Genomic DNA, 144,179 nt, shown 5'->3' with positions numbered 1-144,179 from the left:
GACATCCTTTTTGTTGATGTTGACACTTTCCTTTCTGTTTGTCAGCTTTCCTTCTAACAGTCAAGCCCCTCTGCTGCAGGTCTGCTGGAGTTTGTTGGAGGTCCACTCCAGACCCTGTTTTCCTGGGTATCACCCAGCAGAGGCTTCAGAACAGCAAAGATTGCTGCCTGTTCCTGTCCCTGAAGCTTCGTCCCAGAGGGACACCGACCAGATGCCAGCTGGAGCTCTCCTGTATGAGATGTCTGTTGACCCATGCTGGGAGGTGTCTCCCAGTCAGCAGGCACAGGGGTTAGGGACCCACTTGAGGAGGCGGTGTGTCCCTTAGCAGAGCTTGAGCACTGTGATGGGAGATTCACTGGTCTCTTCAGAGATGGCAGGCAGGAACACTGAAGTCGGCTGAAGCTGCGCCCACAGCCACCCCTTCTCCCAGGTGCCCTGCCCCAGGGAGATTGAGTTTTATCTATAAGCCCCTGACTGGGGCTGCTGCCTTTCTTTCAGAGATGTCCTGCCCAGGGAGGAGGAATCTAGAGAGGCAGTCTGGCTATAGTGGTTTTGCTGAGCTGTTGTGGGCTCTGCCCAGTTCGAATTTCCCAGTGGCTTTGTTTACACTGTGAGGGGAAAACTGTCTACTCAAGCCTCAGTAATGGCAGATGCCCCTCCCCCCACCAAGCTTGAGCATTCCAGGTTGACCTCAGACTGCTGTGCTAGCAGCAAGAATTTCAAGCCAGTGGATCTTAGCTTGCTGAGCTCCATGGGGATGGGATCTGCTGAGCACGACCACTTGGCTCCCTGGCTTTAGCCCCCTTTCCAGGGGAGTGAATGGTTGTGTCTTGCTGGGGTTCCAGGTGCCACTGGGGTACGAAAACAAACAAACAAACAAACAAACAAACAAAAAACTCCTGCAGCTAGCTCAGTGTCTGGCCAAACGGTCACCCAGTTTTGTGCTTGAAACCCAGGGGCCTTGTGGTGTAGGCACCCAAGGGAATCTCCTGGTCTGTAAGTTGCAAAGACCATGGGAAAAGTGTAGAATCTGGGCCAGATAGCACTGTCCCTCACTGCTTCCCTTGACTAGGGGAGGGAGTTCCCTGACCCCTTGCACTTCCCAGGTGAGGTGATGCCCCACCCTGCTTCTGCTCATCCTCCATGGGCTGCACCCACTGTCTAACCAGTCTCAATGAGATGAACTGGGTACCTTAGTTGGAAATGCAGAAATCACCTGCCTTCTACATTGGTCTCACTGGGAACTGCAGACCAGACCTGTTCCTATTCAACCACCACTAGACATTTTCAAGCCCAGTAGCTTCAAGTGAAAGCGAGTGATGATTTTTCAGTATACAAAACTGCATTAAATGTCTTTAGGACACCTCTACAATTTGGAACCTCTCCCGTAGTAAATATTATTTGCAGCATCTTATTAAGCATGCTTTGCACATGGCCCTGGAAGCCAGGGTATGCCCCAAAATGTTGTCATCCTGCACCCTAACAGTACACTGACAATCTTTAGCCATTACACCTGAAAACTGAAATCAATTTCCCTTTCCAGGTGTTTGTAAGGTTATTTTGGGCCAGGTGTTTGTAAGGTTATTTTGGAAGTAAGTGTCTCCACAGTTCAATAGAGCTGATGAACTAGGATGTAGAAAACCATCCCACTGACAAGCCTATGCACTTGAGGCTAAAATGAGAGTTTCTGTTAGTGAATGGGTTATATGCTGGCATTCAGATCTACTTATAAGGCCATCCTGTGCATGCTGGAGGCAACATCCACACATTTTCCTCTTAAGTACCTTGCACTCCTCAGGGCATGGGTGAAATACAGTTGCTTTAATTACCTTGATGGCTTCAGAGTATTACTCTTAAATGACTAGCAGTTAACTCCTGGGTACATAAAAGATCCTCTCAAGCATCTCCTGGAGACACTAAGCTGCTCTGGAAATAGGAAACAGTAAGATCAAAGAGGACTCAGATGTCTATCCGAAATGGAGGAAAAAACCAATTAGAGCAAGGGTTCTTTAACATCAGTGTGATAAGACTGCAGATTCTGAGGCTCAATGTTTAGGAGATTCCAATTCCATAAGTTTAAGATGGAACATAGGAATCTGCATTTTAACAATAATTGTAGGTGATCCTGATGCAGTGGTTTCGTGACCACTCTTTGAGAAGAAGTAAATAGAAAAAGAGTTTTAATTCAGAAAATTCACGGAAAAAAAAAAACAGAAACTAAACTATCTGAAAAGGCAGACATTATTTAATCTGCTGAAGAATAATAAGTAGCCTAGGCAATGGTGGTCAAAACTTGGCAAAAAAATAAATAAATAAATAACCAAAGAAGTTGGCAAAAGTTGCACACGTTACACTAAACATACCATTAAATATATAAATATATAAAAATCCCTACTTTTGTAGAGATTAATTCCCCATCCTAATATCACCACCTTCAGTGCATTAGTAAAACCAACAGTCACAAAGTTCAGTGTATAATGTGTGACTGTCTGAACACATAGTGGACAATCAATAATGGGCAGACTCATGGGAAGATAGACAGTAGCATGAGATTTTTACATTGGGGAACCTCAAGAGACAGTTGGAGGCAGGGAGAGGATATGATTCATAGTCTATAACCACAAAACTCTCTACTATCTTTGGATGGGACCACAGACGAAGAATAAGAAGTGCACTGGTGGTACACCTCCCCATTATGCTCGCTCCTAAAAGCTGTTATTTTTGGCAATTACACTAAGTCCTACACATTTTCTGACCCTCCCTCAAATCCTTGGTTTCTGTCCCTTACCTATTTATTACACATGCAGTGCAAGTGGGCTGGGTGGATTTCATCAAACTTAGGTCTTTGCCTCACATACAAAGCTAAATTGGTATCCCAGCTACCCAGAAAAGAAGGAAGTTGCAGTGCATTCCATAGAAAAGAAGATACTCTGAGGATAGATCCTGGGAAATAAGCCCTTTCCACAGACTTCTGGAACTCTGAAACATGAAGAAAATGGAGTCAATAAACCTAGGAACGCAGGGGTCAGTGAAGCAAAACCAAAGAGTACGTGAGATGAAATAAAAAAGAACTGGATCTGAATCCAGGTATTACCATGGGGAAACTGTTAGACCTTAGGAAGGGAATGCAACTCCTCTGAGCCTCAGTTTTCAGATCGGTAAATTGTGAATGACAATTTTGTCTTCTATAGGATTATTCTGAGGATTGATTAAATGAGGTTAATGTAAAGAATGTAACACAATGCCCGGCACACAGTGAGTGCTCTACACAAGAAATCATCTCTATACCTATATGCCACAAGCCATAGCATATGAGGAGATCATGTCTGCAAGAAAAAAGAGAAGCAGACTTACCTCCGTCCCGTCCACGTTGCCTTGGTGATAGAGGAAGGCGGGCTGGGAATTGTGGTACTGACGCTAATTATATATAAATACCTCAGGTAGTGTTTTTATTATTATTGCCAGCTGCTGGAGGTTCTTATTGCTATTTCCTGCTCTTCTTCCCCAGGTGCTGCCTCTTCACTCTTCTATCTCTGATGGTAAGACTGAGCCTCTTGGAAAGTGGCATCATTTTCTCTGTATTCTGTATCCAGATCGACTTTGGCCTAAATGCAAAAGCTAACTAACATCAGGCAAAAATCTGGCTAATGCCAGGTGGTAACTGGAATAACTAGCAAGTGAGAGGGTTATAACAAAGTTGACTTTCACACACACACTTTTTCAAACATGCTGGTTCACAAATTTCACTGGTATTGACTGTCTATATTCCACACTCTCATCAAATCAAAAGATGGTTTGTAGAGCCTGTCAGGAGAATTACTCTGGTATTTTCTGGTTCTCATGAATAACTGTTGGGGACTTTATACACTTTCAGAACTAGTATTGATGCCACCTTATATTTGAATAAGGATAGTGGTTTACAAATAATTTTCATGTAGACATTCCTCATAATTTTGTGCTAGAGGCTGTGTGGGTGTTGTTATCCTTCCCCTCATTTTACAGTTGAGGAAACCAAGGCAAGGAAGGAAAATGAGTGTTTATTGTACATCTAATATCTGCCAGACATTTTACATTAATTATCCCACAGAAATTCCTATCACTGGCAAGCAGGTGTTATTCTTTCTCTATTACAGATGTGAAAACAATACTGAGACGGGAAGTGCCGTGGTCAAAGTCACATTGCTAATAAGGAGCAGTTCAGGGGTTTTAACACAGCACCATTTCATTTCAAAACACATGCTCATCTCAGCACTACACAGTACCTCCCAGGTGGGTATACTTAGGGGCAGAACCAGTGTTCTTTCCCCAAGATCAGTGTTTTCAAACATCAATGTACATGTGAATCACCTGTGGATTTTATAAAAGTGCAGATTCTGATTCACTAGGTGCAGAGTGGAACCTGAGATTGTACATTTCTAATGAGCTCCCTGATGATGCCTATGTGGTTGGTAGCTAGTCTGTGGACCAAACATTGAATAGCAAGGTCCTAAGCCACAGCAGCAGCTCTCAGACAAAAGAGAGGCTAACACAGGCACAACATACTCTTTCCTAGTTTTGGACAAAAAGGCAAATAGAAGGTTATAATCTTATTTAAAATAGGGCCATTTTCTATGTTTGTATGCACATACAGTCAGCTAGGAATCTCTGGATTTAGATTCCTTATCTGTGCAATGGTTGCATTTTCAGCATTCTCCTAATTTGCCTCATCACAAGAACCTGCTTGTTGAAAATGCAGATTAGTGTTCACACTCTAGATAAACTGAATGGGTATCTTTGGTGATGGGTTCTAGAAGGCTGCATTTCAATACTCTCCCCACTGTTGTACCAAAACCCTATCAACTCCAATGGGGATGGCACCAGGTTCAAGAAGCCAAAGAAGAGACCCAGAGCCAGCAAATGAGACATAGGGTTTTAGTGGGGGGTTACATACAGGGAAAAGAGACCAGTTGTGGAGGTCTGGGCAGGATAACCACACAGCCCGGTGATGGCAGGCTGGGCAGAAGAACTGCAGCCTCTTGAGAAGAAAACACGTAGTTTACATAGCATCTTTACTTAGCACCTTCTCCCTAACAACCTCCACCTGGCAAGCTTCATGCAACCCAAAATTCAGGGCTTTGATTCCCTGTACAGCCAGTTTTCCACAGAATAGGCCATAGATTTAGATGTTCTTCATAGACAAGGAATGATTCTCTAGGTTGACTACTCCCAGGTTCCCTAGCTTGGAACACACTCTCAGGTGAGTCTGCCATATAGGGTCATTCTCAGGGTATGCTGAAGTTATTGCTATCAGGTGCATTTACGCTACACCCATGCAATTCTGATGCCCACTAAAGCATTGGTTAAGAAGGGAAGCAGGAAAAATTTCTGTAAAGCGCCAGATAGTAAATATTTTACAAAATTATATTTACAAAAACAGGTCCAGATTTGGCATGCAGGTCTCAGTTTACCAAACCTCTGATTAAGAGATCTTACATTTGGGGAAGGCAAAGGACTGAGTAGGTACCACAGACAAGTGAAACATCACAGTTCCCTCTCTTACCCCATAAAGTATCTGAAGTAACTAAGAAGCTTGGAGGGTGGGAGAGGAGATTTTTACATGGGGTTGTGTATAGAAAAGTGATAGAGACACAAAGAAAAGACCCAGAGAAAGACAATGGTTTTTTAAAAATGAGAGACAGATGACGTTAACACACCAAGGAAAGAGACAGACCCCAATAAAGAGAAAGGCAGATGCTGGAATAGTGGCACATGCCTGTAATCCGAGAACTTTGGGAGGCCAAGGCAGGCAGATGACTTCAGCCCGAGTTCAATACCAGCCTGGGCAATATGGAAAAACCCTATCCCTACAAAAAATACAAAAATTAGCTGACTGTAGTGGCACGCAATTGTGGTCCCAGGTACTCAGGAGGCTGAGGTGGGAGGATCACTTGAGACCAGGAGTTTGAGGATGCAGTGAGCCAAGATTGCACCACTGCCCTCCAGCCTGGGCAACAGAGCAAGACCCTGTCTCAAAAATAAATAAATAAATACAGAGACAAGCAGGCATGCAGGGAGACAAGACACTGAAAGAGGTAATCTGAAGTCACCAAATGCAGGGTAAGAATTAACAACGAGAATAGTAAACAAGGCAGAGTTAAAGCTCAAAAAAGGGAGAGAGCAAAAGGCAAGGGGAAAAAACAAACACCTTATGAATAAATAAACCCTCAGTTTGTTAAAAAAGGCAAGGTGCTGCTATCAGACAAGGCACTCTTCCGTCATTCTCCTATACAGAACACGGGTAAATTCAAAGCACCACTAGTGAGATGGAAAATGCATGAGACATAAAGCTTATATTTTCTATCTGCTTTTAACTCTTGTCTCCTTCTGATAAACATAAAGCATAACTTTTTCCTTTGTTGTGATAAATACTCTCAGGGGGTCTTGCCACCTGACCATTTGAGACTCACTGATATAAGGAAGATAGTGTGTGTAATACTGATTTCTATCAGGCAAGAAAAGCTTATCAATCTTTACTTTTGTCATAATATGGATTATTTTTCCTGAAGTATACATACCCCCTGCCCTATTTTGATATAGTCTTGTCCTAACACCACACCCCTTCCCACCCATCCCCCAAACACACACACAGCAACAAACTTCTCCATCCCTTGAAACTCACTGGCCTAGACAGAAAACACCACACAGGGTGCAGGGTGCAAAATATAAAGCAGGACAAACACTTGAAGTGAAGAGAATGCTGTTTCTTTGCAAATAGTAGAAGTAGACAATGGAACATTTCCTATGAACGCAAACATGTCATCCCTCTCACTTGTCTTCCTGGGATCATCTTCTTCACAACTCATTTCCTTCTGTCATCAGTACTCCGGATCTGAGGTACTATGTACTGCTGTGGCAGAGGCTATCATGAAGGAGATTTGATGCCATTTTTAGGGCCTAAAATATTTTTTTTCCCTCTGAAAGCCCTGGCCTTAATGTTGTAGTGACTAAAAGAATATGCTGCTGCTGCTTCATAAAACCAAGACAGCATGCTGATCTCAGTCCATCTTCAGTGGGTTAAGAGGTACACTGACAGTGAAGTACAGTTTTCCTAATGTCAAAGGAAAGACATTAGAAACAGCAGCCGGGGGCATGCAAAGAGCAGTTTCCAACTGAGCTCAGCTAAGTTCCCCTCATGATAGGTTGGGCAATAGTTCTATTGGGGGTGGAAAAGGCGGTTGGTCTCTAACTTTGATAAGACTTCTGTAAATGTTACCAGGTCACTTGGGTGATGACCCAGAGCAGTGGTCAGAGGATTTATATAAGATAGATACTAATAGTCAAGTGTCTGGGATGCCCTACCCTTGCCTTGTCTCACTGCACCAACAGGGAGTCGCTGACTACTGTGTGTGAGGGAAATAAAACAGATTCATTTCACTGCACACTTCACTGAGGGGTAGAAGTGGCAGGTAATTCACATATATGGCAGCAGGTGGGAGCAGGAAAGACCATACTGAGCAATTTGAATTGCATTGCAAATGGCACTAAGACCAGAAAATTGAAGTTTCTGCTGCCTCGCCAGGAACTGGCTAAAGGGCAGGACAATTAAGATAAAGGTATAGTTCCCCCATGAGTCAATAAGTTTTGCTCTTATCCTCATCACTGCCTGAAACCTTCACCTTGGACAAAGCAGGGATGCTTAACCCTGACCACAGCCTGAGCACCTAATCTTGACCAGCTGTTTTTAAAATCACATCAGGGACCCAAATAAAATAGAAGGCATATGTTTGCTTTATCCCTACAGAAAGAGAACCAATTCAAAGTAACATTTAGGGGCAGTGGGCGGGTTGCATTATCTTTGTATACGAAAAACAGCAAAGAACAAACTGGAGTTGTATAAAGGAAAAAGAAGTCTTGCCTCAGTTACCTTTGGACAGAATTTTCTTCTACAGGGCCCAAGTGTTAAGCTGACGGCTACTTTTGACTTATTGGCAGAAATGTGGAATGCAATGTCCAACATGTATACTCTGAGGCTCCACCTTTATAACACAGCAAAGAGAGAGTGAGTTACTGATCTTTCCCACTTATCAGAGAGCCTCATTGTAAGATAAAGGAATTCTTTACATGTTGGCCTTATGGGCTAACTTTAGCATGACCCTATGGCATAATGATTTGACTTTTTTTTTAGGAACCAGGTTCAGAGAAACCTGGGTTCAAGGTCCTGGCTGTCCTACTTCCTAGCTACAAGACCTTAGGCAAGAGAATGTACACTCTGAGCCTCACGTTTCTCATCCACAACACAAGGATTCTAATGGTACTTATTTCGCAGAAGTACTGTGAGAGTTAAGTGAGATCATGTAAAGTATTTAATACTTAGCACAAAACACTGGTAGTTATGGTAGTTATTATCATTACCACCTATTACTGTTACTCAGTTATCTTCAGGATTACCAATAGAGTATAGGATAGGATAGTGATTATTAAGAGCTCAGGTTTGGCAGCCACACTTGAGTTTCAGTATGTGCCCTACCACTCCTTTGTGACTTTGGGCAATTTGCTTATCTCCTCTGTACCTCAGTTTCCTCTGTGATTTTATGATAATAGCCGTGCCTGCCTCACAGGATTGTGAAGATTAAGTGAGCTAACATATATGAAATACTTAGAAATGGTGCCTGGCACAGAGTAAGTGCCATGTAAATATTAGCTACTTTTAGTAGTATTTTCAGAAACGTCCTGAGGACTTTGCTCACGGGTCCCAATGGTGACTGATTTTAGCTAACAGCATGTTCTCAGTGTGTGTTTCTAACCCTACTATCCCCACTAAAAGCCTAAATCCATCCACTAACGCTTCATCCCACAAATTAGGGCACGAAACCACATCTGGTCATTAAGATTCTATCAGCAAAGGCATGTGCCATCACAATTCTCCAGAATCCAACCCTTTGTCATCTCTCATTTGAGAATCACTAAGATACTATAGTTGTACGTGTCATGGTAAATTATGTTATGTCAATAGGTATATCAGTAGGACAATACACAACAGACACAACTGGTTGTGGCATGTAAGAAAATGATAAATAAGTCCCATGAGTTTCAAAAGACAGTTTTCTGAAGGGAGGGCAGGTGGTAATTTCTGGAAGTGAAATGAAAACCATTCACAAATTGAAAGACAGAGTTTCTTCATTCCGGATTTGACACTTGGCCAAGTTGGAGGTCCACACAATTTATATTTAGAGGGTTCCTTCTACTCTCTCAGTGTACCCAACGTCTGGATTGGCTATTGTGGCACCCCAGCTAGGCCCACCTTCTCTAGAAATGATCCTTTCTCCAAATTGCCACCCCACACCCCCCAGGCCCACCCCAACAGCTCCCTCCTATCTTTCTCCCAAACCAAAATTCTACTTCCTCAATATCTGACCTGGGATATACATGGCTGATCAAAGCTTAAGGCATTGTACTTCCCAGGGATATATTCCATTTTAAAAACTTCTAAGAGTATGGTAACACTTTAACGTAGGAAAATGTTTCTCTGAGAGTAAAAACATTCAGAGAATTTTGATAGACGGAGAGATATGAAGAGATTAGACTAGAAGATAACTTTGGTAATGCCTATTACATTTATTTGGTTGTTTTTCAGCAAATATATATTGACACCATTTGTTAATTCTTTCTTAGACTTTGGAACTTTAGCAATAAAAATAAGATAAGGTTCCTGCTCTTAGGGAGTTTACATCCTATAGGAAAAAAATAACCAAGAAAATATAATTTTAGATTATGTGAGCAATATGAAGGGAATTTATTTAGCAGGGTAATGGGATAAATGGTAACAGGCATGAGAGTGATTGAATATTTATATAGTATGGTAAGGGATGATTTATTTGAGGTCATGACATTCGACTTGAGATTTGAATGATGAGAATGGAATCTGCCAGACAGAAGTCTGAATTGTGATGGAAACCATTCTAGACAAGGAACACAGCAAGGTCAAAGGCCATGTAAGGGGAATTAATTTGATATTTTAAATGAACAGAAAGAAAAGTCATGTGGCTGAATTATAGGAAACTGGGAGTGGAGTGATAGGAGATGAGATTAGAGCAGAGACTGGGGCCAGATAATATAATAGAGCATTTGGACTTAATTCTAATGGGAAGCCTTTGGAGGGTTTTCAACAAAAGGGTGACATAATCTGACTTACATTTTTAGAATAATAAAGCAGAAATAATATGATAGGAGACATAGGCAGGGGGTAGGTCACATAGAGACTTCTAGAGTAAGGTGAATCATATCACATTGGTCCACAATTCTTACTTTCTTCAAAAAGTGGAGGACAGCTTCTGAAATGTGTATATCATAACTTTGATAGCTTAATCTTTTTGTGAGCAAAGAACACCTTTTTTCCTTAAAATCAGTTTTTTTCTCATTTTGTTTCTACTTTATTTACTCTCCCCAATGTCATAAGTGACTTCCTCCCTGCAAACCATTTTTTTTATATGTTATGTCCTTGAAATTTATGTATCAATGAACCAAATAACTTAGCATTTGAACTCGTTTCTTATTATTTCATAGAGAATCATTGTTCGCTTGTTTTTTTTTTTTTTTTTTTTTTTTTTTTTTTCATCTCAACCAGTCTTTTACCCAGTGTGGTCCATAGACTACCTGCTTCAGAATCACTGTATGAGCCTATAAAAGCAACATATTCTTGGACCTCAACCCAGACCTAGTAAGTGAAAATCTCTGAGGGTAGAATCTTGTTACTTGCATCTTGCAAAAGTTATCTAAGTGATTGTGATTCACAGTGAAGTTTGAGAACCACTGTCCTATGTTTTTCATGTTTTTGCTCCTACTTTTGCCTCTTTCTGGGATACTATTTCTCTAAACCTTTTTAGAAATTCTGCATGTGCTTCAAGGCTCACCTCAAATGTAATCTTCTTTACAAAAACCTCCCTCTCCTGTTTCCTCTTATCCAGACAAACATGACCTTTCCTATTGTGATGAGTATGGAGCAGGGTATGGCAAGATGTTAACTCGGGTTCAGGGGACTGTTAAATACACTGATAGAACAGCTTCCATGGAGCTGGAGGAAAATTGCTGACCTGAACTCTGACTTTACTCAGCTTTGTTTTACGACAATATTACCACAGACTTACGAGGCTTGCTTACTGAATTCCCAGAGACTCTGGGCTAGAATAAATCTTAAGGGACATAGTGTATTTTCCTTGACAGTCCATGCTATATGCATGTCTAAGACAGGTTCTCTGCCTGGGCATTCTGTGGACACCTAGGTCAAATACACTTTGTAGCTCTTTTTTTAAAATGTAGATTGTTAGGCCCGATGTCAAACCTACTGAATTGGATTATCACAGGGTGTGGTCCAAGAATTTGACTCACTTCCATTAATGGTTGACTATGTTATTTCACTATGTTGTTCATTGAGAGCAATTAGAAAAAGGGGACAAAACCAAACAAAGCAAAAGCTATGTAAAGACACTGAAGCAATACCAAGGGAGAATATTCAGGACCAAGATTGGAAAGAAGGCAGAAGTCAGAAAAGGTAAGCCTCGCATTTGGGGTTGCTCTTTCCCTCAAGACAATCGTTAATTGTGAAAGAAAATGCAGCAGTTTGTCACTGAGAAGCTAAGACAATTGCACTGGAATCTCACAGGACTGGAAGGAATACAAATTGAAATTGAGGTTCTGCCAAGGGTTTCTGTTAAATGTTGCAGATTTTCAATTGGTATCTTCAAATGGCTACACCCTAACAGTGAGGGTGAACCAGAAAGAGCTGAAACCTCAAATGGTTGAAGGCTAGCTTTGAATCCCTTTAAAGTCACCTGCCCCTAGCCTAACTGCATGCCAGAAACAAAAAACAAATTATCTCTAGAGGAAGATAACATTATTCAGAATTTTGACTATCTTTATAATTATTCATACATGAAGTATAATATTTAATCAAAACATAACCATTAACTCTAAAAGATAAGAACTATCCAAAAGCTAAGAAAAGAAAATTGAAAGAGATTTATAGAGGATCCAGATATTGAAGATATCAGGCTGAGAATCAAAGTAATTATGACTAATAGGTTTATGGGTTTAAACCAAAAGATGGAGAATTATGGTAAATAGCTGAAAATTATAAAATAAAATTAAAATTCTAGAAGTAAAAAATATAATTTAACAAATTAAGGACTAAATCCCTGAGTTTAAAAGTGAACTAGACAACACAGAAGACATTAAGGTAGGTAATATACAGACCTGTCCAAAACATGAAGAGGTAAAAAGTGGAATGCAACTAAAGCCATGCTTAGAAAGACATAAGTACTTTTCAGTGCACATATTAGAAGAGGGGTCCGAAAATCTATTATTTTGGCATACATCACAATACATTAAAAGAAACATGAAAACCAGAAGAAACCTGAAGGACAAAATGGCAAAGATAAAAGTGAAAACAGAAAACATGCTTACCAAGGCCAAAAGTTGTTTTTTTAAGAATAATAAAATTGATAAGCCTCATCACAGAACAGAACCAGAAAAAAAGAGAAACTATCAGGAGTGGGAAAGAGAATGTGATCACAAATATTTCAGAAATTTGCAAAGAAATAAGATATCATGAACAACTTTTTGCCATTTAGTTAGAATATTAAGATGAAATGAAAAATTCTTTAAAAAATTATAAAAACTGACTCAAGAAGAAAAAATAATATCTGAATTCTTCTCTACCCATTAAAAACATAGAGTCTTTAATTTAAAACCTTCCAGGTCCGGATGGCTTTGCTGATTAATTACACAAACATTTAAGAGAGCAATAATTCCAATCTCACACAAATTCTTCCAGAGAATAAGAGAAGACATAATTTCCAATAGTTTTTTTTTTTTTTTTTTTTTTTTTTTTTTTTTTTTTTTTTTTTTTTTTGGTGGCAAGCATGACCTTGATAACAAAAGTTGATAATTACATTACAGGAAAAGAAATTCATAATCCAATTACCCACGAATATAGACATAAAATTCCAAAATTCCTCAACAAAATCTTACCCAACTGAATCTAGTCATATGTCAAATGAACAGTCCATAAAAAATAAGTTAGATTCATTCCATGAATGCAAGGCTGGTTTTGCTTTCAAAACCAAATCATTGTATTTCCATATATAAACAGAATCAAGAAAAAATAATAAAATAATCTCAAATGAGGCCGATAAAGCATTTTATAAAATTTGGCATCCATTTATAATTTTAAAAACACTTTGCCAACTAATAATAAAAAGGAACATTGTTATTTTAACAGAATACATATACATAGAGTTTATAGCAAACATAATACGTTAAGGTGAAATGATGAAAGCTCTCCTCCTGAGATCAGGAATAAGACAAGAATGCCCCTCATCACTGCTCAGATTCAGCATTATACTCAAGAAACTCACTGGAGCAAGAGATCAAGAAAAAAACAACAAAAGTGTAAGGAATAAAACGAAGAAAAAATCTCTCAATATCTTCACATGAAATAATCATATATTTAGTAAATATAAAATAATTAAAAGTAAACTATGATAATGAATTTAGCAAGGTGATTACATATGTCAATACACACAGATTGATTGTATTTCTATATACTATCTACAAATAATAAAAATGCAGATTTTTAAAGCTAATATTTATAAAAGCACAAAGAAAGAGAAAAGAAAAGAAAAAGAAAGACTAAATACCTAGGAATAAACCTAATGAAAGGTGTTCTATTTAAAAAATCTCTAAAGCATTATTTGTAAAAATTAAATAAGACTGAAATGGAGAAATAAAGTCATGGATTAGGAGAGTCAATATTTTTAAAATGTTGATTTTCCCAAATTGATCTGGCTACAGATTTATCATAATTTCAGTTAAAATTGTAATGTTTTGGTGGATATTAGTAACATAAATCTAAAATTTAATTGGAAACATAAAACATCAACAATGGTCAAGGCAATCTTGAAAACAGAGAACAGTATTGGAGCACTTATACGACCAGATAATCACTACTTATTATGAAGCCACAACACTTAAGACAGTGTGTTATTGGGACAGATATAGATAAAGAGATCAATAAAACATAATATGAAGTCCAGATACAGACCAATACATATGTGGAATACTTGATTAATGACAAATATGGTCTGGAATGCAGTGGAAAATGAAGTTCTGGATTACTTGGATATACATAGGGAAATAGCGAAACATGATACTTACACCACGCACAAAAATAATTTCAGGATGGATTATAGATCAATATGTGAAAGATAAAACAGCACAGCTGTATTAATAATATAGAACAATATTTTTGAGATCTTGAATAATTCTAATCTGAAAAAAATAGGAGGAATGGGAGTTTACCAAATTTAAATAACTTCTGTTTAAAAAGAGCTACTACAAAGAAAGTGAAAATACAAGCCACAAAATGGCTTTTGCCATATATAGCTGACAAAGGGTACATATCCAAATTAAGAATATTATCAACATTATGTTGAATGAAATAATCCATATAAAAAAGTGTACAGAGTAGATGACACAAATTTTATAAAATTCACAACACGCAAGTCTAATCTATGTGGTTAGAAATCAGGATAGTGGTTATCTCTGGGGAAGCCGATGGGGATAATGAATACAGGAAGTAAAGCAGGGCTTGGGGGGCCTTGTAATGTTCTTTTTTTTTTTTTTTTTTTGAAACGGAATCTCACTCTATCACCCAGGCTGGAGTGAAGTGGCACGATCTCGGCTCACTGCAACCTCTGCCCCCTGGGTTCAAGGGATTCTCCTGCTTCAACCTCCTGAGTAGATGGGACTACAGGCGCCTGGCTAATTTTTGTATTTTTAGTAGAGACAGGGTTTCACCATGTTGGCCAGGCTGGTCTCGAACTCCTGACCTCAGGTGATCCACCCACCTCAGCCTCCCAAAGTGCTGGCATTACAGGCTTGCGCCACTGTGCCCGGCCTTGTAATGTTCTTTATTGACTTGTGTAATAATTATAACAGGTGTGTCACTTTGTGGTCATTCACTGTCATGTTTAAGTTTGAGTCATGCATGCCACTTCATATTACATTGGAACTTATAATGGCTTCTTGGTTGACTCAGCCCCCTCACCACCATGCCCATATCTCTGTTTTAAGCTCACCTGCACAAAGCTTAACATTCAAAGTGTGACTAATATTTTATTGACATGAAAAAGAAACTAGGTGTGTCTGGGGGGTGGGCAGAGAGAGATAATGAGGAAAAAAGTAGGGATATGAAAAACGGGGTATCCTTCAATACCAGACTATTTAGGAACCACACTGTCAAAAAGCATAAGAAGCCAAAACTTGGAACAGCCATATCCATTGCATGTCTATTCACCTACCACATATAATCAGATACAACAGAAGTAAAAACTGTGTACATAAGATTATTCTCCAGCTTTTTCCTTATATGTTTTTAGACATTTGCCTATACACATAAATACACACTAACATAAGTTTATCACCATCACCATCCCTGCTCTTAATATTCCCTTCTTTAGTATCTCAATGTTAGTATCTCTATTTCCTCACTGATAAAACAATTAAAGCAGTTTAGGTCACAAGCTATAATACATGACCTTAAAGCCCAGGAAAGACAGGCAAGAAGGATTCAAACAGAAAAACATCTAGTCCGGTAGTTCTTGAAAACTTTAGTGTAAATTAGAATTACCTGGAAGACTTTGTTAAAATACAAATTCTTAGGCCTTTCTCATCAAGAGTCTACATTTTAAAAGTATTACAGGTGTTTCTGCCGCAAGTGGCTTATGGGGAGGAATACTGATCAAACTGAACATCCTAGCTCTCCTCAGAATTATTATATTACCAAGCCATATATATTAACTCTGGATCTATTTTTAAAATTTATTTTCAAGGAAAAGAAAAATCTATAACATTTACCAGGCATCATAATAATCACCTATTTTCTAAAACTTTCACTTAGATCTGATTTTTTAAAATAATGCAATACCATTGTAACATACACTAAGGGAACCAGCTATTTAAGGGAACCCTATGGTGAATCCTTCTGTAAAGTGAAAACAATTCCCTTGATTTATTGTTGTATAAATCCAGATTTTCATATCTGAATTCACCTGCTGGGGAGAAATGTTCTCCCCACTGTCTAGGTCCTCTTTGCTAGCCTGCTGTTCAGTGTGTGACCTTCTCACAATTCTGTGATTTACATGGAGCAATTTAGAGAAGTAAACAAGTAGTGTTGCATGTTTAACTAGACTGATTGGATTGAAGGGCTGCCAGTAGCTAGCAAGACAAAAGATAAAAGGGGCTCAGGCCTCTGTATAGAAGGAAAACAAAGTAAAAAGGAGGAGGCTACCACCAAAAGAAGGTCTCTGTAACAATGAGAACCGTAAAGAGACAGAGCTATGAAGCTCAAGAGCCCCAAACTTCAGATGTTGTTTTTCACAAGGTGGAGAAGCAATTACCTGCAGGATAGAGTCACCAGTCCCTTCAATGGCAAGGTAAACTTAGGGAAATCTCTAATCTGATCTGGGATATGATCACAGAGGAAGGAGGAAGTGAAGACTTGTTAGAGATGCACGAAGGGAAAGATGTGAGTCTGAAAGAGGCTATATTTCAAGGCTATTTCACACCTATAGAACCAAGGTTATTTGCATGTTTGTTGTCTCTTTAACACTCTGGGACCTATAATAACAACATACCTATAGCAAATTGGATCTCAAATCCAGTGAAAACAGTCAGAAAATATGGTATGTAAACTCACTACTGAGGACGGAGTTGAAGTTGTATCCCCCTGGCCACAGCCCATAAAGAAACCCTGATAACATCATAGCAGCAAAGACAAAATGAAACTTTTTAAATCAGAGTCTACATGTTAGAATGGACAAGCATCCAACAAGGCATCCACAAGGCATTTGTGTCTTAGGTATTCTTTGCCAAATACCTAAGACACAAATGCCTATCATGAAACCTAAGACATTGGTATATAAGCACAATAAATGAGATGATTTGGACAAGATTCTGAGGACCATGTGTATCACATTGTTAATTTATAAAATTGTCAATTCCCTTCCTATTTATTTCCTACCAGTCTAAACTTATTTTCAACAAGACACCTTTCTTAAAACATGAAACACCATAATGGGTTAAGGTCCAATTTGCCACCAATTAAATTGAATACATTATTTCTGCACATCTACTACCTGCCACTACTGTGGAGGACACAAACATGAATCAAACACGACCTTTGTGTTACCTGGAACAGCCTTTTCCTTTCAATATGGAGTTGCAAAATTACCTTCTTTATTGATCACACCCTTAGTAATATACCATTAGAACTCCTACCTTAAAGGGAAAAACAGTTCATAAATGAAATAAGATGTGCACAAATGACCTCAGTGTGAAGAACAAGTGAAAATGCCACAGATTTCTGGTAAGTCCTATGAAATTCACCAGTTGTTTTAAAATTAATCACAACAGTTAATCAGAAGAAGAAATGCATAATTCATAAAATTTTATTTTTCTTAAATGACAGCAGTATATATCAAACCAATCCATCTGAGAGACAGCTGGAGTCCTTTCTCACATTGTCAGGCACAGTCAAGATCAGGGGAGTATGTGAAGCAAGGGAAAAATTTAGCATGGCATCAAATACTAAAATCATCCTATACTCAAAAGCCAAACTGTTCATCATTCACATCCAGGGGAAATAAATATAGGAAACTAAGAGTTGAGTTTCTGAAGTATAGCTCTATCTTTAATTGCCCACTTGGCAAAGCTTCCTATCCCATACAAACACTATATACCAGTACTCCAAAGTCAGCCACAAACAAAAAGGTCTTCTCTTCCCAGAAAGGCCATCATGCCCTGGAGTCCAAATTAACAAGAATTGAGCCATCATAGGATCTGATTATCTTCCTTTTTGTCAACCTCGGGGAATTGCCATGACCCCTAAACATTCTAATTTTCCTTGAATCATTTTCCAATGAATATTGTAGATATGACATCCTTGATATTCTTTTTCTTCTTTTGAAACATATTTATATATACCCAGTTCATGCTATCTTTTAGGGCTAACAAGTTTCATCCATTAAAGCAGTGGTTTTCACATTTTATTTTAGGAATGGAAACTTTTCTTTTTACCCCAAATGGTCAAGAAATCAAATATGTAAGACAGATCAAAGTGAAGCTCGTCTGAAGCAGGGCTGTGGATGTGTGAAGCCCTGCTGCCTGAGCCTCCCTCTCCTCCCCAGTCCCTTAGTGGCTCCTCAGGGGGCTTTGCAGAACTCCTAGGTAAAAGGTATCCTTTTAACTATTATTATATTAGGGAGAAAATGTTATTTTAATAACTGGACAGAATTCCTCAGAGAAGAAGCAATAATATTTGTTACAAAATAACTTGATAGTCGATTGGGCATAAAAGGTGAGATCAGGAGAACCTGCATTAGAAAGAAAAAGCTTAAAATAGAGCAAGTTTAACTTTCCTGCATAAAAATTTAATAAGAGTTTGTGGTAGGGGAGCGAGGTAAAAGGACCTTTGTGATGCTGTGAAATAAGCCTCCTTCAATTCCCCAAACACAGAAAGCTCATATGGGTGAGTATGTGTTGTGAAAATCAAAGAAATGTGGCTAAGCCCGCAATTCTGGACTGGCATGGAACAAAGGAAAGAAAAGAACAATGGAAGGAGAAAGAGGCCAGTAAGAATGAAAATTCATTAGAAGCAAAACATCAGAACTGGAAGTAATAATAAAATGTGAGTCCCTTTTAATTTCCAGAGAAATAAAATGGGAGGGAAATGAACTTCCAACAGAATATGGGATAGGCTTCAGATATAATGTTACCTAAATTTCAAAAACTGCAACTTAAGGCTTAGGTTCAAATGCTTCTATTTGGCACATGAGGGGACGATGAGATCTTTCTGTCTGAGGTTGAAATGAAAAATAACTGAAAAGATCCCTCTCTTCTTCCTAAGTCTTCTTCCAAGTCCTTAGCCCTTACACGGAGAGACAGAGATAAAGGAAGAGACAGAGAAAAAGAGAGACTTTCTTAACACTCCTAGAAAAAAAGTAGAGGAAAGGAAGAGGAAGATGAAGGAGGAAACAAAAGTAGAAGAGGAGAAAAGATAGGAATGAAAACAACCAAAAAATAAGGGTTTTGACATAAAATGAGGTAAGTAGGAGACTCAGAAAAGAGGGGAAAGAGTAAGGCATGGGTAAATTTCTATTCAAGTAAGGAAAGCCCCTTTTACAAATGAACTTTTCTCCTGACCCAAAGCATAACTTAGAAAGTCCAAAGTCCAAAGCCCTGAGAAAGCATGGCTTATCCTAATTCCCTTTATCTCCCAATTTGCAATTTGGAGAAGAAGGGAGCTTAGGGTTCTCCATTATTTTTCCCTCTGAGGATTTCCCTTTGGGAGTGGGAATTGGAGAAAATCTTGGAAGAAAAAGTAACTTACTCTTCAAAATATCTAAGCCTTGGTATCAACCTATCATTGCCTCTTCAAATTACCATCTCATTCTTCTCTGCATGGAGTTTCACCTTCTCTTTAGTTCTTGAAAGAGTTCTGAATCACTTTCTTCAACTTGAAGAGAAAATATTACCTTTTAGAAGAAAAAAATCATGCTATTCTCCCTTTCATGTTTGCTTATGATTAACTTGGTCATGAAAGCTCTTTCCTCTGAGATATTTCCTGTGACATGTCATATATGCTGCTATAATAAACAGTATTCCAACAATTGTCTCTTCGCCATATCTCATTATCAGGCCAGTACCCAGCCAGAGCCACACAAAGCAGTAACATGGAGAAAACAATTACTCTTCTGCTTCCCTAAAACCTGTGGTTTCCAATGTTTTAGAAATCTAAAGACCTTTAACAACATGTTTGTGAAACTATTATCTGCCCAATATCATTTAATTGAGAAAATCTATGCTAATAAATAGTGATTGAACTGAATAATACTTTCCCATCACCATGTACTTTATTCATCACAGAAGTGATATGCACTTATTTAATCAATGGTACCACATAAAGTAACCATATATGTTACTTATTCAATCCACACACAGTACTTGGTCCTCAAATACATCCTTGGTCCCTTGCAATAATGCAGGGCTTTTCCTCTTCCCAAGATGTCTATGGCTCACACATTGGAAACCACTGGACGTTTTCTAATTAGAACAGCCTTTTCCTTTCAATGTGCAACTGCAAAATTACCTTTTCTACTGATCACACCCTTATTCATACATCTTCAGGACTCAAACTTTCTGTTTGGGCCACACATGCATATACTTATTTACATGCCTTAGTTTTTCTCTCCAGAAGCAGACTATCACCTTGAGAGTAGGGTTCTTCAGCAATTTCTTCTATTTCTCATGCCTCCCACATATCACACTTCAGGGCCCTGCAGAAATTATACTCAATAAATTCTGGTTATATGAAAAAAATCACTCTTTGTTTTCTCAATGTGTCCAGGTACATTCTTTGTCACCTCTTTCACCCTCGAAGTATGGAACTACCTATAAATCCCTTAACACATCAGGTTATCTCAGATCTTTGTGAATTTGCACATTCTAGGTTTCTTCACCAACTGGACTAGGAGATTTAGGAGGCTAGGTAAATGTCTTTCTCAGACAGTATACTATTCACAACACTTCATTCCTTTATTCAACAACTATGTGTTAATTATCAATAGCTGTTCTTCTAAGACAATCCATAAACTCCTTGAGAAAGACAACTGTATTTTTGACATTTCTAGATGACTAGAACACAGTTCCTGGCACGTAATAGACGCTCAGAATATGGTGATGGAATTGATTTATCACAGCTATTGTAAATGCAACCTACCTTTGCCTATAATCTGAATATCTTATGTGTAGAAGACCAGCCAGTAAAAGATTTTGGGACAGAGTTTACACACACACACACTACTCCTCCTGGAGCTATTCATCTGGCCTCAGAGAAAGATTGTTTTTTGCTTCTGCATGTTACTATTAAAAGTTTTGTAATATTTCCCATTAAAAAGGCAGCTAGTGAAGTAGTTAAAAGACATTGGAATCAGACAAATCTAGGTACAAATTCTGACTCCATCACTTATTACTTGTGTGACTTTAGGGAAGTCACCTGATTTTTCTGAGTCTCAATTTTATCACCTACAAAATGTGGAAGAAACTAATCCCTATTCTACATGGTAAATATGTAGCAAATAATTTGGCAGACAGTAAGTGCTCAATTAACATTAGCTAACAATATTAAAAAGTATTATTAAGATTTATTATATATCCCTAAAAGAATGCCACAGGCCCTGAATAAAACACATTTATCGCTTAAATGTAGCCCTTTAAATCCTCACCCACTCCTCTCCCAAAGTCTTTCCCTAGTCAGGAACCAGGACTAAACAACTGCTTGCAAAAGGCACAGGAATATTCCCTTGAACTTTCAGAGGCTTTGGGACACTGATCAGTGTCATCAGGCCTACCTCTGCATTTAGTGCAAAATATCCCACAGGACACAAGGCAAATGAAGCAGTTCATTATCTGGAGGCTGGCTTTCTGTGAAGAAGCACCTTCTCTTCTCCATTAAAAGAAATATGACATTTTGAATATCTGTTTTTTTAAATGTCTTGTGATTAAAAAAAAAAAAAAAAAGGGACGAGAAGCCTTTAAAAAATCAGAAGATAGGCTAAGAGTGATCAGAAATCTTGCTAGAATTATTACTAAGGAGACTGATTGTATGCAGATGGCCTGGCAAATGGTGGGTAGGGGGAGGTGTTAGCAGCCTGGAGTGACTTGGAAGCTGGCAAGCAAGGAAAGGGCTAATTGGAAAAGGGCCATTTCAAGGATTCACTGTTCTGGCAGGAGGTCACAAAACATGTCATCACCCTCACTTTCCTCACTTTTTTGTTTCTTCTGATTCCATGCAGTTAGTGGTTAGAGGTAAGAGAAGGCATAGACTGCCTCTGCTTGGCTAAGTTAGAACAGACTTTAGGCTCCAGGTCAGGGGTTGGCAAACTTTTTCTGTAAACAGTCAAGTAGGAAATAGTTTATGCTTTGCAGACCATATGGTCTCTGTCACAATTACTCAACTTTGCTACTGTGGTGCAAAAACAATGCTGTGTTCCAATAAAACTTTATTTACAAAAACAGCCTGCTATCTGAATTTGGTTCATGGGCCATAGTCTGACCACCTCTGCTCCAGGAGAATACATCTGAGGGAGCCAAAAAAGATACCCAAAAAGAGTCTTTTTGGAAAATGGGAACAGCACGTGCAGACCTAAGATCATGAGCTTATAGCTATTCTCTAGCTATATGACCTTGGGTAAACTATAAATCTGTTTATATCTTAGTTTCCTTATTTGTGAAATGAGGTGGTTAGAGTTGATTATGATAATCAAGATGATTAACGTATCTATCTCTTTACTTAGTTATCTTTCTTTTTGTGGTGAGAACACTTAAGATTTGGTCTCTTAGCAATTTCAACTATGCAATATAGTATTATTAACTATAGACCTCATGTTGTACTTTAGATTTCTAGAAGTTATTCATTCTACTAACTGAAACTTTGTATCCTTTGACCAACATCTTCCCTTTCCTTACCCCCACCCTGCCCCCCTTTGCCCCTAGTAACAACCATTCTATTCTATGCTTTCATAAATTTACATTTTTAAGATTCCACATATAAGTAAGATCACATACCATTCATCTTTCTGCGTCTGGCTTATTTCACTTAGCATAATGTCCCCTGGGTTAATACAAAGGCCCGCCATGTGTTTCTACAATCTGCCATCAATTGGCTGGAATTTGAGCTCTTCTGTTGCACCAAGGATGACTTGAGATATGCTCCCTATATATATGATGATGTTTTGGCTTTTCTCTTCTTGTGTGTGAGAGAGAAAGAAGGGGAGAGAAAGAAGGAGGGAAAGAGATTTCATTTTCTGAGAAAATGGAGGAAGAGAAGAAGGGAGGGGAGTTTTTAAGAGATAGAGCTGAGTCATAACAGCTTCTGCAAAATCACTGGAGTCAAATACAGCAAAATTAGATCTAAACTGGGATTTTAAAAACCTACTATTATCTCATCTGTTATTCTGAAAACCCTCAAAAAGCTGATAACATCATGGCTAGCTAGCATCTATGGGGCAATTTTATCCACGCCAGCTGATTTTTTCTAAAAGCACCTGCAAAATTAGACTAAATTAACTGAAAGACTATCCTGAATTATTCGCACTGCCCCGGGGACTCAAGCAGTGGTGTAGGATGGTTTCAATGACCAAAAACAAAGGGAAAATATGATAAAACCACCTCACTTCACATAATTTTACCATTCATAATGGCCACTAAAAGACAAATTAAAGGATTTATGCCTTATTGAGTATTTCCTTTCTTTCTGAGATCTTACATGCAGAAGCAGATAATACTGCACCATACCAGTTGTGTAGCAAATGTGAAGGCAGAATATATATGTTGAATATGAGGATTAATTTAAAGCAAGAAATAGAATTTATTGAAATAGTGTACTATGGAATGGAAGGAACAGTTAAAAAGCTAAAACCTAAAGGAACAGGAACCCAGTTAGTTCCAAGGATCACAATAACAGAAGGTTTTTGACCTCTCTGACCCCCCACCCCCACAGTGAGGTAGCCACTATCATAAAATACGTCGATCATCATTTCTTTCCTTTAACGTTTTACTAAATTCATATGCAGCCCTAAAAATACATTTCAAGTTTTACAGGTCTTAATTTATGTAAATGTAATCACATATGCATTCTTATGTGACTTTTTTTACTTACATTATATTTGTAAGATTCATTCATGCTGATATATATTGTCATAGTTGATCCATTTTTTTTACAACTGTATAGTATTTTACTGTGTGACTACATCATGTTTTATTTACTATTCTCCTGTCAATGTACATTTGGATTGTTTCCAGATGTTTGCTAATAAAACAATGTTGATGGAGGAAGGAAGGATAAATAGAGCATTGAGGAATCATAAGACAGTGAAACAATTCTGTATAACACTACTATGAAGGATACATGTCATTATACAGTATCGAAACCCGCAGAATGTACAACATCAAGGGCAAATCCTAATGTAAACTATGGACTTTGGGTGATAATGATGTGTCAATGTAGGCTTGTTGACGGTAACAGTGTACCACTCTGGTGAAAGATGTTAGTGGAAGGAGAGGCTATGCATGTGTCAGGGCAGAGTGTATGGGAACTCCGTACTTCCTGTTCAGTTTTTCTGTGAACCTAAAACTGCTCTAAAAATAAAGTCTATTAAAAAAGCAATACTGTTATACAAGGATTCATTCACTAGAGAGTCACTGAGCTCTTAGAATGGACCAGAAACTAGTCTGGGCCCATGGATTTCAGTAGTAAAACAGGAGACAAAAATGTCTGGCTTCATGGAGATTATATTGCAGTGGGGGGAAACAGCATATTAGATGGTGCTAAGTGCTATGGATAAAATTAGAGCAGGAAAAGGGGTTAGGGAGTATTGGCAGGGTATAATTTTAAAAGAGAGTGGTCAGGGTAAGGCTTACTGAGAAAGTGATATTTGAGTAAAATCCTGAAGTAGATGAGGGAGCAAGTCATTCCCCTCTTGGTGAAGAGTGTTTCAGAGATTAGCAACAAATGCAAAAGTCCTAAGATAGAAGCATTTCTGGAGTGTTAAGAAAACAACAGGGAAGGTTCTGAGGTTGGAGCCGAGTAAGCAAAGAAGAGAGTTAAAGGACATGAAGTCAGACAGGTAATGAGAAGGTGGGCAGAATAGTTTCTGTAGAACCTTTTAGGTAATTGTTAGAATTTGGGCTTTTATTGTGGGAGAGATGAAAAACTACTAAACATGTATTTCAAGAAAATATGTGGTAGTATTTCTAGAATATATATGGTAGAATTATTGGATCATAGGGTATACATACCTTCAACATCACTAATGAATACCAAATTATTATCAAATAAAACCATATCAATATATACTTTTATATTTATGAGTATATAAAAGATACTCATAGCTACACAACTTCACCAACACTGACATTATCAGGCTTAAATATGTTTGCCAATCTGTAGATTTAAAATGATGTCTAATTAAGGACATAATTTTTATTTTTCTGGTGACTAATGAGACTGAACTTTTATTCATTTTTTCATGAAATAATTTTCTTTCAACTCTTCACGTCATTGGCATAATCTTTTTTAACAAAACCAGAGCCATTTTTTGAGTCACATTATATTTTCTTCTAAGTTGTTTAAGATCCAGTTTTTTAAAAATCTGTGCATGATGCTTTCACTGAAATTTTTATCCTAAGCCTCAAGTAACTTTTTGATTTTTTTTTATTTCTGCAACATAATCACTTTCAGCATTTATAAGACTTTAAAATTGGGGAATAATTTACATGCAGTAAAATGCACAGACCCTTAAGTGTAGAGTACTTTCATGTTTGACAAATGCTTACAGCTGTGTGACCCAGATCCCTATCCAGATATAAAACAGTCTATTGCCTCCGAAAGTTTCCTTTTATCCCTTTTGAATCCTCTCCCCAGTCCCTGCACCCAGGGCCAGAAGTAACCACTGATCTGACTTCTATTACAATAGATTAGTTTTGCCTATTGTAGAACTTAGTATGAATAAAATCATACAGTGTATATGCTCTCATGTCTGCCATTTTTTTACTCACTATATTTCTGAGATTTGTCCATGTCTTGTATGTATCATTGATACTTTACTTTTTAGTGATGAGTAGTATTCCATTGTATGAAGACAATTTGTCTATTCTCCTATTAATGGATATCTGGACTGTTTCTAGTTTGATGTTTTTATTAATTAGTCTGCGGTTATGGACTGAATATTTGTGTCCCCTCAAAATTCATATGTTGGAATTTTAACCCTCCATGTGGTAACATTAGGAGGTGAGATTTGGAGGAGGTAATTGGGTCACGAGGGTGGAGCCTTCATGACTGGCATTAGGGTCCTCATAAAAACATGCCCAAGGGAGCTGTTTAGCTTTCTTTTGGCTATGTGAAGACACAGTAAGAAGTCAGAAGTGTGCAACAGAGAAGAGTCCTCTTCAGAATCTGATCATGCTGGCACTGTGATCTCTGATTTTCAGTCTCCAGAATTATGAGAAATTAATTTTATGTTTAAGCCAACCAGTCTGTGGTAATTTTTTATGGCAGCCCAAAAGGGCCAAGACAATTGCCAGGACCATTCTTATACAGAGCTTGGTGTGGACAATGTTTTTATTTTTCTTGCGTAAGTACCTAGTAGTGTAATTGCTGAGCGAGGGAGTAAAATCTGCCAAAAAAGTTTCTAAAGTCGTTTTATACTTCATACTCTTACCAGCAATATATGAGTCACAGTAGCTCCAAAATCTTGTCAACATTTTATGGTGTCAGACTTTTTCATTTTAGCCATTTCAGAGGGTTGTATCTCATTGTGAACAGGTATCTTATTGTGGTCTCTTCATACCTTTATTTGACATTTGTGTTTCCTATCCTGTAATGTGTCTCCCTATGTTTAGCCCATTTTTCTATTGAAATGTTTATCCTTTTCTTTTTTAGTTCAGGACAATTATTCATATTTCTGGGTTCTCATATTTTGTCAGTTTAGTGTGTTGCAAATATATTCTCTGATTTATGGCTTATTTTATTTTCACGAAGATGTTTTTTGATGATCAACAGTGATTTTTCCCCACTTTTATTGAGGTATAATTGACAAACAAAAACTGTATATGTTTAAAGTATATAACATACTTTATAAAACATGTTTTAATATGCATATACATTGTGAAATAATTACTACAAACAAGCTAATTAACATATCTATCACCTCACAAAGTAACATTTTTTTGCAAGTGGTGAGAACATTTAAGATCTACTCTCTGCAATCTATCCATCTGACAAAACGCTAATATCAAGAATCTACAAGGAACTTAAATTTACAAGAAAAAAATCAAACATCCCCATCAAGAAGTGGACAAAGAATATGTACTTCTCAAAAGAAGACATTTATGAGGCCAACAAACATTTGAAAAGAAGCTAATCGTCACTGGTCGTTAGAGAAATGCAAATCAAAACCATAATGAGATACAATCTTATGCCAGTTAGAATGGCAATCATTAAAAAGTCAGGAAAGAACAGATGCTGGAGAGGATGTGAAGAAATTGGAACATATTTACACTCTTGGTGGGAGTGTAAATTAGTTCAACCATTGTTGAAGACAGTGTGGCAATTGCTCAAGGATCTAGAATGAGAAATACCATTTGACCCAGCCATCCCATTACTGGGTATATACCCACAGGATTATAAATCATTCTGCTATAAAGACACATGCACATATATGTTTATTGCAGCACTATTCACAATAGCAAAGACTTGGAACCAACCCAAATGTCCATCAATGATAGACTGGATAAAGAAAATGTGGCACATATACACCATGGAATACTATGCAGCCATAAAAAAGAATGAGTTCATGTCCTTTGCAGGGACAAGGATGAAGCTGGAAAGCATCATTCTCAGCAAACTAACACAGGAACAGAAAACCAAACACCACATGTTCTCATTCATAAGTGGGAGTTGAACAATGAGAACACATGGACACAGGGATGGGAACATCACACACTGGGGCCTTTCGGGGTGGGGGGCTAGGGGAGGGATAGCATTAGGAGAAATACCTAATGTAGATGACGGGTTGATGGGTGCAGCAAACCACCATGGCAGGTGTATACCTATGTAACAAACCTGCACGTTCTGCACATGTTTCCCAGAACTTAAAGTATAATAAAAAAATTACTTGTTAGAAGTGTGTTCTATTACTTGGAAAATATGCTGTTATATGAAAAAAGCATGTTGCAAAGAGATGTTATAAGATTACATTTTCCTTTGAAAATATATCTCTATATATTATATGTGCATACCTCACACATACATATGTGTGTATACACACACATGCAAAGTTATTTCAGCTGAGAGTGTAGCTGAAGGGAACATGCTATGGTTTAAGACACTGTATGCTGTGGAGGAAAGTCAATTCCAATAATTTGTTATAAGAGCTCACATATTTCGAATCAAGGCATTCTGTTAAGAACATGATTTATTTAAATTAATGTTTCACTTTTCTAAATGTACAGATCTACATATGACACATGTTTTGCCTATGGTAACTAAAGAATTCATCCCTATTTGTATGCTTTATGTCGACTGAAGTAGACAGCCCTCACTTTAACAATTAAATTGCATTCAACTTCTTCAGGCAAGAAAGTCAGTGGCTCATTCTTTTCATAATTAAAGACATAGTACATGTTTTACTTCCAGCAATGGCAAAGTAATTGAACCAAACCTCCCATAGCTTATATCTGGGAAAAAAAATAAAATAACTGTCTAAAAGCACTTGAGGACACTAGAACTTATTTCTTTTATCTAACTGTATGTTTGTACCCATTAACCATCTCTCTTCATTCTCCCAATCCTCTCCAGCCTCAGCTAACTACCGTTCTACTATCTACTTCCATGAGATCAAATTTTGAAACTCCCAAACATAAGTGAGAACATGTGGTATTCGTCTTTCTGTGCCTGGCTTATTTCATTTAATGTAATGACTTCCAGTTCCGTCCATGTTGCTGAAAATGACAGGATTTCATTATTTTGTATGGCTAGATGGTATTCCATTGTGTATATATACCACATTTTCTTTGTCCATTCATCCGTTGATGGGCACTTGGGTTGATTCCCTATCTTGGCTATTGTGAATAGCACTGCAATAAACATAGCTGTCCAAGTTTCCCTTTGATATAACAATTTCCTTTCCTTTGGATAAATGCCCAGTAGTGTGATTGCTGGATCATATGGTTGTTCTATGTTTCATTTTTTTGAGAAACCTCCATACTGTTTTGATAGAACAGTAGGCTGACTATAGTTAACAATTTATTGTGTATTTCAAAATAGCTAGAAAAGAATATTTGAAATATTCCCAACACAAAGAAATTATAAATGTTTTCAAGGCAATGGATATTTTAAATACTCTAATTAGATCATTACACGTTATATGTATGTACCAAAATATCACATGTATCCCATAAATGTGTATTCATTATGTGTCAATGAAACTTTTTTTAAAAAAGATCTACTCTCTTAACGGATTTCAAATATACAATATAGTATTGTTAACTACAGTTACATCAATATTTATTAAGTCCCCAGTACTTAGTCATCCTGCAAAACTGAAACTTTGTACCCCTTGAGTAATACCTCCCCATTTCTCCTACCCCCTAATCTTTAGTCACCACCATTCTACTCTCTGCTTCTATTAGTTGAACTTTTTAAGATTTCACATATAAGTGAGATCATGCAGTATTTGTCTTTTTGTGTCTAGCTTATTTCACTTAGCATAACATCCTCCAGGTTCATCCATGTTATTTTAAAACACAGAATTTTATTTTTATTTTGTAAGACTGAAAAATACTCCATTGTGTGTGTGTGTGTGTGTGCATATGTGTGTGTGCATGTGTATTATTCTGCAGTATCAATTGTAATGTCTTCTCTTTCTTTTATGATTTTATTTATTTGAGTCTTTTCTTTTTTTTTTTTTTTTAGTTTGTCTAGCTAAAGGTTTGGCCATTTTGCTTGTGTTCTCCAAAAAAACTCAATCTTATTGATCTTTTTCTATTGTTTATTTTTCTCTTTCATTTATTTCTTCTCCGATCTTTATCCCTTTCTTCTGCTTGCTTTGGGCTTAGTTTGCTTTTGTATGGTTCCTTAATGTGTAAAATTAGATTGTTTATTTGAAACCTTTCTCTTCTTTTTCTTAATAGACCTATTTATCACTATGGACTTATCTCTTAGAACTGCTTTTGCTGAATCCCATAAATTATGGTGTGCTGTGTTTCTGTTTTGTTTCTCTCAAGGTATTTTTTAATTTATCTTTTGATTTCTTCTTTGGCCCATAGGTTGTTCAAGAATGTGTTGTTTACTTTTCACTTATTTGTGAATTTTCCAATTTCCTTCTGCTATTGATTTCTAATTTCATACCATTGTGGTCTGAAAAGATACTTGGTATGATTTCAATCTTCATAAATTTGTAAAGACTTGCTTTGTGGCCTGACACGTGATCTATCCTGGATAATGTCCTGTATGTGCTTGAAAAGAATGTGTATTTTGTTGTGTTAGATTGAATGCTCTACATACGTGTGTTAGGTCTATTTGGTCTATAATGCTGTTCAAGTCCACTGTTTCCGTATTGATTTTCTGTCTTGATGTTCTATCCATTTTTGAAAGTGTAGTATTGAAGTTTCTTACCATTATTGTATTGATGTCTATTCCTCCCTTACTTGTGTTAATATTTGCTTTATATATTTAGGGGTTCTAATATTGGGTGCATATATATTTACAAATGTTATCTTGTTGATGAATTGAACCCCTTATCATTATATAATGACCTTCTTTTACTCTTGTGATAGATTTTTTCTTCTTCTTCTTTTTGAGATGGAGTCTCGCTCTGTCACCCAGGCTGGAGTGCAGTGGCGTGATCTCGGCTTACTTCAACCTCTGCCTGCCGGGCTCATGCCATTCTCCTGCCTCAGCCTCCCGAGTAGCTGGGACTACAGGTGCCCACCACCACGTCCGGCTAATTTTTTGTATTTTAGTAGAGACAGGGTTTCACCATGTTGGCCAGGAGGGTTTCAATCTCCTGACCTCGTGATCCGCCCGCCTCAGCCTCCCAAAGTGCTAGGATTACAGGCGTGAGCCACCGTGCCTGGCCTCTTGTGACAGATTTTAACTTAAAGTGTATTTCTTACTTGGTTACCATTTGCATGGAATACCTTTTTCTATCCCATCACTTTCAGCCTATGTCTTTAAAGTGAGTCTCTCTTGGGTTATATATACTTGCATCATATTTATTTAACTATTCAAACACTTTATGTTTTGTGATTGAAGAATTTAATCTGTTTACATTTAATTATTAATAGGAAAGGACTTATTACTGTTATTTTGTTAATTGTTTTCTATTTTGTAGTACATTTGTTTCTTTCTTCCTTTTCCAAGTCCAGCCTGGTGCTGAGGTAGCCCTGGAGCCTGGGTCTGCAGGGGTGGGCCTGGCACTGGGGTTCACTGAAATGGGCCTGGTGCTGGGATCTTTGGAGAAGTTGGGTACTCACTGTGCTCTGTTTCACCCACAAGAAGGATATCTCTCTCTGTGTTACCCAGGTTTGGGAAGGAGATGATGTGGTTAATGTGAAAATGTTCTCCCAATTATTTTTAATACATTTTTTCTTATTTCTGTGCTTTATCCAGGTGCTTGTAATATCTCATCTGTATTCTTTAGTGCTTGTGAAGATCTTCCTATGTGGTTGGTTGTTCTAATTGATGTTACTATGAAGAAATTAGCACTGGAAACTTCTATTCAGCTAAGTAACATTAATCCAGTGATCGAAAGTTCTTTTTTTTAAATTTATTTTTTTATTATACTTTATGTTCTAGGGTACATGTGCACAACGTGCAGGTTTGTTACATATGTATGTATGTGCCATGTTGGTGTGCTGCACCCATTAACTCGTCATTTACATTAGGTATATCTCCTAATGCTATCCCTCCCCACCTCCCCCCACGCCACAACAGGCCCTGGAGTGTGAGTTCCGCTTCCTGTGTCCAGGTGATCTCATTGTTCAATTCCCACCTATGAGTGAGAACATGTGGTGTTTGGTTTTCTGTTCTTGCGATAGTTTGCTGAGAATGATGGTTTCCAGCTGCATCCATGTCCCTACAAAGGACATGAACTCATTCTTTTTATGGCTGCATAGTATTCCATGGTGTCTATGTGCCACATTTTCTTAATCCAGTCTGTCATTGATGGACATTTGGGTTGGTTCCAAGTCTTTGCTATTGTGAATACTGCCGCAATAAGAAAGTTCTTATTTTAATGTCACCAAATGTATCAGTCTTCTTTATGATTTGTGTTTTTTGTGTCATGTTTAAAAAAATCCTTCCCTATGCCAAAGTAAACAAAATCTATATATTCTTCCATGAATTTTAAAGTTTTCTTTACCCATTTAAGTCTTTAATCTAAGTAGGTTTTCTTGTGTGTGAATTATGTAAAGTATATAATTTATTTTTTCCACGTAAAGATTCTAATGTCCTCGCACCATTATGTGAGTGCCCTCCCACTTTTACTCACCAATGTGAGTATAACGCAGCTTTGCCATAGATCAAGATCATATGAGTCCGGGTGTATTTTTGGATCCTCAGTTCTGTTCTATTGGTCTACATGATTACCCTGTACTGCGACCAAAAGGTCTAATTAATACACTTTTTATAATACCAGTCTTGATGCCTGGGTAGGAGTATAATCTCCACTTTCTTTTCCTTCTTGTTCAAATGTGTCTTGAATATTCATAGAACTTTTTCCATATAATTTCCCATAATATATTATTCCATATAAATTTATACTCAGCATTTTAGGTTCCATAAAAACATCTTGTGATTTTTTTTCCTGGGTGTTTACTGGGATTGATCAGTTTGGAAAGAAGTGAAATGTGTACAAAACTGAGATTTCCTTTCCATCAACAAGAAGATAAATTGCTCAATTTAATGACTAAAACAAATCCTAAATTTGTTGTAAATATATTACACATTTTTAATTAGATTCAATCCAAAATTTTAAATACAAGTCACCATTTTAAATCGTAGATTTATTTTAATTAATCACATTTCCAAATTGTTTGTTGTTGGTGTCTGGAAGTGCAGGTGTCTCGATTTTTGTACTTTGATCTTGTGTTCAACAACCTGGCTAAACTCTTGTTAATTCTGATAAATATACTCTTCTTTTTCAAAGAATTAAATGGATAATCATTTCACCTGCCAATAATGACATTCTTCTTTTAATCTTTCTAATCCATATAACTTTATTTATATGCTTTATTGCACTGGGTAGGATCACCTGTATAATTGATTAAAAGTGGTGATCATGGGCATCATTTACCTTTTATTCTGATTTTAAAAGAATGCTTCTAGGCCGGGGGCGGTGACTCACGCCTGTAATCCCAGGATTTTGGGAGGCCTGGGCGGGCGGATCACGAGGTCAAGAGATTGAGACCATCCTGGCTAACACGGTGAAAACCCGTCTCTACTAAAAATACAAAAAAATAGCCGGGCATGGTGGCGGGTACCTGTAGTCCCAGCTACTCAGGAGGCTGAGGCAGGAGAATGGCATGAACCCAGGAGGTGGAGCTTGCAGCGAGCCGAGATAACATCAGTGCACTCCAGCCTGGGCAACAGGGAGAGACTCTGTCTCAAAAAAAAAAAGAAAGAAAGAAAAAGGAAAAAAAAAAGAATGCTTCTAATGGTTCATGATTAATTACAAGTTTTGCTAAAGGTGTTTTGCAGATACTCATTATCAGGTGAAGAAAGTATTTTTATATTCCTAGTTTGATAAGAGTTATTTATACTAAGCTTTTATTATAAATGGAAAATAAATTTAGTCTAATTCTTTGATCATGTGACTTTAATTCTTAAAACTGATAGTGATAAATTGCATTAAAAAACTATCATTTAATTACCAGGAAAAAACTTAAGGTACTTATGATGTGTTATTCTTTTTATACGTTGCTTAATTTAGTTTACTGATTTTTTTTTATTTTCATATCTATGTTAATGAGTGATACAATCTGTAGTACCTCTTCCTTATATCATCCTTATCTCTTTTCCTGATGAGGTTATGAATAGACTCATAAATGAGTTTGGGGTATTCCCTATTTTTCTATTTTCTGTGAGAGATTGCAATCATATGGTGCTTAAATATTTCATAGTTTACAATTTTGAGTCACGTGGGTATGTGTTTTCTTTTGAGAAAGACTTTAATAATTCAGACTTTCTATTACTACCTGAGCCTTTTTGATAAGTTTTATTTTTATAGAAAATTCTGCCCTTCATCCACATTTCAAATTCATTGTCATGAAGTCATTCACAATATTATTTAATTTCATCTCAATATGTACTGAATCTGTGGTTTTGTCTAGTTTTTCTGTATTTTTACTGCATTCTGTACTTTCTGCCTTTGTTTTTAATCAATATTGGCAAAAATCTGACAATACTTTTAGTCCTTTTAAAAGTACCATGTTAGTCCTTTTAAAAATACCATGGTCTCAGTTTATTCTCTTTATTCAGTTGTTCTCAACACTTCCTATACACTAAAATCAACTTAGGAAGCTTTTTTAAAAATAGCCATGTGTTAAGGTATACACATAGAAGTTCTGATGTAACTGACCTGGGATGAGGCCTAAATATTGGTATTTTAAAAAAATGTCCAGGTAATCATAACATTGAATAAGTATTGAAAACTATTGCTTTATGTAACTCCTGAACTTTTAAATTTTCACTCGTACATTTATTTGTTCTCTACATATCCTATATTTGCTTTTGTTATAATGTTTTTTAAAATTCTTAATTTGGATATTTAACTTATTAGTTTTCAGAATTTGTATTATAAGCATTTTTAAGAATTTGTATTATAAGAATTTATATTATAAGCATTTTTACTATATACTTCTTTTTGATTATCACTTTATCTATAATCCCCCACTATACATAGACATGCACTAATTTTTTATTAAGTACTAGATGCATTTTAATTTGTATAATTTCTTCTTTGGCTCATGAGTTAAATAGCAATGTGCTTTACATTTCAAAATATAAGGGAATTTACATTTTTGTTACTTATTTCTTATCTAAATGTATTTTGGTTAGAGAATATAATCTGTATGATACTGACTCTTAGATATTTGTTAAAGTTTGTTTTATGGAGTAAGACATGATCCATTTGCTGTATGCTTGAAAAGAATATTCTCTGTTAGTTCGGAACAGTATTCTAATTATATATGTCCACTAAATTAAGCTTGTTAATTTTGTTATTCAAATCTTCTGTATCCTTACTGAGTTTTTTCTGATTGATTTATCGTTTACTTGGGGAGATATATAAGATTTTCTTGCTGTGATGATGCAGCAGTAAATTTCTCCTAGTATTCCTGAAAGATTTACTTTATTCTTCTCTATTTGCTCTCTTTTTACAGGAAATCCAGAAGGGACACCCAATCCACAGAATCCAGAACAATCACACCTGAGATTCACACTTGAGATACCACCGTGCCTAATTAGTGTTATTTGAAATTTATTGATACAGGTGAAATGTCAAAGTTCATATTAGAGAGCGGGGGTGGTCTAAGTGGGCAATTCAGGGTCTTTCAGCAGTTTCCCACAAACCATAAACAGAACTCTCTGTCTATCTGCGTCACTAGCTGTGAAAATTCAGGACCCAAACTCAAAGTACACTGCACAGTATTTAGTCAGTACTATTTCAAATAAGGATCTTCCTCTTTTTTAAGATGCTACCAACAATCCAAGAGATAAAAATAGAGGAAAACTAAACCAGGAAGACCAAGGTGATACCAATGTAGAAATCTAAAAATACATAAGGACCAAAATAACCAGAGTGATTGGTGATTTCCATAAAATAAAGATAGAATGCCTTCTGCACATGTGTGTCAAGACATCAGCTCAAACATCAGGCACCCCAGTTTTGATGATACATTTAGCTACTGGCAGTCTCAAATTAAGTACAAGCTGCTCATCCCAAAGAGAGATATCCAATTTTAAAGGGCACATTCCAAAATTCATGGAGGAACTGAGGATATGAAGATGAAACTCTGGCTAGTGCTGATGCTGGTACACACACACACACACACACACACGCACACACACACACGCACATGCACACACACAGACAATTGACCCATAAATACTCACCCCTTCTTACTTGACCTGAAGCTTTGACTTTCTTTCCCCCTCAACATTACCCTCCTTGGGCATCAGGTGTCATACGTGTTACAATGCATGAGAATGGCAGGTAACAAACCCATATTCCAGCCATATTCCTCCCTGACATCAGGTTTAAAGGCAAGAAATTTAGCATTAACTGCTTTTCCTGGGGGGGGAAAAATCACTTTCATTTTGCTCCCTCCCAATATAGTTCAGCCACTGTTATTAGAATTCACGTTTTTTACTCCACTTGAACAGTAAAACCATTGATAAGAAACCTCTCCCCATCCTCATCTCCTCTCTACCGTTCCCATTCTCTAATATTCACAATTCTACCTTCTACTTCCATGAGCTCAAAATTGTTTCTTAGCTCCCACAGATGAGCGTGAACATGTGCTATTTATCTTTCTGTGCTTGGGTTATTTCATTTTACATAATGTCCTCCAGGTTAATCTATGTTGCCATGAATGATACATTGTGTGCACATGTGGAAACATTACTCTGTATCCCATAAATATGTACAATTATTACATGTCAAGTAAAAATAAAAGATTTTTAAAAAATAGGGTAAAGACCCAGAAATTCTTTCTTTAAAAAAAGAAAAAAATCTACTGACAAATAATTTAATACCTCACACACACAAAATCAGATTCCAGCAAGTTTCCTTTTACTCTTCTGGGAGAAACTGTTTGGACAAATAACTGTGAAGAACTGAGAGGCTGGATGTCCAATACTCAAAAGACTTGATTTTGTCTCCCTCTGGAAACAAAAGCAGAGTAGAATGAGGCAACCAGGGAGTAAATGGTGCTGCTGCAGAGAAGGGAATAGCCCACACAGCCTGAGAAGCCTCACTAATAGAGCTCTTAAGCTAATGGGTATCATCCTCCTGCTGGAAGTTTAATCAATGGGGACCAGTTCCTCTTAATATCCCAAGTTCTATAGATTGCCAAATGCCCTAATTAAAATCATCTCTCAGTAGACTCTTTGTAGATTACTCTGACACTAAAATACAGAAGGGAAACTGAAATACTGGCTATTCAAGTCATCCTTGCCTCTTCTAAAGGTCTTAATTTTTACTCAACAAACATTTACTGAGTAGCTACTACATTCAGGCATTGTGTTCAGCAAAGCAGTGAATGAATTAAATATGAGCTTTGCCTTCAAGGAGTATACTGAGAAAGAGAGAAAAGTCCATAATAATTCAGAATAGGAAGAGATGATGGAATCTGTGTTTAAAATGAGGAAGAAAAAATGAACCATGAGAGTTTATATAATAACCACTTGCCAGGTGAAACACAGAGTGCCCAGTCAAATTTGAATTTCTGGTTAACAATTGTTTTTTATTTAAAGTGTGCCACATGTATTATTTGGGAGAATTTATACTTTAAAAAATCACTATTTACCTGAAATTCAAATTTAACTGGGCATCCTGTATTTTTATTTGTTAAATCACCCAACTTTACTCCCTGCCATTTCTCTTTGTGATAACCCCAGCAGAGATTTCACTGTATAGAGTCTGAGAGAGGGGGCAGCAAACCAATATGCGGGGCTTCTTTTGAACTTTATCAGCATCAAAATTCTTAGTCAGAGCCATCTTTTAAATCATATAGCAAATCACACCATTCTCATGCTTAAAACCCTTCCTTGAATTCCTGTCTCACTCAGAATAAAATCCAAACTCCTTACCAAACCCTGTCAGGCAGCACATGATCTGACTCCTGCTTACTTTTCTACATTTTATAACAGCCCTATGAAAAGGATACCACTATTAGTCTCATCCTACAGGTGAGAAAGCATACAAAAGGAGGACATGCTCTACCAGATATCAAAAGTAGTTATGTTATATCAAAAGCTATTAGAGTATTAATGGGGAGAGTAGAAAATAGATTGGAAAAATGTAAAATAATAATGTTCAATATTGGTAATGATGCAGAGCAATGGGCACTTTCAAACAACGTACTTCAAATTGGTCATGGTGTTTTTGAAGAAAATTTGGCAGTGTTTATGACCATTAAAAATATGTTCTCTGGGTCAGCAAGACCTGAGTCCTCTCCTCTGGCTCTCCTCCCCAGACAGGGTGAGCTTCACCACTCACTCCACCACCTTCTCCATCAATTACCAGTCCCTGGGCTCAGTCCAGCTGCCTAGCTGTGGCACCCTGCTGGTCAGAAGCACAACCAGTGTCTATGCAGGTGCTGGGGCCTTGGGTTCCCAGATCTCCGTGTTCCACTCCACCAGCTTCTGGGGCGACTTGCAGTCTAGTTGCCTGGCCAGGGGTCTGGTAGGAATGGGGGGCATCCACAATGAGAAGGAGACCATGCAAGGCCTGAACAACTGCCTGGCCTCCTACCTGGACAGAGTGAGGGGCCTGGAGTCAGAGAATCGGAAGCAGGAGAGCAAAATCCGGGATCACCTGGAGAAGGGATCCTAGGTCACTGACTGGGGACATTACGTCAAGACCCTGAAGGACCTGAGGGCCCAGATCTTTGCAAATTCTGTGGACAGTGCCTGCATCATTCTGCAGACTGACAATGCCCATCTTGCTGCTGATGACTTTAGAGTCAAGTATGACATAGAGCTGGCCATGCACCAGTCTGTGGAGAGCGACATCCGTGGGCTCCGCAAGGTCACTGATGATACCAATGTCACTTGGCTGCAGCTGGAGACAGAGATCAAGGCTCTCAAGGTGGAGCTGCTCTTCGTGAAGAAGAACCATGAAGAGGAAGTAAAAGGCCTAAAAACCCAGATTGCCAGTTATGGGTTGACCATGGAGTTAGATGCCCCCAAATCTCAGCACCTCTGTAAGATCAGGCAGACACCCAATACGACAAACTGGCTCAGAAGAACCCAGAGGAGCTGGACATGTACAGGTCCCAGCAGACAGAGGAGAGCACCACAGTGGTTACCACACAGGCTGCTGAGATCAGAGTTGCTGAGATGATACTCACAGAGCTCAGACATATAGTCCAGTCCTTGGAAATTGACCTGGACTAGATGAGAAATCTGAAGGCCAGCTTGGAGAACAGTCTGAGGGAAGCAGAGGCCTACTACAGCAGGCAGATGAAGCAACTCAATGGGGTCCTGCTGCACCTGGAGTCTGAGCTAGCACAGACATGGGCAGAGGGACAGCACCAGGCCCAGGAGTATGAGACCCTGCTGGACATCAAGGTCAAACTGGAGGCTGAGATCACCACCTACCACCACCTGGGGGAAGACAGGAAGGACTTCAATCTTGGTGATGCCCTATACAGCAGCAACTTCATGCAAACCATCCAAAAGACCACCACCTGCAGGATAGTGAACCGCAAAGTGGTGTCTGAGACCAACGACACCAAAGTTCTGAGACACTAAGCCAGCAGAAGCAGGGTGCCCTTTGGGGAGCAGGACAGCATCAGCAAACTAACACAGGATCAGAATACCAAACACCGCATGTCCTCACTCATAAGTGGGAGTTGAACAATGAGAACACATGGACACAGGGAGGGGAACATCACACATTGGGAACTGTCGGGGGGTGAGGCGAAAGGGGTGGGAGAGCATTAGGACAAATACCTGATGCATGAGGGGCTTAAAACCTAGATGATGGGTTGATGGGTGTAGCAAACCACCACGGCACATGTGTACCTATGTGATGAACCTGCACATTCAGCACATGTATCCCAGAACTTAAAGTAAAATTTAAAAAAATGTTCAGAGATCATTGGATACACATACACACACACACACACACACACACACACACACACACACATATATATATATCCTCTGACCTAGAATTCACATTCTAGGTATTTTCCTAGTTACATGTGTGCATATATTCACCTATACAGGCAAAAGTATAAAATAAGATCAGTGAGGATACAAACCATCTTCTTTTCAATGGTCACCTCTATCTCTAGGATAAAGGAGTGGAAGTGAGGCAGGTGGGGTCAAAAGGGACTTTTATTTTTCTATTCTTTATTAAATATTCATGGCTAGAATGTATTTGTGATTTTCATGTGCAATTAAAAATATATATTTTTTAAAAGACACAAGGCTAGATAAACACACTGCACAAGTTTTTAGTGATGCCAGAATTATGAGTAACATTTATTTCCTTTTCTTCTTGAAATAGGATACCCTTACGCTGACTGTAGATTGGCTTTATGATCTTAGAAACCTTGATGGACACAAGAGGGAAAAACTGTCATGTAAATACTGCAAGCCATTTTCTTTCGCTCAAGTGGTAAGAACTTGAATCACCTTTGGGGCAACCTGTTCTTCAGTTTTGGAGAAAGTGCCTTGAATGGCCCTTGTTACATAAATTTAAAAAAAAAAATCTATTATTCTTGGAGGAAACTATATAGTACTCTGAATGTAGATATTTTAGTCCCAAAAATAACTGTTCTCTTTGGTAATGTAAATTGCTGTATATGATTGAGTCAGGGCTCTATCTGCAGACTTTATTGCTTTGGAATGGTGGAGTGATGGCTTTCTATGAATTTAGACTACACTATGCTTGGACTGTCGCTTATTCACTTGGAGTTGTGGGAGTTTTTAGCAATTTCTCACTGGATAGTTTTAGCTGAGACCTAGAGAACTACAAAAAGATACAAAGGTGTGATCTATATCTGCTGTATAACTTTCTTACAAAGGCAAACCACAATAGGTTTACATGGTTTAAATTTGACTAGCATAGTAGTGTTCTTTACAATGTACTTTTAAATTTGAAACCAAATGACTCAAACTTTGAAAAATACACTACTGCTGAATATATCACCTTCCGATGTTACTACCTTTAGGGTTAAAGAGTACAATTCAATAAGGCTACAAGGTAGACGGTGTGGAAGTTGTTGTCTCAGACAGGTTGACATTCTCATTAGCAATAATCCTTAAAAATGACAGGGCTTGGGTATAAAAATAAGAACATGGGAATCGGTCCTCATTTGGAAGTGTTAACTTTAAAAACACACAATTTATAAATTTAGAAAAGAAGATTTTATTTCTTGTGAAGGATTACAGCCTGCAAGGTGGCCATCCTACAGTCTGGGAAGTGTGCCTCTGGCAAAGACCAAAGACAGACATTTCAAAGGAAGAGGGGTTAGAGTAGGAGCTTTATGCTGAAGAGGTTGGCTAAGTATATGTATTCAACAGGTTACAGGAGGAGCTAACAAAAAATCATGAAAGTAGTCCTGACACATGCATATTGAACAAACATGCATGTAACATATGGCCTATGTTCACCTTGGAGCGGAGACTTAACATTTAAATGTATTCTAATCAGGCCGTATATATCAAAAGGTGTTTTCAGGATACAAAGGCATTCAAGTGCACAGCCAGAACCAGTCCATGGTCAGTGGTCTTCTTATCAAGATAAAGTCACTGAAATCAATCTGTTGTCCAATTAATCCAATTCAAGCTGTGGTTATGGCTAGTGGAACAAGAGTTCAGTTAGTCAGTGTCTGTGGACTGGATGAGTTGTAATTGGTTTAATATTGCTTATCTTGAGGCCATTGCTTGTTTAGCTGCTAGAGAAAAAAGAAAAGCCTTATGGCAGTTAGGACATAGTTTATTCTTTAATTTTAGGGGTGTGTAACTTAACCTTTGCCTGGCATGACTCTAAGTCCTGTTTATAATTTATTATATTATTGCCACGAAGAGTCTGTTCTTTCAGTCTTATAGTCTTTATGTTAACATTAATGCTGGTCAGTTGTATCTAAACCACAAAAGGAAGGGGTTATGTCCAACCTCCCATCCCATTGTGGTTGGGAATTCGATTTTTAGGTTTTTATGTAATCCCCTTGGCCAAGAGGGGTTTCTTTTAGTCTGAAGGAAGGCTTAGGAGTTTATTTTTAATTTACAGGAGTAAGGAACAGCTTTTCCTCTCTCAGGGCATGAAAGGAGCTGGAACTTGATCTGGAACCTACTGTGTAAATATACTTGCACAATTTGTTGGGAGGGGCAGGGAGTAGCAGTTAGCTAGCTCCAGGCCACAGAGAAGCAAACCAAGAGGTAGGCAGAGAAATGCATTTTATGAAATCCTCATTATGGGTTTGTCCCTATGGGCTCTAAGAGTAGCCACATATACTACTAGTGGTGATGATAAAGTATCCTCAATGCTGTATTTCCCTTCCATGATCCCCAAACTGTCAGTAAAGTGTTCTGAAAGGAAGGATTGGCTTCATGGGTGTGCAACATGTGCAGCTGCACAGGGATCCACCCTTAACAGGGTCCCTAGGAATGGTTTTTTTCTCTCTTTTTAAAATTTATTCTAAAAAAATAATAAAATACATGTGCAGAACTTGCAGGTTTGTTACATAGGTATACGTGTGCCATAGTGGTTTGCTGCACCTATTGACCCATCCTCTAAGTTTCCTCCCCTCACCCCCCCACCCCCCAAAAGGCCCTGGTGTGTGTTTTTCCCTTCTCTGTGTCCATGTGTTCTCATTGTTCAACTCCCACTTATGAGTGAGAACATGTGGTGTTTGGTTTTCTGTTCCTGTGTTAGTTTGCTGAGGATAATGGCTTCTAGTTTCATCCATGTTCCTGCAAAGGACATGATCTTATTCCTTCTTATGGCTGCACAGTATTCCATGGTGTATACGTACCACAGTTTATTTATCCAGTCTATCACTGATGGGCATTTGGGTTGGTTCTATGTCTTTGCTATTGTAAATAGTGCTGTGGTAAACATACGTGTGCATGTGTCTTTATAGTAGAATGATTTATATTCCTTTAGTTATATACCCAGTAATGGGATTGCTGAGTTAAATGGTATTTCTGGTTCTAGATCCTTGAAGAATCATCATAAAGTCTTCTACGATGGTTGAACTAATATGCATTTACATAAAAACCCGAAAAGAAAATCAAGGCAATACCATTCAGGACGTAGGCATGGGCAAAGACTTCATGGCTAAAAAACCAAAAGCAATGGCAACAAAAGTCAAAATTGACAAATGGGATCTAATTAAACTAAAGAGCTTCTGCACAGCAAAAGAAACTCTCATCAGAATGAACAGGCAACCTACAGAATGGGAGAAAATATTTGCAATCTACCCACCTGACAAAGGTCTAATATCCAGAATTTACAAGGAACAATGAATGTTTTAATGTTCTGTGGTCTCCACCTTGAAATTCATAATAATTTTTAACAATGGGTTCATATTTTCTTTTTGCAATGTGACCCACAAATTATATAGCCAGTACTGCTCAAAGGTTTCAGTCTTTTATCAGCTGTAAAGCACAGTCATCACTCAGACTCAAGGTGGATATGAGCGGAAAAATACCACAACGACAACTTTAGAGCACCTTTTAAAATTCTTATGAAGTGGGGACACATTTTTTTGTTCCATTTAAATTTTGTTATTTCAATAGCTTTTGCGGTACAAGAGGTTTTTGGTTACATGGATGAATTACATAGTGGTAAAGTCTGAGATTTTGGTGCACCTGTCACTAGAGTAGTGTACATTGCACCCAATATTTACGTTTTTATCCCTTGTTCCCCCTCCTACCATCCTCCTTCTGAGTCTCTATAGTCCATTATACCACTCTGTGTACCTTTGCATACCCGTAGCTTAGCTAATACATGTAAGTGAGAAAATACGGTATTTAATTTTTCATTCCTGAGTTACTTCACTTAGAATAATGGCCTCCAACTATATCCAAGTTGCTGCAAAATACATTATTTTGTTCTTCTTATGGCTGAGTAGTAGTCCACAGTGTATATATGCCACATTTTCTTTATGCACTCATTAGTGAATAGGCATTTATGTTGATTCCATATTTTTGCAATTGTGCTGCAGTATAACATGCACGTGCAGGTGTCTTTTAGATAAAATGACTTCTTTTCCTTAGGGTAGATAACCAGTAGTGGAATTGCTAGATCAAATGGTGGATCTATTTTTAGTGGTCTCTTTTTGTTTTTAAGATGGAGTCTCACTCTGTCACCTAGGCTGGAGTGCAGTGGCATGATCTCGGCTCACTGCAACTTCTGCCTCCTGTGTTCAAGCGATTCTCCTGCGTCAGCCTCCCAAGTAGCCGGGATTACAGGTGCCTACCATCATGCCCAGCTAATTTTTATATTTTTAGTACAGACGGGGTTTTGCCATGTTGGCCAGGCTGGTCTTGAACTCCTGACCTCAGGTGATCCACCTGCCTTGGTCTCCAAATGTGCTGGGATTACAGGCGTGAGCCACAGCACCCGTCCTCTATTTTCAGTTTTTTAACAAATTTCCGTATGAATTTACATTCCCACCAGCAGTATATAAGCATTCCCTTTTCACCACACCCACAACAACATAAGTGGGGACACTTTTTTGAGAGGACCTAGGTAGATGGAGGTCTCAAAGTCCCCATAATTAAATCAAGCAAAGGAAATGTCATTGTCTGGAATTATTGGTTGTATTCCTTTGGTTTGTTTGCAATTTTTTTTTTTTTTTTTTTACATTTTCCAAATGGCCATCGATTAATCATCAATTATAAGAATTAGGGAGAATCTTAATATATATTTAGTCTAGCATTTCCCATATTATGTATTAAAGACCCTGAGGTAGGGTGCTGTCACAGGAATCTGTATGCACCAGGGTCATTTGTAGTCATGATAAATAACATGACTTGCTGTCTCCTCAGCCTGAAATGCCTTTATCCCACTCTTTCCTGGTTAACCCTTCCTAATGCTTTGGTCCTTAGCTAAGAAATGACCTCCAATGGAAAGCCCTCTCCGATAACCCCAGTCTGCATTAAGTGTTTCTCCTCTTAGCTGCCAGAGCACCTTGCACTTCCCCTGCCATAATACCTATCACCCTACAATGATCTGATAGCTTTCTTGTCTCCTCTACAGACCATGAGTAGTCTTAAACAGAGACATTGGTTCATTCATCTTTTTTTTTTTTCTTTTTTCTTTTCTTTTCTTTTCTTTTTTTTTTTTTTTTTTTTTTGAGATGGAGTTTTGCTCTTGTTGCCTATGCTGGAGTGCAATGGCGCAATCTCGGCTCACTGCAATCTCTGCCTCCCGGGTTCAAGCGATTCTCCTGCCTCAGCCTCCCTAGTAGGTGGGATTACAGGCATGTGCCACCACACCTGGTTAATTTTGTATTTTTAGTAGAGATGGGGTTTCTCCATGTTAGTCAGGCTGATCTTGAACTCCTGACCTCATGTAATCCTCCCGCCTTGGCCTCCCAAAATGCTGAGATTACAGGCGTGAGCCACCGCGCCCGGCCCGGCTCATTCATCTTTATATCCCTACCACTTAGCAAGTCTCCTGCCGCATCTTAGATGCTAGTAAATAATGGGTAAATAAATAACTGAATGAATGAACAAAGTATTATGCTTTTCAAACCATGCAGATGATGTAATTATTAAATATATTAATTTTATAGTCTTACTATTTTTAAGTAGGTATTCAACTCACAGATACATGAAGCATACATTATCATAGCTGTAAAACTCTTTGATAATAATAAGGGTTCTTCATAATTGAATATAATGAGAACCACTTATCTAGTTCAACTCCTTTATTGTGCAAACGAAGTTGCAAAGGATAGACTGCATTCACTTGTACAGTGTCTCAAATTTTACCAAGGGCAATGGAGCCAACAGCTAGCATATGGGCCTGTATTTTCTTGAATTTCCTAATTCTTTGTTTTCTTTGCCAAATTTGGAAATGCAGTCTGCACAACCAAGGTTGATACAAAATAACTTCCTTGTACTAGTGCCTCCTGCAGGTCTGCAAAGTAGCAGTAGCAAAGTGCCCCATGTCTGGGACCCAGGAGGCTTAAATGCCAGGATGAGGCAAGTCAGTGACCAAAAAGGCTGAGTGGGTGAGTATGAAGGAAAGTCACAGGGCAGGGCAAAGTGGTCAGGTTCTTTGTCCAAAATAGGGTGTAGCAATATCAGATGCTGGGCTAAGGGGTGAAGACATAAGAAACCTCTGAAGCCAAAATTTCCAGTAGTATATGGCCTCCTAAGGGTTTTGCCAGTCTTGTTCAATACTGTATCCCTTATGCCTAACATGGTGCCTGGAACTCGAACATAGCTACTTCTTAATAAATATTTACTGAACGAATGAATAAACTAAAAATATGAATTGACCTCCTCCAGTTCTAGAAGGAACTGCTGAAAAAGCTACCTAAAGCAGCAAGCCTTGAATATTCACCTGTCTGATTCTAAATGGGCAGTATATGATCTTTAATTATGTTCCCTCGATATCCAAAATATCAGGTAAGTCACGCTCCAAGGAAAAAGGGGTATACCTTAGGGAAGATATACCTTAATGATATAGCTTAGGGGAGAAGATAGATTCCACCTTATGCTAAAATAAAGAAAACCAAGTCAGCAGCTCACAGACATAAAGTGGGCTTTTAAAGCTCATAATCCGGCCCCAACACAGTGGCTCATGTCTGTTATTCCAGCACTTTGGGAGGCCGAGGCAGGCAGATGACGAGGTCAGGAGATCAAGACCATCCTGGCTAAAACGGTGAAACCCCATCTTTACTAAAAAAATACAAAAAATTAGTGGGGCATGGTGGTGGGCCCCTGTGGTCCCAGCTACTCGGGAGGCTGAGGTAGAAGAATTGCTTGAACCTGGGAGACGGAGGTTGCAATGAGCTGAGATCGCACCACTGCACTCCAGCCTGGATGACAGAGCGAGACAACAACAAAAACTCATCATCCAAGTAAAGTGAAGGGACTGCTCCAACTCCCTGGAGCTACACCCACAGGAATGGCCTTTATAAAGATTTCATTTTGTTTTCCTTTTAAGTTTTATTTAATGCTCTTTACAATCTGGTTCCTTTTGTATAAACTGGGAGAGAGAGATCAGTAATATAGGATAGGTAGATAGTGCTATGATTCTTCCTAGGCTTCACAAACTCCAGAAATGAACCTTGAGCCTCGTATGCCTTTGGGAAGTCCTAACTGTTCTGATACATTTATCTTTATCCATAATGGGGTTGGAGACCTTGAGATGTTGAAACAATTACTTCAACTTTCCACTTCCCTTTGCTTGTTTAGACACAGATTTAGTGGCCACTTCAAAATGGGAGTTTTCTGATTTCTTCCACCTGCCTGGCTGCCATTTCATGACATCTTTTAATGCAAGTTTTCATGTCATTAATCCCCCCTCTTTAATTCTGTTAGGAGTCACTGTCCTTTAATGTCATCCATTGAATTTTTCAAGAGTGAACACTTTTTTCTCACCTTGCAAACATCTCCTAATTAATGATCACCACCGCCTTCTCATTAATGCTCAATACATGAGGTAATTAATGATCACTCATGCACCAGATGAGATTTTCAGGCACGGCTCACTCCAATAGTGCTGTAGCTTTTGTGACCTCAGTCAAAATTTCATTTCTATGTCCTTTCCGTAAAGGAAGGGATGTCACAACCTCATTTTCTAAACTTCCCCCAAGCAACAGACTCCTTCCCTCGGTCAAACATGTTCAAGTCATATATATATATATATATATACACATATATATATATATGTCAAAAAACAAAAAAGGTACCACATTCTCAATTTTCTATCTCCCTCTAGCTATTATTCCCTTTCTTCACCTCTTTATAGATTAGCATCTTCAATGAGTAATCTACATTCACTGGCTCTACTTTTCCTATCTTAACTCAGTATAATCTAGCTACTGAAATATTCTTGCTATTGAAATTATCTCACTAAACTCAGCAATTACCTCTAAATGCAAAATCTTTGATTTCTGTGTGCCATTGACTATTTATATTTCCACTGACTACCAAGTGTTTGTAATTCTTCTGGTAATGTTTGTAACATCATTTTTTTTCTTGGCTCTCATCACATTTTTAATATTGTTTCTCTTCATTCTCCTTCACTGGCTCATTTCACTTCATCCGCCACTTAAATATTGATATATTCTAGGTTTATTCTTTGGTTCTTTTTCTTAAAATCATCCTGGGAAATATCATCTACTCTTCTGCCTTTTGCTAGTCATTTTCCAAGTTGATATCTTCTGCCCTATGATGTTTCCTGAGCTCTAGATTCATTATCTGGCTTTCTCCTGAAATTTTCCACTTAGATGATGCACAGGTAACTCATAGTCAACACTTCCCAAACTAGACTTATCATCTACCATCACCTCAAATATACTCCTCTTTCAGTGCTCCCAGTGAATGGCACCACTCTCAGTACAATTGTTTACCTCAGAAATGTGGGAGTCATTCTTAATTCCTCCATTTTTCTCATCCCTTCAATACAAGCAAATCTTACCAACATTCCCTCCTAGTTATCTCTTAAAATGTTATCTTTCTCTCCAACTCACCACTAATCATTTGCTGCCAACAATATGAAATCCAGAATCCTTATCACAACCACCCAATTCTCATTTATTTGCCCAACATTCATTGTGTTTCCAACTCTGTTCTAAATACAATACAACATGCTTTGCTTTTCATGTTTCAGCCCCTGGCTTCCCCTGTAGTGTCATTTTATCACTTTTGACAATATCTAACCTTCTTGCCACTTTCTATGCCTGAATCATAACAATTTAATTCCATTTCACTAAATACATACTGCTCTCTTGCTTTTCTCCATATCTTTACAGAGACTGTTTGCTGTAACTGAGTATTTTCAAATATTCAATGAAAGTAATTTTACAGTAAGTGACTCTATACTACTTGTGGTCACACCAGGGTATCCAAATATATTATCTGATTTTCTTTCTGAGCACAGTTCATCTGCATTTTTATCAGTCTGGCCCATTACCACTTAGAGCTATAAGAAAATGACGAAATTAATCAGATGAGTTTTTGTTGGGGTAGGGAATGGTAGAATAGATAGCTTGAGGTGAGGAAGGGAACCAAGGGCAACATGTCTGCCCAGGAGGTCATCCAGCCCAGCTAAAAAAAAAACAAAAAACAAAAAACAAAAAAACAAAAACACTAGACTAAATTGGGCTTGAGTTACTTAAATATTTTTGTAGTACACTTACTCAATACTTTAATCCAAATAAATTATTCTATGGTAAAGAATCCAAATCCAGAGTTAGGCCAGCAAGAGAAAGATTTTGAGGTTCAAACTTTTTGACCTTCATTACAACATGAGGTGGGCCCCTTCTCTTTATGAGTAGTGCTCTACCAATGAACCTGAAAGGGAGAAAAGGAAGGGATTCAAATGCCTCTTTGTAGGTACTTTTCATGTGTTTCTTTAAGCTCCTCATTACCTAACGGTATCCCAAGTTCATCCCCTTTACTACAATTCAGCTTGTTTATTCAATATCTCCTTCAATGAGTCTTCCCCACTTGCTGCAACTGCTGTCTTTACAGAGATTATTTTTCAATTTAATTTTCCAGCCTAATACTCCCCTCTGACCATTCCTGACTCTCTTGTTTTGTTCCACACTCACTTAGGATATCTCCCCAGGATTTGAAACTCAGCATGGAAATACAACATACCATTTTCTTCCTCTCTGCAGGAAAACTAGACACAATCCCAAGTGTGAAGCATACAATCTGATTTTTGGTTCTTTTCTGTAACATACCACAGGTATTTGAATTATCGTCAAATCAGTGTCTCTTAAACCACTGTTTTTGCTACTCATAATTTACAAAAACTGCATTGCTGGTGGACGATTGCTCTAAAATTCAGTTGCTAAAACACTATCTCCCTATGTCATAACAATGACAACAAACAGATATATAGGACTTACTATGTACCAGGCACTGTTTTAAATTATATATGCAATCTCATCTAATGCTCTAATGAGATTTACCTATAAGTCAAGCACTCCTATCACCCAAACTTTATTTATAGAGAAACAGGCACACACAAAAAAGCAGCTTACCCTAAGTCATGTAGCTAGTAAATGTCAGAGGTGTGATTTTAACCCAGGTTACCTGGCTTTCAAGTTCATGCCCTTAACCACTTTTTGTACTTGTACCCTTTGGACTATAAGGCCAAAGATAAAATTTATCTGCCATTCCACATTCTCTCCTCAGCAAACTTCAGCTGCTATAATTAAAGAGATCTTATAATGTCCTAGTCATATTTGAGCTATCCTATGTAGCAGCCCCTAAGCCACTTGTGGCTACTGACCTCTTAAAATATGGGTAGGGTAACTGAGCAACCAAATCTATAACATTATTTAATTTTAATTAATTTTAATTTTAGTAGCCAGATATGGCAGTGACTACCATATTATACAGTGCAGTACATTGGCAGTGTCTTTTCTGTATGATCAGAAAATGGATGTCGAGTGAACATCTATCTACTTGCCACTAAGAAGAACAACAAATACATAAGAGCATGACCTTTACTTCCTAATAGGACATAATCAGAAATATAAAACATAGGGAAAGTAAATAATATTTAAATGTTGGTGTTGAATTGAGGGTGAAACTAGGACAAGGCAAGCCAAGAGAAGTGAGGGCACTGAGCCAAGTTCTAGATGGTTCATGTTAGGTTTATGGCACATAGATACAAGGTTAGAGCCTGAGTGCCAGGAGGCAAGGTCAAGAGACTATAGGTTGACCAAGAGGAAAAAGCATATATCATTCTACCAGCTGTTAATTCAAACAAGAAGGAACAGATCAGCTATGATATCTAAGCTGGGACAAGTCTAGGGCTCAGGGGTAGCACAGTGTGAGTGTATATGGAGTGATTAGTTCAAACTGGGCACAAGGCAACCAAAAATAAAGTAAAATAGGAAGACAGATAATCCCTTTAAAAGGACAACAAGACAAACAAATGGGTCCACCTACAGGTAGACCAGATTAATATCTTTGATCCTAATAATACCAAGCGCCACCTAGTGGGTATCTACTATGAGCCAGACACCATACTAAGCTCTTTATACATATATTATATAATTTATTCTTGTGAGGTAGGTACTATTATTCTCTTCGCTTTATAGATGAGAAAACTGAACCTCAGTGAGCCTGTTACCTTCCAAAAATCACAGTTATTAAGTGGAAGAACCAGGATTTGAATCAAAGTCTGTTCAATTTCAAAGTATATCTAATTTGCACTACTCCCTATCTATAAGGCAAGGCAGATATCTTTAGCCCCAAGCAGAGAGAGGTAGAGGTCTTTGCAGGGAATCTGCTAGGCTTAACAAGGAAGAGTAATTCTCTGTTAAATTCAAAGGAGTCAAAGCCTGAAGGATATGTATATATTGGTATACTGAATGGGAAAGGAGAGTTTTCATTGCGTGAGGATTGATAGTATAAGCAGGGACAGAAATATGTGAGTGTAGGGGCTGTTCTGCTGGCAATAGCAGAATGTGATGGAATGTTAGTATTAGCTCCAGTTTACTCACATACAAGTCACTGAACTGGTTGTTTTCCACAGAACTAGATGATTTATATCTATTATCGATAATCCTCACTTCAATTCCTTATTGGAGCTTGTATGAGCTCCATTTCACAGATGAAGGACTGAGTACCTGAAGAGGCATGTCTGGTTCTAAAGCCATAATCTTTTTTTACTAACCAATGGCTTCCATGAAAATCCACATGGAAGGCTTTGATCTCTCCCTACCCATCAAATTTGCATTTGAGACTTTCTTCTATTCCTTAGAATCTCTTTTAGATAGGTGCATATTTCAATGGCCAAGTATCCAGACCATGCAGGGATCTCTTGGCCTCTGAAGAGCATGTCCTCCTGCTAATTTCCACTGCAATCAAGCCAGTGGAAACTCCAGTGTTTCTGTGTGGTGAAAGAGCTTAGGTGATGCAGTTGAGAACTTACCTAGGAAAACTATCTTGAAGCTGCATCTCCATATAAAGCTGAGCACATGATTCTTGCTTTGATTATACATTAAAGGTTTTATTTGTTAATGATTGGCCTATTTTTTAAATTTTTGTTTTTATCGAGGTAAAATTTATCTATAGAGAAATGCACATGATTAAGGGTACAATGTAATGAGTTTTGACAAAGGTGCACATCCCTGTAACCAGCACCCGAATTGAGATATGTAATATTTCCATCATCTCAGCAGAAAGTCCCCCTGGTATTCCTACTTAGTCAACCCCTCATCACAACCCTTGGCCCAGACAACCACCATTTTGATAGTTTTGTCTATTCTTGAGATGTATTTAAATGAAGTTATACAGTATGCACCATTTTGTGACTGATTTCTTTTACTCAACGATGTACGTATAAAATTGATGTTTGCTGTAGCATGTATCAGTAATTCATTCTTTTTGCTGAGAACATATCATAACTTTTTAATTCTCCTGTTGAGGGATATTTGAGTTGTTTCCATCTTGGGGGTATTATAAATAAAGTGGCTTTAAACATTCTTATACAAGTATTTTTTTGTGCACATATGTTTTCATTTCTTCTGGGAAGATTTACTAGGAGTCAAACGCTGGGTCACAGGGTAGGTGTATGTTTCATCAGAAGGAAACACCTAACAGTTTTCCAAAGCGGTTGCAATATTTTATATTTTTGCCAACAAAGTACAAGAATCTCACTTGCTTCACATACTCAAAAATACTTGGTCTTGTCAGTTTATTTAATTTTAGCCATTCTGGTGGGTGTGTAGTGGTATCTCACTATGGTTTTTATTTGCATTTAACTGATGACTAGTGACAGTGAACATCTTTTTCATGTGCTTAGTCAGGTTGATCTATTTTTATAGTGGTAGACTACACATTTCTTCCACCAATTAAGCTGAGACACTATTAGCCTGAAGTGCTTTTGGAATGGGCAGGGCAGAGCTAACAGAAATTATGGGATGGCCTAATGCCCTTCTGTCAAGCAACCTCTTGCCATGGTTACTATGTTTACCCCAGGGAAGGACTCTATGTGCTGCTACTGTTGCTGCTACAAGTGCCTTTAAAAACTGCCAAATAATGGTCTTTTTTTATAAGCCATTCCTTTCTCAGGACTGAGAATTGTTCTATTTTTAAGTTTCTTAAAAATCTACCCAAAAGTTACCATTCCTCCTTCCAATACTTTAAACTTTAGTTTTCAGTCAAGAAGAAAGGGGAGTAGACATTTTAAAATCCACAGTTCAAAAAGACATATTTTCATAGCCCACAACACTGGAGATGGTCTTAATACTATATAACCGTACTGTAACTTAAGACTCGCTGAGTTTGAATAATAGCATCTTCAAAAAATGATTTAAAAATCATGGGAGAAGAAAAGAGCAACAGACAAAAATATAGAGAAAAATCAAACAGATGAAGACAAAGCAACACAGTTACCTGAAAAATGCAGAAATGTCTATATTTTGTGTGAAGGAATACAGATCAAGCTAACTTGGTGTGATTTTTGTTCTATTTCAGCCAAATGAATTTTGTACTGTGAGCCTGAAGATGAGGAAAGGATTAACAATCAGCTGGATACATTTCAGAAGCTTGATTGTTGTAACTTGAAGGGATCAAGGTCATCTAACACAACTCCCTACAAAGTGCAGGAATCAGCTCACAGAACACATACATGTTTCTATCTTTTAAAGTCTATTGGTTATAGTGAGATCCTCTGAAGTTACACAAAATAAATCTGTTGTCTTCTACACGTCAACATGTTATAAGTTATAAAACAGCTGTTAAGCCCTCTACCCTCAACTAAGCTTTCATACCTTCAGTTCCTTTAAACATTGCTTATAGAAACTAAAAACTTCTGGTCATCTTTACTTATCACAGCCATTTGTCAATATTCTACAATGCTCCCTCCCCCTCAAAAAAAAAAAAAAAACCCCCACCATGTTATGTAAGTGACTGATCAGCACGGAGAATATTGGGACTATAACCATCTAGAAAATATACAATTTACTCTCAGATTGCATTACTTTTTTGGTTGCAACATAGTGTTGACTAGTTTTGCCATTATAGTCAACTAAAACCCTTGGGCTTTTTCAGAAGCAATAATTTAAACCTTGGCTTCCTCACCTGGACCTTTTGATGTGGGGGTAGGGAGGACTTGAGTACAGAACTTTTCATTAGTCCTTATTATACTTATTGTATTATTTTTATACTTATTATTATACTTATTATATATTACATTATTATACTTATTATATTATATTGTTAGTTTCAGTCCACTGTTCTAGCCTTCTAAGATGCTGTCATACATGTGAAAATCCTTTGTAATTTTATCTTTTCTTTTAGTTAAAAAATCTTTCTATAATATTTCAGCATACATCTCTGCTTTAGAAACTAGAATCTAAATGATAAAACTGAATAATTTCTTGTTGCCTCAGGCTCTTAAAGGAACACCATTCTTAATTATTCACTGCCCAGGACATTATGAAGATAATTCCAAGAGATATAGTTGCAATTGTATTAAATTGAGGGGGTCCTATGGAGATATTTTTGTTTTACTAAATACCTGATATGACATCATTTTTACTTATTTTTTCTTCAGGAAGAGACAGGCAATAACAACAAGCCATAATTCAGTATAAGTAGGGGTCCAAGTTAATTAAATTTAATGTAATTGGGACTTTACTGGAATGTAGCTTAGTTAAGTTACTATTAATGAAACATATTTGAATTTCAACTAGTAAGTAATATTATTTACTTACAAAGAAAAATATGATTAAAAAGAAGTCCTATCAGAAGCCAATGTCCCCACTAGACACTTGTAAGGAGGGGTGTAGAGTAACATTGCTCTTTGATTAGTCTCATCACTCCCTTAACATCAGAACTTTTTGAAAGGGTAATTTTGTACTTTAGTTTACTAGAATAAGGCAGATATGTGAGGATTTACTGAAAAGACATCTATTAGGAAAAGATTTAAAACGTTATAATGCAAGTGTTCATGGAGATTTGATGTCTCTCACATTACTACTCTAGAGACTGCATTACCAAAAGAGAATTTGTGAGGAATATGTCAACACTCTATAGCTGCTTTTCATAAAAGCTAAAATGTACCCCCTCCCCACACACCTAAATTTTAACTCTTTGTCTGGAACTCTTATGTCTAGAAACCAATCAGAAATTCTCTGAATCTTAGTTCACAGTTCATGTATACTTTATGTGCCCCTCTCATTTACTCTTACCTTAATCCAAACTTTTGGTTTGAGTAAAGGTCCAGTAATAACATGCACTCAACCAATGAGGTTTAAATCCAGCAAAAACAAACAAACAAACAACAACGACAAAAAACCCGCTCTCTGATGATTACTAATCAGGCAAAAATTTCACTGCAAAAATTTAACTCTTTAATCAGAAATAACCAAATACCTAGGTAGGAGAAGTTCATTCAAACCAAATCCTGACTTAGCTTAAATACACTGCTCTCCTCAAATTTTACTCATTGTTTGTAATACTTGTCATATATCAAAATAGTTTTTAAAATAATTGAACTATTTTTTTTTTCCCAATGTGTTTGGAAAGCTCCAGTGGTCACACCCCACTCTCAATGTTCAGAACTTAAATAGAATATTTCAATGTGGCTACATACTGTGATATGTTAGAAGCATGGGGTTCTGAGTCAGATCTGATTTCCAATCCTGTCTCAGCCTCAGTTATCTCATTGTTAATATTGAGATACTACACATCTCACAAGATTGTTTAAAGGATAATTTCCACAAAGTGTATGGTATACAGTAGGGACTCAATAAAGACCAGTTTCTTTACCACTTGCCCCAGTCTTCTCCTTGTGCCAATGTTAAACAATAAATAATAATACCATACAGAGGAAATTCAATAATAAGATTCAATTTGCACCACTACTGTGAACTGAACATTTGTTGTAAGTGAAGTAATCTGTCATCATCAAAATCATCAAAGTCCACATCAGATAATAATAATATTTGAAGTTCAATACAGACTGCATTATGTAGGAGAAACTCAAGTGCATCTAGCCTCCTCATTTAACCAGGGTTTATGCATTCATGAAATACTTTTTTAAATAGTAATATAAAACCCCAATTCATGGATTTACTCATTGCAGTTCTTTGCTCTACGTATGTGACAATTTGATATATGTGTATGTAACTGTGATATATGTGTCTCTGTGTGTGTTTCTTATATATGCTTATATTTTCTGGTTTTCCTTTTTCTTAAATCAAGTTAGAAACTTTTTGAAATCAAGTATTATATTGCTATTATAGTAAGACTCATGTCATGAGTAACATGTATATCTTCCCCATTAGACTGAGCTTTCCTGGCAAAGTTTTCTCCAATCCAGCTCCAAGTCTTACCCAGAAATGTTGCTGACAGTCAATTCCTTGTTGATTAATTACATGAGCATAGAGCAGAGCCTGGAGATTACTAATAGATGCTGAGAGCAGCTGAATATTTATCTTAGAGAACTGTTTCACACAACGTTGGCCCCTAGATTTAGAATATCCATAATAAACCATTCCTGAGGTGCTTAAATGACTAAAGAAGCTGCAGATGTTCCTCTTGCATTAATAGCATCACAGTCAAATGGTCATTAAAATGTAGCAACACAGAAGCACAGTGAGAATGTGACTGATGAGGAAGTTTTTTATAACATAAACAACACTGGGTTTAAAATCAGAGAAACCTGGGTCCCTGTCCTGACTCTACCACTGACTTTTCTGTGACTATGGCTAGTTTACTTTATCTCTCTGGGTATCAGATATTGGATATTTATGAAATGAGTAGATAAGACTCTAAGTTCCTTCCCAGGTCTAAAAGTCTACAGGTCAACATTATATAAAATTTGATGCTTCCACCTTAGAATTCATGCTAAAATTAGAGTCTATATTATCCAGGTTGGCATGTGATTAATTGCTGCTCTTGTCTGAATTGTTTCTTCTACATTCAGCTTTTGTCCCTGATACAGGAATCATGAATCACACATCTACATTTTAGGCCAAAACTTAGGCCATGGCTGCTCAAAGTAGTACATGCTTTGGAAAATATCTATGATGATTGATTGATCTAGAAAATGACAAATTTGACTACTGATTTGGCCTCACAGCTGTGATGTTGAGATTAGTAAGGTAATAAAACATTAACATTGGCACTGCTTTGAGCTTGTTAAATAAGAGATGGTATAAGTCCAGAGTAAATGCACATATCAGGATCAATTTTCTATTTCCTTCCAAATGTTTCCAGTGCTCTGCAAATATGAAGTAGCATGATGGGGTCTGCTAGTGCCTTTGAAAACTTTTTTCAAGAAGTCTGGCATTTCTATATCTGACCATAAAAGGATAGTTAAAAAGACATTCCCAGAAACCTAGCTCAGTAGTAGCCACTGAGATTATTCCTAGGTTTAGTAGCAAAGTTGCTCCCACATGGTTATTGCGAGGGATTCCAGAGATACTCTTAGCCCCTAACCCTGCTCTACAGTCTGCCCTTACAGTTTTGCAAGGTCACTGACATTCTCACCTTGGAGTCACCTCTCTGGATAGAGGAGGCAAGACAAAGGGAAGAATGAATGATGGGAAGAAGAAGAAACAAAATGTGCAGAGCTTTAGTAAGAACAAGCACGAGAAAGTGACAGGGAGAGGGTACTTAAGGAGAAAAGAGATACTGATGGCTTTTTTATTAAACACTTGCACCAGAGCTAAAGTCAAAGTGGGGTAGAGGGGTGGGCAGAAGATAAAACACAATTTCTCTCCTTCAGATGAAGCAAAATGACAATTCAAATCTGACTTCTAAAGGTAACCGTTGTCATTTCATTAGACCCTGGGAACAGCACTTCATTATTCAGCCTTCAGCTTTCTCACTGGAACTCAGTAGAGTTTTCACCACCTCTACTGCTACAAACCTAGTCCAAGTCATGATCATCCCTCACCTGGATCTTTCATCAGTTTACTGACTGGTTTCTTTGTTTCCATGATTGGCTCTTATATCCATTGCACAGCAGCTACAGTGATCATTTCAAAGCATAAACTAGATATTGTGAGTACCCTGCTTAAAACTTTCAAAATGCTTTCCATTAGTGGTGGAATAATATCCTGTGACTTTTTCATGATCCCTTGCCTATCTCTACGACCTCACATCTTATCACTCTTTCTCTCCCTTTCTGGCCCACCTACACTGACCTTCACTCTATCCTTTGAACCCCTTGAGATTATTCTCATCTCAGAACATTTACATGCACTCTTTTGCATGGAACTTATCTCAATAGGAAATTGCCTTTTTAAAAACATGTTTGTTTTCCACCTTCCTTCACTAAATGATAAAGTCCATGAGGGAAGAGACCTTGTCAATCTTCATCACCATTTTATCCTCAGTGCTTTGGCCATAGTTGAGATGTATAATAATTGTACTAATTGTATAATAATTGTAATAATTGGCAAATAAAAGTTTGTCCAAAGAATGAATGAATGGCAAAGAAAGCCAACAAGTAATGAAAAGACATGTAAATGAACATCCTAGAAGGCCCAGCTGAAATTAGCTGTCATGGTTATAAGGAATCAAATCTTCATAGTTTTATAGTTTTCCTTAGAAACACTTAGCACCTGATAAGCAAATGGATTTGTTAGAAGAAGTTGCACAGGGCTTGCATCAGCAAGGCAAAAATTTTGACAGAGTTTTCAAGGGGCTAAGGAATTGCAGGGTGTTAGTGAGCATATAATCAAAATGGCTGCCCACAGAGTCCAGTGAGTATGGAGGCAAACCACAGTGGGAGGTAATGGGCTAGAAAATTGGGACAAATTAAGAGTTTGGAGGTGATGATTGGACCAAAAAGAGAACATTCAGTGGAAGGTAAGGGTTAGAGAGCCAATGGTTAAAGAGGAGGATCAGAATTCAGTGCCATGGATCAAGGTACATTATGGTTGAGATGAAGGGAATATGGAGTTGGGGAAATGAGTTCAGGAACAAAATGGAATGAATCTTTAATTACTTAGCATTGCCTTCCTTCACTAAAGTCTTCCCTGACAACATTATGAAACTAATAGGCCATTCAGCTTTACAATGGATTTCCTACACCTTCTCCTAGTCTACTGCATCATACAGGGCCTATCTGGAAAAGTCCCTGAGAGCATCTGATAGCTGATTTTAGAGAACCCAGGCTAGAATTAAGGAGAGAGGATCCCTCTAGCTTTTTTTTTTTTTTTTTAATCTGGCTTTTCTCCAGCTCTTGGCCCTATGCTTGTTTCTAAATCTGTCTTTTTCTACATGAAAAAGGAACCAACCTTTATCACAAGGCCTAACTGGGCTGATAACTAATCTAATTAACAGTAAAATGAGAGTGCCAGAGAAAGGATTAAAGCCCCACTAATCCTGGGTTGCATGAACATTTTGACAGTGCCCTTTCTGTCTTAAATCAATGAATAGCAAATAACGTGAAATTTAGGGCTATTGTCAGTGTCCAGTTTTGCTAGGTTGAAGGTCATCTCCAGTAGGCAACATCCCCAGGCCCCTCTGTTGTGCTATTGAATATTCATGTGTAATTAGGATCTGTTGGCAGTACTGCCATCTATTTAGATTAAACCTGGATTACAGGCCCTCTGAATATACAGGATCAGGAAGGGCAATAAAATCTCAAGGAAAAGAAAGTAACTCCACTCCCCACGTATCTATTTGGCTATTGACATGTCCTCCAAGGAGAAAGAATCCCTCCCTGGAGCATGAGGCCTTTTGGAACAGATTTCCCAGTGCAATCATTTTTAGATCCATTAGCACTAACATGCTTGGTGGTTGCTAGGATGCTATATGTAAATCAGGAAATTAAATATCACATAATGGTAGTTGCAGAAAGGCAGGCGCTGGGCTGTTTTGCAGCCTATGCGTACTGGGCCGTTACTTATTAGCATCATGATTATGAGCATTCCCAACAGTTCCTGTCTAGTTTCCTTCTGAAAGCTGGGATGCTATTGCATTTCAATTGGTAAAGAGTGTTTATAATTCATATTTTTCGAGTAGTAATTGAATTTGTGAAAGTTGAGCCTCATAATTGCTACTGAGGAATCTATTAATGAGTAGGAAGGAGGTTGGGGTATGCTTGTGTATTTTTTTCCCTGACGATTAAATGGTAACTTCAATTTGGGAATGAAATCACCCTCCATTGATTTCCAGTGTATTCTGCCATCGCCCAGATAGCACTTTCAAAGAGTTCTGTAAATGAGATTTGTAGCTGAAGTAATTGCTGCTGCAAAAGCATGCAATAGAAGGCAAGCTTTATAACTGCCACTTTCTTCATGTTGTAACTTAACTACCTCCTTTCCAAATCAAAGCTGAGTGGAATAGAAGATGAATTTCTGTTTGATTTTTTTGACCTTGCCTCTTATCTCCTACAGGGAAGAGACACTCCAGACTCTTTGATCCCTATCTCACTTTATGATGTTAATTACCCAAATGGAAAAAAGTCAAAAATAAATTTTTGAGCAAATTGCTTGGTATTAATGATCACAGCTTGATTACTATGAGATTTGGGGATCTTTCTTTAAAAACTAGCAAATGTTAATCAGTCCTTTTGCAATGATGTTTCAGTGGTGTTGCCCAAGAAAAGACAGATAAGTATCTCCATCTCAGATGGGACTCAAGACTTCCAAGAGCAGTGCATTGGTAGGGATGGCAGCTGGAGGAAGAATAAAAATGATCTCCATAAATTGACCATGCCTACATCCAGAGTCTAAATGATAGTCATTGACAATGGCCACCCTCAACCTGAGGCAGTGCTGAAAAGCAGGCTCTCCACCAACCACCAGCCCTTGTGTCTGAATGCCTAGTGAGGATTCATTAGGATAATATTATGCACCTGGTACAGGTTCCTGTCTGCCACCAACATTATAGTTAAAACCCTGGGGTACACTGGTACAATGTTGGGTGTATATCCTGCCTCCTTCATTCACTCACTTATATTATAAATAATATCTGTCTCTCTATTTCCTACCACTCACCCCAGTTAAAGATTTTTTTTTGGAGAGCAGGCATATGTTATAATTTGAATGTGTCCCCAAAAGTTTATGTGTTGTAAACTTGACTTCCAATGCAGCAGTGTTGGGAGGCTGGGCCTCATAAACAGAGATTAGGTCATGAAGGTTCTGCCCTCGTAAATCAACTAATGTCCTTACTACAGGAGAGGATTCGTTATCAAAAGTGTGGCTTTGTTATAAAAGCAAGTTTGGCTCTTTCACATTCTCTTGCTCTTCTGCCTATTGCCTTGGGATAATGAGCATGAAGGCCCTCACCAGTTGCAGCCCCTTGACCTTGGACTTCCTAGTCTCCAAACCATGAGCCAAATAAACTTCTATTGTTTATAAATTACTCAGTCTGTAGGATTCTGTTATAGCAACACAAAATGAACCAAGACAGCACATATTAATTATTTCAACTTCCCAAGTTCCCAATAGATTTTTGCACCTAGCAAGTACTTAATTAATATTTGTTTAAACAAAAATGTTTTGTCACTATAGTAAATACAAAGAATCAGGTAAAAGCATTGTAAATACCTTTGCTGTAATTTGAACATGTTTGGAGGAGTTGGGAGTTCCTGTAATCCAAAATTCAAATTTTGTTGGCTTTCAAATCATTGCCATTTTTTATAAGGAGGAAGAAGAAGACAACATGTTTTTAAAAATAAATTTAAATGCTTCAGAGAGGATATTCTAATGATAATCATGAAAGAATGACATGGGTGATGGCTAAAGATCTTCTCTCATCTTTCCAGATACAGATTTCCTTTCCACCTAGACCCTTTGATTGCTGTAACTTAAGATTCTAGCATGCTCTCTTTCCTGTCAGAATTAACCAGGTTGGATTCCCTACAAAATCTAGTACCTCAGTATTACTTAACAGGAAACTTCTCCTAAGGAACTTGTATAGCCAGAGCAAGGAGCCATAAGAAATGGAACAGAAATGTCAGCTTTGAATTTTTGTGTCATAGTAAGCTATCTACCATAGAGCTTGCCAGAGGAAGGAGGAAAGACCACCCTCTCTCTTTCATTTTTTTTTTTTTCATTATTTCTATGAGCTACTAAGAATGACTAAATACTCCCAGTATCTGAAAGTCATAGGAGATTACCATTGATTGTCAAGTATTTAGGAATGATTCCATTCACCTTTATAGAAAACGGTACAGCAGCCTGACTGGAGAATTTTCTTCCTTATAAGTGATCAAGAAGGTATCCTTATTATCTTCTATTTTATTAAACTTCATTCTTATTTCTTCCTCCTAGCAATCTCTGACCATTCACCTAATTTGCTTGGCAAACTTTAAGTGAAGAAGATAGTTTTATAAGCAGATAACTACAAGCCCCACAGGGCTGAGTCAGGAATACAGAGGTCATCAGAGGTCATAAGAAGGAACTCATGTTGTAAGAAATCAAGGGACAAACTTAACCTGGAATCAGAAAGAGCATATCAGCATATCTTGGGGACTTTAACGACTCTGTTTTGTTGTTGTTGTTATGTTTTGTTTTGCTTTGTTTTGGGAACTGCAAACGGTATCTGGGTGTGGGCACAGGCATTCTAGGGAACCAAATTTGTAAATTTGTAAGTAAGGGAGTCAGGTGGCAACAGACCAATCATGATCTGGGACATAGGTGAGAGCTGAGATTTTAGAAAATTGTAGTTGTCAATTTTTGTTTGCAGCAGTTTTTAAAGTGTGGTCCATGGACAACTGGTGGTACCTGAGATCCTTTTATGGAGTCTCCAAAATCAAGACTATCTTCATAGTAATACTAAGACAGTCCTTGTCTTTTTCTCTGTGCTGACATTTTTACTTACAGTGCAAAACTAATAGTGGCAAAACTACTGGCCCTTTAGCATGAATTAAGGGAGTGGCACAAAAATATATTTGTACTATACTGAGTATTAGTTGTCTATAATGCCAATAATAAGTAATGCCTATACAAGTTCATCAATACACTTTTCTTTTCAAAATATACATTTATCTTCATTCAAAGTGTGTATGCCCATAAAAAGTGTTTCTGAGTTTGTCAAGAATGTTTCATTTTCATGCATCTTTCATGTCACAACAGTAATCTCAGATACAATCTTCTCTATATTGACATGAAAGAATAATTAATAGTCACAATGATAACAGAATTATTCGTCATAATTAAACTATTAACATGTATACATCCTATGGATAATGACCAAAAAAAGTCCATCCAAGGAACAACCATTTTAAATTCGTTATGTAGAGGCAGAGGAGCTTAGTAGTGGATTTTACTACCAACAGATCTGAGTTTGATTTCCAGCTTCGCCACCTCCTACCAGAGTTACTTTGTGATTCAGTTTCCCCACTTTTCTTAAAGGGTTATGATGATTAAATAATACAATAGTTAATACATGCAAAATGCTTCAAATAGTGCCTGGCACATAGCAAATGCCATAACCATTAATTATGATTATGATTGCTGAATTGTTTGAAACTGAGATCACATGTGAGGACCAGATAGACATAGCATTGTTAGAGATATTTAATGTGAGTTTGTGAAGGCCAAGCACATGTATTGTGCTTCAGCATATATCAGTAAAATCTAATTAGCTTATATCTCTGAGCTAAGAAAGTGTTACTTTCTGTTGGCCTGTCATATTTCTACTGAGCTTTTTACAGTGTGCAACTGAGCCTTTGTCATTGTATTGGGGAGTGAGGGAGTAGGAGAAAGTTCAGCATTCAATAATACACAAAATTTTCCTCTGCCACCAGATTTAAGTTTCCAAGTTAAGTTCCTGAATCCTACTTCTATAATACACTATTTTGTAAATCTTATTTAGAAACATCCCCCTTTCTCAACAATTTTTTTATTTCTAGAATTGTCACAAAATCACTAAAAAAATTAATTTCAATGGACTCTTTAAAAGGAAAATTGAAGGAGGGCCTCTGGGGTGTTGTCAATGTTCTATATTTGACTTGGGTAATGGTTACCTGGGTGTTTGATAATTTATTGAGTTGTGCATTCATGTTTTGTGCCTTTCTCTGTATGAGTTCTACTTCACAATAAAAAGAGATTTAAATGGAAAAGGAAAGAAACAAACAGAAGGGAAAAATCATGTATGTTCCTTTAGGAGGAGATTAAATCTGGTTATAATTTATTTTTAATTTTTAAGTTATGAATAACGTTAGGACATCAATTTCAAAAATACTGGGAATCATTGCTTCACCCTCTAACAAGGTTCTAAATCTATCACACAAACGGCTCTACTTCAATGGATAGTGACTGTATCCATTGTTTTAAAACTCCATCAAATTGGGCAGCTCTTTCCAGAAGACAGTCTCAAGACAAGGCACAGAGAGGAGCACCACATTAATTCCATCTGTCTCAGCAGCAGCTTAGGCTGGCAGGCTTTTTCCTCCTAGTATTGCCCATGGTCACTGAAAAAGGTGACTCTGGTCAGAGCCAGGTACCTAAGATTAACACCATCTGGTTGGGGAGATTGTTGATTTTGAATTTCCAGGGCTTGCTTAAGACCCCTGAAATGCTGACTTTGAAGTCCAATATGATGATATGTAAATAGCAAATGAAAGCTGGCATTTGCCTAGTATATATCCTTGTAAATCCATTAAGACATTCATTTAATACTTCAATAATTTTACCATCCTCTTTGATCATCTTTTCCATTTCATCCTGTAATGTTCTAACTTCTGCCTTGACTGATCTCTGGCTTTTTTACAGTTCTGAGAAACTATATATTTGGATGATGTGAGCTGTTTTCGAGGTAGCTACTTTTTTTTTTTTTTCAATATTTTTTCTTCCTTATCTTATACTCATTTGCCTTGATGTCCTTGACTTCTATTTTTGAGAAAAAAATTTTAGGCAGACTTATTCTGTGAGTCTTTTGCTTTCATGATTGAACATTTACGTATCATATCTTATGTTCTGACCCTCTTCCACATGCAACTTTCACTTGCAATCAATGTTTTCAGTCATGTATTTTAAAAAATATTTTGAGCAGTAACTATTGCTACATAAACTAGAAACTATATATAGACTGGACCAGATAAGTGGAATGACAAAACAAACAGATGACATCAGCAGGAATTGCAAAATAAATAACTTTAAACATCCTTTCCTCCACAAAAGTAATGAGAGCATTGGCAAAAACTGTAATAATAAACTTTCTTTCAGAAGTCTGTAAATTAATAATGAGAATAATCATCTGCTGAGCATTTATTTAAGAAAAATAGTTAAATATTGGTAAGAGCAGCAAGTTTTGTGACTTTTTTTTTAGAATTTGCACAGGTTTTTGGGGAACAGGTGGCGTTTGGTTACATGAGTAAGTTCTTTAGTGGTGATTTGTGAGATTTTGGTGCACCCATCACCCAAGCAGTATACATTGCACCTTATTTGTAGTCTTTTATCCTTCAACACCTTCCCACCCTTTCCCCCAGAGTCCCCAAAGTACATTGTGTCACTCTTATGCCTTTGCATCTTCATGGCTTAGCTTCCCCTTATGAGTGAGAACATACAATGTTTGGTTTTCCATTCCTGAGTTATTTCACTTAGAATAATAGTCTCTAATCTCATCCAGGTCACTGCAAATGCCATTAATTCATTCCTTTTTATGGCTGAATGGTGTTCTATCACATGTGTGTGTGTGTGTGTGTATATATATATATATATATATATATATATATAGCAGTTTCTTTATCCACTTGTTGATTGATGGGCATTTGGGTGGTTCCACATTTTTGCAATTGCAAATTGTGCTGCTATAAATATGCGCATGCAAGCATCTTTTTCATATAATGACTGTGGCACTTTAACCTGACTTATTTCCATCCACTTTCCCCAGCTCCACAGCACCCTTGAAACCCAATAGTATGCAATCATAATGAGAACCAGCAGCTTAGCAGTCACTAGAGGGGATAGAAGGGGGCTGGACCTCCTTCGAAGTCCCATTCCCAGGGAAAAATCATTATTTGACCAGTTCAGTGATTTCCTGGAATATCTCACTTGCAACTCTTATCTTTAATTGACCCGACTCAGTAAATGCCTTTTCGTGAAGGAGATTTGTTAAAAACTTCATTGGCATTGTTTAACACTGAAGCTTCCTGGTGCAGTGGTTAACAGTTGGGTGAATGGTAGGCTAGCCAAAAAGTTTAAAAGTAAAAGCTAGGGTATTAGATATCCATGGAGACTTTGAAAAGCTCCTACATAGTTTCAGAAATCTATGAGGTCATGCTCATGTATAAGCCTGTGTACATGCTCCAGATTGCACATGTGCTCAGGAAAGGCCTGAGAAGGTCCTAAGTCATCACCTCTTGCTGACCATGAGGTTCTACATAAGCAAAAAGTGAACACTAATCAGAGTTATAAACTGCCTGGCTGTTTGTATATTAAAGATGCACCCCAACAAGCACACAAGGCCACTCAGCAAAGACTGGGAGTCTTATTGGTTCCAGGCATATAAGGAAATCTGTGTCTAATCATTAGCTGACCAGTAAGCTAACTGAGAAGAGACTTCAGCAGCCACACAGAACAAAGTAAACAGACTTTACAGAATTAGTTCAGAAAAGTAACTAAATAAGCAACAATCATCAACAATAATAAACCCTGGGATGAGGGGAAATCTAATTCCCAGAGTTTCCATGTTGTATTACTGAGGGTCCAGAAATAAACACCTACATTTATGGTCAATTTGTTTTTCACAAGAGGGGCAGGATAATTCAATGAAGAAAATAATAGTTTCTTCAACAAATGGTGCTGGTACAACTGAATATACACATGCAAAAAAAGTGAATTTGAAATCTTATTTCACACCATAGGAAAACATTAACTCAAAATGTATCAGAGGCCTAAATGTAAGAGCTAAAATTATAAAACCCTTTGAAAAAAAAAAAAATAAAGGAGTAAATCTTTGTGACTTCGCATTAGTAAAAGTCTTCTTAGATATGACACCAGAAGCACAAATGACCAGAGGGAAAATAAATGAACTTCATAAAAATTAAAAGTCATTCATGTTTCAAAGGATGTCATCAAGAACATAAAAAGATAACTCACAGAATTGCACAAAATATTTGCAAATCATGTGTCTGATATGGGATTTGCACCTAGAATGTATAAAGAATGCTTAAAACTCAATAAAAAGACCAAAAAAATAAAATGGGCAGATAATCTGAATAGACATTTCTTGTAAGAAGAAATGGAAGTGATCAATACACACATGAAAAGATGCTCAACATCATTAACCATTAGAGAAATGCAAAACAAAATCACAATAGCATACCATTTAACATGTGCTAGGATGGCTATTATTAAAAAGGACAGATAATAACAAGTGTTGGTGTGAAGAAATTGGAAACTTCATACACTGCTATTGAGAATGAAAAATTGTGAACTGCTTTGAAAAATGTATCAAAGTTCCTGAGAAATTACACATGCAGTTACCATATAACCCAGCAATTCCACTCCTAAGTATACACCGAAGAGAATTAAAAGCATATATCTACACAAAAACTTGTACATGAATGTTCATAGCAGCATTATTCATAACAGCCAAAAAGTGAAAACAACCCAAATGTTTATCAGCTGATTAATGGATAGCCAAATTGTGCTACATATACACAGTGGAATATTAATCAGCAATTAAAAGGAATTAAAACAAATGAAGTACTGTTATATGCTACCACATGGATGCACTTCAAGAACATTATTCTAAGATAAAGAAGCCAACCACAAAGGACCACATAATTTATAATTCCATTTATGTGAAATGTTCAGAATAGGCAAATGTATGCCGACAGAAAATAGATTAATGGTTGCCAAAGGCTAGGGGGAAGAGTGGAGTAAAATGAAGAGTAACTGTTAATTTGTATGGAGTATCTTTTTTAGTTGATGAAAGTGTTCTTAAACTAGATCATGATGTTAATGATGTAGTTGCACAGCTCTGTGAATTACTAAAAGCTATTAAATTTACATTTTAAATGGCTAGATTTATAGAATGTGAATTATAATATATCTCAATGTAGCTGTTTAACAGGTATGTTGGATACACAGCCTACAATTTACTAAAAGCAAAATCAAAAAAGACACGAAAGTAAGACCACATAGGTTTTAAGTAACAAAGCTAGTATTCAAAGCCATATATGTCTGGTTCCAATGTTTACATTAATAACTAATGTGATATAACACCAAAGATAAATAGATCCATACGATTGACTTAATTGTTTGATACAGGTGGGATTATGATTTAAAGGAATCTGGAGAAACTTTTTCATGCAGGTACAAGAAGACTAAAATTCTATTATTAACATGGCATGAATTTGGGTTAAGCATAGCTTTCTCCATAGAGGATTTCTTATAATAACTTAGTAAATTCTAACTTATTAGCAAAAAAATCCCCAAACTAGTGGTAGCAAGACCTGGTTCTTGTCCCACTTCCACCATTAAATTACTGTACTCTGTTGGCTAAATCATGTCACCTCTGTCTCCAGTTTCTTCACCTATAAATGAAAGTGGAACTTAATAACCTCTGATGTCACAAGTCCTTCTAGCTCTTACTCTATTTATTAAATCATGTTATTCAACAAATATTTAATGACCACAATATATGTGCCAGACATTGTGTTACATTCTGGGGATAGTGTGATAGGACAAAGACCCTGCCCTTATAAAGGTTACATTCTAGTAATGGGAGACAGATAATGCTACGCTGTGAAGGAGATAAAATGCAGTAATTGGCTGGGGAGTGAGTGGGGGCTACTCTACATTGAGGGTAGGGTATCCGAAAAAGCTTCTCTGAAACGATAACATTTGGCTGACATCAAAATGGTAAGGAAGAACCCGCCATTTTAAAATTTTGGCGGAAGAACAAAGGTTGTTCCTGACAGAGAAAACGGCAACCATAAAAAACAGCAACAATAAAGATAACCTCTTCCAGAGGTAAGAAGAAACTTGGAGAATTAGAGAACCAAATTTAAAAAAATGACCAATGCGAATGGATGTGGTGAGCAAAGGGAAGAGTGGGACTGGAGGAGAATAGAGAGCTGGTTATAAGTCAGATCATGCAGTCATTTATGCCATAGGTACATAGGTTTATTATGTAAGTTACAATGGGAAACCACTAAGATGTTATAAGAAGGGGTATAAGATCAGTTTTGTATTTTTAAAATGCATTACTCAAGCTGCCATGTGAAAAATAGATTGTCAGTAGGAAAGAGTGGGAGAGGAACACCCAATATGGAGCCTATTGCCTTTAATATACTAACTTTAGGATATTATTTGCCAATCTTTTTAAAACTTTTATTTTAGGTTTGGGGATACATGTGAAGGTTTGTTACATACATAAACACATTTCATAGGGGGTTGTTGTACAAATTATTTCATCACCCAGGTATAAGCCCAGTACCCAATAGTTATCTGTTCTACTCGTCTCCCTCTTCCCACCCTCCCTCCTCAAGTAGACCCCAGTGTCTGTTGTTTCCTTCTGTGTGTTCAGAAGATCTTACCATTTAGCTCTCACTTATAAGTAAAAACACGCAGTATTTGGTGTTGTGTTCCTGTGTTGTTTGCTAGGGATAATATATTTGCTAATCTGATAATCAAAAGTAGTTAATATAACTTTCTAAAGGGTGTAACTCTTCAAGATGGTATATGTAATTGATATGAATCCAGCTGATTTTACACATAGTAAAATTGCATCCCATATGAAAAGAAAAAAAAATGTTTATATTATGTACTTTGTAAAGAACTTTAGCTATATCAGTTCACTGGACTACTTTTTATACAGCTAAACTCAGTCAGAAATACAAAGTCAGAACATTATGATGATGTACAGTTTTCTGTTTCTAAAACAGTATTAAATCTTAGACTTGGGAACAAAAGAAGCAGCAGAGTTACAATTTATCAGTCATTTAGTAATGTATTAACATCCCTGACTAAAGAGCAGCGCCCTCATGGTGTTTATTGCTTCAATAAACATGCAATTAGGTTGGGGAAAAAAGATAAGCTCAGCTGGTATCTATAGAGATACTAGTCCTCAATTGTCATTAGCCAGAATTTCACCTGCTGTCAACAAAATCTCTCAGGGGTAAATTTCAATTGCCTGGAAGATTCACCTTTATGGAATAACTCATATGCCAAGAATGCTTTACATTCCTATCCTGACAGTAAAACAAAACAAGCACACGAAAAACTGAAATATCATTGACAGTTAAAATATCAACTAACAATATTAGGCACGATTTATCTCCACAGAAAGAAAAAGATGATAGTAGGTCTATTGTGTTTACCTCCCTCAATGTGGGGTAAAAGTTAAAACCAGAAAACAACAGAAGGAACACTATCAAGACTCTACCCCACAGCTTTAATATAATACTACGAAGAGAAAAGCGCTGGTAGCAACCAAGCAACATGCCCTATGTGCCTATTTTGGAAAAAGAAAGTGTTACTATTACAGATTATACATTTTGTAATTAATCCTCGTGATTTTCTAATCATTCCATATTTTAAAATAGAAGATAAGATTTCAGCTAAGAATCAAAATAATAATGATACCGAGACAAGTTACCCATATTGTGGTAACTATGTAATATTGCTCAGTGGAAAAGCATTCCATAAAGGCTGCTGGAAACAAAGCTAAACTTGGCGTTTCACCAGGAGTCAAAAGGGCTACTGAACTTCAATTGGGAATTCAAAGAATGAGGCAGCATGTTTGCATATATTCAAAGGGCAACAAAACAGCATGCTGCCTTTGAGAACAGTGCCACTTAATGTATGTTTAAGCTGGAATGTTGCCAACAATTCAATTTGTGAAAGTTAAGACTGTCAATAATTGTGTGTGAAAAAAAAGCCAAGAGAAGGGTTCATTATTGATTTTCCCAATTCGTGGAAATTGTAACAGCTATTTATTTTTGTGAGGCTGCTCAAACTGGGAGAAGTTATTAAACATTGTATATATATATCTTGGAAATTATTGGTGATACAATAAGGTTTCACAAAAGACGGATTTATGCCCTTAAATATCCATGTCATTGCTTTTTCTTTCTTTCTTTTTTTTCTTTTTTTTTTTTGCCCGGCGATTGCCTCTATCTCAATGCCCAAATAACTCAAATGTAATCTCCTCTTTCTGAAAGTGATTGTCCTGTTTCATCTGATCTTCCACCTCTACAAGCAAATGATTGCCATTTTATATACATTAATATAAACTTCATGCTTATCTCTATTACCAATCCTTTCAAAAAAAGTAATACAACTTAGAAGTTAAAAACATCAATTTTCAAGATAAGCAAAGCTGGACCCAAATTCTAGCTCCAGAATTTACTACATGTGTGACTTAGGGAAAGATGTTTAATGTCTCTGAGGCTTGCTCCCTCTAGCTTGAAACATGGATATTTCCAACACCTACCTCATGATGTTTCCTTAATGTTTTATGCTGTTTTATACCACCAGGCAATCCCCTCTGTCAGTTCTTCCAATTTTCTACATGCTTATCTATTTTTATAGCTACCTCCTCTTTAAATAGTCAAGTGTAACTTTTTCCAGGAAATTATCCATGATTACTTATTTACCTCAAATCTATTGTCCATGCTATGATCCCAGAATATTTTTAAAAATATACTATAATAATTCATATTATAAAACCTTGTGAAAATATCCATGTTTTTTCATGTAGTTAGTTCATTTTCATTGCATAGAATTTTATTTTGTGAATATACTGTAATTTATCCATTCTACTGTTGATGTATGTTTGTGAAGTTTCCAGCCTTCGCTTATTATCCATAGTGCTGCTGTGAACATTCTAGTACATATATTTTGATAAACATGTTCACATTTCTGTTGTGGATATACCTAGGAGTAGAATCGCTGGGTCATAGGATATACATATGTTCAAATTGGTAACAACTGCAAAAGGTTTTTCAAAATAGTTGTACTAATGTACCCTCATACTACCAATGTAGGTGCATTTCAGTTATTTCACATCCTCACCAACTCCTGCAATTATCATGTTTTTTTTTCATTTAGCCATCTTAGTAAGTGGACTGTACTTTAACAGATGGAACATAATCAGAAAGATGTGGGATATATCTAAGATGTAATAAGAGAACAAGAATGGGAATTGAATAGCACATATTTGAAGGTAATGATTAGGAACAAGCAAAAGTAATTCATGTTTGTACCCCCACTGAATTAACAGTGTTTAATAAAGCAGTTGCATTTCTGTGGTTATATTCAATATAATCAGATTATACTCAATATATTCAGACAGCAGAAACCAGACACTGCACTGTGCAGACTTACACAGGGCCTGACAAATATTAGGCACTCAAAATATGTTTGATGAATGAAAAAATGAATGCTTAAATACCTCCTGTTGTGAGAGACTTACTATACCTCAAGGCTGGAGAAAGGAAAGAATTTAAGTATTTCATAGAGCAATAGCATCTTAAGGATATAGCAAGAAGAGAAGAAATAGTAGACATAAAAATAAGAAATATGTGAAGGAGAAAGCAGAGAGCTAGGTCTGAAAAAGACGAAGGATCTAATTTTATTTATTTATTTGCATTTTTAATTATATTTTTTATTTTGAGGTAATTATAGATCCACGAGCAATCATAAGAAATAATAGAGATGCTATTTTTTTTGAGACAAAGTCTCGCTCTTATCCCCCAGGCTGGAGTGCAATGGCATGATCTCAGCTCACTGCAACCTCCACCTCCCGGGTTCAAGCGATTCTCCTGCCTCAGCCTCCCAAGTAGCTGGGATTATAGATACTTGCCACCATGCCCGGCTAATTTTTTTTTTTTTTTTTTTTTTTTTTTGAGACGGACTCTCCATCGCCCAGGCTGGAGTGCAGTGGCGCGACTTGGCTCACTGCAATCTCCGCCTCCCAGGTTCACGCCATTCTCCTGCCTCAGCCTCCCGAGTAGCTTGGATTATAGGCGCCTGCCACCACACCCAGCTAATTTTTGTATTTTTAGTAGAGACAGGGTTTCACCAGTTGGCCAGGCTGGCCTCGAACTCCTGACCTCAGGTGATCCGCCCACCTTGGCCTCCCAAAGTGCTGGGATTACAGGCATAAGCCACCATGCCTGGCCGCCATATATTCTTTTTTAAATCTCATTTTATTTGTTATTATTTAATTTTTAATTTTTGTGTGTATTTAGTAGGCATATATACATATACGATTTGTGTATATATATCTCTACGTATTGGTGAGTGCACGTATATATACACACCTATATATTGGTGTGTGTGTGTGTGTATATATAGGTGTGTGTATATATATGGTGTATATATATAAGATATATATATATATAGTGTGTGTATATATATGATATATATATGAGTTGCATGAGAAATTTTAATACAGACAGACAATTCATAATAATCACATTAGGGTAAATGGGATGTCCATCACCTCAGGCATTTATTTTTTCTTTATGTTACAAACAAGTCCATTACACTCTTTTAGTTATTTTCTTTTATTTTGTTTTTTACAGAGATACAATTTGTAATAAACACATCAGGGTAAATGAGGTATCCATCCCTTCAAGCATTTCTTCTTTGTGTTACAAACAATCCAATTATACTCTTTTAGTTATTTTTAAATGTATAATTAAATTATTATTGACTGTAGTCATCCTTTTGTGCCAGCAAATAGGTCTTATATATTCTTTCTCTTTTATGTACCTATTAATCATCTCCACTTCCCCTGCTGTACTCCCACTACCCTTCCCAGCTTCTGGTAACCATCATTCTATTCTCCATCTCCATGAGTTCAACTGTTTTAATTTTTGACTCCCACAAATAAGTGAGAACATGTGAAGTGTGTCTTTCTGTGCCTGGCTTATTTAATTTAACATAATGACCTCCAGTTCTAACCATGTGGTTGCAAATGACAGGATCTCATTCTTTTTTATGGCTTAATACTACTCCATTGTGTATATGAACCACATTTTCTTTAGCCATTCATATGCTGATGGACACTTAAGTTGCTTACAAATTTTGGTTATTGTGAATACTGCTGAAATAAACATGGGAGTGCACATATGGTTTTGATATATTGATTTCCTTTCTTTGGAGATATATACATATATCTCCATATACATATATCTCCAAAGAATATCATCTGTCTAATCTGTTATATATACATATATAATCTGTTATATATATATATATATATATATCAGATGTATATAACAACAGATGTTAGCGAGACTGTGGAGAAATAGGAATGCTTTTACACTGTTGGTGGGAGTGTAAATTAGTTCAACCATCGTGGAAGACAGTGTGGCCATTCCTTAAGGATCTAGAACTAGAAATATCATTTGACTCAGCAATCCCATTACTGGGTATATACACAAAGGATTATAAATCATTCTACTATAAAGACACATGCATATGTATGTTTATTGCAGCACTATTCACAATAGCAAAGACTTGGAACCAACCCAAATGCCCATCAATGATAGACTGAATAAAGAAAATGTGGCACATATACATCATGGAATACTATGCAGCCATAAAAAAGAATGAGTTCATATCCTTTGCAGTGACATGGATGAAGCTGGAAACCATCATCCTCAGCAAACTAACACTGGAACAGAAAACAAAACACCGCATGTTCTCAGTCATAAATGGGAATTGAACAATGAGAACACATGGACATGGGGAGGGGAACAACACACACCAGGGCCTGTTAGTGGATTGGGGGCAAGGAGAGGGAGAGCATTAGGACAAATACTTAATGCATGCGGGGCTTAAAACCTACATGACGTGTTGATAGGTGCAGCAAACCACCATGGCACATGTATACCTATGTAACAAACCTGCACGTTCTACACATGTATCCCAGAACTTAAAGTAAAATTTTTTAAAAAAGAAATTAATGGGTAATGAATTTCCTCCTACACTGATAGGAAAAGACACTTTTTATACTGAGAGAAATTCACTATCTAGGGTAATAAATACAAATCCCTTTACCAAAAAAACGAAGGAAGGAAAGAAGAAAGGAAGGAAGGAAGGAAGGAAGGAAGGAAGGAAGGAAGGAAGGAAGGAAGGAAGGAAGGAAGGAAGGAAGGAAGGAAGGAAGGGCAAGCAAGCAAGAAAGGAGAGTGATATGAATAGAATCATGCAGTATGTATTTTTTTGGTATTGGCTTTTTTCACTTAGCATACCTCCCCAAAGACTGATATATTAGTTTAGTTATTGGATATATCAATAGTTTGTTGTTGTTTTTTAATTTCTAAGTAATATTACATGGTATGTATATAGAACAATTTGTTTAAGAATTCACCCACTGAAGGATATCGGGTTGTTTCTAGTTTTTTGTTTTTACAAATAAACGTGCTATGAACATTTGCGTACAGGATTTTGCAGGAACATAATTTTAATTTCTCTGAGATAAATGCCAAGAATGCAACTGCTAAGGAATATATCCGTTTCATTTTTAGTTTTATAAGAAAATGCCAAACTGTTTTCAAGTGGATGTGTCATTTTACATTCCCACTGCAATGTATGAATGATCTTATTTCTCCACATCCTCACTAACACTTGGTTGTTTTTATTCTAGCCATTCTGATAGGTGTGTATCAAGAACCAAAATTTTTCCTATGTGTAAGACTCTGTTAACAGGATGAAACGTTAAGCTACAGATTGGGAAAATACATTTGCAAACCACATATCAAATAAAGAGCATATATAGAGAGAGATGTGAAGAAACCCCAAAACTGAACAGTAAAAACAAAAAACAAATCAAATTTTAAAATGGGCAAAAGCCATGAGGAGACATTTCACTGAAGAGGAGATACAGGAGGCCAATAAGAAAATGAAAATATATTCAGAGTTTTTAGCCACTAAGGAAATGCAAATTAAAACCACAATGAGATATCATTACATACCTGTCAGAGTGGGTCTACATATAATAGCATGGTATGGAGATCCCTATTGAGAAAGAGAGAAGGAAGGAAGGAAGGAAGGAAGGAAGGAAGGAAGGAAGGAAGGAAGGAAGGAAGGAAGGAAGGAAGGAAGGGAGGGAGGGAGGGAGGGAGGGAGGGAGGGAGGGAGGGAGGGATAAGGGGAGAATGAGAGAGAGACAGAAGGGGGAGATAAAGACAGAGAAAAAGAGAGAGAGGTTAAGTAGCAGTAAAATACTAAAAACCTTCTTGGAAGAAGAGAGAAGAAAAGGGGAAAAACAACCTAGACAAAACCTTCAAAGCAGCCAGCCCCAAGGCATTATCCACTTGAAATATTCATAGCCTTAGCCAGACACAAGTTGTAGCCAAAGCTGGGTTTCAGTCCTCCAATAGAATTCAGACTAAAGATTTTCCCATTCTATTTGCTAAGAAACCATTTGTCATCTTCCCTTTAAGTCAACAGCTCAAAACCACAGTGTCACAGGCCCACCCAGTCTAAGCCAGCCTGAGTCATATCAGCAAGCAGAGTTTGGTGCTGACCTTTTCATATTTGGTATTTGACTGCCTGGCCCATCAATGGGTTTCATATCTCTCTGTTTACATCTTCACTAAACTGTAAAGAGGGGACCGTCAGTCAAAATACCAAGTGCTAAAAGGTCACAGCTGACAGCTTACTATTTGCCAATGATTTTTAATCATTCACTCTGCAATACACCTGAGACTTTACAGTTAATTCCATTTGTTATTGACAGAAATAATTTCACCCAGCCCTCATTTCTAGGGTTACCAGAAACCGGAGATAAATACAATAGAATCCCACTATATTGTAGGGATTGGGGATGATTCAGTTCAACAGGCTTTACTTCAATATCTTTTACATGTGCAGGAATGTATTGATTACAGTAGGAACACAAAAGAAGCAAGAATCATACCCCTTACTTAACTGAGTTTTGGGGAAAAAAATGTAGAGATAAGACATACCCATATAAACCATATGTTTTCAAGCCCTTCATAACTCATGGATATTAACTGGAACTATCGAAGCACATTGAATAGATTGGATAAGATGTAATACTATCTTAGAATGTAACACTATGTGTCCTTCATTAGGGTTTCTTAACCTCAGTGCTATTGTCGTTTGGGGCCAGATAATTCATTGTTAAAGGAACTGTCCTGTACATTGAAGGATATATAATAGCATCCCTGACCTCTATCCAATAATTGCTAGTAGCATCTTTCCCAGTTATGACAACCAAAAAGGCGTCAAATATTGCCAAATGTCTCCTGTGGGGCAAAATTACCCCTGATTGAGAACCACTGCTCCAAAAATAAAATAAATGTATGTTTGTCAATATATGATAAGTGAAATTTGCAAGATATAGAAGATTCTTTCATATGTATCTGAGACAAAAGTCTATATCTTCTACATCTGTACTTTTCACTAATAATGTATATTACTTGTATATAAGATTATGTGTATATATATTAGAAAGCCTAGACCAGTGTCTCTCACTCAGCTTGGCTACATATTATAATTGCTGGAGGAGCTTTATCTCTGGAGGTAGGACCTGTGCTCTCATATTTTTTCAGAGTTCCACTGGTGGTTCCATTGTTATTTGGCTAGGGTTGATAACCACCCAGAGGGCTTGTTAAAACACAGATTGCACAGCCTCATCTCCAGAGTTTCTAAATCAGTAGATCTGGGGTATGGCCAGATAATTTGCTTTTCTAACAAGTTCCCAGGTGATGTCCATGGTACTGGCTCAAGGAATAGACTTTTAGAACAACTGTTATAGAAGGATTTACCCCAAGTTATTGTGACAGTGCTCTTTTCTTCTCAAGTAAAATTGTAGACCAGAGGAAAAGGGAACGTTCAAATTTTAATCTTATATTATTATATATTATTTGAGTGTTTTTGATAGGCATATATTGCTTTTATACGAGTTTTTAAATTTCCAAAACGAAAGAGCACACTGACAATATTTGAAGCACCCTTTATGTCCCTACCTTCTGAATTGCCTCCCTATTCTTCCATCAAAGATATTCACTATCCTAAAAATTTTATTAACCATTCTCTAGCTTTTTATTATTTTATTATTATCATTATTATTATTATTATTATTATTTTTTGAGATAGAGTTTTGCTCTGTCACCCAGGCTGGAGTGCAATGGCATGATTTTAGCTCACTGCAACCTCTACCTCTTGGGTTTAAGGATTCTCCTGCCTCAACCTCCCAAGTAGCTGGGATTACAGGTGCCTGCCACCATGTCCGGCTAATTTTTGTATTTTTTTTTTAAGTAGAGATGTGGTTTTGCCACGTTAGCCAGGCCGGTCTCGAACTCCTGACCTCAAGTGATCCTCCCACCTCAGCTTCCCAAAGTGCTGGGATTACAGGCATGAGCCACTGCACCCACCCAATTCTCTAGCTTTTTAAAAGTAGCTGTTCCACCTATACCCATATCACTAAACAATGTATTGTTTGGTTTTATCTACTTTTTTAAAAACTTTGTAAAACTGAAATCATATTATTTGTATTTATCTATGACATGGTATTTTGGGGTAAGTGTCATGTTTTTCTTTTTAAATTTACCTATGTTGATGTGTGTAGTTATGGTTTATTCATTTTCATTCATTGCACAATATTCCCCAATATAGTTATACATATTTTATATGTATAAATTCATGTTATTTGTAGTTTTTCCCCTTAAAAACAATCCTGCCATGAACATTCAAGTACATGCACATGTTTGTCTTTACTTGGTATAGAGATTATACCAATCCACACTCCCAACAGCAGTAGATAAGTATTCCCATTACACTATATCCTCACCAACACTTGATATTAACAGTTTCACTTTTTCCCCCATTTGATTTTTGCAAAATGATATCTCCTTGTGGTCTTAATTTTCATCTCCATGTTGCAAATTCATTTCCAAAGAAGTCTCAGAGGCACAAAAATTTAAGGTACCTGAGAACTCCTTGGGACATTCTTCACAAACACCCACAAGTGGGAAGGAATAAATTCTGCATTTGTTGAACAAGGGCTTAATGAATTGTATTACAGAAAAATGACACTGACCGTAGGTCTGCACTCAAAAATTTTAAGACATTTTTACATTCGTTTAGATTCTTGCAAAACAGGGTGCTTGAAGGTGGCTAGACAAATTTTCTTATCCCAAACTCACAGAAGAGACCATGGAAAGTCTGCATTTATCAAACCTTCCCCAATAACACCATTGACTTTTGACAATGCTGGGGTCACAAAATAACTAAAAGGCAAAACCAAAAGCAACCTTGAAATTTGCCTCTCTCAATACTTCACTTTCTAGTGGAGATACTAGAAGATTACAGAGCAGAAGTGATATATTCTAGGTCATATAGCCAGTTTGTCCCTGAGCTGAGAATAAGAATGCAAATTTGTCCTCTTTTCAGTGCACCTCCCCAACACTCTGAAAAGAAGTCTGTGAAAGAAATTCAGGATAAGAATCCCTGATATGGAGACATAGGGATACAGGAATGGGCCTTAAGTGCAGGAAGTTAGATGGGAGTGCTCAGGTCAAGAAGGTCATTCCTTAGGGGGGTTTGGCATCATTGAGGGATGATCTCAATGCTTCCATCCACAGTTAGAGCAATCATTCCCCAGGATGGTGCCAGACTAGATGAGTCAGTGCACACTAGTGCTTTCTAATGGGGTAGTCCCCAGTTATAGAGTAACCTGCCAGCCACCTTGACATGGGCTTCCAGAAGTCATTGTTTTAAAGCAGGCACCATTGTACTGGCTGAAAATACCTCATTCAGATTATCATGCTCTTAATTAGCCGTGCATGATGGCAATCAATTAAGGATGGCATAAAAGCCAGTAGAAATAATACAACTCTCATTAGGGATTTCTCATTTGTTATATGAGTGTGTCTACTGGGTAAATTCCCATTAAAGCAAACTGGGGCCTATTATTTAAGCCATTTCAGGAGAGTGCTGGGTTATCTTTCCCTTTGACATTTATTGTACCTGGCATAAAGGTTAAAAACAATTATGTTCACTAGGAATATTTATTATCTTATGAGATTCAAGCAGGACCATTATGTTTGTTTTCTTCTCTTTATCAAAGCTGGTCAAGGGGAGACTTTTTAATGAGCTTGAGCTAAATATTAAGGAAATGTTTCCTTCCCTGCACTCAGAGAGATAAACCTGGAAATAAACCAGAAAATAGTGATACCCTGTAAAAGCCATAGCTCTGAGAAGGCATTTATCATTTGTACATGCTACTGCTACACACGCTTTAGGTCGGCTTCCAGTGTCTAAGAGTCATATCAGCATCCCCGGGAAGCCCAGTCATATTAGTGGAAAGAACACTAGATTGGGAATTAGGGGAGCCTGGTTTCAAGACCTTGCTCTTCCACCAACTTCCTATATGATTTTGACAACTCTGTCTTTTCAGTTACTCAAGCTAAAAGCCTGGATTCCCCACTTTCTCATATACCCAATATCCAAATCTTTAACAAATCCTGTTAGTCGTACCTTCAAAGTAAATCTGGAATTTGATCACTTCTCACCTCTTCCACTGCTACCAAGATGGTCAAAGTCAACATCATTGTTAGGCTAGATTACAGCATAGCTTCCTAACTGGTCCCCTGCTTTCACCCTCATCCCCCTACTATTTTTAATAGTAGAGCTGGCCGGATGCAGTGGCTCACTCCTGTAATCCCAGCACTTTGGGAGGCTGAGGCAGGTGGATCACGAGGTCAGGAGATCGAGACCATCCTGGCTAACACGGTGAAACCCTGTCTCTAATAAAAATACAAAAAAAAAAAAAATTAGCCAGGCGTGGTGGTGGGCACCTTTAGTCCCACCTACTCAGGAGGCTGAGGCAGGAGAATGACATCAACTTGGGCGGCGGAGCTTGCAGTGAGCCTAGATCTCACCACTGCACTCCACCCTGGGAAACAGAGAGAGACTCTGTCTCAAAAAGAAAAAAAAAATAGTAAAGCTATAAATATCCTTTAAAAAAATCTGTCAGATCATGTCATTCCTCTGCTCAAAATCTACAGTGCCTTCCCATTTCATTCACAGCCTTCCCAATGGCTTTACAAGTCCTGTGACATCTGGTACCCCCATTACCTTTCTTCCTTCATCTACTACTGCCCTCCTTGTCACCCACTTTACTCCAAATGAACTGGCCTTCTTGCTGTTCTCGGAGTGTATCTGCCTTAGGCCTTCACATAAACATTTTCCTCTGCCTGGAAAGGTCTACCCCCAGTTGTCTCCAAGGTTCACCCTCACTTTCTTCAAGTCTTTTCTCAAAACTTGACTTATCAGTGAAACCTACTCTTATCAGCCTATTTAAATTCAACTCCTCTACTTATCCCACACTCCTTACTTTCCTTTAATCCACTATCCTTTTGTTTGTCTCTTTCTGGGGCACTATCAATTGCTAACATTAGTATAATGTCAGTATAATTGTTCGTATAATTAGTATAACATTTTGTAACCTGTTTTGTTCACTAATGTATATCAAGTGTCTTTAATAGTGCCCAGCACAGAGTAGGGATTCAATAGATATTTTCCTAGTTTAATAGAATTTCTCTAATTTGGGCTTCAGTTTCCCTATCTGCATAATATAATTGAACTAGTCTAAAGGTCAGCGAACATATTTCTGTAAAGGGCCAGATAGTGTTTTTGCAGCTATATTCTCTGTCACAAGTACTGAACTCTCCATTGTAGCATGAAAGCAGCCATAGACAATATATAAATAAATAAGCATCACTCTGTTTCAATAAAACTTTATTTACAAAAACAGGCAGAGAACCAGGTTTAGCCCCCAGGCCATAATGTGCCAACCCCCAAACTAGATGATCTTTAAGGGATTATTTGGTTCGGGTGTTCTGTGGCCCCCAAGGTATGAGAAAATAGGTTTGATGGTAGGAAATTTTTTTCTTATATCTCATGTCACAGCACATAACTACCTATTCTATTCGTACTTAGACCTCGACAACCCTGCAGAAAAAGAAGAGTAGGCCAAGCAAAGTGTCATAGAACACCGACCAGTGTTCTATGGGCTTAAGTCACTACCTCTCTTCTAAAAGATAAAACATAGTATCAGCTTCCTCAGTGGTTTCTTTCACAGCATGCCACCTGCTAGTAGAGAATCATCAAGGGAAGGTCTCCAATGAAGAGGGTATCTGTATAATAAAGAATTTACTTTGCCCAGAAAAAGGGCTGGCCTTTGATCTTGGGTTCTGGGAAGTAACAGCTAAGGCTTTGGCATGTCATGCCTGATACAGAGTGCATTTGTTTACTTGGGGCCTTGACTACTACACAGTCAGACAATACAATTTATGACAAGGGCTTTGGGCTGTGCAAAGTTCACTCCACTTTAAAGAAATGGAGACTATAGGCCAGCCACATGGTAACAGCACTACCTCTAGAGAGTATGGAAACTAAGGGTCAGTCATGTAGGTAGTCAACCATGGAACTGTAATAAAAACTCTGGACACCAAGGCTCAGATGAGCTTTCCCAGTTGGCAATACACTGCATATTGTCACACACTGATACTGATAAAAATAATGCTGCCCATAACTCCATAAAAAAGGACAAACAAAAGCTCTGTATTTGCAACTTTTCTTGATTCTGCCTCATGCATATCTTCTCTTGAATGATTTTAATCTGTATCTCTTTGCTGTAATAATTCATAACCATGGATATAACAGCTTTCAGTAAGTTCTGTGAGTCCTTAAACATTGCACCTGAGTGTGGTTTTAGGCACTGTGTTGCCTCAAACTCTGCAGTAGCCTAGTCTCCTAGCCAAGGAAAGGAAAAAAATCTTTTAGCTTCCCCTTCCTTCTTATTACAATTTCCAGGGTTTCTCAATGCCAAACTTTGATTCCGTGTTCTTCCAAATCTCACCAAAGGCAAACTCTCAAATACTATGAAGACCAAAGGGGAAAGTTCATGCCCTTATATCAACCATCAATATCCATGAGGTCCTAATATTGAGGTCACAATATAGTTATGCCAAGAAACTTAATTGACAAGTGATCACCGAAGGGAATCTTGGGGATATTATTCTCAGCATTACATAACAGAACCGGATATAATGAGATCTAGTGTCTCTCTCTTTTTCTCTATTTCCTTTCCTTCCTCTCTCCCTCCCCCTTTCTTTTCATTTCTGCCTTCCTCCCTTTCTCCCTCTGTTTTTCTTGCAGTCAATAAGTCTTTTAAAAAAACTAATTAATAGAGGCAAACTCAATTGTTTGTCTATCCTAAACATTTCAAAAATGTTTACTATTTGAAATTTTTGTTAGTTGGAGAATGGTTGAGTAAAATATGATGTATCCACAACGGAATGCTACTCTGCCATTAAAATATTTGTGGTGCTTTAATAATATAAAAATTATTTAACTTACTATAAAAAATACAGGATTGAAATATATACAGTGAATCAACTAATGTTATGTACATCTATGTGATACAAATGAAAATGAATGAAACGATAAAAAATTAATTATTTCTTGTTATGGGATTGTAAATAATTCCCTTTGCTATATTTTTATATTATCCAAATTTTTAGCTTTTTTCACTTTTAGAGACAAAAATAATGTGATTTTACAAAGTAGAAAGTTTACTGACGATCATAAGGGAGACAGGACCTCTTAGTGCCACAGACTCTTCTCCCTTCAAGAGACACATCTCATAGTGTGATATGTGGTGGTCAGCCATTTTTGTGTCTGCTTTTTAGGGGTCAGAGCCTACCTCCTTTTTTCACTGCTGAATTCTCATCACCTCAAACAGAGCATAGTATAGAATCAGCATTTCCTCAGTAACTGTCTGCTGAATGGCAGTTACAGTGGTAAAGAATGGCAACTTAGTTTGCAAAGGACAATACATAGGGTTTCTCTTTTATCTACAATGACACTTCTCTAAGAACCTCTCTACTGCTCTGCTGGCCTGAATAGATCCAAGATGACTCCTTGTCAGTCTATTTGGTGAGAGATGATGTATTGCACAAAAGAGAAATATACAGCTTTTTACCACACAACTTAGTGCATGCCAAATTCTTTCCTTCTGTTCAAAGCATTGTGTCTCTCTGGACTGCCCAGTTACCTTCTTCCCCATTACTCAATTAACAATGTGTTAAACACCATTCCTCTAGTGGTTTTAACCTCAATCACTTACTGCCTTGTGGCTTTCAAACCTTTCCACTTACATGAGTGCCAAGTCCTATTGCTCTGTTTCTTAAAACAACTCAAGTAGAACAGAATTGGTTTACCGCTATGGAAGCCAATTCTTAATATTTCCTATGACCCCTTGTGGATCCTGGCCCAGACAGTGACCCCATACTTATATACAATGTTGCTCATTTGCAAAGCCCTCTGGTACCCCCCCAAAATCTGTCCATTTTCCAAAGCACTATTCAGCCATGTGTTCAAAACAGGCACTATTTTCTAGGGGCCTGAGAAATTCTCCAGCAAATTCTCAGCCATTATCAGTTCTCCCTGCTCTAGAGAGGCAGCAGGAAGTACAAGGACTGTTTTTGCAGCTTTACTTGAAGAATCTGGCAGTACACTAGGGATATAACGAAATAGCAGTTAATCATTAAACTTTCCCTGAATGACTGCTGTGTGAAAAGTCAATTTTAGGTACTTTAGAGGCAACACGAAGAAAATATGGAAAGCTTTTTTGTCCATACTTCTCAGAATCTGACCATCTAATTCTTGTCCAGACACATAAATACAAGACAAAAGTTTACTGATCCTCTCAAAGAGCTGAAAAATACACAATTGCAAAGTCAACTGAACAATATTTTATGAGCCAATGAGAAAGAAGAATAAGCACGGAACTAATTAAGACAGGTTTCTTGGAGATATGACTCCATGGACAGAGGTTGAGGAGGGAAGGGATATGGTATGATGGTATGATAGTTAATAGTATATGACTTGATACGTATTGATCAGGTAGGAAAAAACATTGAATTGAAAATATTACTGCCCAGAGAGATCTCATGGAGTGGCATAGGTAGAGACAGGGCCCAGCATCAAACAGCAGCAATTCTGGAGATTTTCTAGAACTTAAAGCTCAACAGTAAGGCCTAAACAACATTGCATGAGATAACCACACCAGCCCCAAAGCTAAAAGAAAACCTATTATATTGGCCAATATCCTAAAGGTTTACTGAGAGCTATTATCCTCTGTAATTGCTAATCTGAACGTGCCCTTGCATATCTCAGTCCACATGGATCTTAACTGTATCTACTTCTCACGCCTCTGACTCCTCACAGACCAATCTATGTTTTGCTTGCCAATATGCTTCTACTATTATTACTAAACATAATACTGCCAGCTCCAAGATAAAGAATTTTACACTAACCTTTTCATTGACTCTTCACAACAACACTTTGAGGCCCCCATTACACAACTTGCCTAAGGTCACACAGCTAGAGGTCCAAGGACTGGAACTTGAATCTAAGTCTTTCTGACATCAAAGTTCATTTTGTTATCCATTATTCTATAGGTTTTTAATATGTACATCAAGGAAACATTATTTCAGTATCTTACTATTTCTACTTCTAGAAATCATATAAAATAAAAATGAAACAAAAAAATTTCCAAACTCCATTTTCAGGCAAACTGGTATGGCAGAGACTGCAATGTGTTCACCAAAATCTATTTCCTTTCCTTTAATAAAACAAGCTCCACTATATTTCTAAGACACTTACTTGCAGTGTGATAGAGTCTGGACATTGAAATGTGGGTAGAATTAACATGAACTATTTCTAGCCCTGAGCCATAAAACCCTCCCAGGTATCCTCCATTCTTTCTTCCCATAATTGCCAGCAGAAGCCAGATGATCTGTTAGAAGACTCAGAGGCCCTTGTAGATGGATGGCAAAGCCACATGATAGAATGGATTTACTTAGCTAATTCCCTTCCATAGCTAATGATTCTCCTAACATCATGGGTGGCACTAAGCATTGTACCAATGAACACATAAACCATACACACACACACACACACACACACACGCATGGGTGTGGCCATTTGCATTGAATAATTGTACCAATATGCCTCTTAATATATGTTTAGGTATCTACGAATAAAAATTTGCAAACAACACTGTTTCATTTGAGCTGGGACAGACAGTTCGTTTGGTTAGAAACCAATATTAACAAAGCTAAGGTAGAAGGTTGACATACACAGAGAAAAACTGTTCAAGCAGCTATAACTACTGCTCTAGCTCAGGCCACTGACTGAACCCTAACCTCAGTTCAATGAGTCACCACACTAAGGGAAACTTTGGCTTAAGATTATGAGGATGGCTCAGTACAAATCCAACCTGACTACTGAATAAAAACTAAAAAAAGACTGTTATTGGGTCCAAAGTATGTCATTTTTTTAATACAAAGGACAGTTGGCCCATTTTTTTCTTCGTTCAGCAAAATGTAAACATCCCCACATCTCTCCCTACTTCTAGAAGCTCAATCTGTTCTCTCTGCTCATAAAGACCTTGGCTCTTGGGATTAGCACAGCTTTAAGGCTACTGAGTTAGTTTATGTCTGTTTTATTTCCCCTGGAACCATGCAGAATGTACACACAGAACACACTCCTGATCTCTGAGCTTTTATTATGCTTTTATAATCAATACCACAGGAAGTGCATGGATTTATCATTTCTAAAGCTTTAAAAATTATTATACAAACTACTGGTAATGTTGCTGCCAGCCTGCCCAACAAGTTCTAGACCTGGGCAAGACTATGAAAACAAAAGAATTGAAGACATGACTACTGGGTCTGTATGCAACCGTCCTCTAGTATCTTTCTGGAAAAAAATAAAATAAAACAAGAAAACCATTACTTCTATATAGTGGTGATAGAGCTTAAATCCCTAGGACTTGAGCTCGGTAACCTGACAGAAGCCCCCATAATCATAGTTTTCAGTGCCAGCTCATTTGATTTTCACAACCAATTATGAGGTATTGAGGGCAGAATTTAATTGTCTGCATTTCAGAGAACAGAATAAAGAAATAGAGAGAGGAAGCGACTTGTCCAAGGCCACACAGCTGCTTATCGATAGGGCTGCCAAGACTCTGTACTGCATCTTATGATTCTCATGTTTCTCATTTCAGCATGCACTTTGTTGGCCTGTTTGGAGCAGTTGCAGAGATAAGATGGGCTCTCATTTGAAATTAGTCAGCTGTATTGACTAGTTCTCGGGATGAATGCATCCTTAAGGATGGACAGGTTCTTGTTTACGTTAAGATTCTTGGAGAGAGTCTGAGTCAAGACAATTTGCCTTTTTCACCCCTCCATGTTCATTTCCTTATTTCTTCTTTCTTCCCTTTTATTGTTCCTTGATTAGCAAATAAACAAGTCAATTTACTTTCCCCTCATTTTGTCTCCCACCACCTTTAGCTATCTGCTTCAGTGTTCACGCTTCCAGGAACATTGTGTAATCTCTCTCTGATACATGGTTAAGTCTTTCTTCCTGCCCTCATCTATTTTCTTTATCATTTCTTAAAGAAACCCATTCCAATTTATCACCTTCTGCTTACACCAGTGACAGCCACCAACCCTACACCTAGATTCCACTCTTTCTTCAGAATCTAGAGATTTTTGTGTCTACAAGCTTTGAAATGGGTTGATTCAAAGGTTTTCAACTAACTTTTTCTTAGAATTCTTTCCTAAATTCCTATATGGAAGAGATTATATCTAATTTCCATTGCAAATGGCTTGCAAGCCGGACAGGAAACAGTCCAGTTGTAAAACCAAAAAGTAGAAAGGGTAGATCTTCAGAAATGGGAGGTAGGCCAATATGTCAGCAAAACTGGAAAACAAAATACTATCCTTCACCTATCCCCTCTCCCCCAGGGGAAACACAAAAGAAGATTATTAATCTTTACTCTGTTATCTGAAACTTTTAGATACAAAGGTAATAAAAATAATAATTTATCATAATTATCAAGTACTTCCCAAGATATAATAGGCCAATGGCTTGTTAAAATAGAACCCTAGGGCTGAGAGGGGACTTGAAGTGTGACCCTTGTCCGTCTCCTGATCTTTACACAATTTGTTCCTATATATTTTAGAATTATTTGCCCATTTTCAAAGATGCCCAGAAAGGGCCATTATGCAACTTTTCTCTGGGGTTGTCTGCAATTGAGTAAAGACATCAAAGTTGACTTAAATAATATCAGCTATGTAGACATAAATCCTAAATATAAATCTTATCCAGACTGGTGAAAACTAATTTTAGAAATACAATATGTTTATTTGTTGAGTTACAATCTCAGTTATAGGACCCAGAAATAATGAAGAGAAGCAAAACATATCTTTGATCTTAGGGGCTCAGAATCTATTTGGGTATATCCATACTAACATTGTGATAGGCATTGCCATAGTAATTCGCATAAACTTCTATGGGAGCAAAAAGGAAAGAAGAACGAAATATGGAAAACAGAGTTGGGAAAGGATTTATGGCTGGATCTTGATGGTTCACCAGGTAAAGTGGAAGAAGATGCACCATAGTTCAGAGGAACCAAAATGTGGTGTGTTTGAGGAAAAAGCACACCTATGTGTGTGTAATCCTGTTTTATGAGCTATTTCAGTGGCAGAGATGAAGTTTGAATATGATGCTGGAGCAATATTATGGAAAGCCTTGTGTTCTATGATGAGGATGTAGGATTATATACTATAGGTAGGGTTGTGAGCAGACAATTATATGGCAATATTTGCAATTTAGTAAAAAATCACTATGACTTCCAGAGGGAGGAAAGACTGAGGGAAAGAGATTAAAGGATGTGTCAACAGAGTCCAAGTTGTCAAGTACCTGCACAGAGCTGTCCATTTGCTGAGACAAACTAAGAGTGCTGAAGAGTGGAGTTTAATACTGATGAGAATAAGAGGCAGGGAAAAATAACAACACTTAAAAGAGAAACAAAATATGAAAGAAAAAAGAAAAAAATAAAAGAATGTGAATGTTAAACATAATTGTTTATTATGTAATAGGTATAGCACTAAATATTTTATGCATGTTATCTCAATTTTAAAATTTGTTTTTAAATTTTTTACTTTTTGTTTTTGTGGGTACATAGTAGATGTATATATTTATGAGGTCCATGACATATTTTGGTATAGGCATGCAATGCATAATAATTACAACATAGAAAATGGGTTATCCATCTCCTCATGCATTTATCCTGAGTGTTACAAACTATTTAGTTATAATATTTTTGTTATTTTAAAATGTACAATTAAATTATTTTTACTAGAGTCACCTGTTATGCTGTCAAGTACTAGGTATTATTCATTCTAACTATTTTTTGAACCCATTAAATATCCCCACCTTCTCTCAACCCACCCCCCTACTACCCTTCCCAGCTTCTAGTAACCATCCTTCTGCTCTCTATCTCCATGTGTTCAATTGTTTGGATTTTTACATCCCACACGTAAGTGAGAACATGCAATTTTTCTTTCTGTGCGTAGCTTATTTCACTTAATATAATGGCCTCCAGTTCCAATCATGTTGTTGCAAATAAAAGAATCCCATTCCTTTTTAGGGCTGAATGGTACTCCATTGCATCTAAGTAACACATTTTTCTTTATTCATTAATTTGTTGATGGAAATTTATGTTGCTTTCAAATCTTGGCTATTGTGAACAGTGCTGCAGCAATCATGGTAGAGAAATATCTCTTCGATATACTGATTTCCCTTTTTTAGGGTATATGCCCAGCAGTGGGATTTCTGGATCGTATGGTAACTCTATTTTTATTTGTTTGAGGAACCTCCAAACTGTTCTCCATAGTGGTTGTACTAATTTACATTCCCACCTACAGTTTATGAGGGTTCTCTCTGCATATCCTCGCCAGCACTTTTTATTGACTGTCTTTTGGATAAAAACCATTTTAACTAGGGTGAGATGATATCTAATTGCAGTTCTGGATTGCAGTTGTCTGATGATCAATGATGTTGAGTACTTACTCATATGCCTATATGCCATTTGTATACCTTCTTTTGGGAAATGTCTATTCAAATCTTTTGCCCAGTTTTTTGATCAGATTATTAGATTTTTTCCTATAGAGTTGTTTGAACTCCTTATACATTCTTTCAGATGAATAGTTTGAAAATATTTTCTCCCATTCTGCGGGTTGTCTCTTCACTTTGTTGATTATATCCTTTGCTGTGCAGGAGCTTTTTAACTTGATGTGATCCCATTTGTCCATTTTTGCTTTGGTTTCCTGAGCTTGTAGGGTATTGCTCAAGAAATGTTTGTCCAGACAAATGTCCTGGAGATTTTCCCCAATGTTTTATTGTAGTAGTTTCATAGTTTGAGGTCTTAGATTTAGGTATTTGATCCATTTTTATTTGATTTTTGTATAGGGGTCAAGTTTTTTTCTTCTGTATATGAGGTATCCGGTTTTCCCAGCACCATTTATTGAAGAGACTGTCCTTTCCCCAGTGTATGTGTTCTTGGCACCTTTGTCAAAAATGAGTTCACTAAAAGTGTGTGGATTTTCTTCTAGGTTCTCTGTTTTGTTTTATTGATCGATGTGTCTATTTTTTTACATTTTTATTACAATGCTGTTTTGGTTGCTATAACTCTGTAAGTATAATTTGAAGTCAGGGAATGTGATTCCTCCAGTTTTGTTCTTTTTGCTCAGGATAGCTTTGGCTATTCTGGGCCTTTTGTGGTTCCATATAAATTTTAGGATATTTTTTTCTATTTCTATAAAGAATGCCTTTGGTATTTTGATAGGGATTGCATTGAATCTGTAGATTGCTTTGGGTCATATGAACATTTTAACAATATTGATTCTACCAATCCATAAACATGTAATATCTTTCCATGTTTTGGTGTCCTCTTCAATTTATTTCATAACTGTTTTATAGTATTCATTGTAGATATCTTTTACTTCCCTGGTTAACTTAATTCCTAGGTATTTAATTTTATTTGTGGCTACTGTAAATGAGATGATTTTATTTCTTTTTCATATTGTACACTGTTGCCATATAGAAATGTTACTAATTTTTACATTGATTTTGTATTCTGAAACTTTACTGAATTTATCAGTTTTAATAGTTTTTTGGTGGAGTCTTTAGGTTTCTCCAAATAAAAAATTATATCGTCAGCAAACAAGGATAGTCTGACTTCTTCCTTTCCAATTTGGATGTCCTTTGTTTCTTTCTCTTGTCTGATTCCTCTAGCTAGAACTTCCACTACAATGTTGAATAACAGTGGTGAAAGTGAGCATTCTTGTCATGCTCTACATCTTAGAAAAAAAGGGCTTTCAGCATTTCCCTATTTAGTATGATACTAGCTATGGGTCTGTCATATATGTTATTTTGTTGAGGGATGTTCCTTCTATGCCCAGTTTTAAAATAGATTTTTCATGAAGATATGTTGAATTTTATCAATGCTTTTTCAGCATCATTTGAAATGATCATATGGGTTTTGTCCTTCATTCTGTTGATATGATGTAGCACATTGATTGTTTTGGGTATGTTGAAACATCCTTGCATCCTTGGGGTAATTTCTGCTTCATCATAATGAATTATCTTTTTAATGTGTTGCTCAGATCAGTTTGCTAGTATTCTGTTGAGGATTTTTGAATCAATATTCATCAAAGATACTGGCCTGTGGCTTTCTTTTCTTCCCTTTCTTCCTTCCTTCCTTCCTTCCTTCCTTCCTTCCTTCCTTCCTTCCTTCCTTCCTTCCTTTCTTTCTCTTTCTTTCATCTTTCTTTGTGTCTGTCTGGTTTTGGTATCAGGATAATATTGGCCTCATAAAATGAGTTCAGAAATAGTCTCTCTTTCACTATCTTTTGGAATATTTTGGATAGGATTGGTATTCTTCTTTAAATATTTCATAGAATCCAGCAGTGAAGTCATGGGTTCCCAGGCTTTTCTTTGCTAAAAAACATTTTATTATGGCTTCAATCTCATTACTTATTATCGATCTGTTTAGGTTTTGGATTTCTTCCTTGTTCAAGCTTGATATGTTGTACATGTCTAGGAATTTGTCCATTTCTTCTAGATTGTCCATTTTATTGGCATATAGTTGCTCATAGTAGCCAGTAATGATCCTTTGAATTTCTGTGGTATCAGTTGTAATGTATCCTTTTTCATCTCTGATTTTATTTATTTGTGTCTTCTCACTTTTTTCATTAGTCTAGCTAAATATTTGTCAATTTTGTTTATCTTTTCAGAAAACCAACTTTTTGTTTCATTGATCTTTTGTGTTGTTTTCACCATTTCAAATGCATTTATTGCTGTTGTGATTGCTATTATTTATTTTCTTCTACTAACTTTGAGTTTGGTTTCATCTTGCTTTTCTAGTTCTTTAACATGCATCATTAGGTTATCTATTTGAAGTTTTTCTTCTTTTTGCATGTAGGCACTTATAGCGAAAAATTTCCCTCTTAGTACTGATTTCACTGAATCACAGAGGTTTTGGTATGTTGTGTTTCCATTATAATGTCTTTTAAAAAAAGTTTGACAATTTTCTTCTGATTGTTTTCATTGACTCACTTATCATTCAGAAGCAAATTCTTCCTGTGGCTGATTTCTAGTTTTATTCCATTGTGGTCAAAGAAGATGCTTAATACTATTTCAACTTTTAAAAATATTTTAAGACTTGCTTTATGACCTAACATATGGTATATCATTGATAATGATCCGTGTGCTGAGAAGAAAGTGTATTGCACAGTCTTTGGATGAAATATTCTGTAAATATCTATTAGGTTCATTTGTTCTATAGTGCAGATTATGTTTGATGTTCCTTTGTTGTTTTTTTATCTGGGAGATATATATAATGCTGAAAGTAGGGTGCTGAAGTCTCCAGCTATCATTGTATGGAGGTTTATATCTCCTCTTTAGCTCTAATAATATTTGCTTTATATACATGTGTGCTCCAGTGTTGGGTGATCATATATTTACAATCATTATATCATGTTGCTGGATGAACCCCTTTGTCATTATATATATATATATATAAATATAAGTATATTATATATAAATGGCCTTCTTTGTCTCTTCTAACAGTTTTGCTCTTGAAATCTATTGTGTCCGATACAAGTAGAGCTACTTCTGCTCTTTTTTGGTTTCCATTGGCATGGAATACTTTATTCCAGTTCTTTATTTTCAGTCTATGCATATGTTTATAGGTGAAGTTTCTTGCAGGCAAAATATCATGGGGTCCTGTTTTTTCATCCATTCAGTCACTCTATGTCTTTGATTGGGGAGTTTAGTCTGTTTATATCGAATGTTATTATCAATAAGTAGCAACTTACTCCTGCCATTTTGTTATTTGTTTTCTGATTGTTTTGTGGTCTTCTCTTCCATTTTTTTCTTTCTTCCCGTCTTCATTTTAGTGAAGATGATTTTCTCTGGGGGTATGATTTAATTTCTTGCTTTTTGTTTTTTTGTGTATCCATTGCATGGTTTTTTTTATTTGAAGTTACTGTGAGGCTTGCAAATTCTATCTTATAAGCCATTATTCTAAACAGATGACAACTTAACATTGATTGTAGACACAAACAAACACATACACACAAAGAACACTAATAACAACTCTGAACTTTAACTGCATCCCCTCATTTTTTAACTTTTTGTTGTTTATCTTTATGTCTTATAGTACCATCTGTGTCTTGAAAAGTTCTTGTAGTTATTATTTTTGACTGGTTCAGCATTTAGTTTTTCTACTTACGCATAGTTTACACACCAAAATTACAGTGTTATAATATTCTGGGTTTTTCTGTGTACTTATTATTACCAGTGAGTTTTGTACCTTCAGATGATTTTTTCTTGCTCATTAACATCCTCTTCTTTCAAATTGAAGAACTCCCTTTAGCATTTGTTTAGAACAAGTCTGATGTTAATGAAATCCCTCAGTTTTTGTTTGTCTGGGAAGGTCTTTATTTGTTCTTTATGCCTGAAGGATATTTTTGCTGGATATACTATTCTGGGGTAAAAGATTTTTTTCCTTCAGCACCTTAAATACATCATGCCATTCTCTCCTGGCCTGTAAGGTTTCCACTGAAAGGTCTGCTGCCAGATGTGTTGGAGCTCCATTGTATGTTATTTGTTTCTTTTCTCTTGGTGCTTTTAGGATCCTTTCATTATCCTTGACCTTTGGGAGTTTGATAATTAGATGCCTTGTGGTAGTCTTCCTTGGGTTAAATCTGCTTGGTGTTCTAAAACTTCCTGTACTTGAATGTTGATCTTTCTCTAGGTTTGGGAAGTTCTCTAATATTATCTCTTTGGATAAACTTTTTACCCCTATCTCTTTCTCTACCTCTTCTTTAAGGCCAATAACTCTTACAATTGTCCTTTTGAGCCTTTTTTTTTTTTTCTAGATCTTGCAGGCATGATTAATTGTTTTTTATTCTTTTTTTATTTTGTCTCCTCTGATTATGTAATTTCAAATAGCCTGTCTTCAAGCTCACTATTTCTAGTGCTAGACAAATTCTGCTATTAAGTGACTGATGCATTCTTCAGTATGTCAATTGCATTTTTCAACCTCTGGGTTAAAATTCTCTGAAAGAATTCTTAATTCCTTCTTTGTGATATCTTTAATTTCTTTGAATTTCCTCAAACTAGCAATTTTGAATCATCTATTTGAAAGGTCACATGTCTCTGTTTCTCCATGATTGGTCCCTGATGCTTTATTTAGCTCATTTGGTGAAGTCATGTTTTCTTGGATGATCTTGTTACTTTAGATGTTTGTTAGTGTCTGGGTATTGAATAGTTAGGTATTTATTGTAGTCTTTGCAGTTTGGGCTTGTTTATGCCCATCCTTCTTGAGAAGGCATTCTAGGAATTTGAAGGGACTTGGTCCCCAAGCCCAATATTGCTGTAGTTTTTGCAGATTCATAGAGGTACCATCTTGGTGGTTAAGATCTGGAAGAATTCTCTGGATTATGAGGCAGAGACTCTTGTTCTTTACCCTTATTTTCTCCCAAATAAACAGTTTCTTTGTGCTGAGTTGCCTGGAACTGGGGGTGTGATTATGCATGAACCCTTCTGGCCACTCTTAGAACTGGGTCACACCTGAAGCCAGCACATCACTGCATCTTGTTCAAGGCCTGCTATAACCACTACCTGGCTAACAACTATTATTACTCAAGGCCCTAGGGCTCTACAACCTACTGGTGGCAACTCCAGCAAGGTTTGTGTTCTTCTCTTCAGGGTGGAGAGTTCCCCCAGGCCCCAGGTGGGTCCTGAGATGCTTTCTGGGAGCCAGGGATTGGAATCAAAGACCTTAGGAATTTGCCTGGTATTCTATTCTATTGTGGATATGCTGGCATTCAAACCACAATATAAAGTTCTTCCCACTCTTTCCTCTTCTTTCCACAGGCAAAGGAGCCCCTCCCTGTGGACATCACCACCACCCCACCAGAAGTGTTCTGCCGGGCCACCGTTGGTGTTCACTTAAGAACTAAGGGCTCCTCAGTCAGTTTGTGATGAATGCTGCCAGGCCTGGGAATCACTCTTCAGGACAGTGGGCTCCCCTGTGGCTCAAGGCAGGTCCAGAAATGCTGCCTGAGAGCCTAGGCCTGGATTTGGGGACCCCAAGTGCCTGCTTGTTGCTCCAACTTACTGTGGGCATGTTGGTACCTAAGGTACAAGGCAAAGTCCAATTTACTTTTCCCTCTGCTTTTCTCAAACAGACAGAGTCTTTCACTGTAGCCATCACAGCCAAGAATGTGCTGGATCACATCTGAAGTCAGCAAATCTCAGAGCCCAAGGGTCACAGTATACTACCTGGGTATTGCTGCTGGTTACTCAGGGCCCAAGGGCTCTTTCATCAGCAGGTGATTGATCCTGCCAGGACTGGCTTCTTTGATTCAAGGCAATGAGATCTATTTTGGACCAGAGTGTGTCTAGAAATATCATCCAGGAGCTAGGGCCTAGACTGGGGGCCTCATGATTCTGCCTGGTGCCTAATCCTACTATGGCTGAGCTGTTTTTCATGATACAAGGTAAAGTCTTCTATACTCTTTGTTCTCCTCTCCTTAAGCAGAAGGAAGGAGATACTGATATTGCTATGAGCTGCATTGCCTGGGTCTGGGGGAGTGGTAGGAGAAGCACACTTTTAGCCACCCTGGTTGGTGTCTCCTTAGGTCATGTGTCACCCTAGTCCTCTCCTTCTGAGCCCAGTCCTGTACTTGGAGCTGTCCAGGAATTGCGCTCTTTGTGTCCTGGACTGCCCTTTAAGTTTATCTATCACCCCAGAGTACTTTGGCTCATGATGGTGAGGCTTGCTGAGAAATTTTATGGGATAGGTGATTCCCCACTGTATAGGACTCGTCCAGAAGATCTCTCCATGTACGGATGCTGGCTGAGCCCAGGGTGACTTTGCTCTCCACTGTGACAGGGTGCACTGAATTCAATATAATGTCCCCCAGTCACTGTGCTCTTCCTCCGCTAAGTGCACAGATACTTTTCACTGCAGGGCTGCTGCTGGGGGATGAGGAGGGGTGGCATCAGTGATTCAAGACTGTCTCTCTAACCTTTCTCAATGCCACTTTTGGCAATATGAAGTTAAAAGCAGATACTGTGATTGCTCACCTGATTTTTAGTTATTGTGATGATGCTTTTCTCTATGTAGATAGTTGTTAAAATTGGTGTTCCTTCAGGGAGTACAAATGGTGTAGACTTGCATTCTGCTATCTTGCTTTGCCCTTGCGTTATCTCATTTAATCTTTTCAACAACCTGATGAAGTATGTATGACTGTCCAAGTTCACAGATGGAAAATCTACAGCAGAAAGAGATAGTGCTGTCCAGGGTCATATAAATGTAAGTGGTGAAAGCAGGATTCTAATTTCCATTCTTAACTACTTAGCTTGAGAAAGCAAGAGCAAGAGTGTGAGAAGCAGCACAAAAGGAGAGCAGCAGAATAGAGAAAAAGAAACAAAAGTGAAAGTGAAAGAAAAAAATAAAACATAAAGAACAACATGGTGAAAGGGAGACAGGTTATATTATACAGAACATTGTAATGCACAAACGCTAGAAAAGATTTCACTGCAGAAGGTGTCAAGATGACTGACTAGAAGCAGCAAGTGCCTGCCACTCTCACAGACAGGGGATAGGGTGGCCAGTAAACACAAGCCCTTCAATGAGATTGTCCAGGAGGACATGTTGGGATTCACCAAGTAAACAATGTGACTCATAGAGAGCAGAGTGACACAACACAGTCGCCCACCTGGGATTGTCAGAGAGGCAAGGGAGGCTCCCCACAGTGGGGAAATGGTGAGTGAGTAAGAACCTCAGGGGACCTACAATTTTGCCGTCGCTCATTGGAATCATGGGCACAGGAGAACCCCCAATCCCCTCCACCTGGAGCCTCCAGATTGACATGGAGAGGTGTATGTAGTGTGGGCAGAGTCACCTCTCAGGCCCACGTGGAGCCATAAGGGTCGTGGATCCCTGAGCACCGCAGCCTCAGCTGCCATAGCTCAGCCAATAAGGAAGGCCAGGTTCTCTCACACATCCCCAGGATAAAGGTCATATCCATGGCGATGGTGCAGAGGAGTAGATGAACCACAAATCTCACTTCCTCACCTCTGCTACTCCTCACCAGGCAAAGCCCACTGGCCTGGAACCCCGGCACAGATACCCCACACCTGCATGAACACTCAAACCAGTAGTAGCTCTGCATTTCTCTGGGACAGAGCTCCCAGAGGTAACCAAAAGGCCTGCAGCTTTTGCCACTGCCCCAGCCCCCGCCCCTACTGCCCTCAGGCTGGGGAGGGAGAGAAGAGCCCAGTAACTATCACAGGCCTCCAGTATATCGCAGCTGCCTTGTGGAAAAGCAGCCAGACTGTTTTCCACATGGATCCCTGCTCCTGCTACTCCTTACTGGGCAGGGCCTCCTGACCTGGGCCACCAGCAAAGACACTTTCCCCTCACCTGAGTAGTTCAGTCAGTGGCAGCTCTGTGTTTCTCAGGGAGGAAATTCCAGAAACAACACAGGCTCTCTACCATTGCCACTGCAGTGGTACCACCCTTGCTGCCCTCAGGATGGAGAAAGAATAAAGACCCTGATCACTTGGCTGGCACCCCCAGCATGCCACAACTGCCAAATGGAAAGGACCCTAGTCTCTCTTCCCTGTGAAACCCCAACCCCCTGTTCTTCACCAAGCAGGCCTGCTGACTTGGGCCCACAATGCAACTGCCCCACTACAGGCTGAACATACCCATCGGCAGTGGCTTTGGGTCTCTCTGGGGTGGAGTTCCCAGAGGCAACTGACAACCCATCTGCCACTGTCAATGCAGTGGTATCAGCCATTGCTGCCACCAGGTGGGGGAAGAAACAAAAAGCCTCAGAACTTTACTCACATCTCCAGCATGCCACAGATACCCTATGGAGAAGAGACCAAATTGTCTTCCCTGTGAGCTCCCTGCCCCCACTGCTAATCACCAGGCAGGGCCCCTGGCTTGGGCCCATAATGCAGCCACCCTACACCAAGCTAATGTTTCTGATTGGCAGTGGCTCCTCATTTCTATAGGGTGGGGGCCTCAAGGGACAAGTAAGCCCTCTGCCATGGTCACTGCCAAGGTCCCTGCCCTGGCTTTCCCCAAGCTTAAAGGGAACAGTAAGCCTGAACTAGCCCCAGGGCTTCAGTGTGCAACCCAGGAGTGCCAGGCTGAGATCTGTGGCCAGCACTTGAGTACAAGAGGAGCTCCCATTCTCAGGGCAAAGAGAGAGAACACGAGTGTAAACACAAGGAAACACAGAGGAGCCATGTGTCTAAGATCCCATCTATAAGCCGTTATGCTTCTGCGCCATCTACTGGATTGCAGCCCAAGCTTCAACACCAAAAATACTTTGCTAATATACCCTCCTGTGAAAACAAGGACAATAATTCAGCCACAAATAAAGACCATGTACAAAGTATCACCCCTCTGAAAACATCCACAAATGAAGCCAAATGATTATACTCAAATTACACTAGAATTAAAGGAACATCAGCCTGCACAGATGAGAAATAACCAGTACAAGAACACTGGCAACCCTAAAAGCTAAAGTGTCTCCTTATCTCCAAATGACCACACTGACTCCCAGCAATGTTTCTTAACCAGAATGAAATGCCTGAAATCACAGACATAGAATTCAGAATCTACATGGCAATGAAGACCATCAAGATTCAGGAGGAAGTTGAAGTCCATTCCAAGGAATCTAATAAATTCGATAAAATGATTCAAGAGATGAAAGATGAAATAGCCATTTTAAGAAAGAGCCAAACTGAACTGATAGAGTTGAAACACTCACTTCATGAATTTTATAACAAACACAATCAGAAGTATTAACAGCAGAATAGGCCAAGCTGAGGAAAGAATTTCAAGGCTTGAAGACAGGTTATTCAAATTAACTGAGTCAGACAAAAATAAAGAAAAATGATTAAAGAAGAATGAATAAAACCTCCAAGAAACATGAGATTAGGTAAAGAAACCAAATCTACAACTAATTGGTGTCCGTGAAAGAGAGGGAGAGAAAGCAAGCAACTTGGAAAACACATTTGAGGATATTTTCCACGTAAGTTTCCCCAACCACAATAAAGAAGTCAACATTCAAACCCAGGAAATTCAGAGAACCCCTTCATGATACAATACAAGATGACCATCCCCAAGATACATAGTCATCAGATTCTCCAAGATCAATGTGAAAGAAAACATTAAAGGCAGCTAGAGAGAAGCAATAGGTCACCTACAAAGGGAATCCCATCAGGCTAACAGTAGACCTTTCAGCAGAAACCCTACAAGCCAGAAGACCGCGGGCCTATATTCAGAATCCTGAAAGAAGAGAAATTCCATCCAATAATTTTATATCCAGCCAAACTAAGCTTCATAAGTGAAGGAGAAAAACAATCCTTTTCAGACAAGCAAATACTAAGAGAATGTATTACCACTAGAACTGTCTTATAAGAGGTCCTTAAGGGAGCGCTAAACATGAAATTAAATATAATTACTGGCCATCATAAAAACCCCATCTGAGGGTCAGCAGCCTCAAAGATTGATACTAGACAAACTCATGAAGCTGAGAAAGAATCATCAACAACAACAACAACAACAAATGCTTGAAAACCCAAAAGGCCAGAGTACCTCTTCCCCTCCAAATGATTGCAATGCTTCTCCAGCAAGGGCGCAGAACTGGATGGAGGATGAGATGGATGAATTGACAGAAGTAGGCTTCAGAAGGTGAGTAATAACAAACTGCACTGAGCTAAAGGAGCATGTTTTAACCAAATGCAAAGAAGCTAAGAACCTTGATAAAAGGTTAGAGGAGCTACTTTGAGCTGAAAAACACAACTCAAGAACTTTGTGAAGCATACCCAAGTATCAATAGTCAAATCAATGAAGCAGAAGAAAGGATATCAGAGTTTGAAGACCATCTTGCTGAAATAAGGCATGCAGAGAAGATTAGAGAAAAAAGAATGACAAGGAATGAACAAAGCTCCGAGAAATATGGGACTATGCAAAAAGACCAAACCTATAATTGTTTGGAGTCCCTAAGACAGGGAGAATGGAACCAAGTTGGAAAACACACTTCAGGATATTATCCAGGAGAACTTCCCCAACTTAGCAAGACATGCAAAGATTCAAATTCAGGAAATACAGAGGATACCACTAAGATATTCCATGAAAAGATCAACCCAAAGACAAATAATCAGATTCTCCGAGGTTTAAATGAAGGAAAAAATGTTAGGGGCAGCCAGAAAGAAGAACCAAGACACCTACAAAGGGAAGCCCATCAGACAAACAGTGGATCTCTCAGCAGAAACCTTAAAAGCCAGAAGAGAGGGGGAAGCAATATTCAATCTTATTAAACAAAAGAATTTTCAACCCACAATTTCATATCCAACCAAACTAAGCTTCGTAAGTGAAGGAGAAATAAAATCCTTTCCAGACGGGCAAATGTTCAGGGATTTTTGTCACCACCAGGCTTCCCTTACAAGAGCTCCTGAAGGAAGCACTAAATATGAAAAGGAAAAACTGGTACCAGCCACAGCAGAAACACGCCAAAATATAAAGACCAATGATACTTGTAAATTTGTTTAAGTTCTTTGTAGATTCTGGATATTAGCCCTTTGTCAGATGGATAGATTGCGAAAATTTTCTCCCATTCTGTACGTTGCCTGTTCACTCTGATGGTAGTTTCTTGTGCTTTGCAGAAGCTCTTTAGTTTAATTAGATCCCATTTGTCTATTTTCGCTTGTGTTGCCATTGCTTTTGGTGTTTTAGTCATGAAGCTTTTCCCATGCATATGTCCTGAATAGTATTGCCTAAGTTTTCCACTAGGGTTTTTATGGTTTTAGGTCCTATGTTTAAGTCTTTAACCCATCTTGAGTTACTTTTTGTGCAAGGTATAAGGAAGGGATCCAGTTTCAGCTTTCTGCATATGGCTAGCCAGTTTTCCCAACACCATTTATTAAATAGGGAATCCTTTCCCCATTTCTTGTTTTTGTCAGGTTTGTCAAAGATCAGATAGTTGTAGATGTGTGGCATTATTTCTGAAGCCTCTGTTCTGACCCCATCAAAGAGTGGGCAAAGGATATGAACAGACACTTCTGAAAAGAAGACATTTATGCAGCCAACGAACATATGAAAAAATGTTCATCATCACTGGTCATTAGAGAAATGCAAATCAAAACCACAGTGAGATACTATCTCATATCAGTTAGAATGGCAATCATTAAAAAGTCAGGAAACAACAGATGCTGGAGAGGATGTGGAGAAACAGGAACGCTTTTACACTGCTGGTGGGAGTGTAAATTAGTTCAACCATTGTGGAAGACAGTGTGGCAATTCCTCAAGGATCTAGAACTAGAAATACCATTTGACCCAGCCATCCCATTACTAGGTATATACCCAAAGTATTATAAATCATTCTACTATAAAGACACACGCACATGTATGTTTACTGTGGCACTGTTCACAATAGCAAAGACTTGGAACCAACCCAAATGCCCATCAATGATAGACTGGATAAAACAAAATGTGACACATATACACCATGGAATACTATGAAGCCATAAAAAAATGAGTTCATGTCCTTTGTAGGGACATGGATGAAGCTGGAAACCATCATTCTCAGCAAACTAACACAGGAACAGAAAACCAAACACTGCATGTTCTCACTCATAAGTGGGAGTTCAATAATGAGAACACATGTACACAGGGAGGGGAACATCACACACTGGGGCCTGTCAGGGGCTAGGGGACTAGGGGAGGGATAGCATTAGGAGAAATACCTAATGTAGATGATGGGTTGATAGGTGCAGCAAACCACCATGGCACATGTATACCTATGCAACAAGCCTGTACATTCTGCACATGTATCCCAGAACTTAAAGTATAATAAAAAAGAAAAGAAAAAAAAAGACTAATGACACTAGGAAGAAACTGCATCAACTAGTGTGCAAAATAACCAGATAGCATCATGATGACAGGATCGAATTCACACATAACGATGTTAACCTTAAATGTAAATGGGCTAAATGTCCCAATTAGAAGACACAGACTGGCAATCTGGATAAAGACCCATCAGTGTGCTGTAATCAGAGGACCTATCTCACATGCAAAGACACACATAGGCTCAAAATAAAGGGATGGAGGAAAATTTACCAAGAAAATGGACAACAAAACAAGAGGTGTTGTAATCATAGTCCCTGACAAAACAGACTTTAAATCAACAAAGATCAAAAAAGACAAAGAAGGGCATTACATGATGGTAAAGGGATCAATTCAACAAGAAGAGCTAACTATACTAAATATACATGCACTCAATATAGGAGCACCTGGATCCATAAAACGAGTTCTTAGAGACCTACAAAGAGACTAAGACTTCCACACAATAAGAGTGGGAGACATTAACACTCCTTTGTCAATATTAGACAGATTAACGAGACAGAAAATTAATTACAATATTCAGGATTTAACTCAGCTCTGGAGTAAGTGGAACTAACAGACATCCACAGAATTCTCTAACCCAAATCAATAGAATATATATTCTTCTCAGTGCCACAAGGCACATATTCTAAAATCAACCACATAATTGGAAGTAAAACACTCCTCAGCAAATGCAAAAGATCTGAAATCATAACAAACAACCTCTCAGACCACAGTGTAATCAAATTAGATCTCAGGATTAAGAAACTCACTTAAAACCCCACAACTACATGGAAATTTACCAACGTGCTCCTGAATGACTCCTGGGTAAATAATGAAATTAAGGCAGAAATCAAGAAGTTCTTTGAAACCAATTAGAACAAAGAGACAGTGTACCAGAATCTCTGGGACACAGCAAAAGCAGTGTTAAGAGGGAAATTTATAGCACTACTAGGCACATCAGAAAGCTACAAAGATCTCAAATTGACACCCTAACATCAAATTAAAAGAGGTATAGAAGCAAGAGAAGACAAATCCAAAACCTAACAGAAGACAAGAAATAATTAAGATCAGAGCAGAATTGAAGGAGATAGAGACACAAAGCACCTTCAAAAAATCAAGAATCCAGGAGCTGGTTTCTTGAATAACTAACAAAATAGACCACTAGCTAGAATAATAAAGAATAAAGGAGAGAAGAATCAAATACACACAATAAAAATGATAAAGGGGATATCACCACTAACCCCACAGAAATACAAACTGCCAAGAGAATACTATAAACATCTCTATGCAAATAAACTAGAAAATCTAGACGAAATGAATAAATTCCTGGACACATACACCCTCCCAAGACTAAACCAGGAAGAAGTCAAATCCCTGAGTAGACCAATAACAAGTTCTGAAATTGAGACAGTAATTAAAGCCTACCAAGCAAAAAAAAAAAAAAAAAAAAAAAAAAAAGCCCAGGACCAGATGGATTCATGGCTGAATTCTATCAGAGATATAAAGAGGAGCAGATACTCCTCTGAAACTATTCCAAACAACTAAAAAGTACGGACTCCTCCCTAACTCATTTTAAGAGGTCATGCCAAAACCTGGCAGGGACACAATAAAAAAAAAAAAAAGAAAAAAGAAAAAAGAAAACTTCAGACCAATATCCCTGATGAACATCAATGCAAAAATCTTCAATAAAATACTGGCAAAACAAATCCAGTATCACATCAAAAAGCTTATCCACTACGATCAAGGTGGCTTCATCCCTGGGATGCAAGGCTGGTCGAACATATGCAAATCAATAAGCATAATCCATCACATAAACAGAACCAGTGACAAATACCACATGATCATCTCAATAAATGCAGAAAAGGCCTTTGATAAAATTCAACATCTCTTCATTTTAAAAGCTCTTAATAATCTAGGTATTTATGGAACACAGTTTAAAATAACAAGAGCTATTTATGACAAACCCATGGCCAATGTCATACTGAATGGGCAAAAGCTGGAAGCACTCTTTTTGAAAACCGGCACAAGACAAGGATGCCCTCTCTCACCACTCCTATTCAACATAGTATTGGAAGTTCTGGCCAGGGCAATCAGGCAAGGGAAAGAAATAAACTGTATTCAAATAGAAAGGGAGAAAGTCAAATTGTCTCTGTTTTCAGACAACATGATTCCACATTTAGAAAACCCCATCATCTCAGGCCAAAAGCTCCTTAAGTTGATAAGCAACTTCAGCAAGGTCTCAGGATACAAAATCAATGTGCAAAACTTACAAGCATTCCTATACACCAACAATAGACAAACAGAGAGCCAAATTATGAATCAACTCCCATTCACAATTGCTACAAAGAGAATAAAATACCTAGGAATACAATTAACAAGGGATGTGAAGGAGAACTACAAACCACTGCTCAAGGAAATAAAAAAGGACACAAACAAATGGAAAAACATTCAATCCTAGTGGGTACAAAGAATCAATATTGTGAAAATGGCCATACTGCCAAAAGTAATTTATAGATTCAATGCGATTCCTATCAAACTACCATTGACATTCTTCACAGAATTAGAAAAAAATACTTCAAATTTCATATGGAGCCAAAAAAGAGCCTGTATGGCCAAGACAATCCTAAGCAGATAGAACAAAGCTGGAGGTATCACGCTACCTGACTTCAAACTATACCTCAAGGCTACAACAACCAAAACAGCAAGGTACGGGTACCAAAACAGACATATAGACCAAGGGAACAGAACAGAGACCTCAGAAATAACACCATACATCTACAACCAGTGAATCTTTGACAAATCAGACAAAATCAAGCAATGGGGAAAGGATTCCCTATTTAATAAAGGGTGCCAGGAAAACTGGCTAGCCATGTGCAGAAAACTGAAACTGGATCTCTTCCTTACACATTATAGAAAAATTAACTCAAGATAAATTAAAGACTTAAATGTAAAACCCAAAACCACAACACCCTAGAAGAAAACCTAGGCAATACCATTCAGGACACACAAATGAGCAAAGACTTCATGACAAAAATGCCAAAAGGAATTGCAACGAAAGCCAAAATTGACTAATGGGATCTAATTATACTAAAGAGTTTCTGCACAGCAAAAGAAACTTTCATCAGAGTAAACAGGAAACCAGAATGGGAGAAAATTTTTGCACTCTATCCATCTGACAAAGGTCTAGTGTCCAGAATCTACAATGAACTTAAACAAATTTACAAGGAAAAAAAAAAATTTTAAATGGGCAAAGGATATGAACAGACACTTCTCAAAATTAGACATTTACGCATCCAGCAAACATGAAAAAAAAAAGCTCAACATCACTGATCATTAGAGAAATGCAAATCAAAACTGTAATGAGATACCATCTCATGCCCGTCAGAATGGCAATTATTAAAAAATCAAGAAACGATAGATGCTTACGAGGCTGTAGAGAAATAGAAATGCTTTTACACTTTTGGCAGGAATGTAAATTAGTTCAACCATTGTGGAAGACAGGGTGGTGATTCCTCAAGGATCTAGAACCAGAAATACCATTTGACCCAGCAACCCCATTACTGGATATATACCCAAAGGAATATAAATCATTCTGCTTTAAAGACACATGCACGCATATGTTTATTGCAGCACTACTTACAATAGCAAAGACATGGGACCAACCCGAATGCCCATCAATGATAGACTGGATAAAGAAAATGTGGTACATATAAACCATGAAATACTATGCAGCCATAAAAAGGAATGAGACCAAGTCCTTTGCAGGGACATGGATGAAGCTGCAAGCAATCATCCTCAGCAAACTAACACAAGAACAGAAAACCAAACACCACATGTTCTCACTCATAAGTGGGAGTTGAACAATGAGAACACATGGACACAGTGAGGGGAACAATACACACTGGGGCCAGGCAGGGCGTGAGGTGCAAGGGGAGGGAGAGCATTAGAACAAATAGCTAATACATGCAGTGCCAAAAACCTAGGTGACAGGTTAATAGGTGCAGGAAACCACCACAGTGCAAGTATACCTATGCAACAAACCTATACATTCTGTACTTGTATCCCAGAATGTAAAGTAATATTTTAAAAAATGAAATAAAATAAGAAATAAAAAATAATAAAGAGCATTCAAATAGGAAGAGAGGAAGTCAAACTATTCCCTGTTTGCAGATGACATGAATATTTATTTAGAAAACCCCAGAGTCTCTGTCTAAAACTCCTTGATCTGGTAACCACTTCAGCAAAGTTTCAGGATACAAAAGTCAATGTACAAAAATTAGTAGCATTCCTATACACGAACAACATCCAAGCTTGGAACCAAATCAAGAACACAAATTCCATTCACAATAGCCACAGAAAGAATAAAATACCTAGGAATACAGCTAACCAGGAAAGTGAAATATCTCTACAATGAGAATTATAAAATGCTGCTCAAAGAAATCAGAGATAACACAAATGGAAAAACAGTCCATTTTCATGAATAAAAAGAATTAATACTGTTAAAATGGCCATACTGCCCAAAGCAAGTTACAGATTTGATGTTGTTCCTATTAAAGTACTAATGACATTCTTCACAGAATAAGAAATAACTATTTTAAAATTAGTATGGAACCAAAAATGGGCCCAAATAGCCAAGGTAATCCTAAGCAAAAAGAACAAGGTTAGAGGCATCACATCACCTGACTTCCAACTATACTACAAAGCTACAGTAACCCAAACAGCACAGTACTGGTGCAAAAATAGGCACATAAACCAATGGAACAAGTTAGCGAACTCCAAAATAAAGCTATATACCCAGAACTATCTGATCTCCGACATGGCTGACAATGACAAGCAATGGAAAAATGACTCTCTATTCAATAAATGATGCTGGGATAACTGTCTAGCCATATGCAGATGACTGAAACTGGACCCCTTCCTTATACCATGTACAACAATCAATTCAAGATGGAATACTTAAATGTAAAACCTAAAACTATAAAACCCTGGAAGAAAACTTAGGAAATACCAGTATGAACATAAAACCTGACAAAGATTTCATGACGAACATGCCAAAAACAATTCAAAAAAAAAAAAAAATTGACAAATGGGACCTAATTAAACTAAAGAGCTTCTACAAAGCAAAAGAAACTATCAACTGAGTAAAGAGACAACCTGCAGAATGAGAGAAAATATTTGCAAGCTATGCATCCACAAAGGTGTAATATTTAGGGTCTACAAAGAACTTAGAAAAATCAACAAGCAAAAAACGAGCAACTCCATTAAGAAATGGGCAATGGACATAAACAGACACTTCTCAAAATAAGACCTCCATGTGGCCAACAAACATATGGAAAGATGCTCAATATCACTAATCATTAGGGAAATGCAAACCAAAACTGCAATGCAATACCATATCACACCAGTCAGAATTATTATTATTAAATTAAAAAGTCAAGAAACAACAAATGTTGGTGAGGCTGTGGAGAAAAGGGAACACTTATATACTATTAGTGGGAATGTAAATGAGTCCAGACACTGTGGAAAGCAGTTTGAGGATTTCCCAAAGAACTAAAAATAGAACTACCATTCAACCCAGCAATCTCATTACTGGGTATATACCCAAAGGTATACAAATCATTCTACTATAAAGACACATGTACGCATATGTTCATCACAGTGCTATTCACAATAGTAAAGACACAGAATCAACCTAGATCTCCATCCATGGCCTACAAGATAAAGAAAATGTGGTGCATGTACACCATGGAATAATTCACAGCCATAAAAAAGAATGAAATCATGGCCTTTGCAGCAACATGGATAGCACTGGAGGCCATCATCCTATGCTAATGCAGGAACAGAAAACTAAATATTGCATGTTCTCACTTATAAATGAGAACTAAACTTGGAGTACACATGGACACAAAGAAGGGAACAATAGACATCAGGGCTCACCTGAGGGTGGAGGGTAGGAAGAGGGTGAGGATTAAAAAACTACCTATTGAGTATTATGCTGATTACATAGGTGACAAAATTATATGTAAACCAAACCCTCATGACACATGATTCTCCCATGTAACAAACCTGCACATGTGCCACTTGAACCTAAAATACAAGTTGAAAAGAAAAAAAAAAAAAAAAAAACCAGTTCACTGAACCTGCCATTCAAGACCCTGTCTATTGTACCAAAGAATAGTGACCAGTGCCATGAATGAACATTTCCCTGCCAATTAGCCAGTGGTGTGCATCTGGACCCAGGCCTGTTATTAGGTAAACTCATATAAAATTGTCAATATCTGACCATTTTTACCTATTAAAAACAGCATCCCAATAGCTTCCCACCACTTTACCTTTAAGGTGAAATACGCTTTCAATGAAAAGTTACTTCTTTAACTTCAAGTCTTGTCACTCTGAATTGTCCTAACACCTTAAACAGAGAAGTTGGACATATGCCAAGCCGCAGTGACTGTTGATCAGCCTTTATGAGTCCTTAGGAGGGATTCACAGGTGAAGCAATCAAGTTTTAAAAGCCAAGGAGAGGTAAAAACTGGGGAATTATATACCTCCTTTCACCTTATTTTTGCTGTGGTGGGTGGGGATTGTAGAACAAGAGAGAGTTGTCAGAGTTTTAACTAAATTGAAAATAGAACCTGGGAATTGTTGAGATGTACATGTCTCTTTCATTGGGGCTAATAATTGGATGTTATTAAATTCTTGTAAATGGTAACTGCATTCAAGCTCACTTCAATGTTGTTTTACAGGTCTTTAAAAGAAAGTGATTTTAAAGCTTCATATCAATTAACAAGTTAGTTAATAAAATCTTTCCCTCCAAAAAGAGGATTCCTCTTCGGATAGATTGTATTTTTAATTACATGAAATGATCTCCAAGTTAAGTTGCACTGAGCTGAATCTCTGCACTAGACAATCACCTCTGCTGTTTTGCAATCAGTGGCTTTTAAGAATTCTTGTTTTTGAGGGCTTTCATTTTCTTTAACAGTGGTGAAATGGTGACTGGAAGACTGATGGAAAGTCAAGGGATGAAGCATTAAAATGAACTACTACACATTTGATTATTTTCTGATTATCAGAAACCAATGATAAAAGAAGAAAAATATCTCTTGGCAGATATGAATTACATTCTTCTCTCTCTCTCTCTTTTTTTTTAAATAAACCATCTCTTACTGTGGAAGAAGCTTGTATTCAATATTGAACACTAGCATTTTAGAGCTGGAAGAAACATCATATATTATTTAGTTCCACACTTCATTTTATAGTTAGGAAAGCAAGAATCTGAGAGGCTATATGTGTTGGCCAAGGTGAACGAGTGGCAGTCAGGATACAACCTAGGTCTTCTGGCTCCCCAGCTTTTGTTCATTACACTAGGCCACACTATCTAATTTTATATTTTTTATGTGATAATACCATTTGTAAGCACTTACTAAGCACTCTATGTATAGTAACTCATTTAACCCTTATGATAACCTTTTGAGATAACTACTATTTTTATTATGCCCTTTTGCATATAAGCATTTTGAATCCTAGAGAGGGAAAACAACATTTCCAGGGTCACCCAGCTAGTACATGGTGCAGGGATGATTCAAAGCCAAACAGTCTGGTTCCAGAGTCTTTTTATCTTACCGACTGTGCTATACATTATGGTATCTATCTTTCTAGGTGCATGTTCTGTCTCCCCAACTAGACAGAAGTAACAGCATCACCTACAGGACAGTTAGAAAGCACGGAATATATGTTCGATCCTGAGATAGGTAATAATGAAGATAGAAATAAAATGAAACTTGGCAGGTGACAAGGTGAATTTATATCATAAAAACCTCATTGGCTAGATCTGCAGGCTCCTATTGCCTATTCTGGGCCTTTCCCCGAGCAGTGATGGACATATACTTTGACCCGAGTTTTCTGCAAACCTCCCTTTTCAACACACTAAGCTGTTCTTATAATAACTTTATAATAAATGGTGCCTGATGGCTTTAGAGAGAAACGTTAGTAAGTGTTCAACAACTTGGGTTTTTCAGCCTGATTGCTTCCATACAGGAAGGAAATATCTTGACCCTCTGCCTGTGACCTTACTGGCAGAAATATAGTTGGTGGCCACAATAAGCAAGCCATCACCACTTGTATCACAAGGGAAAACTGAGGAATCTATCAGTTCAAGTCACTAAGCATTCATCACATACCTCATCTCGACCAGTCACTGTGCAGTGTCCTGTGGAAGATATACAGATGAAAAAGACACAGCCCTTGTCTTTGAGGGTTCCTCACAGACTAGTGACAGACTTGTAAATAAAAAACTAACACTTGAGGCAGAGTAACATAAATGTCAAATATGGGTGCCAGCAATATGCTATAGGCACACATAGAAGTAATTCCATTTCTTTTGGAGAGTCAAGGAAACTTCAAAGATCAGATACAAGTTGAGCTGAGACCTGAAGAATGAGTGGATTTCACAATTATTAGGGAGAGGAGAACGAAGAGCATTCAGAAGAGAGCAGTGAGAGCGAAGGCCTGAAGGTAAGATATTCCAGAGAATACTCTGACAAGAATTCAGTTGATTATTTGGAGGGGCAGATAAGTAAAACTAAAAAGGTAATTAGAGACCCAAACATGAAGAACCTTAAATATATAGCTAGCAAAATTGGTTTTATTGTTTTATAAATTTTGGATGATTTAATAATTCAGAGCACAGGAATGACAGGAGTTAAACTGCTCTTTTAAAAAGGTAATATGGCATTATTTTGCAGAATGGATTGAAAAGTAGAGTTTAAAGGCAGTGAGACTACTATTTGGGAGCTGTTACAATGGAAAATAAAATGCTAATATCTGAGCAGAGTTTGTGATAAGTAAAATCTGTCCTTGAGGATCTTTCACAAGTACCCTGACCTCCACCTGCTTCCACCAACAGCTTTCTCACTCTCTGCTCTATTCCCTAAAGTTTCCACTGGGTGAAGAGGAGGTGGAAATGAGTTGATCATTCAAGTTTCCATTCAAGACTAAAAAATGGTCTTCCTTACTACTGCAGCCAGTAAAATCATTGAAATGTATTTCATGAAAACTGGATGTCCATAATCTCCATGGGCAAAAGTGAGATTGTGATGGTAGGCTTTAGATGGTTCACCAGAGTACAGGCTAACAAGAAAGAAGCAGCAAATTACTTGTGAGCTGTTTCTCTTCTTGTTCTAAAGTGAGCAGTTATTTCAAATATTCCACTGGGATTAAAGCCATTCCAAGGGAGAAAATATTTCTCTAATATGCACGTACACTTCAATTTGCTCATTCTTACATTTCAGAATGAGGATCCAGGCTAGAAACCACCCTCATTCTCCCCAGAAAGTAAAACAAACTTACACATTTTCCTATGCTGTCCTCATGCTCTTCTTTTATAGATATCACCAATTCCAGTTTCTCAGAGACCAGAGAAAAGGTCAGAGTTTCAATAATATTAGGGGTGAGATTATTTTATTAACATTGCCATGGGCCTCTCTTCCTTCTAAAGAGGTAGGAAGGAAAACACTTGAGGTACAGCTGTCTTAAAGAAACATTTTGTTCACAGTGACTTGTGTTGCTCATGTGGGGCATTAGAAGAATTACGGCAGTTAAAATTTGTTTGCAAATCTGTTGTTTCCTGGTTTGCTTCTAAAAAAAACATACCACCATCTGTCTCACTGGTCTTAAATCAAATCCTGTCACTGTACTACTAGTGCTCTCCGCCTCTTTGTATTCTGCTTTCTGATTTAATCTCTGAAGAAGCCCCAAAATTGTACTTTGAGCATCCATATTCCCCTAAAATCCCAAGCAACCCCAAATCATTTTTTAAAGACAAAGACATACACTTGTGTTCCAGAAGATTCCATTTGTAAAGGCTACAATGTGAATGGTGACACCTGAATTCAGGTAACACTGCCATCCTACTATTGCATATGTTCTCCCAGACCTTGATCTGAGAACAAAAGGGAATTAACGGTTACTCTGTGAAGCTTTTTGTCACCTTCTTCATTATGCCTTCTCCCTACCTTCTGCTTTCTCTGATGGCAAAGGCAATGCTATGTGCCCACCAAAATCTATGTTCTTTTTTCCTTCCTGAATACATCACTAGACTATTCTTTGCAAGGCCCTTCCATCTAGATGGACCATGTAACTAATTGTCTGCAATGAGCAAAAGTGATTTTGGTCACCCCTGGGTTAAACAGCTTAAGAGTGGTATGTCTTCTGTGTTTCTTAAGTTGCCAGAAGTATCTAATGGAAGACACTGAGGCCCCAGAAGATGGAAAAGTCACTAGATGGAGGTGGTTGAAACCCTGATGACTGAGTGGAGCAGAGCTCTCCTGCAGTTCTGCACTGGAGAATGACATGAAAAAGCCATACTTTTGATGTGTTATGCCAGTGAGAAGCTGGGATTGTTTCTTAGAGCAATTACCATAAGTTGGCTTATATACCTTCCTGATATCCTCAGATTTAACCTTTGCCCCACTGCTCAAGGAATTCTATTAGAGATCTCCAACCAAACCTGACCCACTCCCTACCCCCACATCTTCTAATCAAAGTATGTGTGTTCCCAGTCCCATTCTATTAGGACTCTGCTCTCTGTGACCTGATAATTTTTTATCAAGTAACCCAGAATCTCATGTAATAGCTGTTAATGGGTTAGTGAATGCCAGCCCTCTTGGAGATAAGGGAATCTGGATGAGGACAGAGCTCAGGAAGTCTCATATCTGTCACAGTACTATTGGCATTTAGTGAGGACTATCAGGCCAGAAACGGAGAGATGATCTAATGGTTTTGCAAATCAGACACACTAGACTGAGAACTCTATGAAACCAGCAACTGGGTCTGCCGCAGAGGCGAAGGAGTTCAAGTCACATCTTTGCCGTCTGCCAGCTGTGAAGGTAAATTTCTTCTCTGAGCTGAAGTTTCCTCATTTTTAATGTGGGAATGGAAGGTAATACTAGCTTCTTCATTGAGTTGTTTAAGGATTCGATGAGATTGGGTATGCAAAGTGCTTAGTATACTGTCTAGTACATAATAATCACTCGGTAAGTGATATAGGATGGATATGATGTTAGCATTAGTCAAAACCTTGGGGATCATCTTATCCACCTCATGTATAGATGATGAGCTAGAGGCCCAGATAGGAATTTTTTCCTTATCTGAAAACTCAGCCCCAAATAAACTAGTTCCATGAAACCCTCAAAGATCGTTCCAGCTTGAATTTTCTTGGCCCTTGGACATAAGATTTGGACAGTGCTCTCTGGACTTGCCCATTTGTTGAGATGCTGCTATAGTAATGTCTTCCTGAATATCTTATTGGAGTTGGATGGGGAGCAGACTTGTCCTAATTCTAACTGTCCCAACAGAACCATGTGCAGTTCAAGGGAGCACAGCTCCTCTGTCTCTAGTGCCCTAGTGCTCCAGCCAGTCAACAGTGGACTCTCTGGCCATGTTCTCCACTGGCTAGACTAGTGGTCTTAAGAAGACATTTAGCTGGGCACGGTGGCTCACGCCTGTAATACCAGCACTGTGGAAGGCCGAGGCGGGCGGATCACAAGGTCAGGAGATCAAGACTATCCTGGCTAATACGGTGAAGCCCCGTCTCTACTAAAAAATAGAAAAAATTAGCCAGGCATGGAGGCAGGCACCTGTAGTCCCAGCTACTTGAGAGGCTGAGGCAGAAGAATGGCGTGAACCCGGGAGGCGGAGCTTGCAGTGAGCAGAGATCGCCACTGCACTCCAGCCTGGGCGACAGTGTGAGACTCCGTCTCAAAAAAAAAAAAAAAAAAGACATTTGAAACTGTCTAGTTTCACTTTACTTTCCAAAGAAAAATAATCATGGCATACTTAACAAATCAAACCTTAATGAACTGCTTAGTTAGCATCAGAGGAGTCATTGGATACGACACAATCTGACCTTTTTTATTTCTTCACACGTATCTCAATTCCTGTATACTCTATCAATTATTCAGGTTTCTACTCAGGATCCAGATTAGTCATGGCACTAGTTCCTAATCTAACAGCAGTACAAGAAGCTTTCCTCCCTCCTTTCTTCCCAGAGCTGTAATCAAATCGATAGCCACAACTCTGGCTTCCTGGCCTGGGGCTAATCCCACCACAGCCACTAGAAGAATGGCAATGTTGAGGGCTTTGTTATTTTTCACAGAAAGAGATCTCACTATTGATCACTAAAGCAAAGAAAAGCTGGTGGCAGGATGGGGGAGCTAATGGAAAGAGATGAGATAAAATCCAGCTGGGCATCCCTGAGGTCATTCTGTGGATAACTGAAGGAAGTTCCGGCAAGAATCGGAGAAAGCAAATAAAAGAACCCCATTTCTGCAAGCACTGCACGGAATATCTGACAGCCCTTGCTGTCTTGGTGCATGTTATCTTTTTTCCAGCCGAACTACCTAATGATCAAACATGACACACCTCATGCTTACTAGCCTTTGTTCAGGAAGTATTCTGAAATTTGCTACCCAGCTGGAGGCTAAGACTATGTACATTCTTTTCGCTTTACTAGGAGATTTTTTTTTTTTTTTTTTTTTTAAGCAGAAGTGCCTCTATGTGCTATTACTGCTGTGTATATGTGCCTTGCTTTACGCAGGTAGGTTCAAGAACAGCTCCCTCAATTGAATTTTTGTAAATCAAATTATATTTCCTCCCTGCAGCACAATACAATCATGGAACAACTTTATCCTCATTTGGGCTCTAGCCTCAACTAATAGAGGCTTGAAGATTTGTGTCTGCTTCTGATTCCCAGTCCAATAGTTAATGCTGTGAAAACAAAGGCTTCCAGCACAAGAGAACCTGATATTTTGGAGGACTCTTTTAGAAATAACAACAATGTCAACAACTGCAGCTGTCATTTTGCTGATCACTGCCTATGCATCACTCTGGGCAGTTTACATGTGTTATCACATTTAATCCCAGGAGTATTTTTTTGAGTTCGGTGTCTCTATCCATATTTCACAAGTGCAGAAACTGGGTCTCCCAGAGATTAAGTAATTTGACCAAGCTCATGTGGCTACTTAGCAGTAGGACAGGGCTGCTATCCCACAGAAGCCTGTCTGACTTCAAAGGTTTGCTCTTTCAAAGATTCCACTACCTCTCTAGTTTGGTGTAGCAAGGTGAAATTTGCTGTCACTTTATCTATAGTTGTAAAATGGGGGAGGGATATCTAAATGAAATGCTATAATCACTGCCTGGAGTTTAGTCTTTACTCTGTACTAACTTGCTGTGTAAATTTTGGCAAACAGTTTTGCTTCTCCAGTTCTCTTAGTTCTGTCATCTGTAAATTTAGGAGATGGATTCAGGTAATATCTAATGTCATTTTTACCTCTGGAAGTTCATTGCTATATGTGCTTTCACATTCCTAAGAGAAGCACATTAATCTTTAAAATCCACTTAGGTGCCTTTTGCTGCCACAAGTCTTTCACAATTTTTTCACAATGGGTTATATTTTTCTGTACTGATCAGCTATAATGTAAAACTGATCACCATGAAATCTACACATGCAAACCCTTTGTCCTGATATTTTAAGCTAGCACATTTTGTTCTGTTCTCAGGACAGCCAAATGAACATTTTGCCTGAAGTTTTCACTTTTCAGTAGATCATTTTGACTTCCTTGTCTAAATGTCGTGTCTTTGCCAATACAATGATATCCTACGTGGAAAATGGCTTTTTGTTTCCAATTGACCTTTTCGAAAGCAACAAAGAGGCTCTGGCAGGCCTGTCATTAACCCTGAAGTAGTTAAAAGCAGGATGCCAGGAGCATCTCAAGCACCACAGATGCACTGTGCCTTGGGTTTGATTTTTCTCCCAGCTCTAATGCACTTTCAGGAAACGATCTGGAACACCAACCTCTAAAAGGAGCTGTGCTCCTGCATACCCAAATGTGGTTCAAAAACCATGTAAATAAATATACATGAACTGAACTGAAACAGCTGGGGAGTTCTCAGTAGGGACCTCTAATGACCTCTGAATTGGAAGGGACACAGCTGATCAAGGAATCATTACTAAGATTAAAGGCTTATAGCAAAACCACTGTGAGACTTATGCTACTGAATTTGCAATGTTGATGGCATAAACTGGAAAGCACTAACTAGCCATATTAACGTGCTGCTTGAAAGTCAGAAGAAGCAGAGAAATCTGAGTTATTTCTCTACCCTTTGCTGCACTTGCAGCAGAAACATGACAGTTGAGCTTTATGAGATGAATTGTTTTGCTTCACAGCCTCCATTATTATTGATGCAGGGGAGTCTTGCCCTTTGCGTAGGTTTTTTCGAGCACAGTGCAAAAGCAGTAAGTGTTTGAGTTCAACCAACAGTGTCCATGACTAGAATCTTGACCATCAGGTATGCCAGGATCTTAGGAAGAAAGCAGAGAAGACTGGGACAGGGGAAGTTTGAGGACAAGGGAAATGACTTGGTGTAAGGGAGATGACTGTGCTCTAGTCAGGAGTAGGCTGAGGCGGCCTTCCAGTGCAGGATGACTCAGTGGGTTTGGAGTGTAGGTCCACAACCCCACACATTATGTAACCATGCCACGTGAGATGCGTTAGGTAACCACTCACATGAGTTCATGGTTGGCTTGGAGCCACTATTGTCTGCAAAAGGTATAACTACCCTGCTTACACTGTACACGTGGCTTGCTTGCACCCAGAGAGAGAATAAAGCCATGTCAAAACTGCCTATGATTCCTAGAGTGTTTTTCCAGTTACCTGCCACTTGCCCACCCACTCCCCTCGGACCTCAGCTTAGGCTGGAACCTGACACTTGGCTATATGGTTTGGCTTATAAATGGTGGTTGTAGAGTAGGGAGATGCTCACTAGTTGAATAAACTTTCAAACTTCAGCTCGATGTGGGCAGGAGTTGCCATCTTGGAAAGGATGCTAAGTCAAGTCTACAGAATAGGGTAAAACATCAGAAATCTCCAGGTAATGGTGATACCCACAATGAAGGATGTAGCATAAGGAATTATGGTTCCAGACAGTTTGAAGAAAAGATTCCACAAAACCTAGGAGTTGAGTGACAGGTTTCAGCTCCCAAGAGAATAGAGCTAACATATGGGCTAGGGAGGCAGGAGGTAAGGGTCACAAGGTAAGATGGAATTAGGGAAGGTGAGTGCTGGTGGGGTACTCAGTTTTCTCTTCTTCCCCTGACTTTCAAGCAGCACATTAATATGGCTAGGTAGTGCTTTCCAGTTTATGCCATCAACTAGACAGGAATCATGAGGTCTGCAGATTGAGTACACCTGGAGAAAGTAGGCGCAGCCGAGGTCAGTGGGCATGAGAATGGGCTTACCACATGCACACTGAGTTTTGCACTATTTGTCAGGATTACATAAAAAAACTGAGTCATGCAGAAACTTGAAAACATCAGCTGAGAGAAAATTGAAAAAGCTCCCAACCAGTGGGAGCAGATGAGAGGTGCAACCCATCCCTGGCTACTGGGCAAAACACTGCTGGAAGTCCTAGCCTCACCTCACTGCATAGAACACATCCTGTTGCTATTAATTAAATTTTCTCTGGGCCGTAGATACATCTGTTTTAAATCATTATTTCAATGATTAAGTCCACGTATTTTTTACATCTGCTTCTACATATGTCCAGTCATACTAGAGTCAGGAATCAACCTTTCTGCATGACCTTGAGCATAATCCTTTGCTCTTCTGAATTCCTTTGCTCTTCTAAATTCACAACAGGATGTTAGTAATCAAACTAATCTCATAGGGTTACTGTGAAGATTAAGTGATATAACGTAAAGCACTAGTATAGTAACTGGTGTGGAGTAGGCTATACAAAAACAATATTTAAAAATAACTCCTTAAGCTTTTAGGAAAACCATCTTCCCCTGGAAAATAGGGTTAGCAAAAGCTAACAATCTAATAGGAAGCCTACTGAGGTTAGTAATCTGCCATCAAGCATTCGGGACATATGCATGGAATAAAATAAGGATTACTGAAGAGAAAAGGCCTTTCTTGTCAACAATACACACCAAAGGTAGAATAGCAAAAAGAGGTATAACGTGCATCTCTCACAGTCAGAAATTTTAAAAAGCAATAAATGAGAAATAAAACTGGTGCCAGAAAATATGTACAAATGTTAAGACGTGGTTTGAGTTTCGTGCTCTTGCCGGGAGCAGTCAGGGAGAGATGCTCTGACCGTCTTCTGTTGGGAAATATTGAGCTTCTGATTTTGGAGAAAATCATGGAGAATAGAATATTCCCCGTACTCTTGTCTTCTATCAAGACCAGACCTCTAATAACCTCAGCAGAACCAATAATGGGCTTATCTTTCATAGAATAGTAGTGCGCCGGGGAATGAAATGAAGTGGAGTTGCAGGGGGCAGATAAATCAGGATCAATCTCAGGCTATTTTTCTCGTCTCCCCTGTAACCTCAAAAGGTCTAAGATTTGCCTTTTGTTTCACTGATAAGCCTATTGAGATTTTAAGGGACCCTTGATCCCTTCAAAATCTCCATATTTACTTGCTGAAGCCTGAAATCCCTTTATACATGGCAAAGGTCATTGTGGAATGAAAAAGCAAATGTCTGTAGTCAAGGGAACATTTTGGAGTAGGTAAATTTCTCAATCCAAGATTCTAAAGAATGACATCCAGTCCCTTTCCTATTTGGATAAGGGAGCAAGTTGGTGATCCAGTAAAATGGCAGAGGGACCCTATGGGGTGTTAAGTCTACCTCTGAGTGAAAACAAGAATGGTCCAGATGGACATATTTCTAGTTGGGCCATGTCATAAAGTATCCTTCAGCTAAAGGGGAGGATTGTATTAGGTAGTGGGGAATGCAAAAGAGAAGCTGTGCACCAAGACATTTCTATCATAAGATTGAAAAGCAAACTGTTTCATATGCCTTATAAATCCCTAGGTATTTTTAATTTTAATTAGCAGCCTTCAAATAATAGAGAATCATTGCTGGAAGTTTTCTTGATAGAAGTGTCCCTAGGGATGCAAACAGAAACCATCATGGCCTCTGGGGCAATCAGAGCACTACTAAAATGCAGAGATCTTCAGTCCTGATGAGACTATCCTCTGCATTCATAAGACTCATGCTGTTTCAAGTATAATGTATGATCTGGAGCAAGGCCTAGAAATCTGTAAATGCCTTGGGTAAGTGCAACAAGCCCAGTATCCACTCTACTCCTAATAATAGGAGGCTCAAAAAATAAAACACAGCTATAACATTCTAGTATGGGGTAGGGTAAGGAGGGGCTTACACCCAAAGATTAAGAGATAAAGAAGAGAAGATCAAAGCAGTTAGTTCTTCCTTTGTTGTAAATACTGCCTCCGGGAAATGCCAAAATAAAGAAGAGACAGTGACATATTTACAGTTTTGCCTACATTTCAGTCATACCTTTCAGTTTGATTTTTCTCCTAAAAAGTGCATTTGATGGGTGTACCACTGAGATAGCATCTGAGTTCAACAACAGAATTTCTTGCATAGGATTTCATATGCATTTTTGCTCATGCTGCCTTGATGTGAATTTGTGTGTGTTTCCTGTGCCTACATGATATTTTACCCAGGCTTGAGCTTTCTGGTTGAGTTGGTGAGATGTTCACCGTGAACCAACCACTGCCTCATGCTGCCTTGATGTGAATTTGTGTGTGTTTCCTGTGCCTACATGATATTTTACCCAGGCTTGAGCTTCCTGGTTGAGTTGGTGAGATGTTCACCGTGAACCAACCACTGCCTAAAAAGAAGCTGAGGACTCAAGCTGGGTTGTGTTTCATTTTGGTTTTGTTTCTGTTTTTTAACTTTTATTTTAGGTTCAAGGATACATGTGCAGGTTTATTATACAGGTAAATTGAGTATCACAGGGGTTTGGTGTATGGATTATTTCATCACCCAGGTAATGTGTAGCACCTGATCAGTAAAACTAGCACCTGACAGTTTTTCAATCCTCACCCTTCTCCCACCCTCCACCCTCTGGTAGGTCCCAGTGTTTGTAGTTCCCCTCTTTGTGTCCATGTGTTCTCATCATTTAGCTCCCACTTATAAGTGAGAACATGAGGTATTTGGTTTTCTGCTTCTGTGTTAGTTTACTAAGTATAATGGCCTCCAGCTCCATCCATGTTGCTGCAAAGGACACAATCTTGTTGTTTTTATAGCTGTGTAGTATTTCGTGGTGTATATGTACCACATTTTCTTTATGCAGTCTATTCTTGATGGGCATTTAAGTTGATTCCATGTTGTTGCTATTGTGAGTAATCCAGCTAGGTTTTGTAAGCAACATGCTTTCTGTACCCAGAACTGATAAATGCCTGTCCAAATGAGGCCCACTTTGGGCTCTAAGCCTTACATACAGCTGCAAGATAGTTTAATGGATGGTTTTTCAAACTAAAGTCAGGACCAGCATTTTTAAATGGAATGGAATGAAAAAGAATGGACTCTCCTATGGAAAATCTAAGAATCTGTCACACAGGGTAAGGCTAAGCTTTTCTGGGTAAAAATTTGTTTCAGTTAAGTGTACATATATAATATGTACATAGATATATATCTATGTAAATAAAATACAGGTCACAATGAAGAATATATTTCTTACTATGAGTCACAGTTGAAAGCTTGAAAAACACTGGTTAAAGTTAAACCACCAAGTATGGTGGTGCCAAAATTGTTATCTCAGCCATCTCCCTCTGAAGACCTTTCTGAACCACTATCTTGCATAAAACATTTCAAAATCAAATATTAAATTAGAGCATTCCCCTTAAAAGAAGATAATAGTGTCCTGAATCCAAAGACATCAATGGGAACATACTGGCAAAGATGTATCCCTCCTCATAGATGTGTGTGTTCCTTTGTTACTACAGTCAACATTCGTCTACCTACTTAACAGAAGTTTCTTGCTTCAGAGGTGCTTTGATCTCTGACTTACAGTTATCCCATATACAAAATGAAAATAATAGTAGTATCACCTCAAAGAGTTGTGAGAAATGTCTAAGACAATGTGATGATAATGATGATGATGATGATGATGATGATGATGATGATAGTTAACAGTTACTAAGCTTATATTAAACGTTAAGCACTGGATATATATGGCATATAAGATAGGCACAATTACTGGCACATAGTAAGGGATCACTAATTTTAGTCACTTCCACTTGCCTTCCCTCTAAGGTCATTTCCAAACTTAATAGCTTACGATCCCAGAAGAACCAATTAATGGTGAATGCAGACTTGTCATCTGAGGACCCCAGACTCATGTCAGGCACCTAATTGCTTAGTGGAGTAGGAATCTGTTATAGTAAACAATGAAGTATCAGTGAGAGCAGACAATCTTGGATGATGGTACAGGAGAGACTACAGTAAGAGAAATTTAATCATGATGAGAGTAGCTATAGAGGGTTTTACTAAGTCCTGACCATCTATAGCAGGAGCCTGACCATATCACTATCCTCATAAAACATTTCAACACCTTCCCATTGTCCCTGAGAAAAAACTCAAGGACTTTAACATATTCTATAAAGCCCTCCTTGTTATGACTCTTGCTTGCCTTTCCAGCCTCATCTTAGCCACTCCCATTCAGGTACCCAATAGGCTAGACACAACATGCCATGGCCATTTCACCAACACACTATGAATGTTCACCCTCCATGACTTTGTTCATATTGATCTCTTTAACAGAAATGCCTTTCTCAGCATTTATGTCCAATGAACTCAAAATATTTCTTCAAGACCTGGCTGAAAACATGTTCTCTATCGAGTTTTCAATTGCTATTATCACCTCCAAGGCAGCCTACACTCTTATATTCTATGTTCCTATAGCACTTTGCCCCCCCCCTTTATTAAAGCTTATCATCTAGTATTGCAATTGTTTATTTTCAAGTCTGTCTCTCCCATTAGACTAAGGTTTATTAGGACAGAGATCAAATCTGACTTAAGTATCATTGCCTCCTTGACAAGATGTCTGGCATTGAGTAAGTGTTGATTGAATGTCTGTTGTATCAATAGGCATGCAGAATTGTGGTTTATAGAGGCTGAAAGGATCCTATTATAACCAGTGATATATAAAAAGAACCTATTGTTACTTGTTTATTTTCTGTCTACCTCATTGTAAATTCCACAAGATGTCTGTCTTATTCATCACTGTGTCCCCAGCACCCAGCACAGTGTTTGGAACACAGTAGGTACTCTGAATGGCTTAATGCATGAATAATATAAAGCCAAGTTTCAAAATCTCAGCACTATTTTGGGCTGGATAATTCTTTGTTATAGGGTGTCTGTCCTGTGCATTAAGAATGTTTAGCAGCATCCCCAGCCTCTATCCAGTAGACACCAGTATACTACTACCACACACTCCCAGATGTGACAACCAGTAAGGTTTCTAGACACTGTCAAATGTCCCTTATGGAGCAAATTTCCTCTGCCTGAGAACCATTTACCTGAAGAAAGAGCTATTAGTAGACAGCAAAAATAAATTCTACCTGGTGCTCAGAGGGTGGGCCTTTTCAATATCCAAATTAGCAAATCTCTTCTCTTGTCTATCTTCCAATGACATTAAAGAGAACAAAGACGGAGATGAGAAACAGCCAAAAATCCCAGGTTCCTGGGACCAAAGCATGCCTATGTCTATTCTCCTGTCTTGACAGCCAGCTATAACCCCAATTGACCAGCACAGTGTTTCTTCTGTTCACCTTCCACCTCACTTCACATTGCCTATGAAGACAATTCCATAGTGGCTGCAGATACTAGTCTTTATTCCAGGTAACTGCCTACCATGCATTCAGCTCTCTGTAGGACATTGATTAGCATTGTGTTTGGTAAGCATCCACAGCATTCATTAAGGCATGACCTATTGGAGGGAGTTGCTATTCTGTGGGTGTAGAAACAATGACTCATCACAAGGGTTTCCTCCCATTGCTTTACTAAGTCCCCTGACACCTTGGCTTTTATTCAGGCTTTCTTAGGTTTCTCATTCCTGACACTCCCATTCTTGGGATTTAATCCTTCAAAAGATAATCAGAAAATGAAAGCCATAACAAGAATCACTTTTGTTTATGTTCTTCACTTTATCTTCAGTGTCCTCCCCTTTCAAATCTGACATTTGGTGAATGAATGAAAAAATTATGGTCAGTTCTTTAACCAAAGATTAATCAAACTGGGAAAAAATAATGGTTACCTGGTCTAAGCCATTTATCTGTTAAGAAAAAAAATAAAACCCGGAAAATATATATGATTTACCAAAGATAATAACCAATGAGTGGTAAAGTTGGAAATAGAGCTTAAATCCCCATACCCCTATCTGGTACTGAATCAGGCTCATAGGTTATATACAAAAAGGAGTACGGGTGCCCCTACAGGAAATAAGTGAGACTTATCTGCTGATATCAGGCTGATCCTTGTAATAGGCCAAACCGGCAAGGTTTTGATACCTAGTACAATTTTTGTACATTTAAGATGCTCAACAAATGTTTGTGGAATAAATAGTTGAATGAGATATAATGTGGAATGGTGTTAGGGGTCATGCTAAAAAGTTCTATGTTGCATAGAGGCATCCATTGTGGGAAGCCACAGGCAGCTACTGAGACAAAATTAAGAAGATTCCTTGAACTGGGAGCCCAAGGAGATCAAATTTTGTGGGTGGCCCAGGGACCTAAATTTTGTCCCCTCACAATTTAGCAGAAGGTTAATCCAGTCTCTGGTAAAGAGAAAAGTGTTCATTTGTTAATAATCAAGTTACAGAGCATGAGTCTGAGGCAGAATTTACCTGTAGTTCTACATGGGCATCTGTGTCTATGGTTCTGTGTACCTTTCTCTCCCTTTCCACTAGAATGTTTTCTGTCCTTCTTCAGCTCTCCTCCAGTGCCCATAATTCTCAGGTCTAAGATGAAGCCCCCAAAATCCTGAGGGTATTTACTCTGCTTATGGTGTGGCCATTCTGTTCTTGGGGGCTTTTTGTCCATTTTGTAGCATATATGCTTTTAAAGGAAGTGAATCCAATAACAAAATCATATTATTAGGTCTCACACACACACACACACACACACACACACACAGAGCCCATACTAAATCAGTGAGTAAGCAAATTTATTACATTACTCTTGATAGATAGCCTCATTAAATTTTCATAAAGGATCTGCATTAATAAAGTCACTACCTTCTTCACAGGGGAAATGGTGGTCATGGTGGCAGAGGCTGGGATAATGTACTTATTTAATGAAACGCACTGTGCTAAGTCCCATTTTTAAAGAGGGAGAGGAGTAATGAAGTAGGTGACCTGTTTTGAAAAAAGCATGAAGCCAGAGATCTTGCAGGAAGCCCTTAGATGACTGCCTCATGGCTAATGTTCAGTTCTGCTCCTCCTGTGTCTGGAAGTGTTTGTTGTTTGGTTGCCTCATCTAAAATATTATTTTCATATTTCTTTCTTTCTTTTTTTTTTTTTTGAGACGGAGTGTCACTCTGTCGTACACAGGCTGGAGTGCAGTGGTGTCATCTCGGCTCACTGCAACCTCCACCTCCTGGATTCAAGTGATTCTCCTGCCTCAGTTTCCCAAGTAGCTGAGATTACAGGCACCCACCACCATGCCTGGCTAATTTTTTTATATTTTTAGTAGAGACAGGGTTTCACCATATTGGCCAGGCTGGTCTTGAACTCTTAATCTCGGGTGATCCACCCACCTCAGCCTCCCAAAGTACCGGGATTACAAGCGTGAGCCACCATGCCCGGCCCTTATTATTTTTATCTTGAAGCTGAAAGCCCTAGACTAAATCAGATGTGGGTAAAGTTGTTAACTTTTTTTTTTTTTTTTTTTTTTTGAGACGGAGTCTGGCTCTGTCGCCCAGGCTGGAGTGCAGTGGCCGGATCTCAGCTCACTGCAAGCTCCGCCTCCCGGGTTTACGCCATTCTCCTGCCTCAGCCTCCGGAGTAGCTGGGACTACAGGCGCCCGCCACCTCGCCCGGCTAGTTTTTTGTATTTTTAGTAGAGACGGGGTTTCACCGTGTTCGCCAGGATGGTCTCGATCTCCTGACCTCGTGATCCGCCCGTCTCGGCCTCCCAATATCTTCTACTCTAGCACCAGACACTCAGTGCCCTCATGTTTTGGGTGCTTCAAGCTCCACACTGTGGTGCCCCATCTAGATTTGTTCATTACCCTAAGGGCTAGAGTCTAGCTTTTTTCCTTATGCTCATCAAAATTTTTCTCTCCTGTATCAATATATCTCTGGCCCAGTTTTCTGTGAAGGCTGTACTTATAAAACTGGTGTTAACAAACGTTTTGGTGTGGCAGAGTACCTGAAAGTCACAGCTCACTTTATGGAATGCCATGGAATGTTGATGCATTAAACCTAAATGTAGCATTTTGTGCAAAATATAATATGTTGGTTACCAAACAATTATAGCATTTTCTTCACATTCTGCCTATATAGAATTAGCCTCAGGTCACAAGATTGTTTCAAGGTAGTTCTGTAACAGAGAGAGGACATAGTCTGGAGTAGTGACAATTTCCCGAAAGAGAAAGATCCACAGAAGACAGTATCCCTTCCTTTAGTTCTCATTGTACTTGAGTTCCGGCTAAGTATCCTTTCTTTCCTCCATGTGAACAAAAGCAGAGAGGCTGAGGTCGTGAGTATTCTTTGTCTACTATATAACGACTTTAAGACTGTATGGAATCATTATTTTTTGAGACAAAAGTAGAAAAGCGAAACCAGGGGCTGACTAATGAGTGAAAAGCAAAAAGAAAACATACAGAATAGCAATACATGCTTTGTAGAGTAGGAGCAGGTCATGGACAGAGTCAGAAAGATGCCTTGAAAAACTGGACCTCAAATTCCATGCTGTGCAAGGACTAAAGTAAATGTCTGTGGGTCGTTTCAGTGTCAAAGGCAGTGGGAATAAAAAGGACAAGGCCCAAGAGCTAAAATGAGAGAGGCAATGGAGTAAGTGGCTGTGAGGGAAATCTGCATGTTCATTTGTGAGTGTGTGTGTTCATTTTACAAAGAATAACGGTAGAAGTAGTGGAGGGAAAGCAGTATTTATCCAAAGCACAAGTAATGGCTAATGTTCACAATACAGAAGACCAATTAATTAACTAAAGTGCAATTCACGTATCCATGTTTTATGCTAAGTATGAGGATGTATAGCTATACAACCTTGGGAAAGTTATTTAACCACTAAGTTTCCTCAGCTGTAAAATGGGCATAATAAATATACCTTGTTTCCAGAATGGTTATGAGAATTAAATAAGACAACATAGATAAAGCTCCTAGTGCAGTGCTATGGTCTGAATGTGCCCCCAGAATTCATCTGTTGAAACCTTAATCCCCAGTGCAACAGTGGTAGGAGGTAGGGCCTAAAGGTAAGTGTTTAGGTAATGAGGGCTTCCCCCTCATAAATGGATTAATGCCATTGTGAAAGGGGCTTGAAAGGATTGGGTTCACTCTTTCCCACTCTTCTGCTATGTTAGAAATAGTGCTTCTTCCCTCTAGAGGGCGCAGTCTTCAAGGAGCCCTTTTGGAATTAGAGAGCAGGCCCTCCCCAGACACCAAACCTTTTGATGCCTTGATCTTTCACTTCTCAGCTTCCAGAACTATAAGAAATAAATTTCTGTTCTTTATAAATTACCCAGTCTGCAGTATTCTGTTATTGTAGCACGGTGTCTAAGATACAGTGTCAAGTACATCACAGATGCTCAATATATAGAAGGATATTATTAGTACTATATTTATAAGTGAGTTTAAATAGGTTGATGAATTTTGATTATAAGTCACAATACAGAAAACCATTTGCCCAGCCTAGAACACCTTTAAAACCATATCTAAAAATCAAATGTATCTTTCAGAAGTCAAGTATTTTCAGTTTCCATGTAGTTGAGCGGTTTTGATTGAGTTTCTTAGTCCTGAGTTCTAATTTGATTGCACTGTGGTCTGAGAGACAGTTTGTTATAATTTCTGTTCTTGTACATTTGCTGAGGAGTGCTTTACTTCCGATTACGTGGTCAATTTTGGAGTAAGTACGATGTGGTGCTGAGAAGAATGTATATTCTGTTGATTTGGGGTGGAGAGTTCTATAGATGTCTATTAGGTCTGCTTGCTGCAGAGATGAGTTCAATTCCTGGATATCCTTGTTAACTTTCTGTCTCGTTGATCTGTCTAATGTTGACAGTGGAGTGTTGAAGTCTCCCATTATTACTGTATGGGAGTCTAAGTCTCTTTGTAAGTCTCTAAGGACTTGCTTTATGAATCTGGGTGCTCCTGTATTGGGTGCATATATATTTAGGATAGTTAGCTCTTCCTGTTGAATTGATCCCTTTACCATTATGTAATGGCCTTCTTTGTCTCTTTTGATCTTTGATGGTTTAAAGTCTGTTTTATCAGAGACTAGTATTGCAACCCCCGCTTTTTTGTGTTCTCCATTTGCTTGGTAAATCTTCCTCCATCCCTTTATTTTGAGCCTATGTATGTCTCTGCGTGTGAGATGGGTCTCCTGAATACAGCAGACTGATGGGTCTTGACTCTTTATCCAGTTTGCCAGTCTGTGTCTTTTAATTGGAGCATTTAGTCCATTTACATTTAAGGTTAAGATTGTTATGTGTGAACTTGATCCTGCCATTATGATATTAACTGGTTATTTTGCTCGTTAGTTGATGCAGTTTCTTCCTAGCCTTGATGGTCTTTACATTTTGGCATGTTTTTGCAATGGCTGGTACCGGTTGTTCCTTTCCATGTTTAGTGCTTCCTTCAGGGTCTCTTGTAAGGCAGGCCTAGTGGTGACAAAATCTCTAAGCATTTGCTTATCTGTAAAGGATTTTATTTCTCCTTCACTTATGAAACTTAGTTTGGCTGGATATAAAATTCTGGGTTTAAAATTCTTTTCTTTAAGAATGTTGAATATTGGCCCCCACTCTCTTCTGGCTTGAAGAGTTTCTGCTGAGAGATCTGCTGTTAGTCTGATGGGCTTCCCTTTGTGGGTAACCCGACCTTTCTCTCTGGCTGCCCTTAAGATTTTTTCCTTCATTTCAACTTTGGTGAATCTGGCAATTATGTGTCTTGGGGTTGCTCTTCTCGAGGAGTATCTTTGTGGCGTTCTCTGTATTTCCTGGATTTGAATGTTGGCCTGCCCTACTAGGTTGGGGAAGTTCTCCTGGATGATATCCTGAAGAGTGTTTTCCAACTTGGTTCCATTTTCCCCGTCACTTTCAGGCACCCCAATCAGACGTAGATTTGGTCTTTTTACATAATCCCATACTTCTTGCAGGCTTTGTTCATTTCTTTTTCTTCTTTTTTCTTTTGGTTTCTCTTCTCGCTTCATTTCATTCATTTGATCCTCCATCGCTGACATTCTTTCTTCCAGTTGATCGAGACAGTTACTGAAGCTTGTGCATTTGTCACATATTTCTCGTGCCATGGTTTTCGTCTCTTTCATTTCGTTTGTGAGCTTCTCTGCATTAATTACTCTAGCCATCAATTCTTCCACTTTTTTTTCAAGATTTTTAGTTTCTTTGCGCTGGGTACGTAATTCCTCCTTTAGCTCTGAGAAATTTGATGGACTGAAGCCTTCTTCTCTCATCTCGTCGAAGTCATTCTCCATCCAGCTTTGATCCGTTGCTGGCGATGAGCTGCGCTCCTTTGCCGGGGGAGATGCGCTCTTATTTTTTGAATTTCCATCTTTTCTGCCCTGCTTTTTCCCCATCTTTGTGGTTTTATCTGCCTCTGGTCTTTGATAATGGTGATGTACTGATGGGGTTTTGGTGTAGGTGTCCTTCCTGTTTGATAGTTTTCCTTCTAACAGTCAGGATCCTCAGCTGTAGGTTGTAGCTGTAGGAGATTGCTTGAGGTCCACTCCAGACCCTGTTTGCCTGGGTATCAGCAGCAGAGGCTGCAGAAGATAGAATATTTCTGAACAGCGAGTGTACCTGTCTGATTCTTGCTTTGGAATCTTCCTCTCAGGGGTGTACTCCACCCTGTGAGGTGTGGGGTGTCAGACTGCCCCTAGTGGGGGATGTCTCCCAGTTAGGCTACTCAGGGGTCAGGGACCCACTTGAGCAGGGAGTCTGTCCCTTCTCAGATCTCAACCTCCGTGTTGGGAGATCCACTGCTCTCTTCAAAGCTGTCAGACAGAGTCGTTTGCGTCTGCAGAGCTGCTGCGTTTGTTATTATTTACTGTGCCCTGTCCCCAGAGGTGGAGTCTACAGAGACAGGCAGGTTTCCTTGAGCTGCTGTGAGCTCCACCCAGTTCGAGCTTCCCAGCAGCTTTGTTTACCTACTTAAGCCTCAGCAATGACGGGCGCCCCTCCCCCAGCCTCGCTGCTGCCTTGCCAGTAGATCACAGACTGCTATGCTAGCAATGAGGGAGGCTCCGTGGGTGTGGGACACTCCCGGCCAGGTGTGGGATATGATCTCCTGGTGTGCCTGTCTGCTTAAAGTGCAGTATTGGGGTGGGAGTTACCCGATTTTCCAGGTGTTGTGTGTCTCAGTTACCCTGGCTAGGAAAAGGGATTCCCTTCCCCCTTGCGCTTTCCAGGTGAGGCAATGCCTCGCCCTGCTTCAGCTCTCGCTGGTCGGGCTGCAGCAGCTGACCAGCACCGATCGTCTGGCACTCCCCAGTGAGATGAACCCAGTACCTCAGTTGAAAATGCAGAAATCGCCGGTCTTCTGTGTCGCTCGCGCCGGGAGTTGGAGACTGGAGCTGTTCCTATTCGGCCATCTTCCAGAAGTCAAGTATTTTCATTTATGCATGGACTATTGCGGATCTAAGATGGGGGGAAACTTTTTTTTAATATTAGCTTCAGCAAAAGAAGTTTGGATAAGACCCTAAAGTTACCTTGAAAATATTTATTTTATGTATGTAAAGATCAACCGGGCTCTCTCTCTTATTTATCATAACACTTCCTTCCAAAAAAACCTAGTTCAAAACAGTCTGATTGATTACTTAGAATCAGAAGGTCAACCAAAAAAAAAAAAAAAAAAAAAGAGAAGAAAGAAAAAGCTACACTTACTTGACCAAATTCAAATTCATTTAGGGTTTGTTTGTTTGTATTAAGTTTACTCAAACTGTATACAAATCCACAGCTGTAGCAAACCCCAGAGTCTGAAAAGAGGTCTGCTAAAAGTTCAAATTAGAAAAAAGCTTAACTAATTTGGCAGTCTCTGAAGTGCCAAAAGTGTCGTTGAGAAGCAATAGTACTAACGGCATGTTAAAATATCAGAAGTCAGACAGTGAACTATGTAGGCGACAAGGTTAAATACCATCAAAGAGAAGGACTGAAAGAAGGTCAATAATTGCCTGGACAGGAAAAGAAGGTGAGTAGAATTTTCTTTTCCTTGCCCACTCCACCACAGACCTCTGCCAGATGGAAAGGTATTGACAGAATTTGAAGTGACCAGGAAAACTGCAGAAGGTGTGCCCTCAGCTTCACAACTTGAACCATGAAATGTAAAAAGAACCAGTTGGGGGCAGGGTTTATAACTCTTAGCTCCCTAGTCTGAGCATAGCCAACTGAAAATACAGAGCTCCTACACACAATACATGTTTGATGCACACAAGACTGATATTTAACATGCAAATATAAATCATCATAAAAAGGTTTGTTAAACCATAAGGGACAGGGGTTGAGTTTAACTAAATGTGCTAGATAAACGTTTAAACCTAAAACTATTAATACTGAAAATCTTTCAAAAGTTAACTTGTCAGGTTTTTGTATCTGTGCTATATTTCACAATAGATTAAAAAATAAAAATTATATATATGTGTGTGTATTTATTTGTGTATCTATACATTGACAATGGATTAGTCCTATAATCTTTTATCATGTCTTAGTAAGTTTTTGAATAAAGCTTGTTGCACCTCTGTTGCTAGAGAATTTTGTGGAGTTTCAGAGTTATCATTCTGCAAATCAGTGATCCCTACCCAGGCATCTTTGTGAAAAGTAGAGTAAAGTAGTCCTCCCTTATCCAGTTTTGCTTTCCATGGTTTCAGTTACCTGCCATCGATCATGGTCCAAAATTATTAAATGGGAAATTCCAAAAACGAATTCATATATTTTAAATTGCACACTATTCTGAGTAGTGTGATGAAATCCTGAGCCAACTCACTTTGTCCTACCTGGGGCATGAATCATCTCTTTGTCCAGTGTATCCACACTGTAAACACCACCCATCCATTTGTCACTTAGCCATCTAGGTTATCAGATTCACTATTGCAGTATTGCCATGCTTGTGTTATGTAACCTTATTTTACTTAATAATGGCCACAAATCACAAGAATGGTGAAGCTAGCATATTGTTATAACTGTTCTATTTTATCATTAGTTATTATTGTTAATCTTTTACTGCTCCTAATTTATAATGTAGGCTTTATCATAGGTATGTATGTATATACAATAAAATATAAATAATATTGTATATTTAAGGTTCAGTATTATCCATGGTTTTAGACATCCAATGGGGTTTTGGAACATATCCCCAACAAATAAGGGGGAACTACTGAGTTAAGGAAACCAGTACCTCCCTTGTAGTTATTGTGAAACTTTCTCCTAAAAGCTGAACAAAAAATTTTAAACTACAAACCAAAAAAAGAATAGTAAAACACATACACACAAAGAAACAACAATCGCTGTTTACAATGTATAGTCATGAACAATAGTCGATCCATCTTTTATTCCCCTTTCCTTATCTTCCCAAAACTGTAATTCTTGTCACCCTATAGATAAAAATCAATTCATATAGCAGACGTATATGGTGTTTCTATTTCATTTTAGACACTGTGGTAGATGTCACAATGACTACAAACACAAGTCACTATCCCGGCCTTCACTGAACTCATGATATCTTAGGTGAATCATTAGAACCTATTATACTGACCAAATGCAAAAGGCTAATGGGGCTATAGTAACAACTGCTATCATCTATTGGGTACTCAATGTATGGTGAGTCATTCATTAACTCCTTTAATCTTCTTAATAACTCTATGATATGAATATAATTAGCATCCCAATTTTACAGGAGAAGAAACTCACATACAAAGTAGTTGAATGAAGTACCAAGCTCACCCAGTAAGTGGTGGAACTGGGAGTCAAACACAGCCTGATATCAAAGCCTATGTTTTTCAATTTTCTTCTCTACTGCCTCCCATCAGGAGAATTTAGTTTGATTCAGAAAACAGAGGGACCCATTTGTTCTAGAAGTTCAGGGAAGGTGGTCTAGAGACATACTTAAAGTTGTCGAATAGCACTCAGAGCAGCAAACATGGTTGGATAGCTCTCACACTGCACAAAACGTATTCTGCCATGCTACAGCCCAACCTTAATTTCAAGTCTGCCTTATTTCAACCCATCTTGGGCAAGGTCCTTTCTTTCCCACCTTTGAGCATTCTCCTAGACCATCTCAAGTAACCAAACTTTAGATTCTAAAATAATTTTCCTTATTTTATTTCCAAGCATTTTACTTATCTTCTTTCACAATGGACTCTACAATCACCCTTCACAATTGTGCAATGTGTACAAAACAGTTTCATTAAAGCCAGAAGGAGGGAAAAATTGATCCAAGATCCTCATAAAAGTATGCCTAAATGAATATTCAGTATCCTAATAGGAACTAAATCCCTGGTCTACCAAGACAAACCTTTAAATTATGATAACACTTTATTACATGCTGTTTTTATAAAACATGCCATCATTATTCAGTCCCTTTGTGCTAAATTAGGTGGGGATCTTGAACCCACTTCTATAAATTCCTGTTGTCAATCTCAGCTTCCCCATGATCACATATTATTCAGTACTTATTAGTTGCCCTTTCTTTGTGTAAGAATATTTCATAAAAGTCAGGGTTTTCTGGCAGCCACAAATAGCTACCACCAATGCTATGGGAACAATCTTATAGAAACCACATAGCTAATTAACAGGATGCTCATAAAACAGGAGAGTCCTAAAATATTGAAATAGAAAACATTGGCTGCTAAACTAAGAAACATGAGGCAGGGGTTAGGGGAGGAAGAAATTCTTATATGGCACCACACCTTCTCCTCTCACTGCATTATCTCAGAGTTTATCAATTCTGTTTTGGAAATTTTTTTATAATTGTTTTTAAAAATCTTTGACTATAATAAACTTCCCCTACACTTATGACTTTCTTCTACCATATTTTTTTTAACATGGATGAACCTTTAGTGGCTGAATTTCAAAAGATATGTAAACCCTAAAAGTGATGGGCAAAATTCTGCATGCCTGTGAGTGCGTAGAAGGTTCAAGGCTGGCTTTTCTCAGATTTTCAACATGGTCCTCTCCTAGATTGCTGCTATGAGAGAGGTTGTGAAGCCTAGTAAGAGAACATTTTCTAGATGATATTTGTGACCATGTCAAGCTAGGAATCCAAATTACTTCTGTTGGCATCATTTACTACATCTTTGCATTTGCTGGAATGGAATTTCAAAGTCACATTAAACATGGGTCGTTTTACTATAATACATTTCCTTACAGTAAAATTTTACTTCTGGTATTTCAGTCATTGTGGCAAGACTAGGATAAACTATCAACAAGTCATCAAAATTGTCTTTAAAATACCAGACAAAAATGAAACTCCTGGAACAAATATTGGGTCCAATGGACCATTGTTCTCTTTGATTAGAATCTTCTTTCTTCCATGGTTTTCCACATGCTTTGGGGATGTATCCTAGAACCTCCTAAAGGACACTCAGATAAAAGGTCAACTAAAGATATTTGCAAAGATTAAGGAAGCTCAGAATTTGTTTACAGGGCATTATTTGTACCACACTGTATATTCACTGCCATGAAAGCAGAAAATAGTTGAATTAATCCTCACAAAGCAAATTAAGACAATGTTGTGCTGGGTCACGTTTGTGGATTATCAGATTTCCATCCATCAGTCTTGAGCTATTGCTTGGCAAATACTCAAAACCTAATTTTATACTCTACATAAAATTTGGACAAAGCCAATGGGATTCACTCTTATTTGTCAGGATTTCATTCTTCTTAACAAAAAATAAAGAAACTAAGACATTTACATGATATAATGCTTATAACTGTGATTTAATGATAGATTTTAATTTTAGGTGCAATCATTTTTTAGTCATTCATGTGTAAAGAAGTGCTGAGGGAAAAATACCATAGCTTATTGGATCAGGGAGGACCGCATTCAGTTTTCCCTGGAACACAGCATGGTTGTCATCAATTTTATCTCAGGCGGAGGGTACACTATCAGTTTACACATTGATTGCAGCCACCCTTCCAGAGGGAGAATCAAACCCCTATTTTATTCTATTGTAGTTGGTTACAATAGAAGATCAGGTCACAGAACTGCCTTCCAGTGAAATTTGGTAGGCAGTCAACAACCAATATTGACCACCCACTGTGTGCAGAGCATTAGGACAAAAGCAAACAGTCTCACTTGCGAGGGTATGGTCATTGACACTGACTATTGACTCAAACTTCACAGGAATGAAAGCAGGGCACATGATTTAAGTCATCCTTTCTTCTCATCTAAGGGTAGTACCTGTCATTGTTATTCCTCCAACTCAATCCCTTTCCTAAGTTCCCCAAGCTTGCTACTTTGAACATTATTACTTCTCCTATATTAGAAATGACAGCACTCTAATAAGGTTAAGTGTGATTTTCCCACATGCAAGGCAGATAGAGTGCCTGCCATCTGGGATCTGAATGGAATGTAGGCCCCAAGAAATAGAAAAATTCTAGAAAGAAAACTCATCTAGTTGTGGAAAGCAATGTGGTAAAGCTCATGGGCATTAATCTGCCTTTTCATTTTTCTACCTCCTTTCTCATGTAATTCTCCCCCACTCCTGGCCTCCCAGAGTCACCATCATCAACACTACCTCTGAGCCTGGAGAGTCAAAATACTTTCCAATCATGTCATGGAGTGATCTCAACCCCTTCTCTATTATACACAGCTTGGGCAGGCACAGGGAGAAGGGTGATTATTTTTAACATCCTCTCTCTCTGTGTCAGCCATTTCAGAAAATGCTCAGGAAACGGGCCAGGATTTGCATAGCTCTGTGGAGAGTTGTTTAAGTCAGGCCAGACTAAAGAAAAGTATGGAGATCTAAGTTTATCTAAATATGTGCAACTAAATATGCAATTATTTTACATTTTATGTTACATATTTCTCTATGTGCACAAGCATGATAGGAACAAAGAATTTTTTTCTAAAATCTGAACCACATTAACAAGGAAGTCAGTACCTAATTAAGAGTATAACACAATAATGTTAACTGGACTGGGGACTAGATGCTCAACCATAGGTAACTTAGTGGGAAGCATTACAGTGTTGTTTGAATACCTTTATAATTTTTATTTTTCTCATATGCAAAAGATATGGTCTTTCCCAATAATAATAATAATATATTATTTCACAAGGATTCTGTGAGTACATGTCCAATTTCATTGCATACAATGTCATTATGACAAATATTGTCCTTCAGTAAAAATAAAAAGAGGAAGTCATAATGGTTCCCTTCTTTCAAGTATTTTTGCATTCATCCAGCTATCTACTATACAGGCAGCTTCACATACAAAGACAGTGTTAGTTTCCCAACCTCAAAGAACTTGGAATATCTCAGCGGGGAAAATTTGAAAAAAATTATAAACCAGCATGAGACAAATCTCCTGAGAGTTGTACGAAGAGGTTTAGGAATTCAGAAAGGAGTTATATCTTCTCTGTCTAGGGTAACAACAATGAGAACAGCTACCTTTTATTGAGTTATTAATATATCCCAGACATGTGGTAAGTCTTTCACGCATTACGCTTTATTTTTTCCTCACAATATATACTTCACAGAGCTTTCTCCATTTTTTCGTTTACAGAACTGAGACTCTGAGAGATTGGTAATTTGCTCAAAGTCACAGGGCATATTCAATAAATCATCCTTGAGTAGTTGAGCCACAACTCCAAAGTTCATATGTGAAGAGATGCCATTTGAAGTTCCCGCTAAAGGATGGGAAGGTTATTGTTGGGTGGGGATATGAAAGATGCTTCCATAGGGAAGGAAAGCCTTAAATAAAGCCACAAAGATAGGAAACAGCAAGATGTATTCTGAAAAGGGTGAAAGAGGGTTTTGACTTAAGCCCATAGGGGATCAGTAGAACAGATAAGGTCTGGAACAGATTGTAGAAGGCCTTGAATGTCAGTGTATGGCCCATTCAGTGGGCAGCTGGGATCCACCAAAGCTTCTGAGCAGAGAGACAAAATAATCGGCAGCAGTAGTTTAGGCAGATTCATCTGGTGAGGTGACAGGATGCGTTGATGTGACAGAGCCAGGGGAATCAGTTAGTATATGCTAAAGCATATAAAATGGCAACAAGGGTATGAAGTGGTGACTATTGAGAGGAAGAAATACAAGACACCATCAAATAACAGTCAATAAACCTGGTAACTAGGGAGAAAGGGAAAGTTGGAATCAAAAGGCACTTAAGCTGCTGGACACAGCAATAAGAAAACAAAAAGAGGAGTTAGTTTTAGGGAGAAGATGACAGGCTTGTTTTCACATAGGTCAGACTTGAGCCATCTGGCACAACGAAGAAATCCAAAGCGGTAAATACATTTCTACTAGCCCTTGGACTAGACTTGCAGATTTTCACACATATAAATTAGGTGTCACAGCCCAATCCCCTTCAGAGCTCTTTGAACAAAGTATTTGTATTTCAGGAAGTGATGCTTAAGTGGGAAATGAATTGTCTCCCCACAAATCCACATTCAATCAGTTTACTGTATAGCCATTTTAAGCAATACCCCTAGCAGAGAATCAAAAAAGAGATGCTTGTCTCACAGAAACATTCCTTTTTGTAAGCCTGGTAACAATGAGTCATTACTTATTTCCAACTTTTTCTTTGTCAGGACACAATGTAAAGTTGGCTGGGCATCATTGCAGCAGTACCATTCTGATTGGACTTACATGATTTCCTTGGCATTATAGTTTCTGTTGAATATTCTTTAATCTTATCTAAAACATCAAATAATAACAAAACTCCCAAGTTTGTATAGTACATTATATTTCACAAAGAACATTCACACACATATAATGTCATTTTATTTTCACAGCAATCCTATTGATACAGATATTATTATTATTTTATTAATGTAGAAATTGAGGCTCAGAAAGTTTTATAATTTCCCCAAGATCACAATATTTAATAAATTACAGAGCAGGGATGTGAACCCTAGTCCTCTGACCTGCTATTCTTTCTTCTATACCACAAATCATCCTTCTTGTGTAAATAAATGTAATTACTTTCTATCAAAAGAATGACTTCCAACCACCACCACAATCCCTGGAAGCTACTGCAAAATCAATAGAGCTCTAGCTTATCCTCAGTGAAGTTAACTACAACGGTTCATTTGAATTATCCTTAGTATGTCATTAAAATAAAGGATTGATTTTGAGCAAACGTTGGGAATCATTAATTACTAGCAGTTTATTATCAAATCTTTCATAACTCAATGCTAATATTAGCTAATATTTACTTAGTCATCCATTGGTCAAACAGTGAGCATACTATGCCCATGTACTGTGCTAGATGCTTAGGATGAGATGGTGCCTATGGTTAAATAGAGAGAACACGGAATTGAGAGTCAAAAGCTATGACTTCTAGTCTAGCTCAATCACTAATTATCTCTGTTCCCTTGGGCAAGACATTAAATGTCTTCTGAGCATCATTTATTTACATGACTGTTGTATAATTCAAATGAGAAAAGGCATCTGAAAGAATTCTGAAAACTGTAACATCTGGAAAAATTTGAGATGCAATGAAAGAAAGAACCACAAACTTGCAGAGTAAGACAAATAAGGGATGGGGTGGCAAATCTAATTAATGAGTAATTTAAATAATAGAGTGCTTTTAAAGAACTGATGTTTTATTACTCTTGAGTATACACAGTAACAATTACAGTGACTGACTGTACACTCAAACACTGGCCACACACACACAGACACACACACTGAATTGAGACACATAGAAATATCCAATTTCTTACTAATATTTTCAAAACAGCCTCTTCATTGAATGACTGCAACTGCTGCATTTTTTTCTAACTAATTTTTGTGCAGACAAAGACATTACTAATTTATAACATAGTTAAACCAGAACTGTTTTCATGAATTTCTGGACATTTTTAAAATAAAACACTAATTTTTCTTCCTAAATAATTTCAGATTCGGCAGGGCACAGTGACTCAAACCTGTAATCTCAGTACTTTGACAGGCCAAGGCGGGAGGATAGCTTGAGCTCAGGAGTTCAAGACCAGCCTGGGCAACAGTGGAACCCATCACTATAATTAAAAAAAAAAAAAAAAAATTAGGCATGGTGGTGCACACCTGTAGTCCCAGCTACTTGGGAGGCTGAGGTGAGAAATTACTTGAGCCCAGGAGGTGGAGGCTGTAGTGAGCTGTGGTGGTACCACTGCACTCCAGCCTGGGTGACAGAGCAAGACTTTGCATCAAAAAAAAAAAATCTCAGATTTAACCCTGTTCTCCATCTGCACTGTATATGACTTAATTCAAGTATGTGTTACCTTTACCCTGAGCTACCACCACAGTGTGGGCTTGGAAATCAGACTTCCATTTGAGTAATGTCTTACCAGTCACTAACCATGTAACTGTTGGTGAGTTAATTAACATTTCTGAGCCTTAGTTTCCTCTTCCGTCAAATGAACAGGCTAACTAATACAGGCATACCTCTTCTGTTGTGCTTTGCTTTATTGTGCTTCACAGGTATTGAGTTTTTTTTACAAATTGAAGGTTTGCGGCAACCCTGTGCCTAACAAGTCTCAGTGCCGTTGTTTTCAATAGCATGTGCTCACTTCATATCTCTGTAGCACATGTGGGTAATTCACACAATATTTCAAACTTTTTCATTAGTATCATATCTGCTGTGGTAATCTGTAATCAGTAATCTTTGATGTTATTATTGTAATTGTTTTGAGGTGCCACGAACCATACCCATGTAAGAATGCAAACTTAATAATTATGTGTGTTCTGACTGCTCCGCTGATTGGCCTTCCCTTCCCCTATTTCCCCCGCGGGCCTCCCTGCACCCTAAGAAACAACAATATTGAAATTAGTGAAATTAGGCCAACTAGTAACCTTACAATGGCCTCTAAGTGTTCAAATGAAACAAAATGTCACACATCTCTCACTTTAAATCAAAAGCTAGAAAGGATGAAGCTTAGTGAGAAAGGCATATTGAAAGCTGAGATAGGCCAAATGCTAGGCCTCTTGCACCAAATAGTTAGCCAAGTTGTGAATTCAAAGAAAAAGTTCTTGAAGTAAATTAAAAGTTCTTCTCTAGTGAACACGCAAGTGATAAGAAAGTGAAACATCTTTAATGCTGATATGGAGAGTTTTAGTAGTCTGGATAGAAGATCAAACCAGGCTACAGAATTCCCTTAAACCAATGCCTAATCCAGCTCTCTTCAATTCTCTGAAGACTGACAGAGGTAAGGAAGCTGCCAAAGAAAACTTAAAGCTTGCAGAGGTTAGTTCATGATGATTATGGAAAGAAGCTGTCTCCGTGATAAAAAAAAAAAAAAAAAGTGCAAGATGAAGCAGCAAGTACTGATGGAGAAGCTGCAGCAAGCTATCCAGAAGATCGGGCTAAGATAATTAATGAAGGTGGCTATACTAAACAACAGATTTTCAATGTAGACAAAACAGCCTTCTATTGGAAGAAGACACCATCTAGGACTTTCATAGCTAGAGAGAAGTCAATGCTTGGCTTCAAAAGACAGGCTGACTCTCTAGTTAGGGGCTAATGCAGCTGGTGACAAACTTGAAGCCAATGCTCAGTTGCCATTCTGAAAATTCTATGGTCCTTACAAATCCTGCCAAATCTACTCTGCCTGTACTCCATAAGTGGAATGACCATGCCTGGATGACAGCACATCTATTCATTGCATGGTTAACTGAGTATTTTAAGCCCACTGTTAAGACCTACTGATATTATTTTCAAAATATTACTGCTTATTGATAATGCGCCTTTTCACCCAAGACTCTGATAAAGATGTACAAGGAGATTAATGTTGTTTTCATGCCTGCTAGCCCAACATCCATTCTGCAGCCCATGGAAATGAATAATTTTGACTTCTAAGTCTTATTATGTAAGAAATATATTTTGTAAGGCTATAGCTGCCATAGATAGTGATTTTTCTAATGGATCTGGGCCAAGCATATTAAAAACCTTCAGGAAAGGATTCATCATTCTAGATGCCATAAGAACATTCATGATTCATGGGAAGAGGTAAAATATCAACATTAACAGGAGTTTTGAAGAAGTCGATTCCAATCTTCATGCATGACTTTGAAGGGTTCAAGACTTTAGTAGAAGAAGTCACTGCAGATGTAATGTAAATAGCAAGAGGACCAGATTTAGAAGTGGAGCATGAAGATGTGACTGAATTGCTGCAATCTCATAGTAAAACTTGAACAAACGAGGAATTGCTTCTTATGGATGAGCAAAGAGTGGTTTCTTCAGATAGAAACTTATCCTGGTGAAGATTCTGTGAACATTGTGGAAATGACAACAAAGGACTTAGAATATTACATAAGTTTAGTTGGTAAAGCAGCAGCAGGGTTGGAGAGGATTCACTCCACTTTTGAAAAATTTTGCTCTAAGATACTATCAAAGAATATTGCATTCTACAGAGAAATCTTTCATGAAAGAGTCGTTTGACTGAACAAACCTTGTTGTTATTTGAATAAATTGCCACAGCCACCCTAACCTTCACCAGCCACCACCCTGATCCATCAAAAGCTTTCAACACTGAGGCAAGACCCTCTTTCAGCAAAAAGATTACAACTCACTGAAGGCTCAGGTGACTGATAGCACTTTTTAGCAATAAAGTATTTTAAAATTAAGGTATGTACATTGGTGTTTTTTAGGCATAATGCTATTGAATACTTAATACGGTATAGTTTAAACATAACTTTTATATGAACTAGAAAATTGAGAAAATTCTTGTGACTCACTTTATCTTGATATTTGCTTTATTACAGTGTTCTGGAACTGACCTCACAATATCTCCAAGGTATGACTATACCTATCTGATGAAGTTGTTATATGATTTAAATGAGAAATGTATATAATGGATAAATGAATACAATGTCTGGCATATAGTATGCACTTTTTAAGATATTGAGATACTTGGAGATATAAATGGAGCAGTAGTGACTTAAGAATTTCTTTTCTTGTTATGTTTTTTATTTTTTATTGATATAACTGTACATATTTATTTATAGAATACATGTAATATTTTGATAAATGCATACAATGTAAAATGATCAAATTAGGGTATTTAGCATATTTATCACCTCAATTCCACTTCTTTGTGTTGGGAACATTTAAACTCTTCTAGGTATTTTGAAATATACAATAATTGGGGGCAGAGCAAGATGGCCGAAGAGGAACAGCTCCAGTCTCCAACTCCCAGCGCAAGCGACACAGAAGACCGGTGATTTCTACATTTTCAACTGAGGTACTGGGTTCATCTCACTAGGGAGTGCAGGACAGTCGGTGCTGGTCAGCTGCTGCAGCGTGACCAGCAAGAGCTGAAGCAGGGCGAGGCATCGCCTCACCTGGGAAGCGCAAGGGGGAAGGGAATCCCTTTTCCTAGCCAGGGGAACTGAGACACACAACACCTGGAAAATCGGGTAACTCCCACCCCAATACTGCACTTTAAGCAAACGGGCACACCAGGAGATTATATCCCACACCTGGCCGGGAGGGTCCCACGCCCACGGAGCCTCCCTCATTGCTAGCACAGCAGTCTGCGATCTACCAGCAAGGCAGCAGCGAGGCTGGGGGAGGGGCGCCCGCCATTGATGAGGCTTAAGTAGGTAAACAAAGCCTCTGGGAAGCTCGAACTGGGTGGAGCTCACAGCAGCCCAAGGAAACCTGCCTGTCTCTGTAGACTCCACCTCTGGGGACAGGGCACAGTAAACAATAACAAAAGCAGCAGAAACTTCTACAGATGCAAAACGACTCTGTCTGACAGCTTTGAAGAGAGCAGTGGATCTCCCAACATGGAGGTTGAGATCTGAGAAGGGACAGACTGCCTGCTTAAGTGGGTCCCTGACCCCTGAGTAGCCTAACTGGGAGACATCCCCAACTAGGGGCAGTCTGACACCCCACACCTCACAGGGTGGAGTACACCCCTGAGAGGAAGATTCCAAAGCAAGAATCAGACAGGTACACTCGCTGTTCAGCAATATTCTATCTTCTGTAGCCTCTGCTGCTGATACCCAGGCAAACAGGGTCTGGAGTGGACCTCAAGTGATCTCCAACAGACCTACAGCTGAGGGTCCTGACTGGTAGAAGGAAAACTGTCAAACAGGAAGGACACCTACACCAAAACCCCATCAGTACGTCACCATCATCAAAGACCAGAGGCAGATAAAACCACAAAGATGGGGAAAAAGCAGGGCAGAAAAGCTGGAAATTCAAAAAATAAGAGTGCATCTCTCCCGGCAAAGGAGCGCAGCTCATTGCCAGCAATGGATCAAAGCTGGACGGAGAATGACTTTGACGAGATGAGAGAAGAAGGCTTCAGTCCATCAAACTTCTCAGAGCTAAAGGAGGAATTACGTACACAGTGCAAAGAAACTAAAAATCTTGAAAAAAAAAAAGTGGAAGAACTAATAGCTAGAGTAATTAATGCAGAGAAGGTCATAAACGAAATGAAAGAGATGAAAACCATGACATGAGAAATACATGACAAATGCACAACTTCAGTAACCGATTCGATCAACTGGAAGAAAGAGTATCAGCAATTGAGGATCAAATGAATGAAATGAAGCGAGAAGAGAAACCAAAAGAAAAAAGAAGAAAAAGAAATGAACAAAGCCTGCAAGAAGTATGGGATTATGTAAAAAGACCAAATTTACGTCTGATTGGGGTGCCTGAAAGTGAGGGGGAAAATGGAACCAAGTTGGAAAACACTCTTTAGGATATCATCCAGGAGAACTTCCCCAACCTAGTAGGGCAGGCCAACATTCAAATCCAGGAAATACAGAGAATGCCACAAAGATACTCCTCGAGAAGAGCAACTCCAAGACACATAATTGCCAGATTCACCAAAGTTGAAATGAAGGAAAAAATCTTAAGGGCAGCCAGAGAGAAAGGTCGGGTTACCCACAAAGGGAAGCCCATCAGACTAACAGCAGATCTCTCGGCAGAAACTCTCCAAGCCAGAAGAGAGTGGGGGCGGATATTCAACATTCTTAAAGAAAAGAATTTTAAACCCAGAATTTCATATGCAGCCAAACTAAGTTTCATAAGTGAAGGAGAAATAAAATCCTTTACAGATAAGCAAATGCTTAGAGATTTTGTCACCACTAGGCCTGCCTTACAAGAGACCCTGAAGGAAGCACTAAACATGGAAAGGAACAACCAGTACCAGCCATTGCAAAAACATGCCAAAATGTAAAGACCATCGAGGCTAGGAAGAAACTGCATCAACTAACGAACAAAATAACCAGTTAATATCATAATGGCAGGATCAAGTTCACACATAACAATATTAACCTTAAATGTAAATGGACTAAATGCTCCAATTAAAAGACACAGACTGGCAAATTGGATAGAGTCAAGACCCATCAGTGTGCTGTATTCAGGAGACCCATCTCACATGCAGAGACATACATAGGCTCAAAATAAAGGGATGGAGGAAGATTTACCAAGCAAATGGAGAACAAAAAAAAGCAGGGATTGCAATACTAGTCTCTGATAAAACAGACTTTAAACCATCAAAGATCAAAAGAGACAAAGAAGGCCATTACATAATGGTAAAGGGATCAATTCAACAGGAAGAGCTACTATTCTAAATATATATGCACCCAATACAGGAGCACCCAGATTCATAAAGCAAGTCCTTAGAGACTTACAAAGAGACTTAGACTCCCATACAATAATAATGGGAGACTTCAACACTCCACTGTCAACATTAGACAGATCAACGAGACAGAAAGTTAACAAGGATATCCAGGAATTGAACTCATCTCTGCAGCAAGCAGACCTAATAGACATCTCTAGAACTCTCCACCCCAAATCAACAGAAGATACATTCTTCTCAGCACCACATCGCACTTATTCCAAAATTGACCACATAATTGGAAGTAAAGCACTCCTCAGCAAATGTACAAGAACAGAAATTATAACAAACTGTTTCTCAGACCACAGTGCAATCAAACTAGAACTCAGGACTAAGAAACTCAATCAAAACCGCTCAACTACATGGAAACTGAACAACCTGTTCCTGAATGAACACTGGGTACATAACGAAAGGAAGGCAGAAATAAAGATGTTCTTTGAAACCAATGAGAACAAAGATACAACATACCAGAATCTCTGGGACACATTTAAAGCAGTGTGTAGAGGGAAATTTATAGCACTAAATGTCCACAAGAGAAAGCAGGAAAGATC

The 144,179-nt window shown here is 38.1% G+C and overlaps 1 pseudogene; it reads left to right on the top strand.

The window, feature by feature from the left end:
• Positions 1–37,808: 37,808 nt before the first annotated feature.
• Positions 37,809–39,130, top strand: LOC103232967 (keratin, type I cytoskeletal 18 pseudogene; annotated as a pseudogene).
• The last annotated feature ends 105,049 nt before the right edge of the window (positions 39,131–144,179 follow it).

The sequence above is a fragment of the Chlorocebus sabaeus genome, chromosome X, assembly GCF_047675955.1.
Source record: "Chlorocebus sabaeus isolate Y175 chromosome X, mChlSab1.0.hap1, whole genome shotgun sequence".
In the NCBI taxonomy this organism is placed as follows: Eukaryota; Metazoa; Chordata; class Mammalia; order Primates; family Cercopithecidae; genus Chlorocebus; species Chlorocebus sabaeus.
Note: the sequence above shows the minus strand (reverse complement) of the source record. Positions and strands in the feature narration are given on the sequence as shown.